This window comes from Pungitius pungitius, chromosome 2 (genome assembly GCF_949316345.1).
Source record: "Pungitius pungitius chromosome 2, fPunPun2.1, whole genome shotgun sequence".
In the NCBI taxonomy this organism is placed as follows: domain Eukaryota; kingdom Metazoa; phylum Chordata; class Actinopteri; order Perciformes; family Gasterosteidae; genus Pungitius; species Pungitius pungitius.
The window spans coordinates 32,237,744-32,364,946 of NC_084901.1; the positions used below are offsets into that span (position 1 = coordinate 32,237,744).

The window sequence follows — 127,203 nt, forward strand, 5'->3', positions numbered from 1 at the left end:
TAACCCAGCTGTTCTGAGGTGCTCATATTTACACTTATATTGCAGATCCAGCAAGTGGTTTTTTTTTCCCTTTTTAATATTGTGGCTGCCGGCGCTCTCTTTTCGACTTCTGCAGCTGCAGGACCACAAAGACTTTGGCCGGGGCAGAACAGCGCTTAGTGACGGGAGGCAGGCCAGTGGATTCATAAACCAATATCATATTTACTCTTTGAATTATTGAGCAGATTTTTATGATGCTTCTTAAACTCCCCTAAGAATCTGATTTTAATTTGATAATAAGCCGGCTGTAGTTCCTGAGGATGCGGGCTTGATGAGGTTTTTCATATGGTTTAAACCGTGGCTCTGTGACTCGCCCACGGGTGTCTGGGGATTAATGAACGGCAGATTTAAGAAGGGCAAAAATCTCAATCTTGTGCACACAACCGCAGCGATCAACAGCCACTACGTGGCCACCAGCTAGCAGCCGAGGGCAGACGAATGACGTATGAAGCCCTGTTGATGAAACATCGGAGAGTAGTTACCAGTACCCAGCCGTCTCATTCGGATTGTGGAGCCGATCTGGTCGTAATGCAAAGCAAGGAGGAAGTATGCAACTGGTCCGGCCACTGCAGGCAGTGTCTCTGTTTCACTAATAATCCCTCACAAGGACAGAGGCAGTTGGCTGGTGTCTCTTGCACAGACCCAGCCGGCCGATCACAGATACGAGGTCCGATACGTTGTCACTAGACGGCTCTGGTAGCTGCTGCTGCAGAGATGTCCCTGGTGGCTAAAAGAAAAATCCATGGCCAACCACTGCACTTTGAGCTGGTTTATCCCCTGCACCGGTCAGCGCGCCAGTGACTTGGATTATACTCCGCAATCCCGCTCAAACCCCCACGGGATTCAAGGTGACAACATGGCCGACACAGAGTGGAGTTACTATATCTTATTTATTTATTGTCCCAGACTGCACAGAAAGTTTGGGCTTAGTTGGATATAGCCATATGTTGCCGTTGTTTTTCGTTGTTTTCCACAAGGGACACGTTCAGCTGACACCATCTGAGGTGCTGTAAACACATTTATACTCCTACACCACATGGATGGAGGCCAGAACATGCATTGCTCCTTCCTACTGTCAGTCTATAGGATTCGTGGGAACGCCATTTGCAGCACAAAGTGAAATTTGATAGATATTTATCAATAAGTAAGCAACTTGCAGGTAGTTCAGTGGAGGTATTTAATGTTAATATACCCTTTAATGTATCTGCCATTCATAACAATTTGACTGGTTAGTTTAATTTCTCTAAAATAAAAATAAAAACCATTTATCTGCATCAAAAGCATCAAAAATCCATTCATCGGCATCATTTACAGGTGCAGACGTGATTATGAGAAACATTTAATTTCTTCACATGTTAACAGTTTTAACTACATGACAAATTAAAGAGTGGCAATCCCACTGTTTTATTAATTTTCTACTGATGTAGTAGTAACATTTTCTTAACCCATAAAACGGAAAAGTTATTTATCATTTTATTAAATATTACATTTGGAGATGCGTAGTTTACATTGTATGACCCCAATTTATAAAAGGGATCACTACAAAGTACAAAAGGATTTTTTTACATTCGCTCAACCGAGGTTGTATTATTAGTGCTTTATGAAGCACTAAAATATACTACTATTTAACAAAGCCATTGGGAAAAAGGAGTCTCATTAAAAAGCGGTACCATAATATAATAGTTGTATGAAAAGAAAACTCAAAAGTAACATTCCCTCATATATTATGTATGTAACAGTCTCTTTACATACCGCAGTGCTAATGGAGGTGGCTATGCGTCGACATGACTCTATACAGGTAAAACCAAGACGCCTTTACATCAGAGATAAGTGGGTCATGGCTGCTCACAGGGGGGAGGGAAAAGCAGACAAAAGATGCGGAGTTGGTGAGGAGGGCGGGGGGCGGGGGGGGCAGGGCGTTGAGACAGGCGCAGTGCATCATCTGCATGCGGCTTAGGCTTTGTTGTTGTAATTGTTGTTTGTCGGTGTTGTTGAGTCACAAGAGAGCGGCAGAGGTGAAGATGTCACGGAGACTGTCTGGCATGTAGGGCAGCAGCTGCCTCATTTCGGGGGGGGGGCGCCGTTCCACATTTATGCGCATCGTGGTGAAGGAGATGTCACCCGAGCAGAAACCTATCTGACAGCTGAGAGTGAAATGAGGTGAGAAATCAAAGTCACATTCTATCTGGCGACGCCTCCGTGGTGCCTATCTGCCCGGCTGAGATAACCAACAGCCCCCCCCCCCCCCCCCCCCCCCCCCCGACCCCATCCTCTGTCCGTCTCCATCCCTGTGGCTCCACGCAGGAAGGGCCCCGGCACTCAGGAATGAAATGTTACGATCGAGTGCAAAGGAGCGCACAAGCATCCACCGTGGGAACATGTTAAAGCGATTACACCTAGATGTGCGTATATATATATATATAAAAATGTCAGATTCCCGCAGAAATTATTTGTTCTTGCAATTTTGCTGTAAATGCAAAAGAGTGCAGGACGCTTGCAGCTTAAGACCGTGTCATTTCCTTCCCCTCAGGCCCGCCGTGCCACAATATGAGAACCAGACAAGCCCCATGACCGTGATCTAGGTCTACATTTTAAGCATCATTAAAAGTTAAAGAAGCCTCATTGTTTACTTTTAACAAGACTTTGCCCAAGAGAAAAACACTTTGGAGCTTTTCCTCACCACCGAGCGGAGAGCAACCACTTACTGGACGAGGAATGCAGCAGGATGGATGGCCGGTTCCACGGCCCGTCTATTAGTTTTCATTAGGCGGTCCGGGGGAAACCCGGAGAGATTGATAGGCCACATTTGCTTTGAATTCGGGCCCCCGCAGCGTTTCACCTGATTGCTGCACGGAACAGACAACATATCGGCTCCCGTCCGTCTCGACGCTCCGCCCCCCCCCCTATTTCCATAAATTCTGTCTGTCGTGCTCGGGCTATGTCGCGGCGAAGGCATCCACCCCCTAGCTGGACCAGTGGCTGCAGCTCACCCTGCCAGGGCTTAGCGTGGATCACTGCTGACAGAGAGGCACCTCGAGTTGTTCGCGTCTGAAGACACGTCAGGACAGTTCAGGGACACTTGCTTATGAAAGAAAAATACATTTTATTTTCTCCTTCCTTTTAGTATAGATCCAGGAGAGTTTTTATTTTTTATACGACCTCCATTGATTTGCTGGCTGACCAACAGGTCAATCAAAGATGTTTGTCAGAGAGAGAGAAAAAAAAAAAAAGAAACGGCAATTTTCTCAGAACGGATATAATTAAGCCACTCAGTGCATTCACTGAAAAGATATTATTGCAGCCACCATTCACACGGCGCAGCCATTATTCACAAAAGAAACAAGATTAAATAGGGCTGAGAAACTTTTTAAATCACTTGATTTAAATCCCTCTTCTCTCCGAGTTGAAGGCCAACACCATTTCATTTCTATTTGTTGCACTTGTTTTCTGACTTTGAGTGATCATTGCTCGATCGTTATTCCAAACTTGTCTCGGAGAGGATGTGATTGCTTCCATTATGCAAAGCAATGTCATACAGCAGGTCCAATGATTAATCTGAACTGGCATGGTGATATAGGATTTCCTCCCCACCGTGGGATCGATAGCCTCTTCCTCAGCTGGCTAAAGTCTGAGATTTCATTAACCCATTTGGAAAGACTTGACCATCTTTTTTGAGTTATTATAAAAAGGGTAAGAAGGCCAAATGCATTCTACGATGTCCTCTAGAGTTAGCATTTGCTCCTCATTGATGATGATTTATACGTATATCAGTCAATGGCAGATGAATCCCTATGTTTAACCAATCAATACCGCTGCATTCCATCAATTGCGTCTCACTATTCCTGTCAGAGCTGCTCGCCTCCTTTTAATATTTTGTATGCGACACGCTGGTCATGAATAAATGTTTTGCTTAGAAAATTCGAAAAGCTCCCGTCCTGTTGGCCAGCCATCTTACTTCAGACCGTCTCCATGTTTTATTCATGTTTCTTCCGTCCAGGCGGCCAAACTTAAAAGCAGCCGACTCCATGTGTTTGATCCCTCTGATGTTTTCATGAGATCGTTCTCAGTTTGAAGAATGTTTCCCACCTTTCTGTCAACTTTTCTTATTTCAACCCCCCCGATGACCGAGCCCCCCCCCGTCCCCCCGCCTCTTGTTTCTCCAGCATTGGACTACAGCGCATTAGCGTCGGAGGATCTGCTCGAGCAGCCCGGCGTGGTCATGGCGACAGCGGCGCGTGTGCGTCTGAGCGGCCCCCCGTGAGTCATCGCAGCACCGTTCTGCTTTGCCTCCCTCCGCCTGAGTGTTACGAACCGCCTTTTTGTCACCGGGCCTGAGGGACGGGCCTGCCTCGCTCCAACAAAAAAAAACAAAAAAAAGGTAAAGAAAACAACGGGGGTGGGGTGAAAATCAATTCCTCATTAAACAAATTTGTAAAGGCTGCATCAAAAGGTGTCCAACATTTGCTTTGGCACAGCTGTCAGCTCGATGCGACCTTGAGGACACGACGCGTCGCCGCCCCCCCCCGGCAAATCGCTCGCACGGATTGAGGAAGAAGGCGTTGCCTTTGTCTTACTCTTGATGGATAGTTGGGTCATCACTCCCTTCGCTTTCCAAAACACGGAGAAACGATGGCTGTGTGTTTGTTTGTGTGTCTGACCGTCTGCGAGTCGAGTCTGGATATTTGCAAATGTAAATTAAGCTCAAAGAGCAAATAAGCAAGCGGGTATATTGACAGAAAGAAATACGACTGAAGGGAACTTTGTCCCGTCAGAGGCCAGAAGAGGGAAAGCCATCTCCTCCATCTCGTCTCCTGGCAGAGGGCTGAAATCTTCCATCCTTATCTGCTCCTACATCTTTTATTTTACAGATGACCAGCTTTCCCCCCTTTTGGAATTGACACTCACGATTTATACTCATTTCACTTCTCTCCGGAGGCCCCACACAAGGGCTCCTTGCTGAGGTGTACCTGCCACAGCTATCGACAGAGCAGGTCGTCATGGCCCGGCCAATGCAGCCCGCTCCCACCGAGGTAATCCTTCAGAGGCTTCCCGCGGACTGAGAGAAATGTCAGGGCGCTGTCGCGGGGATCAGTCCACGCTCGCATAGAGAGATGGAGATATATCTCATTTAAACCCAATCTAATTTAGGCTTCTTGGCACCGGTAGGAGGAAGTGTTTTGTTTGGAACAGAAGGCGGGAGGCTGGAGATGGCGAGGAAAAAGTCGCGTCTTTATTTAGAGGAACTGGCTCAGGTACAACACAGGCAAGATGCACAGCGAGCCGAACTGACAGATGTAGTGGACACGGATATTTCTCTGCTCGGATTGCCACCTGCACACGGCCATGTGAATATTTACCCAACGCCGGAGTGTCTGTTGTAATGCGCCGTCCCGATCGACCGCATTCTGCCGTGTTGTACCGTATATGCGGGGAATGCTGGCAGTGTTTGAAAGCGGAACATTGCTAATTCATTATGCTCAGTAGGGGGGGGGGGGGGGGGGGGGGGGGGGGTGGTCGACTCCAAACTTATGAATAAAACTTTGTGAAACATCCAGTTTCACCAGGTTTTCACCAGCGTTTGTTGGTCCCCTGCCGTGCAGAGAGGCTCCGCTGGGATCTGAAGGTGGTTCACATTAAGAGTCTTGCAGAGCGGTTGCACCGGCTAGCCGACTCCTTGTGCAAACCCCCCCCAAAAAAAGGAGCGGACGAGCATCTCGCCGCCTGTCAGCGGCTGCCCACTGATTCCTAACGCAGCTACGGGCGCACACACACTGGCCGCCGCTCTGCAGCTCGCTTTTGTCGTTTTGTTGACAGTGCGTGGGGCTAACCCCTTCACAGCTAACGGAGATACCAGCACTAACACACACGGCTTCATCTCTCCGGACCTCGGGCTGCTGCTGCTGCTGAGCGGGAAGAAAACGTCACCAAATGAATTCGGTGTTGGTGTATATTACAGGTGGCGCCTTACAAGACAACTTTTCCCCCAATGGCGGCGTACGTTGGAGCTTGTTTTTGCATTTGAAAAAATGTGTATTTTGCCTAACCACATGGATGGAGGTTAGCCAGATATTTGGGTTGTATTTACTCAATTACAATGCGTTGGTTGTTGCAGACACATCCTTTGGAGATCAGCACTGATGATTTTAGTTACTATACTTAAATATATGCCTTACGCCAATTGGGCTTTTGAATTCACATATCAATGCACATAATTGGTGCCACTGTAAGCACAACGATCAGCCTTTCATAAAAAATAACCCACCCCCTGTGAGAAGTGTATTGCAGCATCCACGTTTAAATAGACACTGCTTTTTTTAAACTCTTTTCTTTTATCCAAGTTTTAAATTTAATGACTTAATGATTTGTCTTCCTTCTATGCCCAAAGCAGTCACTCACCGCCTTTTAGGCGGTATTGCTTAATTCAGAAGCTCAGAAAGCTCAACTTAATTCAAACACTGTGCCCATTAGCTGGCAGACTGAAGATGGCTATTATTGCCGGCTACTGTTGTTCAGCTGGGGAGGGCGGGCTAATTTTGAGTGGTTGTGTTCAAAAACCGCAACACACAAATCCTCTTCTTTACACCTTTAAATATTTAACTCAATTTAAAAATAACCCTCTTTTCTTTTGCATGGCTTCGGATACGTCAGGGGTTTCGGAGCGGCGTTGGGAGGAGGTCTCCAGCTTTCTACCCTCTAATCCATACTGACAGAGGACGCTCTACCAAAGGCAGCACAACAGGCTCAGCTTCTAGCAGACTGTACTCTGCAGGGAGAGCAAGGTTATTCTTTTTTCTTTGTAGTGTCTATTAGACCTCAATTAAGAATGTGTTCATGTCATCCTTAATGAGTAAACGAATAGAAGTTGAACTGCTGACAAAGAAAACACTTTTCTCAATAATTTGTCATCATCATCTGTTCCTTCGGTTATTTTTTTTAGGCTGCAAGTGATGTACTGAGGTGATAGCGCTCAATGCAAACAGTGCTCCCAAACAGGCTCTTTAATAGCTTTTCTTCCACCGCCTCAGCCATGGTAACAATGCTCTGAAATATCTACGCATAGAGCAGGGCGGGCAAGAGGAAATGAAGAACATTTCTGCGAAACAAAGAGACCTTCGTCATCTACAGGACTGAGGATGGGTCAATAACAGATGGAAGGAGGAATAGTTGGCCTTGTTAGCCACGAGTGGAGCTGAGCATTGTCAGCAGGGAGGAAAACATATTCTAGTCCATATATAACAAGGAGGAAACATATTCTAGTCCATATATAACAGGGAGGAAAACACTTCTAGTCCATATATAACAAGGAGTAAACAAATTCTAGTCCATATATAACAAGGAGTAAACATATTCTAGTCCATATATAACAAGGAGGAAACAAATTCTAGTCCATATATAACAAGGAGTAAACATATTCTAGTCCATATATAACAGGGAGGAAACATATTCTAGTCCATATATAACAGGGAGGAAAACATATTCTAGTCCATATATAACAAGGAGGAAACATATTCTAGTCCATATATAACAAGGAGGAAACATATTCTAGTCCATATATAACAGGGAGGAAAACACTTCTAGTCCATATATAACAAGGAGGAAACAAATTCTAGTCCATATATAACAGGGAGGAAACAAATTCTAGTCCATATATAACAAGGAGGAAACATATTCTAGTCCATATATAACAGGGAGGAAACATATTCTAGTCCATATATAACAGGGAGGAAAACATATTCTAGTCCATATATAACAAGGAGGAAACATATTCTAGTCCATATATAACAAGGAGGAAACATATTCTAGTCCATATATAACAAGGAGGAAACATATTCTAGTCCATATATAACAGGGAGGAAACATATTCTAGTCCATATATAACAAGGAGGAAACATATTCTAGTCCATATATAACAGGGAGGAAACATATTCTAGTCCATATATAACAGGGAGGAAAACATATTCTAGTCCATATATAACAAGGAGGAAACATATTCTAGTCCATATATAACAAGGAGGAAACATATTCTAGTCCATATATAACAAGGAGGAAACATATTCTAGTCCATATATAACAAACCCGATTTGTTTCACACAGAGAGCTTTGTGTTGGTGATGAAAAGGGACGCATGCTCCGGCCCGCTCCTCTACTTGGAAAGGATAACTTAACAGTTCAGTCTAGGGGCTCGACGAAGGAAATAACCCTATTAATCGATTACATCTCCATGGCTGCAGGGTGCGAGTGTGTTTGAGTGGAATACGTGAGCACTGCGGCGAATGGATCAATCGACATGTAAGAAGGAAGTGTAGCAGAAGGAATATGCCATGCACACAACAATCTCTTCCTCCCTTTCTCTCACCTTCTTTCCTCTCTCTGACACACACAGACACACACTGAGATATTTGCGGTATTTTCAGACCTGTTGTCTGGGAGACCATTCCTTGTTTAGGCATGTTGTCAAGGAAACAAAGATGGAAAAAAAAGCTGTTCGCTGAACATTTTTGAAAATCCATCTGCTCGGTTGGAACAAGGAAAAAGTAACGCTGGTGCCTAGTTTGAGGAGTGCTTCCAATAAAATAAATCTTCCAAAGGGAGAGGGGATTTATTGATTTTGCAACGTATTAATATAAAAATGTGGCCTGGTTGTTATAAATACCGTTAGCCTGGTGACTTCTTTTTATTGCAGTCCAGCTGAACCTTTTCCCTATTGAGCTGAGAATTGTGTGGGACAAAAATCTACTATAAAAAGCCTAAATAATTGCTTCCTACCTGGCCATTCCTCTCTATAATAATTCCAAATAACAATGTGTAAATGCTTATAATCACCTATGATTACTGGTGAAAGGTTAAGCTGATTTAATCCCTCAGTTCAATTTGCTACAACATCCAGGAAAATACTACACAGACTCTGGGATTATTGAGCCGATCATAAGGGACGCTTAATGATCCGATTGTTGCTCTGGGAGGATAAAAGCGTCACGGCATTATTTCCTCGCAGCTACGTTACCCCGGAAATCGTCAGCAGCTGGACACCTCAGGTAGCGTATGTGCTGCATATTGTGCAAGGGATTGAAAAAAACATGTTTTTTAAACAATCTAGTATGGCCAAAATATCTTTTCACACAGTTTGGCTTTCTCCCTTTTTAAAACATCCGCTGATCCTGTCCTATCTCGACTGTTCTACACCACTGATCTCCATGTTTCACGTTGTATGCTCAGAATGTAGTCATTCAAAAATCATTTAACATCAACCTTCCTCGGAAAATCACAAGTTGTGAGGATGAATCATTCATCCAGCACGAGAATTTTTTATAAACCACCCTGGTTAAAAGATTCAGGAGGAGGCATGGTCTGAATCTGGGCTGTGCCAGGTCCACCCCCCACCCCCCCACGGTGTCACCTGGTGCTCATCTGGGACCACAGCAGCAATCACAAGAGGAACTACCTGCACACGGAGGGTCGCATCACAACTCATTAACACTGCGGCAATAATTGTTCACGATTTCTCCGGCTTGCGTTCCCCCCCACCTCACCCCCCCCCCTGCATCAGACACTCCTGTGGATTGTGTTAAGAGCCGAGGCTGAGGCGCCATCACATGCCGTGATGAGTCTGTGCGGCTCGGGACACGTCAGCTCCCCTCTGGTTGCATTCGAGTGAGAAAGCCCTGTCAACACACCCAACACAAGGGGCTGGTCTGAAGGAGTAGAGGGAGGCTGAGGAGAGATGGGGAGGGAAGGAGGCGGGAGAGGGGACCTCGAAGCAGAGGTCATTGAGCGATCTGACAGGGGAGGCCAGTGCCAGGCCTCATTTAGAATTCACTCCCTGAGAAGCAGCTGTTACATCTTTTATTGGAGTGACAAAAGAATGGCGTGCTATTTTCATGTGAGAGCAATTTCCTTAAGAGAGTGGAATCTAAAAGGGACAAGAGGGAAACGGCACGGTTTGTGTGGGGGGGGGAAACCGAAATTCTTCTACCCGGAGTATGGCGACTGCCAACGCGCTGCTCATTACTCGCTGGTTGGTGCTCGTGGTGCAGTGCGGGTTCTCACCCCGTCATTGTTTGGGTCAGAAGCCATCTCGGTTGCATGGCCAAGAGAGCCTCCGACTATTCCAGACAAATCAATACCTGAGGTCTTTTTTTTATTTTTTGTATTTCTGCCACAGCCCTCTTCCCTTGAAAATACACTTTTGGCTCACTTGCTCCATCCGAGTTTCATTTAATTAAAACAAGGAAACCGCTCAAGCTCTAAGTCTAATAACTGTAAGACAATATCCAAGCACACGGGGAAAAGGCACTGCACATTAGCGCGCAGGAGCCATTTCTAGTCTCTGAAAATGAAAATTAGGAGTTGCAGACTCTCACTTTTGGTCAGCGGGTCGTGATTCAAAAAGTAATTATGACTTCCTTGCTTGGCATTTCAATATTCTGTGGGGGCAAATAACTGGAAATTCCACCACTGTTTTCCAAGGCCGGAGAACAAATTCTTGTTGTTAAAAGTTGTCCAGATGCACAGAGAGGAAACAAGTGAGCAGAAGAAAGTCAATGAAGGGCTGCCTGCTTTTATATCCAGCGTCAAGCAGTGATCATTTAGCACGTTGATGGTAGTAATAACACTTCGGTTACCGGTTTTTAGAAGTCACTACAGCCGGATGTAATTTAAAATGAACTAAAACTGGCCAGTCTTGTGACCTACTTCAGACGCTGAAGCACGTTGGTTAGATGTCATATCGTTCCGTGAACGAGCCGTTTAATTGAGGCTTTTTAATGTCGTCGCCGTGTCCTGGCAAGACACTTCTCCTTGGCTCACGTCTCTCGGTTCAAAAGTGACCGTTTTCATCCCCTCACCAAACAGCACTTGTGGGATTGAACACCCCCACGCTTGCCACGTATTTTTCATTATTTAACCCGTTGCCAGACTTAAAATGGACAGTTTGAAATAGAGATCAAAATCCCTGAGGCAGAACCTGAGCTATTGTTGAATTGCTACATTTTGAGACCTGGCGGCTACGTTACCCACAGTGGGAGGGAACGGCCCGACACACGCCTCCGTAGCCTCACAAAGGGAGGAGCATGCGATACGACTAACTGATGCCGACTCCGGTGACATCACTTCAGACACTTAAGAGACTTTGCAACGCTCCCTCTGGGGCAACAACACTCATTTAGGGCTGTCCTTGACCAAAGAGATCTTAATTGAGCAACACCCATAACATTTAATGGACTAATTGACCAGTGTTATTGAAATGGACAGATAACAGGTTCCTACACAAAGAATCACACAAGAGCACCACTTTATTCATCAAAGCAGCCCTAATTTCTCCTGGAAATAAATAATTCAGTATCTTCAATCTCAGTCAATTAAGACCAAATTGATAAATTTTTTTGTCTAGTCTCCTTGGGAGGCGTACTTGTAGTACTATACTCACTTAAATGTACGGAATTAGTGTTAAAATGTACTTGAAAGAGTGATTAAAAGTTTTTAAAAAGTATCTGCTTTACATGTACATAAGTGTTTTCTGTGAGGAAATAACACGTTACATGGTTTTAAATAGCAGACCAAATTTACAGTAGACCGAAGCAGCTTTAAAATACAATGCATTAATATGTCACGGTATTAACTCAATACCACTCGAGACCCTGCGTTCAAACCAACAACAGATTGATTTTCTCTCCCGCCCTCTTTGCAGCTGGCACGCGGCGGATTATCAATTACATGCCAACGTCCTGCGTGAAGCACCGCTAGAAACCACAAAAGAGGACACGCAATCCCACAACAATCGGGGAACAATAAATAACGTCTGTGGACACGGCGGTGGGCATCACACGGAGAGCCCGTCGTTTCTTGCAAAAACAAAAGCCGAATAAAACGTCACCCAGCCAGCGTTGAGCTGTGTGAGCGTCACGAGAGCAAAAACAAAACGTCATTCTCAGGACGCCGCGAAGGCCTCCTCGGCCTCAACTGCGCTTTACAAACATCTTTATTGCCAATTTCGCAAGGGTGGCAGACGAGTGGTTACTGGCCCCGGGGGGGGGGGGGGGGGGGGGGCAATACACCGAATTGACACAGGCAATAAGTGTTTCTATTTTATTGTCATAATAACATGCACCAGCTACATCTGGCAGGTTGTATAGAAAAACACACTTAATTAACAAGTAATGACATGTTTTCCCGTTTGGTCTTTGCTGAATGGCAAAGCCTGTGGATGTCCGCCGGTTCAAAGGCAGAGCTGGTTAGTGCGTCTCGTGCGCTGCGACACAGTGGGGTGGGCAAGATCAATCAGAAGTAATCTTATAAATGTCAAGCTGCCATTTTGTTTTGCCTCAACAACGACCAAGAAGATGAATCATCAGCTTTTGAATATGAGGCCCATTACGTTTTGATCGTGTGAAGGCCGTCAACGGAGAGGTTCAATTATCACCCGCCCATAACCAGTTTTGCTGGAATGAATAGCCTGGTATCTGCTGTCAAATACCCGAATACCACGGAAAAAAAAAAAAAACTACAATTTTCACATTACAGTGCTGCAATGCAAATGGCAGAAACATAAAGAAACCTCAAAAGGACAGTTGTCATCGTTTGTGTGGCTGAGGTAAAAATTGGTAGCAACATTTCCATCGGGCGCATTTCAGTGAATTTGTTTCATTTGAACTGTAAATCATCATTTAGCGGTAAGCAGCATCAATGGCATTACATCGTTTTCATCCTTCAGATGTGCTTAAATCAGAACAGAAAAAGAAATCGTTCATGGGAAATGGAAATCAAGCGTTAATGTGACGATATTTCTCCGCCTCTCACAATTGAAAGACATGGCGATACATCACCCTTCATCCGCACCCCAAGTCCTCTGCTCGGACCGAAGAGACGGATGGGTTTCTCTGTTTGTGAGGCGCGACAGAGGGATTTGCATTTGTCACCTACCCCGGGATAACAAGATTATGCTTTATGATTAGATTTTTCCTCAAGTGGTGTCAAATGCTTCCGTGATCACGATGGAGAAATAAGTGGATTAATAGGCTCGGACTCCGGAGAAGTGGCGAGTTTGCCCCGGGAGGTAAAGAGGTCGCCCAATTACCAGGGTTGTCAGTTTGATCCCTGACACTCGGCGCTGGGCGCGCTTCTGCTGCCAGTCTCTCCCGGAGGTCAGCGGGAGTCACGGTTACCTTTCGACTGGTCGGTGTGCCCCGAAAAAGGTCTCAGCGACACACCAGACTCCTTGGTGCCCGCTAAAGGAGATCCTACACGTTGCTTGGTAACCATAAACGCAATCGGAGAGGTGAACGGGGCTGCAGCTGAAAGTCATTCGGGTGTTTTTTGTGAACATAATTAAAACCCATGCAACCAAACCAAGGCTTGAGTTTCTGCAGTGTTGCAAAGGAGCAGCACCGATTGACACAAAGCCCTGTCACAACTTTGCAGATAATTGCCGCCGCTCGCTTAGAAGCTGTAGACTCACGGGCACGTAGCAGCACATGGCGAAGCCCTACTATTGTGATTCCAGTCGTGTTGTTGAGTCTGTCGCACACCCGACTGCTCAGTCTCATCCCAGATGAGCAAGCGGCAAACATCTGGAGCCTCGCGGAGAGGAAAAGCTCTGGAGGACAGAGAGGAATTGGAGAACAAAACGCTCCTCCGTACACGGGGTAAAAACACGTGTGAGGTGATTAAAAAGGTAAAGCCTCCTCCGTCTGAAAGGGAAAGGGGGGCGCAAATCACAACACGCGTCTCTAGCCGTCTGATGAGATTTATTTCCGCTGCTTTGCTTCCCCCCCGCGCCCTCAAATTGATGATCAGCGCTCGGAAACAAAAATTGAAATCCTTTAAAAAAAAGAATCACTTTCAGACGGACAGAATATTACACCGCATGACTACTCAGACAGTATTATGCAGAGGGTCGGAATGACACTCCATTATTCTTTCAGTCTGCGAGCAAGAGGAACTCCGATCTGGTGTATGGTTCAAAGCACAAACCAATAGAAAGGGGGACAGAGCTCTTTGTCTTTTAAGTGCATTTTAAGTTTGCCTTTGTAAAGCTGTTCAAGTGAAAGGGTCCTGAAAAGGTCATCTGTTCATTGGGATGTATAGGAAGAAAACAGAAAGTGTTTATCTCGTCCTCTATGTCGCTGCCTTTCCTCTGTGAGACATTATTGCAAGAAGTCTTGGTGATATTGTCCGTGTTACATGCATGCCGGTATATTGAACTGAACTGAAATGAGGAGAGAATCAATCGAATGTTAAAGTGATGAGATTGTAAAGTTTTACATGCGGGAGGGAAGAAAAGTTCAAGGAAGAGTTTGGAATTATAATTGAAAAAGCAGGGATATTGGGGATTTCAGACAGATCTTCCATTTGGCGAATAAGTCGGCTTCCTGCAGAACTGCCATTGCAGATGGTTACATTAAAGAGTAAAAATGGCATTTCAGCTGTAAAGGGCTACTGTTTTGTTACCGGGTGACACATACAAAGCCAATTATAACCTGCTCACGCCGTGACTACAAGGCCAGCAGTGTGGTACTATTGGAATAGCAACTGCTTTTGTACACATTTTAAAAATAGCATTCGGTGTTCATTCACATTCGTCTACTTGGTTAATTTAAGTTATCTGCCTCTGTGTGTTTAGCTCCACCTCCGGTAATATCTGCTTTTTACAATAAAAATGGTTCCTATGAATCAAATAAAGGTCAAAGTTATAGTAATGAAAGGCTAAGGAAAAGCAACACACATCTTTAATTTATTCAAACACACCCCCTGCACTCCTTCCAATTTGGGGAAAACCTTGGGCAAAACCCCATAGTAGTACGTAAATGTAGCAACAACTTGGACGCTACGAGAGAGGTAAGGACGTGTATTCCCCGAGATGTTAGGCTACATCCTCACACTTGATAGTTGTGGTGATGGCCGTCCTCATGTTTGATGGGAACGCCAAAGTAAGAGGCCATCATTGAATGCTGCGCAAAAGGGTTTGTGGTTGCCTGTCACTTAAATGCCATCTTGACTCGGTTTATTTATATCTTGATCATTCATGTGTGTGTGTGTGTGCGTGTGTGTGTGTGTGTGTGTGAGTGAGAGCCATCGTGATGACAGCCAATTAATTCAGCTCTTGGGGACTCGTTGAGGAGAAACAGTGACTTGCGGGCCGCATTAGTCATGCAGTACGGCAGCACTGGCATCAGGGAACTCTCGTTTTAAAAGGTGACGGTGTGTGCGTGTAGGTAGGTGTGTGTGTGTGTGTGTGTGTGCCCAAATGTTGTTGTTTGCTTCTTCTGCTATCCTGTCATCCCTCGCTCACCCGTGGGGGCCCAGCATGAAACAGCCTCATGACTTGGGGATACCGTCGGCGGCGTCGAGTGCCGCCCGAGAAGCTGTGTGTCGAACTTCCAACGAAGCATTTAACAAGCGCCACAGTGCAGAGTGCTAACAGCTCCTTCAAAGACTATTGCAGAGTTTACCCCCCCCCCCCCCCCCCCCCCCCGCAAGCACACAAGCACACAACTTTGTTATGGGTTTGTGTAATGCTGACGGAAAAGGGAGGTGGGGGGAGGTTTTCTCTTTAAAAGAGAAGCAGCACTGTAGGGATATAATGACACCTGAAGCGGGTCACGGGTCGGTGTTGAATAAGACAATGCAGACCAGCGAGGATGTGAGCAAATGTGAAGGACGCACACGTACAGATCTCCCTGCTTACCCTCCTTGCTGCATGTTTTTAATCACTTTGAATGGCCTTGCTGTTTAAATGTGTTACACGACTGTAACCCCCCCTTGCCTCCCCCTGCTTGAACAGCCCGAGGAGACATCTAGAAATGTCCTACGACTAGTCACAGGTTGTGGTTTAGCCGCTCACTTGCAAACCTCACTGTGCGACAGTGGTGTGTGGTGTCACAGTGAGGGCATGGTGGCGTGTCTGTATTGCGTTACATCCAAACAGTTCTACGGAGAAACTGTTAACATTTAAAAAAAATAAAGTGAGTCCTGATATATGGCTATTAGGTAACACATTTTGTACGGTTTGTATTGTAAACTAGATTTAAAAGTAAGTGAAGAATGCAGGGTTATATTAATAATAAGCTTTTTTACACAGTTGGGAATTATTGATCAATACTTGTTTATTCATGTTAAAAGTTTAATCAGCGGAAAGAAAATCCTTCCGCTGGCTTTCCCCTTAGTTCAACCATTAAATAGTTTGACCACTTTTGGAAAACCATTCGCACGGCATCTGGACCAGAATGATTAACAACTTTTGCAAAATCCACAACTGAAGACTGCTTATTGGAAAGAAAGAATCCAATAACCCGTCAAATTAATTAACCTTTTAACATAGCAGCAGATGTGATGCCTTATTAGAAAGTGAGTCAATAATAGGGAGTCATGAGTTTTTCATTTTACAATAAGCCACCGGGTCTTATTATATATATAAATGTTCATTAATCATTCATAGAGTTTCTTTACTGTAATAATCCATCAAGTGGAGTTGTTTTGCTAATTTGTTATCAAATGCATTATGATGAAGATGCTTTGCAACCAATTGGAGGGGGTCAACATTCCAGATTAAAGAAAGCTCTCTTTGGCAGGTCATAGAGACCAATGTGGGAACCCGAATCTCCATTATTAAATGACTTATTAGCCATTAATAAAGCCGACGTGGTATAATGTAGACCTCACCAGGACATGGTAAAGAAGAGTGGTGAGCGTAAAGTAAATACGTGAGTTTAAAGAATGATCATTTTGATTGTCTGGAACTGCCGTTTTGATGATTATCCCTTTTTCTGCTGTCGGAGGCGTGATGTCTCCACGAGAGAGGAATGATGAGGAGGGCCAGTAGGTGGCTGGTGTGTTGCCTCAGCCAATACTCGCCTCACAATGGGCCATTAGCCAAGGTCTGTGGCTGACAGATGAAGCCCAGCCCCCCCCCCCCCCCCCCCCCCCTAATGGTGGAGGATCACGCTGGGATTTACAATCTTTATATTTAACCAGAGAGAGATTAATTATCACCGCCAAATTGACAAGTCCAGAGAGGAGAGGGAGGTTTCTGACTGACACTGCTATTCCTCACAGCACTTCCTGCCAGAGGGCATTGCTCCTGACCTTGGGTTGCTAGGCACGATGGGCTGGCACCCCACCCCCTCCCTCCCCCCTCCCTCAGCAACGCCCCCCAGGTCTTTTTCTTTGATAGCCATCCGTTATTCTTAGCAGAGATGCCAGTCAGCCCTGGACGAGCACATGGTCCGACAGTGGCTGTCAAAGTAAAGCCAAAAAATCCACTACGGAGCAGAATGGACTTGTGTTTTTCTATCGTGTGGGATTTATTGTGGACTCGTGTTCAAGCATGTGAATGAGAATCTGAGGGAGAACAAGTCTCGCCCAAAGCAAGATAAAAGCGTCATGATTCCACTCCGATTCCATCCTCCTGGTTTACGGATGCCCTGCAGATGTCTTCGGCCACGTTTTATATCTGAAGGACGCCATCTCGTTTGAGGGCTTTTGTCATGTTCTGCACGGTGTTATCTATTGTGGGATCCTTCATGTGGGTGACAGGTTTCTTCGTGGCGTACATTTACCAACACAATGTAAAATAAATGTTCCCCCTGCAGGGACAGGAAAAGGCCACAATGTGATATGCTTAGTTTGTAAAGTAAACAAGAGCCTTAAAAAGTAGGCATTATGGGATCCCAGTCAAACCTAACCAAGAGTTTAAGGTTTGTGTTGGTATTTGCACTGCTACTTGTCCACATTCTGTGGAAAAAAAATAATTGTTTTGACATAAACACTAATTCGTGACCTTGCGACAAGTGAGAAGGCACAGCTGGTTAGCTTAGCATTAGGACCATTAAACTACTAAAACGGTTATTTGTTTAATCATTATTGTAGTTTTAACCTTCAGACAAAGTCGGGCTTGGCGTTTCCGGTGGTTGTGGTAAGTTTAGCTAAGGAAACCAATGCTGCCTCCAGCACTGGTGCAGCAAATATGCATATTTCTCAAAGTGCTCTGTTTAAAAGCTAATTAAAATGAATTGTACAGTGCCCGTCCATTTTCTTGTCTCTCTGTGGTTACGGCAAAGCGAAGCACAATGCGCGAGCAAACGCGGCGCTTCACAACTGCTATTGCTGCGTGAAGAGTACACAAACCCTCTTCTTATACAGCGTCTTCCACCTTGCCTTATCCTCTCCAGCTCCTAGCAGCCTGCCCCTCACTCTCTTTCTCACCCCTCACCTTTGCCTCGCTGGTCTCATCCATCTCTGTTCGCTGCTTCCCCGCAGCCGAGAAGCTCACCTGTGGTTCTCCCCTGGCACGCTCACTTGCACTCTGCAGACTGAGGATCACAATGAAGGACAAGGTGCTAATGATTTCTATTCACTTTAGCCTCCGGGTTTGGAAAAATACGTCACGGAAGAAAAAAAAAATCCCAGGGTTTATGACATCAACAATTCATCTTCTTCAAAGTGCAGGACGACCTATAAGAGGGCAGCTATGATGGACACGGAGGAAACCACAACTACGTGTCCTAATCCTCCGGCGCCTCTACCGGTCCACATTACAGATGGAAATCACTCAAGGATTATGGGAGCCAATGAGCTACGCTCAGTTTAAGATGCCGTTCACCGCCGGCAGTCTCACCTCCACTCTGCCTCCCTTCATTCCTCCCTCCTTGCCACCTCTGTATCACACCAGCCTCAGTCTGAAGTTAGTGCCTTTAAAAAGGAGAGATCACACCCATTCAGAGTGTCAAGATGAGAAAAATTAGCAGCCAAGGGCAGAAAATTGCTCTTTTCAGAATGAAGGTTATTTATTCGCGTCCCTCGTAGATTTGGACTCAACGCCTCATTGTCACCTTGTAAACACCACAAAGGCTCTTCCAATCTTGCACTTTCCGGCTTTTTCCTCCTTCACACACTCCAAAAATGCTCAAATGCAGTCCGTGATACCAAGCCACAAACATGAGGGCAATGCCTGTTGCTGCAAACTATGACGTCAGCTCAGATGTCAGATCAAACTGAGACATCAGTGATTCTCGATCCAATTACATTAATCGACCATAGAAAATCCATACTGAAGGATGAGGAACAATCCTTACTGCCAAATTACAGGGCCGGTACGATTATAATTGAAGTTGGTTGTGGCTGTCACTATCTGTCTAATGAAATAATCTTGTTGAGCTAACCCTCGCAAACCGTGATCATGACAGACATAATTATAAATCTATTTTATTCACTAAATTTCATCCCACTCTCAATGTGGAAAATGGCAAGCTGGTGAAACTTTTGGTTTAAAAATTGCAGCTTAGCGAGATGACGCCAAAAACAAAGACAAGGGGAGGATGCGAGTCGCCCACCATCGTTTCCTTTCACCGACTTTAAAGGGCATAAAAAAAAACAGACAAAGGTCGTGCACTTTTTAAAGGGTCTCTTAATGAAAACAGCCGCGTCCTGATGCCGTGACGTGCACGCGACGTGGTAGCCGCGCCGGCCCTGTGCAGCGCGTTTGATTCAGTCCGCAAGGTCACAGGGGTCAGCGGACAAAGTGTTGCTCATCTTTACTGAGTGACGGCGTCGGGGTCTGCGGCGGCGTGCAGCTCGCCTCCACACGCACGGACCACTACTGCTCCCTACTGACAGGTGGGTGACACTTTTTGGCCCAAAGAAAACTACTTTTTTTTTTATCCGGGTTTGCTTCATCAATGTTAACGAAAATGACGCGAGGGACCTTCCTGTGTTTCACAAATTGAGGTCGTTTTTTTTTTTTTCTTTCCTCTTTTCCGGGAAAGGAGGGTTAGAGCATGAGATCGCTTCTTGTCACGTCCGATATCGTGTGGGAGGTAATCCCTCGTGAACCGAGTAAGGCCTTATTATGATGAGATACACATCTTAATCCTCACAGTAAATAGCGTTGTGATTGTGGACCATTGCTGGAGCCTCCAGAGATATGCTGCTCTCACACAACTGTACTCCAGTTAGTGAATGAACCCATCAGCTCTTTAGGGATTATTTGGCTGGTTGGAGTGTGTGTCTATATATATATATATATATATATATATATATATATATATATATATATATTGTGTTTTATATGCGAGGTATATTATGTACGTTTTGTGAGCTACGATGGAAATGTGAATAAGCTATCAATGTTTATTTTAACACCATGACCGTGTATGTTGTGTAGTCTCCATCTGGTGGTATCTGGTGGAATTGCATGATGTTGGCTTTTTCGATCTCAAAACAGCAAATACACTCTTCCTATTCTTTTCTAATCCTTAACTGATTACTCAATGTTTCTCTTTGTTAGCTGTCAAAGAATCTTGTGTATGAGAGGTCAGGGAATCCAAATAAGATAGAAAAAAAAAATCCCTTAACTGCTATAGAATAAATTAAATAAAGACATCAGTCCAGAGATTCCCTTTTTAAAGTACACTAATAAAATAAATGTATTTCAAATGTTACAAGAACTAGGAAAAAAGTCAACAGAAAAATGAATATACATTAAAAAGAAAATCTGTAAAATGTATAATAATAGCCCTTCAATAAATCATACCTTAGAAAATATTTTTGCTGAGATTGCTGCTTTAGCTTTTAGGTTGTTGTCGCACTACAGTCTTACACTTTTGTGTTGTTTGTGCTTTGTGAAAATAATACGTTTCAGGAAATGTTCTTTACAGGTCAGGACTTATTTAATAGCAACATAATTTTTATCTTAGTTTTATTTTGAATGTTTCAAGGAAAATGTGCACAAAACACCACGCAAGGACATTATTAAGAGCACAACAGCCGGAGTATCCATTATACATAAGTGTTTATTGCCTGCTGACAGCTCTCAGAGTCCCCAATGCTCAAGTGTCTGAAAGCCTTTCTTCTTCCTTTGATTGACTGGGTCTTTACAGCGTACTTCGTGCTTGCCTATCTCCCATATGGTGTGCTGGTACAAGAAAAGAGCTGGGTTGAATCTGCATTTTTAACCAGCCAAAGCCTTACTGGAGGAAAAGTTCAATACAACCCCCCTTCCCTTTGAAGATTGATTAAATACTCTGAGAGTTCACTACTACGACGACAACAACGCGCACTTCACCCTGACAAGAATAGCTTCATATATATTTGTGTTTATGTTGATACACCATTGTTTACTAGATACACTGACATATCAGCATCATTTTCAACCAAATACAAATTCTAAAATATATTTTATCTTCTGCAAATCAAATCATATATTTGAGGTAAGAAGAAGAAGAAGTGAAAAGAAGAAGTATAGAAAGTAATATAAAGTACATACAATTGTAGTTGTGTAAATAGTACTCTACTACATGTGGACTTATCTATTCGTTAATATTGAAAGTGTTGTGAAGGTGTGTTACAGGTTAATGGCGGAGCGTGGCCTGCACACACACAGACGTACCTCCATGAACAGCCCACCTCACCCACCTCACCTCGGCGAGCCAGATGTTATCGGGGGACACGTGTCGTACAAAAGCTGCCTGTTAACGCCAGTGATCGCTGGTGCAGGTCTGACTTTGAAGCCCCGCTTCGTTTCGTGTTCAGTCATGCCGGCTTGGAAGCCCGCTGGGCCCCCCCCCTCCCCCTCCCCCGCGGGCCCCGTCTATGCCCCGGATCACGTGTACTTACAAACGGCCCTCTGACGGACACACGTCGCGACGTTTCCGCCGTGCAGCTGTTCTCGCGATACGAGGTCCGGCGTGTTTACGGCAAAGGGTTTTCATTCATTCATTAATGTGCCCGAAACCAGAGCAGAGTCAGCTCCATCCCGCTCCTACCACAGATAACATCGATATAATGGGCGGTTACTTTGACACGAATATTACTTCCCTTTTTTTTCTTTTTTTTTTTTAACAAATTAATGAGGCCGCTAATTGTCCTAATTTGCGACGGGAACCCCGGCATTACAGATGTGTCTCTTTGCGCAGGAGGACCACCTCCGTAGCTTCGGGTGTGTGGGCATAATTACAGAGTAGCCTGTTCCCCGCATTAAGAGCTTCACTGTTCCGCGGTGCACGATGGTGTGACTGTTTGGGGTAAGATGGAAACGCTCCATTGTTGCAAAGTGAAGGAGTCTTTAATTAAAAAGACGGCTCACTGTGTAGAGGAGCGGGACGTTTCCTCTGTGTGTTATTGTTGGGTTGAACTCATCAGGAAGTAAAGCATGGAAATATTGGGTTGCAAGAATAATAATTAAAAAAATAGCATCGAAAGAATAACAATCAATGAATTCGAATTAACCAGTAGTAATGGAACAAGGATGACTTTTTTAAACAGGAAAAACAACTTAACATTTAGTTTAGTTACTTGGCTTTGAATGGACCAATTATGTTGAGAAAGCTTCCAATTTCCCCAAGAAGTATTTGTTCCTTGGCACATTTACTAACGGATAAATCTGTCCTCTCTGACGGTAACGATGTAAAGTCGTTCTTATGAGGTGTTGTAACATCATGAACAGGTGCGCTAGGAAACCGAGACAAGACACTTCAAACGAAAGTCTCCACAAATAGATTTGCATTAATTATAGATTGCTCGGGGCCATGTTTGCCCAACTCTGGCTCCCCAGGCATAACTGAGGAGCTTTTAAGACGGCCCGCCTCCCCAGTGAAACGAGGACATGGTTTAATTCCACTATTAGGCCTGCTTCATTTGCTAGAAATTAGAACAATGGGACGATGTTCCACAATTGGAAGTGTCTTCACTATCAGTCCACGAGGAATCCACTGACGTAACGGACCCAGTATTTTACAGCTGCGACCACACTGACAGGTTCGAGCGGCGCCCCGTGGGCTGTAATAACGTCAGATGGTTAATAGGAGTTGAACAGCAGCCGAGGGGGGGGGGGGGGGGGGGGGGGGGGGAGTGTGCGTGTGTGTGAACACAAGAGGGTGCTGCTGTTGGCTGGTTGGGTTGAAGGTTTCAGTAGTTTTTGATGAGGAGGGTGACCCGTTGGGACGGTCGCTGACTGCGCTCCGGTTGCCAAGTGTGAGACACATTGTGAAACCACGAGGCTGTGAATTGAGTTGTAAAGTTGCTGAGGCCTTTTGTGCCAAAGACGGCTTGCTGTTTGGCATTGTGTGACGTTTTGAAACTATACAGTCTGAACTCGAGAGGCTCTTCGGGGACTCCATGGAACACACAGATCCTCAATTGACTCGACTTGATTGCGAGCTATTGGTACTTAGTTAACTTTTGCCCTCTTGCAGGACGAACATTAGAATATTATAAGATACTGTATTTTGCCATTGGTAGTATAATAATGTTTTATGCTGCCTTACTAGTACTGCTAATGTAGCATTTATGCATTGTAATATATAACTTTATAGTATATTCAATGCACAGTCATCAATCACAGTCAACTCTTTTTGATTTGTAAAGGGGACCGACACGGAAAAGTTGCCCATAACTCGCCGGTTACCCCCCCCCCTTCGCCTCTGTCTCTTTCTGGCAGGAGGTCATAGAAGCTGACCTCAGAAATGTTCCTCACACCTCCCTGACTCCCCCCTCGTGCACGCCCCGCACCAGATGGGAAGTGTAGCCGCATTTTTAAATCCTGCACTCAGGGTTGCAGGCTGTTGCGCTGGCAGTGGGGCTGAAGGAATGAAATATTCATGTAGCCTTAAAAAAAAAGGGGGAGAGAAAAAGAAAAAAGAATGGACACCCCAGGACGGAGAGCGTGCCGATTTATTCAACTAAGACCAGGCCTCATTAAACTGCTGGCGGCGAGGGAGGTCACGGTGATTTTCTTTTACCAGTGCTCGACCCCGACTGTCACACCCGCACGCACACACGCACGCACGCACGCACACGCGCAGCCCACACCAACAGAGAAGATGAAGAAGAGAGGGCGACTGAATACTTGGGTTGATCCAACTCTTCGTAATATCTCAGACGGCCCCCGGATGTTCCGCTCGTGTAATTGATGACCTAATGAGTGATTAGCTCTCGTGTCAGACCACTGAGTGTCAGCGTGAAACCCGCAGCGGCATATGGGAGATGTGGGTGACACTGTTGTGACTGGAGGTGTGTGTGTGTGTGTGTGTGTGTGTGTGAGAGGTGCCAGGGGACACCAGCTGATCGACTCAAGGACCACGTGACTGATCGAAACGCATTAATCTCAGTAGATTTGGTCAAACTTTGTGGAATGCGTTGTGATAATAATAACGAGGAGGAACATAAAACGTGTTTTATGGGGACGGATCCGTGTTTGGGCTCTGCACGTTAAATGATTCACAAATCGCTTTCAGACAACTTGTCAGTTATCATATTCTACACGCAGGTGTGTCTCAAGCCTTGCCTTCCACCTGTTCGTTTTATTGTTGTTCAGCAAATAATGTGCGCAAGATTGTCCTGCGTTTACTGCTTGTTTGAGAACAAACCGCAACGCTGCCAGATCCTTCAGAGGCAAAGACATGATGATGTTATAAATGAGTATCTGCGTCGTCAAATCACAAATGTCTGAAAAACAAAGCATTCATGGGGGGGTTTGGGGGGGGGGGGGGGGGGGGTGAAATACTTTAATTACAAAGCCGACATACGCGCAGGCCAAACTTTACTCAACAGACTCATTATAGATCATCATTTCACGTCTGAAACATATAGCCACGCTCTTGAATGATTAATACTCCCCCCCCCCTTTCTTCTGTGTGATCGTGATTGTGTTACAATGCACAATAGGAGGAGAGAGAGAGAGAGAGAGAGAGAGAGAAAAAAAAGTGGAGCTTTGTCTAAATGTCCGTTGACGGGGTCAGGGGGGGGGGATCGTGCGATTGGCTGCTGCCTCCCGAAGGAGGCTGCGGGGCGGCGGTCGTTGGCTTGGGAGTGACACCAAGGTGACTGAAGGGAGGCTCTATATAAATGACTGGCGCAGTGCTAAAACCATCCCAGAAGAAGAAGAAGGACGAAGAGGGCCTCATCCAGAGTCTCTTCGGCTGCCGCGTGACCCGCTTCACTTGCCGGCGCACGACCACGGGGCCTCCGCAGCGAGCGATGACTGCTGCGGCGCAGCTCGCGAGCTGGACGGAGTACCAGGAGGACCTGGCCCTGCTGCAGCAACGCAACCACGTCACCTCCAAGGCGTGGATCTCATCCAATTCCCTCCACGCGTTCCCGAGGAGGGAGGCGCACGGAGCCGCGGACGCGGGCTTCTCTCTGGAGAAACCCGCGCCGACGAGTGGACGTCCCGACTGCGCGCCGGCCGCGTGCGTCACGGACACGGACTCTGACCAGGCGGCAGCGGCGGCGGATGGAGGAGGAGGAGGAGCGGGGGGCAAGGTGAGCCGCTTTGGCCCCCACAAACCAAGGCGCGTGGCGGCCAACGCCAGGGAGAGGAGGAGGATGCACGGCCTGAACAAAGCGTTTGACGAGCTGAGGAGCGTCATCCCGTCGCTGGAGAACGAGAGGAAGTTGTCCAAGTACGACACCTTACAAATGGCGCAGATCTACATCAACGAGCTGTCGGAGCTGCTGACCGGCGTGGCCCACCAAGAGGGCGTCAGTCCACGTCCGGCCTCCGCGGACAAGGCCTCCAGGAGGGACCTGTTGACCGGAGAGCAGAGGGACCCCCCCTCCTCCACCGTCAGCCACCTCATAATATTCGGAGCTCCATCCGACCTGGATTCAAATCATTCAATGAGTTCGTCCAACAACAGCGATGGGGAATCCTCGCACCTCAGTGACATGGAGGAGAGTCTGAGTGGAAGACAGTGACGGAGAACCACTGACCTAAATGGCAGTGAGATGAATGTAATGGGAATCACACAAATCATCATCCAAGATCTTGCATGTTCTGCCAGTGAAAAAACAGACTGGAATCTTGAATTCTTTTTTTTTTTTTTTACTTCCGTGGTGAACTCTAAGAGGACTTTTTATGAATGCACTTTATGGCCTGAATCAAGACATTCCTAGTGTCATTTGTGCCTAAATTAAAATAATTATTTTGGTATTTATGTATAGTTATGGTGTATTTTGAGCAATGTTTTGCTACAATAAAGATATACCCAAAGTGTGTGTGCATTTCAAGATTTCAAGTTGTTTCTTTTTTTGGTTGGCAATCCAGTTGCGTAAACTGAGTCAATATTTATACAATGTGAAGTGAACTCCAGCATCCACGTCCAAAATGTAGTAGTTGGTGCTTAACTTATCACACTTGTCACCCCCCTAATGAGAACACCCCTTGTTCTCTTTAAGGAAAAACATGAACGACAAGAAGCTAATTCCAATATGTTGTCTAACTCACTAAAACATTTTTATTTTATATGGAAACAGTCCACCAGCCAAGTGTTCAATCAGCTTATCAGATAATGTCCCATCAATGCCTGTGCAGCACATGAAGCTCTTTTTAACATTTCAGCAGTGAAGAACCAACATGGCTTCAATTTTCTTTTTTGCAACAAAAAAAAAAAATGTTTTTTCGAGATGCCTTTTCATGCGGCTAACAGATAAACACACAAACATCTGCGAGCCAAAATCCGACGCCAAGTGTTCCCAGAGGAGGTGATTTTAAAGATATAACGAAACTAATACCCTTTCATGGCAGTCTATCATGGACAAAATTGCTCCTCCTAGCCTGTCCCTTAACTAATGGCCTACTAAGAAGGAGCGGGGCTGCCCGCCCCGGAGGGAAGAGGCGGTTGGAACTTTGCCAGGTCCTTAGAAATGATCTCAGCCAGCCTCTGTTTAAAACTGCCAGGGGCCTCTTTGGAGGTGGCCTCCTCCATCTCCCTCATGTCATCCGGCGCCTGGGCCTGGGCATTGGACCCCGGCTGGATGTGGTCATTTGCAGGGGGCTGGCGCTGGTATCGCGGCTTGGCTGGGGAGCCGGGGGCCGACTGGGGAAGGGCGAAGGGAGGGGGCTGGGCAGCGGGCGGAGGCAGCGGTGGCGAGAAGGACCGCGGCCGGGGATTCGTCGCCGGGTAATGGACGGATTTGAGGTGGGAGTAGATGCACCCTGAGTCCGTCTCCTGTCGGAGGTCGTCGTTTCTGATCAGAGGGTGTGAGGTTCTTGTTAGGTTGTAGTAAACGTTGCGCTCCGTCACACTGTCCAGGCTGCCAGCTGGCAGGGATTGACACCGCTCATCCTCGTCTTCACCTTCTTCCCCCACAGAGAGACTATTTCTGGCGAGAGACAGCCGCCTTACATCCCGTACGAGGCGGTCGTTGATGGTAGAGTAGTGGTCGGCGGACTCGCCCTCTGTGTCATCAGAATCATCTGCGGCACTGTAGACGTGGGGGGCGGCGGGCTTGCAGGTTATGGTTGGGAGGATAACAGTTGACAGGTCACATAAGGACCTTCGGTGGACATCACGTGGCTGGATAGAGCACTGCTTGGATATAACCTGGACGACCTCGGGGCCCTTCCTGGACAGGAAGATGAACACTCCTTCTCCCGACTCACAGCGACGGCCGGCTTCTATTCTGAATCCGCCCTGCAATCACATGCACGCATCTTAAAGGAATGGTTCTGGGGAATTGGGTTTGGTTGCTTTCTTGTTGAGAAACATTACACAGGCAAGAAAGAAAATAAGTATGTTCTCCAAAAAATTCAAAAAACTGGTTCAAAGTCATGCATCTGGTCTGAGATGAATGTCAGGTGTATCGTGATGCGGAAGGAATGTGTTTAACCTTTCCTATTTTACTTTAAAATGACATGTCATTTAGCTGACGCTTCCATCCAAAGCGACTTACAATAAGTGCATTTCAACCATAAGGATACAAACCCAGAAGAACCAGAAACAAGAAAGTGCAATTTCATCAAATAAGCTGATTTACAACTTGCTGTAGAGTACAAGTACAATTTAAGTGCTACAATTTGTTAGTGTTTTCCGTCATGGTATAGTCTGAAGAGGTGTGTCCTCAGAGAGCTCGTTCCACCATTAAGATCTAAGAATTTAGGAGTATTCATAAGTACTTTACCTCAACCAGGCCAAATTTGCGTAAGAACTTGTATGGCCAGCGATAGAATATGTGACCGGTACTGATGTCCAGCAGCCTCACAGCCTCGTGTTCTGGAGAGACCAGATACTCGCCGGCCAATTTGCACCTCCTGGATGCCTCTGTGCTCTGGATGGTCACGTGGTACTGATTTGGAAGAAGGGTCGGATCTGAACACGAGGAGACATGAAAGCATTTGCACTCTGAAGGGCTCAATTTGTGGTCTTTGAGCAGCAGAACCCTCACATCTTTCTGCTGATGGCTTGAATGCTACAGATAAACATCACTTCTGGTCTTTCCTGGTCTTTTCATTCACTACAGTTTTACCAATTTGCTTTTAAGACCCTGTTTCCAGGATTATTCCAGTTTCTCACAGCTTGAGTCAAATTCTTAACGGCCCATTCGGGAGTGCTGAAGCGTCAGCATACTGTAGTTTGAGGAGTCGTGTTTCTGTAATTGTATTGTATGATAATAATAAAAATTAGAACCGTAAAAACACGTTCACGCTGCTTTCTCACCAAAAACTCGTCACTAAACCAATTGTTATTTCTTTTAGTGCTTGTTGACTGATCAGCTGTCGTCTGCCATTACCGGGTGTCCAAGATGAGTAAAGGTCATTGTCCTCCATGGTCAAGCCATCTCCTCTCTCGAAAGCCCCTTCGTGTGGATCCCCAGGATCCTTCTGCAAACACAGGGACACGGTAAACACTACCTGCAGCATACACCACCACCCTTTTTATCACCACTTTATGACCTCCGAGAGGTAAGATGTAAGAAAGTACATAGCTTGTGCAAGCACAAGAATTAGAGAAGTAAAGAGACAGAAGTTACAGATACTGCATCCACTTCCTCATTGTGTTATCTATCTCTGGTTGTGGGGAAAGTTCATTTCCACCTTTCCCAAATGACAACCCTGCGCCCCGTCACAAGGAGAAAAGGGGGGAAAAGCTGCACTGATTGAGAGCCGAGACGCACGTTACCTGGAAGGCCAGAGTGCAGAGGGCACTCAGCCACTCCTGGCTCGTGGTGGAGGCCAGGGTGTAGGTGCACTGGATGGTGTGCAGGTAGAAGGCGGCGCACCCGGGAGGGCACGACTCACTCGGAGCGAGCTTGACGCTGAGGCAGTCGCTCAGACGCACCACTTTCCTCTCGGACGACTTCTGCCGACCGACCTTCCTCTGGTCACTGGCGGCGTTGGTGTTGAGGCCCGTGGAGAGCTCCACGCGCCCGACCCCCGTGGGGCTGGGCTTAAAGAGCGCCATCCATATCTTACGCCATGTTCTCTGCAGGAGATTACAAATGGTATTTAGCAATGCTGTATGATTAGGGGTATACATGTACATGGGGTGTATTGTTATACGGCCTTTCACTTTTTTTCCATAAGTGTGTATAAATAATAGGTATGGATTGATTGCTGCATGCCTGTCCTTTCCCTGACCTCAGTGGCGCATTAACGTCATACTGCTGCTTACTAAAGGTGTTCCTATAGAAGATTAGGCCGGTGCCAAGCCGCGGCAGCAGAACAAACCACATTCAAAGTATTTTTTCGATGTGGCCAGTGTTATTTATTATCACCTCATAATATATATATATATATATATATATATATATATATATATTATGAGATAACGAACACCAGAACTTTCCCACTTGAATTTATTTTCCGTCAGATTACACGATCTCACACACCCACGGGCCGAATAAGTCTCCATGCTCCTCCTGAATGTTAGAAGTGGTGATGTGAAGTTCATCTAAGATTCCTGATAAGAAGAGTCATCTTAGCTGAGCTAAAGAATACGGATGTGGAGGGGAGTTACCAACTGCTTTGAATAGCTTGAAGAACATTCAAAAAGATGTTGAAAAAAAAAACAAAAAAAAATGCAGCTTCTTGTTGGACTCACACACCCGGCGGAGTGGGGACATTTCAGACTTTCAGCCAGTTCAAAAACAGACCGACTATAACAAAATGTTATTTTTTTTTACTGATAATGTACTGTTCACTAAAGCTCGATAGCTACCGAAAAAGTAGGTGTCATTGCATGCCTTTCTAAAACAATGACTTTCTATTTCCTATGTAAAACGTTTGTTTTGCCAACCGAGTTTTTGCAGTTCCTGCAAGCAGAAATAGCATCACACACATTTGAACAAGGTGTTCAGTGGTTATATTAACTTCAGAAAAATAAGCTAAGATAAGTTCCAGTTACGCTGAATTTCTACATCACTTACTTTCCCAAACTTGACCCCTTGAAGATAGAGCTTCCCCTCCTTGAAGACGACATCCATACTTGAGCTTTGCATGTAAATCTTTCACTCTAGTTGTCGGTGTGGTCCGTGGTCAACAAGTGAGAAGTTAAAATTAGAATCCTACAGCACTAGAATACTTGTTTCCTTTACGTCACCAGCAGCTTTCATGCCGTTGTCTTGTTTGTGAAAGTCTAACAGGGTAAACGACAAGATATCGCTGGAGCGCTTGCGAAAGAAAGCACCCACAAGAAGTTTGCTTTAGTCAAACTTCCCTTTTAAATGACGCTGCTTCCTTGTCATACAAAACCGGTAGCGCACATTTACCTCATTCTAGATGAAAATATAAATTATCATGAACAGATATGGTTTTATTTACATTTGGAATATCAAAGATCCATCTAAAACAAAAGCTACGCACGAGGAATAAGTACAACAGATTTCCAATCAAAAAAAAAGTTTAAAAAAAAAAAAGAAAATTCATGTGGCAGACCGCATAACTGTCAGGTGAGGATAGAAACGTCATTTCCTCAGTTCAGTGATACAAAACACTGCGGTTTCGATGCGTCTCACTCCCGGGGAATTTTGGAGACTCTTTCTTCTGCTAAAATAACCGTCTCTAGAAGTCCATTGAGCTATGAGCCAGGTAGTCTTTTCGCCCGATGTTCGTGACCTGCTTGGTCTGCATGGCCTCCAGCTTGGGACAGTCGGTAATACGATGACCCAGACCGCCGCAGAATGTGCAGCCCCTCTCTCCTGTGAAAACACCAGAACCGGGAACGTCAGTACGGGTTTGCAAAAGCTCCAAGCTTCTGTGGGTTGGAGAATCGGGCGAGGTTTACAGAACGTTTTAAAAGGAAACGCAGAGTAATTGCAGAGGGGTAGAAGAAGGGATGTGAGCTAGATTCTGAGTGAGTGGGCGACTCACCTCCGATGTCCAGCATGGTCTCGTCTCCTGTCTGCAGCACCTGGAGGACCGGAGGAACCTTCTGCTTGGCCTCAACTAGCAGAGCTTTAAGGTCCATCAGCACGGACTCATCTAGGATGAGAGGCACACACTTACTGTTGACTCCATGCAATGAACACAAAGTAAAACGCACAGTATTTGTACAGAAATGAATTGGATTATTGTCTGCACCAGTGTATTTTCTTACCACAGCCTTTATTGATGAACGTTGTGGCAATACCGGTCTTGCCTGATCTTCCAGTTCTTCCAATTCTATGGACTGGAAAGAACAATTTTGTCAGACCAGTCATATAATGTATCGTTTCTGAGAAGGCCAAGCTGTTTACTGTGCGCGTTTGTATTTATACATACACAAACATACACAATCTTACCATAGTTTTCTATCTCCTCAGGCATGTCATAGTTCACTACATGCTGTATAGCTGGGAAATCCAGACCCTTGGAGGCCACATCTGTGGCAACCAAGACATCTTTCTTTCCTTCTTTGAATGCCTCTATGGCTTTTGTTCTTTCCTCCTGATCTGTAAAAAATAAATAAAAAAGAACAAATATTGCATTACCAGTATTTTGCAAGACAATGACAAATGGAAAATGAGAAAGACGTGTCGGCAATACTTTGTATGCCCAGAAAGAGTTGATGAAACGTCACCAGAGCTGGGCATATTGGTAAGCAGGATGGCATCTGGTGGTAATGATGAGCAACTACAAAAACTGTTTTCACTTTACAAACTCCCTAAAACAGATTGCCTTGTTCCTGCTAATACAGTATTTATCCACAGGCCCAAGTACCACTAATTGCTGTGTGCTTTTGGGCGTACCTTTTCCTCCATGGATGGCCACCGCCTCTACTCCTTTTAGCAGCAGATACTCGTGGATGGCATCTACGTCGGCCTTCTTCTCAGCAAATATCAGCACCTTTTAATGTGAACAGATGGGATTTTATCAAATTTGACATGATTACATGATGGATTTCTGGCGTACATTAATGTCATAACGTGGAAGTACTGACAGGAGGTGGTGTTTTCTGGAGACACTCCAGCAGGTACACCATCTTGGCCTCCTCTTTGACATATTCCACTTCCTGCGCGCGCAAACACACACACACAATTATGTCATACGTTAATTTTATACCAGTGGGCTTTTTAATTGAATGTTATTGATTCCCCGAAGAAAAGAGACATGTGAACATACCTGGATGACATCCAAGCTGGCAGCTCCGGCCCGGCCCACGTTGATAGTGATGGGTTTAACCAGTGCACTCTTGGCAAAGTTCTGGATTTTTTTAGGCATAGTGGCGCTGAAAAGCAGGGTTTGCCTTTGTCCCTAGATAAAGGTAGAATACATTTCAAGAGAAATCAGAAGATTAAAATATGTTTCCATTAGGCAAAAGCACCATGTACTCTGGAATTCACCGCTGCACAGAGGAACCTCACCTTGAAATAGGAGAAGATAGTTCTGATGTCTTCCTCAAAGCCCATGTCAATCATCCTATCGGCCTCATCCAGGGCCAAGTAGCGGCAGATGTCCAGACTCACCATCTTCTTCTGCAGCAAGTCCATCAGTCGGCCAGGGGTAGCAACCATCATGTGGACGCCACTGCAACAAAGAGCACATAGAGCTTTAGATGGAAAATAAAAAAGTATCTAAAAAATGCACCATCATTGTTTTGTGTATTGGAGAGGTTCAATTTGAAATGTTAGAACTATGAATGACATCTGTAATTCATTGTTTGGCACTTTTGACTATTTGATTATTTTCTGAATGATTTAATGTAACTGAATAATGCATTGTTTTGCTTGACATGAGTTCTGACTGATGCTCTGGAAAGAGACGAAAAAACAAAACCAAGTCTTCACTTACTGATTTACTACCTCCATTTGGTCCTTGACAGACATTCCTCCGATGCAGAGGGCAGTGCGTAGCTGAGGAGCTCCTTCTTCCTCCAGCAGCTTGCAGTAGTACTCAATGATGCTGTGAGTCTGCCTCGCCAACTCTCGCTACGGTGATGGGGAAGCGTGTTAAAAATCGGATATGCTTAGTTGCAAGAAAAAGGCAATTTTGCCCACAGCAAATGCCAACTGTGTAAAGTGCAAACGCCTTTATGGCTATTTGTCGTTTTGTGTCTTACTGAGGGACAGATGATGAGTCCATACGGTCCCTCTCTCTTAAAGAAAGGCAGTCGTTTCTCCTGCTCCAGTGAAAACATGATGATTGGATGAGTGAAGACCAAAGTCTTTCCAGAACCAGTGAATGCGATCCCGATCATGTCTCGACCTGACAGACTACAAACAAAACCCGGTTAGTTTATTAAAGAATACTTATTTGTACAGTATATGTAAATCTGCCGTACTTACACTGTAGGAATTCCTTGAATTTGAATTGGTGTAGGATGCACAATTCCCTTCTTTTTCAAACCTTTTAGAATTGCTGAAAAAGAAAAAACAAATCTGTGGATTCATGTGGGGCCACTAAAGGCCTCGCATAGAAGGACAGGGATGTGTTATAACCTGGTGGAAGCTTCATCTCCCTGAAACTTTTGATTGGAGGAGGGATGCCGTCTCCATCGACAAGGATGTGAAACTTCTTCCGGACGCGTTCATGCCGGGTGTTTGGCATGTTCAGGATGTAGCGCGGCGCCTTCCAGCTATTAAAGTACATTGACGTTAAATAACAAGTAAAACATTCAAAAGCAGGGTACTTTATAGAATTCACCGCTAAAGAACAAACCTTGTTTTTATGGGATCATCATATATGATTCCTTTGGCCATTTCCTTTACAGACATCAGAGCTAAAAGAGGAAGATTCAAATTTGAACTTGTTTTCAAATTTGTTAGTTTATAAAAAGTAAAGCTGATTAATAATCAAACATTTGAACTTGACAGAATTATGACTTTACCTCTGCCCTCTGCGACGCTCTCGAGGATCTTCTCTTCCTCTTTCAGCTGCTTCTCCTTGGCTGACTCCTTACGGGCTTTAAACACAAAGACACATACAGCAGGTGAGATATTGCAGATCCAAGGGGGTTAAATTTAATGAGCAGTATGATGATAACAATAAACACATTTCAGCACAGGTTGTATTTGAAGCGGATACCTTCAGCTTTTTCCTTAAGGTGCTGATGCTGGTCAAGAAGACTAACATTGGAGCGTGGGCCGAGACCCTCGTCCTCATCCTTCTGATCCTCCCCACTGTCTTTTTGCTCATCGTCCACCGCCTTTCCTCGCAGACGTAACATCTTGTTTAGCTGTGAGGTACATTCACAGAAATAAATATGATTATGTGTCAACGGGATGAGACGTTGATATACGTCAGTGAAATCTAAAGACAACTGTTTTAGATAACGATTTATGGTAACGGTGACTTACCATTTGTTGTTTCCTTATTTTGACAGGAATATATGGAACATAATCGTCAGCCTCTGATCCTCCTGAGCCAGACCTTTCATCCTCCTCATGGGATCTCTGAACAAATGCATTACCAAGATCATCAGCAGTTTAATTTATTATAACTCTTGGTTAGAGCCCAGCATTCACCCAGCTTAGCCTTGAAAGACATCCAGCGGAAGTCCTTCCCAAACGTGAAGAGTAGATTTGTTTCATAGAACTATATGGTGACCATGTAGCTGCTAACCCTAACCCTGGTACTGGAGATTACCACATGGTAATGTCCTACACTGACATTGTTTGGATGTGAGTGATCAGTATACATCAGTCATACCAGTGGCTTGGGCCACATTTTGCACGGTGTGGCAATTGGACTTGATGACACATGGTGTTGGATGATCAAACACACTTTAAAAAGCTTATACAAACTGTTAAAAATAAAATAATTGTAATCCTGAAAAATTGTAATTGAAAAAAGTTGTAATCACCTGAAGGGATTGGACACATACTTCTGCTTAGCTGTTCATTATTTGTTATCAAAGATTTGGCAATTGATTCAACACATTTTATCAACTAAAATATCGACAAAATGAATCCGCGAGCAAGATGTTTAATTAAGCAAGTTACGGTGTAACAAACCACGTGAAATCCAATTTGAGAACATGGCATTCTCAGATGTTTTGTTTGCATGCTACAGCCTGGTAGTTATATTTAAGGCCAACTTGTAGACTGGACATTGTACGTATACGTAACGTTATCATTGCGTGTTGAACACGAACCTTGTGGCACAGAAAGGTACCGTTAGCTAACGTAAGTTGCTCGTGTAGTTTTAACGTTTCGTCCGTACAAATTCAACATCCATTCACTCTAGAAAAATGTTTTCCAATGGTTTTGAAATAAGCTATTTATCAGATGTTGAGTTATGCATGTAGCTTGGCTAGCTAACGTTAGCTAGGGCTAGCTGACGTTAGCTAGTATAGCAGTATAACGTTAACGATAGTATTCATTAGGCGTTAACTTACCTTTTTGGAGCCATTTTCGTTCTCCATTTTATTTATGAATGCAATAACGTCCGCTATGTACTAAAGCCACAGAGCTCTTGACAAAATCCTCGCTGCAAAATTCAACAACTTTACCCAACACGCATGTTTACACAACACAGAAAGCCTCGACGCTGTACGGAGCGCCGCAAGGGTCAAACCTCCCGGGACGCGGTCTCCAAACATTTCTAACTGCGTCTGCTGCTGCCATTGAAAAGCAAACCAAAAGATATTACCGTAGAAAGCAAACACCACACTTTATTTTTGTTAAAACGGTATTGTTTTTAATCTTTCGGAACGAAAGATTTTTCACAGTATAAAAAGTGAAAAAAGTAACAAGCCAACATACACGTGGCTATAATTGATAAAGTAAAAATCTACATTCGACACATTAATATAATCATCTCTAATTGATTATAACCTGTAAAGCATTAGAGAGGATATATGAAACGGGTTCAGGAAAAAAAAATGATCCATCTCAGTTCAAGTCCCCAGCTAAAACATGGTTACTGGTGTAAATCCCAAGCCTTCAGTGATATTTCTGATAAAAAGACTTGGACTCACAGGTTAGCTGAGGCACAGGGTTCCACCAGGGTCACAGTACAGTAAAACAAAATAAAACAAAAGTAGCATGGTTGGAAGAATACCTCCCACACAACCCAGAGTAACGCATTAAAAAGGCTCAAAAGGGCCCTAAATAATCACTCAATATGTACAAGCATTGAAATTGACTGCGGCAAACAACGTGTGATGGTTCCATCGTTACACTGCACAATGTACCTGCCGCTGCTGGGATACAGAGGTTCATAGGACAGCTAAGAGTGAGAAACAACTTTGTTCTACAGATGGCAAAACATGTATCAGATATCGATGTAAAAACATAAATGTCCATGATTAAAGCCGCAGGAGGATTGACAGCAAATAAATGTACCAACGCGTTTAACTTTGAAAGTATTTAAAAGGTTTCTGTTGTACACATGTGGGGATGTATTTGTTACTTTAATAGATTTATAGTTTAAATTAATCTTGCGAGGCAGCGTCTTCAAATGTTGTATTAGCATTGATGATGTACTGATCCGTCTAACATTGTTGGTTTAAAAAAAAAAATTGTTTCTCATCTCATTTAGCACAACTGATCATAATTGAATATTGAGAGTGCACTGAATGCAGTGCAGTCTACTTTTAAGTCAATGCAATCGTTTCCACCGTTGTCCCGTGTTCATTATACGAGTCAAAATGTTGTCTTGGGCTGCTTTCTGACAGTGGTACAGTAAAAGACAAATGGTCTCTAGTGTCTACTCCAACTGGTGTAGTGAGCTTGAAACTTGCGATGCTGAATGTAATATATGACGAGCACCAAATTGAACTGATTGGAATTCAGACCTTTAACAACCTTAAAATGTCTCAGATTTGTGATAAAAACATTTATTTCATTTAAGGTAATTGTTTACATACTACATACGTAAGCACATGGATGCAGTGGATTCAACAGACTCTTTTTCCATTTTTGCATCTCTCATTTAGTGAACATTGCAGTAATAGCAAACGGTACAGTTGGCCATGAGAATGATCCCTGGCTTGTCGGCCACAAGTTATGTTTCAGTCCTCTGAAATGGAAAATATGATTTGAACCAGGGTCCCTTGGCTTTGTCAGGAAGAGGGGAAAACAGGGAATGAGAGAAGGCTTCAGGGCAAATGAGGCTCTACTGAAAGAGTCTTTAGTTGTGAAGTATTTTTCTGGCACTCATCCAAGTTATTGAGCTCCATTGGAAGGAACCTTTTTGAGGCTGAAGTTGGACCAATTCACTGCTACCTTCTGGCGAGTTTGTTTTGCAGAATCAAGGCAAAACCTAGAAGGAACGGAGACGGACAAAAGAAAAGTGGAGGAGGAATGCACAGTTTTATTGACGCATCTATGGTAATCAATTCAAGTGTTTCCCTCAAAGGGTTTAAAAAAAAAAAAAGTACCGTAATGCACTGCAACCATTGACCTACCTTTTGAAGTATTCCACTTCCCGATCAATCTCATCCATTTCTGTTGGATCGACATCTTTAGGGAGAAAAACATCATCTAGGAATAACAAAGATCGAACATTAGTTACACATTCCAAGTTTACGGCCAGTTGAAATTTTGCACATGGTGTTAAAGCTAGTGTATTGTACCGATAGCACTGCCGGATTTTTCACCCTTGTTCTTGTTCTTCTTATTCTTCCCCTTGGCCTGCTGCTGCTGCTGCTGCCCATTCGCTGGAGTGGTGGAGTGAGCTTTGCCTTCCAAATCCTGCTCGGACCGACCTCCTCGCGTTTCTGTGTCACCTTTCCCCCTTTGTGCATTTGAGAGACCACCATTTGCTGCATGTTTAGACAACCGGCTGTCCTCGGCTTTCTTGGGCCCGTTCCTCTGGTTGTCTGCAGATTGCTGGGGCTGTTTGTTCCCAGCTTTTGAGCCGCTAGAAGACGTTTCTTTACCCTCATTGCTTTTCTGCGAGTCAGTCGCAGAGGCAGCTTTGGTTGGTTTGTTGGAATTTTGCTCTGACGCAGTTTGCTCCTGTCTTTGCTGCTGCTGCTTTTTATTCTTCTTTGACTTTGTACCACTGTTTCCAACCGGTGTGTTTTTGGGATCTGGGGAATCCTCATTTGATTTAGCTGTTGCTTGAGCTGGCACCTGTGGCAAACTGTCAGATCCAGATGAAGTGCATCTCTCTGGGGACCGAACCCGTATGAGCTTTGAGAGACTTGGGGTAGTGTGCAACCGCTGGATGTCCTTGGGTCCGGCACTTACCCCTGACGCCGTTGAAGTGGTGGTGGGGTTAGGGGAGGGCACTGCGGTAGTGTCCTCCCAGCCATTAACCAGGTCCAGGTGGCTCTTAAAGGTTCCCAGCGAAAGAGGGGCCAAGTCAAGGTCTATCTGCTGCAGGTCAGAGGAACCATTGAGATGCGACAGTAAATGGTTGCCCTCCAACGTGGCTGCCTTCTTTGGGAAGTCATTAACATCCAGATTGAGGTCGTACATGCTAAATGAGGCCCGGATTGAGTCTTTTATGGTGTTCTTAATCTCTTCGAGCCGACTGGTGAGGAAACTGTTGACGCGCTCGAGCTCCAGCTGGGGCCAGTCGAGCAACCGACTGGCTTCTGAACCGTCGGTGATGGGCTCGTCGTCGTCGGCAGGCTCGCATGAATCGGAGTGGGGGTCACTGCCTGCAGCACCTACGTCCTGCTGAGCTTTTTCCTGAAACAGAAAGGGTACAGGCTTGAGACACACACTCTCCCTCCAAATCGAAACTTTAATTAGTTCCTAACATCACATTATAAATCTATAAGGGCAAAGGACTTGAATAAAATATAAATGGCTCATTCTAAGGTAACAAAACAAGATGATTATACACAAATAAACACATTGTAATAATGAATATTAGATTTCTTCCCATAAATCCCTCAAAATGCACCAGACATTTCAAGTAATGCTGATGTAAATTAAATCTGTCCTACAGCTGGATCAATAAAAATCAAGCATCTCAAACGAGTTTCTTACAAGAAACGTGTGGCGCTGCTTGACTTCTGACAACAGAAGCCACTACTGTGGCTGGAAAGAGTTCCTAACCTTCTTTTTTTGTTTGTGCCGAGCTCGTTTGGCAGCCTTGGCACTGTTGACAGGTTTGGGTTCAGAACTATTAATAAAGTCCAGCAGCTCATTTACGTCCCGGTTGTCGATGGCACCGGACGGCGTCAGCTCGGAGTCTTGACGCGGAGGGAGCTCGTCTTTGCGGCGGGTCAGACGCGAGCGGAGCTTCTCTCGGATCTCTGCGTAGTTACGGCTGGTTGGTGCAGCTGGAGGCTGTGGCCAAAGCCAAATAGGCGACAGAATATTCTCCCGTTAGCTTTTCCTCAAAGTTGAACAAGTATCTAAAAGCAGAGGGAACTGTTGACTTAAAAAAGAGCAAACAAAGAGTACCGCGTTATGTCCGAAGAACTCGCAGTAGCAGCAGTCACAGTACTTCCCGTCCTTCTGGTTGGTGGAAGAGGACGCACAGGAGCTCCTCTCAGAGCTGCTGTCTTCATCCTCCCCCTCCTCCAGCTCAGGCGAGGGGTGGCACAGCGTCCCATTCGTCATTTTGTGGCCCTTACATGCTTGGTCCCTATGGAAACAAAACAAAAAAGGGCCAATGAACGTCAGAAGGAAGTAGCTTCAAATGAATACAGATGCAACTCCATTCTACAGCAAAGCAACTTCGACATTGTGACACTAACCTGCAGGCCCCAGCGGTCAGGTGGCCCACATTTGAAGTGGCCACTGTCCCCACACTGTGTCCATTGCATGGGTGGTTACAGCCCATGATGGACGTGCCCAGTTTGCTGTGTTGTGTGTTCACGGCGGGAATGTGGGAGTTTTTGCACGGGCTGGGCTTATGGACAGACGATGGGCTGTCTGGACTGGAAGAGCTGAGCTTGGCTGTGGGGCTGTGGAGGTTCGGCACCAGCGGGGAGAAGGGAGATTGGGCCGGCGCCGCGGTGCCGGACGAGGACGTTACGTGGCTGTGCTGACCAGAGTTCAGCTTTGGGGGCAGGAGAGAGGAATGCTGAGAAGACAGGCCAGTGGGACTGTTTGGGGGTACCGACAAGTCTGTGTGTTGATGGTGGTCACTGGGGTGAAAGGCTTCACCTGGGTAATGCAAGACATGAAAGTAGGGATTTAAAAATCACATAGTACTTGTGTAAGTTCAGGGGATATCTGAACTTTGCCAGGTAGCAGTTTACTTTAATATATTGCAAAGTACCCCCTAAAATCTGCACAGTTTGTTCAGCCCCAATTACGCAGTCCTCACAGTGCGTATACAGAGTATACATCACGCAACACAACGCGATTGTTTCCACCTCCCCGACACGCCAATTCGAATATGGTTTCAATGACGGTTCATAAAATTAAATAAAAGTGAAAAAGTACATAATTATGTACGCGAGTAGGTAAAACTTGTTAATACGCCCGTCAGATATATTATTAAATTATAATTTAAAAGTTTCACCGGTGGATTCTGATATCATGAACCCTAATGAATCCCACGAGTGACAGGAAAGGTTACCTGGCGGCGTTGGTCGGCGGCACATGGTCTTGAAGTGCTTGGGAGTGCTCTTACAAAGGTCTGCTGAGGTAGACATGGGGCTCCCAGATGAAGATCCACTGGAACTTTGGGATGACGGGTGACTGTAGGGACAGACTTTCGTCCCCGACGTTTTTGCCGATTTCCCAGGCGCTTCATGAAGTCCTCTCTTCTCATGACAGGCTGATCCTGCCGTTATACCTGAAGATTTAAGTGGTCGTGGTGAGGATCTCAGACAATGATTCAAACAAAGCCATTTACCCCCCACAAACTTTATGGACATTTAACGACGCGGCTGAAGATTGTTCAATGGTCATCATTTGTCACCGTTTAGAGAAAAGACCAGCAACGAATGACATTTTAAACACAAACGCTTAATACCCCTTAATGCTAACCAAAATAAATAGCAGAAGGAAATTATTTGAAATATTACAATACTATAAATACTCAGGTAAAATTGCCAACATGTAAGCCTGCTTTCACTCACTGGGGCAACATGATCAATTAGACTATTTGGTAAACTAGGAATAAAGCCTCTCGAAAGGGATTTGACAAGAGTCAAGAAACAGGCAGAAAGCAGATAACAGCAAAGATCGCAGCTGTTTGTCGTGCCCTGCTTAACCATTACATGAACACATGATTTTCCCCAGGCCATGTTCATTTCTCCCGTTAAGGCACCTCTCTCAGGTGTCTCCGTTATGGCGAGAAAATGTTACAGGTCGGTAGTGCACCTGAGCTTCCTAGTCCCATTACACCACTGAAGTATCAAATGAGAAATTGATAAATGTGATAACTGCATGGTCTCACTATTGGTTGATACACTTGCCGAGCCCTGATTTGAACCAAACTTGCATCCATGTCACGTAATCAAAACCTGTGCCGTTTAGAGCAATTCATGTCGTTGTCATTAAATGCTTTCTGGAGCTGTGAGGACACACCTTGTTGCGAGTGTGAAGAAGTGTTGTGGCTGCAGTGTTCCCCTCCGTTGGTGTGGGCAGAGTTCCAGAGACCTGACAGCTTGTGGGCTGACAGGAAGGAACTCGGGTCCCAATCCACAGTACTTTGCTCCGGGTAACCGTTCCCACAGCTCTGAGACTTACAGGAGGAAGAGTGTGACAATGGTACCTGAATTGAACATGAAACAATAAATGGTTAATCACAGAGCGGTCTTCATAAGCTTACATTTGGAAGAAGTGATAACAAGTACCTATCAGTATCAGCTGGTAATAACATTGATGTGAGGGACAAGTACTAAAAATTCATATCCCGGTATTTTTTTTCAGAGTAAACACATTGAGTCATTCACTCCGTAAAGGCCACCTGAACACCAGCGACTCAATAAACTCGCAATACATTGTTTTCTGATCTACTTTACGCCGGATTTTTAAAAACCTTTAAAAAAAAAAAAGCTCCAAACAGCACACTGCTCCTCTCTTGGGCACAAGTTATGCCTCCGGCATCGCTCTGTTATGGTTTTTTAATGTAGTTTCTTCTTATTGTGAGAGCGGGCAAGCCGTACACAACATGCAGTTCGGCGGTGTCATTTTGTAAAGGTCAATCAATTATTTGTGTCACAAACTCTTCTGACGTGGTATTTCAACCTGATACAGAGCGTTTGTTGTGGAATATTAATTGTTGTTAGAAAGTTAAAATCATGACGCCATCTCAGTACACTCAAGAGAAGTAACTCCCACCGGTGCGCCCTCGGCTGTGAGTGGTTAACAATATATTTTGCAATATATAAAATCTATTTGAAACCGTTATACCACCCCACTAAATATGAAGCAACACCCGAGACGGCAAATACCAAATATATTTCTTCTGAAAAGCGAAAAATTAGACTACATGTTTGAACTCATTGAATCCCACAAAACATCTGACAGATTCATTCAGTGAGTTCAATGCAATGCCTTGTATGAATGAAGATGAGATTAGCGCAGTTGGCAGAGACCAACACAGTTTAACGAAAAAAGTAGTTAAAAGAAAACGTATGACCCAAATCACTCCCCCTTTATTTACCGGCGTGGGTTGCTCCTGGGTGCTCCGCCTCTCCTCCTCCTCCACACTCTTGCAGCAGCTCTGACAAATCCACAGAGGCACCTCACCCAGCAGAGACTGAGACAGCGAGGGCACTGCATCAGCGAGCTTACGCCCCGGCGCCTCCCGCAATAAGGCCTGGGAGAGCGCGGGCACGGCATCGGCCAGCTTGGTCCCATTCCCACCAGGGAGTCCGTTGGCCGAGCCTGCTCCCCAGTCCTTAAACTCTCGGTGGCACAGGAGGCAGCAGGTGTGCATGGGCTATGTGGACAAAGAGATGAACCAAGCAATAGGCTGTGATTACCAGCTAAACGCTAGTGAAAAATAAAGGCTCTAAAAAGGTCAGAATATATTCTACCACATTTGACGACGAACCATAGCGAGCAATCACACAACCAACCCATCCTACAACACCTTTCTAAAAGAGTGGTGGGTCATAGATGGATAGACATTTCCTTTTTTAAATGCATAATTAAATGGTAAAGGGAAACTTTGCAGTACCCTTTTGAGATAATAATGTTATTTAAAAAAAAAAATCTGCCTTAACATGTGGTATACAATGCATTTACTCATTTAGTCATCAGGTTAGTTGGCTGAGGATGATGTGACATTGGTCCAGCCTGCAGCACCATCTTCTCTTTCAAAGGTTGCCTTTAAGTAGTTTAACGTCACTGACTTATCTAACGTTAGCTAGGCATCACTGGCTGAGAACTGCACGCTTTACAACTTGTGGCTGCTGTCAAACTCCGGCGAAATAGTGCATTACGGCAACGAATAGGAAGATGAACGATGTAAAAGAGTCGAATAAAGAACTCCAGCCATGTCTTCAAGTGAGCTAGCCTTTTTATTTACCCGTCAGCTAACTAACGTTAGCTTATTAGCTAGCTAGCAGCTGTTTAGCCCCTGTGGGCTTAGTGGTTCCTGTGGATGGGTTCAAGTGTGGGCAGTAATAAGCACGCTTGGTAGCCCGGCTAGCCCCCTGGTTTAGGCTAGCTGGGTCGATAGGGGAGTGTTAACGTTTAAAAAAAATGGGACGACCCGTCCGAGGCACAATGTCACCTGCCTGGCAGCAGAGATGGGCTGCAATGCTAGCCACACCGCCTCAACGCTGCCTGACGGGGGGACCAGTCTGCTCGCTAAGTTCTAGGTGTTATTTATACAATTACACATAAACTCAATATCCGGGACTGCTACGTGGAGATTAAAATAGCTTTTCCGAGCAGCAAGCGGGTGCATAAAACTTCACCTCTGCAGGATCTGACGACATGCAATAAAAGCACAATGGAGGATGCTTGGATTAGCAGAGGGCTGCTAGCTCAGGGGCTAGCTCGGTTCGGTTTTTTTTTTTTTACGCAAAGCGATTGGCTCGCCGCTAGCTAACATACCTGGTTCGCCCTGGTTGTAGCCAACCTATCCAGCCCAGCATCTCCGCCGCCGCCGTCAGCTGCATCGCCGGGAGAGCCTGGGCTCTTCGGTACGGTCTGCTGTCCGGGCGCAAGCTCCTTCTGAGCGACTCCTTGCTGCTTGCTTTTCTTCCTCGCCATTACTGCGGTGGTTAAAACACGCTTTGGCCAAGTTTGCACCAGTTTCGATGATTTGTAGAGCACACTTTCGTTTCTTTCTCGGTCCTCAAAATGTTCTCTCTACCTCCTCCAGTCAAGACAACAGTCAATATGGCGGAGGACTGGCACACTCGGGAGTTCATAGGTTAAAGATACTGCTGGCAGAGCGGCTTCAGTCCCACTCGTGGAATACAACTGGAACCTGAATTAGACGGTGAAGCCAGACGCCGCCATGTTGAGTAAGGGCAACCCTCCGCTCCTACTTTCTTCACCGTGTGGAAAGACAATTAAACACATACTTCCGTCTGGACTGACTCACCAAACGGACTGCTTGACAGGGCAATGTTGGTTGGTAGATGATAGCGAATAGCAAGTGCTACTTAAATATGCATATATCTGTAGTAGAATTCCATCCTGATTTATGTGCACGTCTATATTTGAAAAAGTAAATATTATCAAAAGAAAATACCGCTGTCATTAAAGTAACTTCCATAAATGTTTCATATATATGTTCGGCCATTTTAAGAGGTGGAGAGTTTGATCAAACATAAATTTAACAATACAATGGAACTTCATGCAACTAGCTGAGAGCACGTGCATATACGAGTAGCTAGTATACTTTTGGATTTGCATATTATAGGGAAATTATGTGTCTTAGAGAATGTCAATGCCTAGTTTAGCATAAATGTTTGAAACATTATGGTGCGTTGAAAGGAAATGGGATGAGGGCTTGATAATGACGTCTTACATTATCTGTGATGCCTTCAGATACTTGCAAGAATATACTACAATCGTAGCCCAAATTTACCACAAGGACCAACCCATGGCCACATTATGATAGCAGATTAAATGGATACATCTTTTAATGTGTAAGGTTTCCATTGTGAGTGCTTTTATCATTATGTTAAACACAATTTGCAATTTCTTAAATCTCTTACGTGCAACATTCATTGTCAAGCCAAATAAGCTCTCTTGTTACGTTTGTCAATACAAAGCCAACATAGTTCAATACTTTAGAGTGGCCCTTTTAGTATTCAAATAGGAAAAAAAATAGCTCCTGCTCCTACATGATTGTAAAAGTAGCTGAAATTTCCGATTCTGCGCAGAATACGCGAACGCAGCGCGGGTTCAGGAGGCAGCACAGTCTCAGCTTCATCCACTCCAGGCTGCTGCCGCTCAAACCACAATAGGTCGTTAACCCGCGGTTGTTTTTATTTCAACAAACAGAACAATAATGGACGGGAATATTTGCAACATCCAGGTGCTTCTACGGGCTGCTGAGTTTCTGGAGAGAAGAGAGCGAGGTAAGCGTTTTGTGATAAACTGTCAGTGTCAATGGGAGAGAGAGGAAGTTGGTTATTATTGAAACAAAACATTACATAATGAAGCTACCGTTTGCACAAAAGCAACATTATGCACAATGCTATGCAAATGGTAGATCAATCGCCCAATATTCTCGCTGGGATTTCATTTTAGCCGATCCTTCCCATCTGACTCAGTGACCTACATTATCGGTCCCATCTTTGTACTCAAAGGCGCCAATCTCGTGACATTTGAATACTGAGTCGGAGCGGCAGTAAAGGCTCATCGCGGCGAGTCAAAGTGAGACGGGCCAAGCCTTCAGCCCGAACCCCCCCCCCCCTTTCATTCATCGTTAACAAACTGCAGACATTTCATTGTGTATTTGCGATCGCGAAGCTGCAGATCACTTTTATACCAGTGAATAGGTGGCGAGATGGCGCCAAAAACCAAACGCCCAGCTGATGATGTTGATGACAGCCCTCCGTCGCTTTTGTTCTCGTTTCAATTCAGCAACACATAATAGATCGGGCCATGAAAATAATTTCCTTGCATAAGGGTTCACTAAGGATAATAAATGCGGGCACCTTTTCTATTTAACGTTAGATTTCACACACTTTTTTTGTCTTACACTGCTGCGATGCATTTTTTTTTCAACAGAGGCGGAACATGGATACGCTTCAGTGCAGCCTCTCAGTCCAGATCACTCCGACAAGAGGAGCAAACAGAAGAGCAAAAAGACTTCTTCTGGGGGCAATAGGTGAATACACTGCAACCGTACACCGTGGGGTGTGTTTTTTTTCACATGAATACTTCCACTCTGTCATTGCTGCGAGTTATTGCTATATGCATGTTTACATCTTTACAGCTAAAACATGTCGTTTCTTTTTATGAATGCAGGTCGGTTCACAACGAGCTGGAAAAAAACAGGTAATTCATGCTTTTGAGCACTCGTCACAAACACAGCGGTTGTCACTTGGGTTTGGGTTAACATGGACTGCTGTGGCTTGTTGTTCTCTGCAGACGCGCACAGCTGAGGGAGTGCCTGGAGCAGCTCAAGAAGCAAGTCCCTCTGACATCTGACTCGATGAGGAACACCACGCTCAACCTGCTGAGACGAGCCCAGCTCCACATCAAGGTAGGCCAAAAGGCCGAGTCCAGAGCGCTGCGCTGGACAGTTATTGTCCAGTTATTGTTCCCCCCCCCCCATCGCCTCGTCTCATTTGGTCCGCCGCTCACTCGCCGCGTCTCTGTGCTTCCTCGCCTCAGAAGCTGAAGGAGCAGGACCAGCGCGCCGAGCAGCTGAAGAGCCGCCTGCGCTGGGAGCAGAGAGAGCTGCGGGTTCGTCTGGAGCAGCTGCAGAGGGGCACGGAAAGGATGAGGAACGACAGCCACGGGTCCACCATGTCGTCCGAGAGGTCGGACTCCGACAGAGGTACGTCCTCAAGGAGGCCACGGGGGGGGGGGGTTTGCGCGATGATTCCTAGTTGCGCTTTATATCTTAGAGGATGATAATAGGTCATGTTTTAGTAGGATTTGTTTGGATTGTCTCACATTCTAAACTGGCTGTACACAAAATGAGAGATGACACACATTTTGGTAACTAAAGCATTAATGTAGACCTCTCATTGATAGGAGTTTAGGATCTCAAAAGTACACCTCTGGTTGTTATTTTCTGAGATGAACTACAGATTGGCAACAATTAAGTACCTTTTATCAACATTCAGGGGCGTTTACGTTGAGGCAATAAGATTTCCCAAACTGTAGTCTAGATAAAGGATTTAACAGTGAGATAACATCAATGATATTCCAAAGATCATTGTATGATTTCACATCCCATGTCAGAAACATCAATATGAGAAAAAAAATATCCTGCAATCACACCATCGTATGACCCAGCGTTAGTATGTTCAATGAGCCGAGTGACGTTTCCACCCACTAACGGATTTGATCTCTGGTCGGTCCCCTCACAGAGGATGTGGAGGTCGACGTGGAAAGCGTCGTGTTCGACTGCCTGGACTCGGACGGACTGAGCATCACGCACACCGGTGCAGACCACTGTTACTCCAGCGCGGACAAAGCCTGGCTATGACAGCGGAAAGCATACGGTAACTCGTGTCATGTGACCGGGTGGACGTGAAGAGGAGCAAAACATTCCAAAACACCAGACGCCGCAGGGGGAGTAGACTAAAACGCCAATCTCACTGTACAACTGAACAGTGTTTTGTTTTTTTACAGCAGTAACTTAATATTATCTTTTAAAAAATGAACAATGACGTTATAAATGAGCTGTTTTCATTTGCACTGAATAGCAGTTAATGGGCTGGGATGGATGTACCATGTTGTACACGTATGTATTTCCAGCCATTAACGTCAGTTTACTTCCCACGAACGACTCTTTTTGCTTCAACTGCTTTCTTGAAATCCAAATAAGGGCCTTCTGATACAAACCTCTTAACTTATTCTTTACTACAGTATGTATGTCTATACTGAATTCTGCCTTAAATAAGATTTTATTTGGTATCCCATACTACTTTTCTTTTTAGCACTACGTTCATATTTTAGCAATGTCATGTGTAGCATGCACTTAAACATTCACCTGTGCTATTATTGTCTTATTATTATTATCATGTAAGTTAGACCGTCATGTCTTGTTCTTCTGTAGCACAAAGCCACCATACATTACACTTGTTTGGTCTCAAAACAATTGCAAATGTATCTAAATGAAAACCGAACACAAAAGAACGGGTCATGTTTGCACATTTGTATCCGGCAATTAAGTAAAATTTGGCAAATACTAATCTAGTGTATTTGTACAGAATTCAGTCTGATCAAGTGGAAGAATTTTAATGCCTGTATTTAAAGATGATTTGTGAGCGCGTGTGGGGAGAGTACAATGACAGTTTTATTCACTGCTTAAATGAACTGATCTGCTTCTTAGAGGTGTGCACTATTACAACTACACGTCATCGCTTGTGCATTTTTCACATCAATTATGCACCACAGTCTGACAGTGTATGTCAACTTGTTATTATGCAACTTACGCTGTATCACAAGTTTGTTTCATATCTATTGCTAAATATTTAACAACAGAAGGTGCTTTTCCCCTTCACTCCTGTATGCAATATGCCTTATTACCTTTTAATACTATGTATGCATTCATCTGTCCTCCGCCCAGTAAAATAATGTAGCATTTTTGTACTGTGTGAATGTTTTTCTATTAAATAAATATTTTGTATATTTATGTGCCATTCCCAAATCATTTTACCAGGCCTATTGATTCACACGTATACACCTGCTTTGCCTGAGCCAATAAGACAGTAATGGCCGTCTTTGACCCATCTTCACTGGTGTCCTTTTCCTGTTGGATTTCAGCAGGAAGTGTTAAAAGGTGAATGTGGTTGGGTATTTAGGAACCGCGCCCTTTTGATAGTCATCTAGCTACCCCAGGTCAGGTGACTTTACAGAGACACCACTACACAATTATTACAGGAAATGCTCATTTATTAACAAGATATTAAATCACTTAATTAAGAGCACATTGTTGCATGTGTTGTGTAATCACATCTACGCTGAATGTAAAATACAAAGAATTATTTTGGCCTTTGTATACATATTTTCAATTCAGGTAATGACCATTGCAAGCAGCTATTATTATCAATAGTGCACAGTGTGTACCAATCTTCAGTCAATGCACTTCAACTTGAAGCAATCAGTCTTGGTAGGAGGCTTAAGGTGTGGTTGAACTGAACTAAAAGACAAAATGTTTGTGGTTAAACAGTCAACTTCAGTAAATCAACCATGAATCTGCATGAATCAGATATTACGTAAAAAGCTAATCTGAGCATCTAAATTAGAAGCTTTTGGTAATTTAAAAAAATAAGATGGCATACGGGAGAGAACAGAGAAAAAGTAAACGTTGATGGGCACAGATGTTGAGCAAAGGTCTGAGAGGTGGTATCATTCTTGTTTTTGTCAATACTTTATGGCACCTCGAGCCATGTTCTACCATTCTTTTAAGATCACCATCGATGGGTACTACGGAGATGATCTGGGATCAAATGTAGGGTTGTAACGGTATTAGATTTTCCCGGTGCAGTAACCTTCTTAGAAAATATCACGGAATTATAACTATTATTGTTAATATCAGCTACAATGACCCTTAAAGGAAGAAAATAACAGAATTGTAATTAATGAACATAACTAGAAACCTGATCACTCATAGCATGTTAGTTTACAAATTATTCATTAAAAAAACAAATGCTGTAAGCCTGTAAAATAACATCCTATGATTATTCACAATAAACGTCCTTTACAGGTGCACTGCGGTCTGTCCCTTTAAAACTCACAAACTCTGCCTTATGTCCGTTTTTTTCAATACCGTAGAAAAGCAAATGTACATGGTACTTCGATCCTTGTACCGCACTTCACCGTTACAACCCGAGTGAAAGGTAGAACATATTCGAGGAGGCTGGAAACAGCCGCTTGAGCCCAGCTCAGGCCTCCTTTAGTCCAGCCAACCACTTCAGTACGCTGCTTCCTCGCTACGGGATCCGTTCATCCAAATCACGAGGTTAAGAGGGTAAAGACAAATCGGCGCCATAGTCGAGGATCTGTACAGCTGATCACACAAATTGTTTCTTCTGGGCCTGTGAGGCGAGGTCTTTGGCTTTCTCCTTAGCTGCCAGCGCTGTCTCTCTAGCTCGCTCCGTAGCGGTTTCTGCTAAGGTTCTTGATGGAGTTTCACCTGGAAAGGATGTAGCACTTTAATTACATTATTGGTCTGTGCAGTGTTTCCCCTAACAAATAATCTTTGTTGTAAACCTCAATACATAGAAGCTAAATATGTGGACCATTTGTCCACTGTGTACTTCATGAACATAAGAGCCTAGCTAGCATCACAGCGGATACAGGCGTTTCCAATAAAAGAAACAATGTCCTCTTTATTGATGTAAGGCACAAATGACTGATATTAATATTGACAGTTTACCTTGCATTTTGGAAAGGACGTATTCAAAGCCTTTCATGGTCTTTGTAACACTGGTCTTGAATCTTGCAAGACCAAATTCCTGGAGATGGAGAAGTCACAAAGTCAGCTAAAATAAAAGACCACTCGGATTCTGTCAAGACATTATTCAGCATCGTCATAGGTCATTGCAGACAACTGCTCTACAGCTGCATCTTAACACTGTGTATTATGTTACCAATTACCGAACGATAAATAGGTGTGAGGCCCCCTGAGCGGATACGTAGCGCACCACTTCCCCCTGCTGACCTGAATGGCTCTGGAGAGCCCATAGATGTTGGAAGAGATCCAAGCTTCTCTTCTTATCTCGGTCCAGCCGCCGTTGTCGGGGTTGATCTGGTACTCACACCGCTCTTCCACGGACTGTGACACAGGGGGCAAAAAACAAACAGAAGCACCATGAGGCTGTGTCGTTTCTTTGTGCGATGGCGAGTCCCCGTGGAAGCCAACGTTTTGGTACCATGAGGCGAACGTGGCTGATGTTCCACGTGAGCGTGGTCATGGTCTTTTTCAGAGGGTCCACAATAGAGTCCTCAATGATGTATGCCGAGCTGGCCATGTGCTTTGGAAGGTACCGCTCCATCCAGCGAGGCGCTCGGCTCGTTTTGGTCAACAGTCGTCTGGATTTGAGGCAGTTGGTTGGAGTAACCTCCCGGAAAATGATGTCCTCAGTTAAAACATGGTTGCTGTGGGAGCAATGCAAGCGATGGATTAGGATGTGTATAATTAAGAAAATCACATTGCACTTTCATGACGCTCCATGGTACATCTTCACTTACATTGTTATGTCCAGACAACCTTCAAAAACGGCATTAAAAATACTCAAGAAACCTATTCATTAGATCTTATTTATAAAAGGAATCAATAATCAAACATTTGATATTTATTTTCTGTTACTGATTTTTTTCTCAGCTACAACTAATAATTATTTTCAGTCAATCAGGTGATTATTTCCTTAATTCACTATTAACCATTTGTTAAAAATTGTCATTAGTGGTAAGAAATGCAGTAATCCCAATGAAGTATTTTTTGTTTGATCTGACCAACAGTCGAAAGGTTATGCAATTTATAATTTTCCATCCATCTAACGATCATATCACAAACAAATAAGTAGTTTCACTACCGAAGTATAAGCAGCAGTGAGTGTTAAACAGAACAATGACTCATCAAGTGAGAGAGTGATGTTGTTGGGGTTATTTTAACCACACGGAGCATCGTACTTGATCAGCTAACCATATCTTTTATATGCAAAATTGCATACAACAAACAGCTGGGCTGAGTAAAAAACAATTATAGAAGTAAAATACTTCAAGACTAAACCAACTGCTGCAACTTTTCCACCACTGTTTACCTTCATCAGGAAGTAACTACTGAGAAATCTTGCCAACTAAAACTGGAATGCGGACCATGACGACATCCGGAGGCCTACCTGTGTTGATATGAGGTTAGCACTCGACTCACCTGTAAGGGTTGGGGTAGCGTTGCCAGAAAGCGATGCACACTTGGTCCCAGCTGCTTCGGAGCAAACCGGCGCAGCAGAAATACTTCACCATTGTTCCCCTGCGTGTCCTCCGGCAGCGACCTGATAAGACACAGGACGAAACGCGGACCGGGGGCTTTGTTACTCAAAACGGTCCACGCTGGACGAATTACATTCTGATGCATTTACCCAACAAAGACTGTTACTCGGTAAAAACACGCGAGCCGTCAAAAGACACAGCGCCTTGACCGAGCTCCTCAGCAAAAAGCCAGCTAGCTAGCTAGCGTTTAGCAGTTAACGTTATGACAGCTGTCATGTAGCGTTAGCTAACGCTCATTCTTCTGGAAGAACAGATAACGTAACTTACAGAGTGAATGATTAACGTTACATGTTTAACGTCTAACGACATATAAAAACGCCCCTTTCACGTTTGTCACGTCCGCACTCCCGTGCTACCTGCACCGTTAGCATCGTGAGCTAGCCTAGCATGGAGCGAGACCCGTGTTTTTAAATGAATGGCACCGTTTGCCCCGGTCACCCGTCGGACCGACTTTCAATAACCGTATTGCGGCGCTCATTTCAAGGGGCGAAGGTGGGTGGCTACCTGTGTGGCGACAGCAGTCAAAAGATTAGTATTTTCATATTCTATCCCGGTGAGGATGAACGTCCGCCGTTCAGCCACCCGTCGGATCGTGTCCAACGTGACTTAAAAGGGAAGGTCAAAAACATCGACACTTCCGGTACCAGGTGCGAATGTGATGCATGTTGAACACTAGAGGGCAGCAGGTGACGGTGCAACGTGCAATTCTGCATGCGGCCGTATGCTTCTTTACGCAGGAATAATTTAGATTTAAGATGCGGGGGGCTCATGTTATGTAGTGTTGTCAAAACACCGGAAAAGGGCATCTGTAAAGCTCCTCCAATCTACGTTCAAATTAAATATAAAAAAAAAAAAAAAAAAAGAAAAAAGATATATATATATATATATATTATTGTTATGCTGACTGTCCCCTTTAGCAGGTCATACTTCAAGAGTCTCTTATGCATAATGTCATCCCTAAAAAAGTCCGCAGCAAAAATCCTCAAACATTAACTCTAACGCCAAGAGGGTTTAATGTCAACGGCCTGGGCTCGGTATATGTCTACTGGTAGCCCCGAAAGAGGCTTAGAGTTTCTGTAATAATCTGCACTGCAGAAAGGAATATAGTCTAAACCAGGAGATTAGTCATATTGGTGTCAGGTTCCTGTCGTGCTAAACCGAAGTGTATTATCTCGGGTGTAAAATGAATCACACTGCATGGGCAACATTTGTCTCGTTGTTGATGAAATGCTTTACTGGTTGTTATTTTGACCCAGTGGTTATTTTTTTATTCCTCGATATGAAGTCTGAATGTTTATGTGGGGATGATTTTCCTCAATTTTGTGAGAAATTATTATGTTCCCAATGTCCAGACTTTTTTTTATAATCTATGAATGGATTTCCAGCCTTCGGATTCAGTCTGTTTAAATTGCCCGTCCTGTATTACAGTATGAAGGTTACATGCACCCCGACTACTACCCCAAACTGTTTTGCCAGTGTTTTTATGGTTTCAGTGTGGAGCAACAATGTACCGCAAATTTTAGATTAACACAGCCGGACCAGTTCCGAATTTCATCCAAGCCACAGTCCTGTTTATATGACAGACAAAACATATTTCCTTCTAATGGTCAACTCAAGTCAACTGCAGTGGCGGCTCAGGATAAGCTCCCAGAGGCTGTGTAGTTGATGCATTTTCCTGTACTTATTACTCAAAGACCACACACAAAGGACACCTTCGACGGCTGAGTACACAGTTGCATGTTTTGCATTCTTCCAAATTCCTTTCTCAAACACATCCACAAAGCAGCTCTCCGTCATATAATAACAATTTCTCTCACTTTCTCAATTCCATTCTTTTGGACAAGGAGTCTTGCTGGCCCATTTAATCAGGATCAGCTAGTTGCCAGGTGAACACAATTAACCTCCTGGTTTGACAGATAACAGCTTGCCCTGGATTCCTTGGATTACCATTGAATGTTACTCTGTGAGAACATTGGAGTGAATTCTAATTGAATGAATTAAGTGAAAATCATCTAGAAACGTTGATGATCTGGCAATGAGTGGAAAATGAAACACAGTAACAATACACCCATAGTAACAACAATCACTTCACCAGCTTCAGGTAATTTATGCAAAGGAGAGCATACATATTTATACATTTTATACATATCATTTTCCAACAAGTAGACACATTATACTTTGTGCTAAGTTATCTAACAGCCGAGTAAAGACTATGAACATACAGATTGAAGAGCTTTCGACAAGTACCATTGACAAGGAGAAGAGAAGCCTTACATAAAGCGGTTGGCATGCAAAGCTTTGAGCCCTCTCCAGTCCCGTAAATACTCCAGGCATTAAAAGCCAAACGGCCACTTTTGAACCACAAGCACCACAGACCAGTACATTCAGTGTGTCCAGTCACATCCGACTGGCTTTTAGAATCGTGTTACTCTCACACAGCAGTCGGATGCTGTCCGCCATTGCGACCATTCAGAGTCAGCCTCCTTGAGGAGCGTGTCCTGAACGAGCCCTCGGGTTGGAAGGACTCGGGCTTGTCCTCACAACGGAAGACCATGAGGAAGCCGTTCCTGTAGTTCTTATTCATCCACCCGTAGAGGAGAGGGTTGGTAAAAGTTGAACCCATGGCTATGATGTGGAACACAGTGTAAATCAGCTTGTACTCCTTAAACATGAGCAGCAGATCCAGATCAGTTGCCAGCTGGAACACATGGAACGGCAGCCAGCAGATGGCAAACACCACCACCACCAGGGCCAGCATCTTGGTGGTCTTTTTGCGGCGGTTGATGCTGTCGCTGCGGCTGGACGGGCTGATGTGATTCTTCAATTTGACCCATATGCAAATATAAGCGTAACTGATGATGGCCAGAGGGAGGACGAACTGTAAGAGCAGCATCGAGACGCTGTAGATGACTGCGCCCCTGCTGGTCCCGTCGGGCCACATCTCAGAGCAGACGGCGACGCGCAGGTTGATGGAAGGGATCTCTTCGTGGCGGTACTCTCTGAAGATGGCCAGGGGGGCTGCCAGGGCGGCAGACATCGTCCAGGTGAGGGCCATGATGAGGAAGCTGGAGTGCCAAGTGAGGCGCCGGCCGAGGTGGAAAACGATGCAGCGGTAGCGCTCCAGGGCGATGACGGTCATGGTCGTGATGGACACGTGCACACTGAGGGCCTGGGCAAAGGGCACCATGTGGCACAACGCGGCTCCGAACTTCCAGTCGTCTAGCAGAGTGTAAACCAGAGTGAAGGGCAGGCAGAGGGTGTCTACCAGGAGGTCGGCCAGGGCCAGGTTCGCTATGAAGAAGTTGGTCACCGTTCGCATTTTTCTGTAGCGAATAATCATGTAGACCACAAGGGTGTTGCCCAGCAGACCCAGCAGGATGATCAAGGAATACGCCGTGATCAGGATGATCTGGACTCCGAAGTGCTTGGTGATGTCCGTGTGGAAACCAGGCTGGTGCGAGCCCGTGCTGTCGTTGAGTTGAAACCAGGCCGCCCCTTCGCTCGAGGTGTTGTATGTGTCTGGTGGGCTCATTTTATCGGTAGATGACGTATTGCAGATCTGTTACGCCTGAGGAAAGAAAACGAGAATTGTTTCTGACACACAGCCCGGCAGAATAATATTCCCAACCAGATATAAAAATAAAGCAATAAAGATAGTCCTTGTGCAAAGGCTTTAAGTGTTCGTTTATCTATTTCAACTCTCTCCGATTTCTGCACTCTTCGTCAGTGCCAACACAGTATGCCAGTCACATGTCCTCACCAGGAGGGTGTGCCATGTGCCCACTTGCTTCCCACTGCTTTAACTTGAAAGCCAGAGAGCTGCCACCTTAGGCTCGATGGTGGCGGAACGCTATTTAATAGCTCCGAACACCTCCTGGCCCACTATCTCGCTCCCATTATGCCATAATGCAATAATAAGTCTCTTATTTATCCCCAGGGTATCCAACCTCAGCCGAGAGAGAACGGGGCAACGGCGTTGACAAAATCCAACCTCCAATGAAAATCTGACTAAACAGATGAGATACAGACGCGCTTCATTATTCTGTCCACGCCTGAAAAGGGCAGGTACCATTGTAAATATCACACTCTTGTTGAATCTATTTTAAATGGAAAGGTTATTGTTATTCTCTGAAACCATGCAACCAAATTATTAGAACACCTGCCCGACAGAGTTTTGAGGAGATCGGTGATCTGAAAAGCAAAGAAAAAGGAAACACGCGCCCCAGTAACGGTCGGTGAGCAACAGAAATCAGACATCCTCAAACACGCTCATTGCAAACACTCACAAAAAATAGACAATGTTTTACCCAGTGCAAACCCACGTTTCCCGGCTGGCCCGGTATTAAGAATTTGTTTGGTTACAAGATGCTGTTTTATCCAACACCTGTGTCATTATAAAGACTAAAGGAACATGATGAGGGAAGCAATGCAATCAGCAGGAGTCAGGCAGTACAAAGCCACATCATTAGGCCCGCCGACTGCTCGCATACCGAGTCGGCATCGCATGAAAGGCTTATTTAATATGCCTAATTTGTAAAAAAAATATAGAGAGTCTGTGCTCTTTCACATAGAGGCACATGATGTTCTGGGTCATCCCATAATCAAGATGTTTGTGCGTCGATTTTTATAATGGTAACAAAAGGGGAGACTTTGGTAGCTGTTGAGCGGTGGTCAAAATCAGCTTTTCACATCAACATCCAATTTGGAAAGTTCTCTTCATAAATGACTAAAACAAACTGGAAACCATTTAGTGCGAGGTTTTCTCTTTGGTGACAAGGCACTCTTTGTTTCCTCTGCTGATGCTGTAGCCTCTATCGGATACTAAAGTTGTCTTTCTTCATTTCTCAATTGAATATTTTATTGTGGAAAATATGTATATACAGTATATATCGTTGGTTAACTTTATCGTCAAATCTATCTAAATCCTGCATAGATCACATTGTCTTCACTGTAATTAACTTTAAGCAGCAAGTAAGCAAACGTGTGTGTGTGTGTGTGTGTGTGTGTGTGTGTGTGTGTGTGTGTGTGTGTGTGTGTGTGTGTGTGTGTGTGTGTGTGTGTGTGTGTGTGCGTGTGCGTGTGCTTGTTGGTGATCTCTAAAACGGGTGTACATTCAAATCATCCATCACGTCTCTGGCTTCCTTAAGATTTAATAGACACCATAACATATAGAGGTGCTTAATGAATATATACATTGTGAGCCATGCAATGATTTGCAGAATAACTCAAATGGTTGGTATGACATGTGTTTCAGTGCCAATTAACTAAAAAGGCATCAACTTGTATCCTTTGTCAAAGCACACGGGCGCACTCCAGGGGCGACACATCATTTGTCACAGCACCCTTTCTGATCCGACAATGGTAATCCAGGATGATTCATTCTGTATTACCTGCTTGAGCAAAAAAAAAAACCTCAAAACTAAACAATTGTATCTACTAGTATGACCTCTACGCACTGACATTATATTCTAATGAGGATTACAATTCCGCATCACACACGCATTAATACTTCAGTCGTGCGTAATTTATTGCCACTTGGTTTTACTGAATAGCACGCATTGAAACATCCCCAAGTGAGCTCTCAAGGCTTATTCAACCTTCTGGACAGGTGCACATCGTTTGCCTGCCACGCGACTCGTAAGTACGTAATTGGGACACTTTTCAGATGCAACTCTCGAATCCAAATTACGCACATACAGACCAACAATTTCAGCAACTAGAGGTTACGCTGCACAGAATAACGGATCATTTATTATCTTTCTCCTCCGGGAGATACAAGGTTGTCAGTAAATTACCCTTGCGATGTTCAATTCAATTCCAAAATAAACGGCACCCACACATGAACGGACTCACCTTTTCCCCACTACATCTCCTTTTCCAAATGGGTCTTCACTGGAAAGCGGCGTGCAACAAAGCTGTGAAATATCGAGGCTCCTCCCAAACCGAAGCGCCTCGTGCGCATCGTGTGTGTTGCGCTCCTGATGCAGCTCTACAGGATCTACATCTGTGCCAGGGACCGTCAGCGGAGATCTGTGGCTTGTGGATCACTTTTTTTTATTTGTAATGGGCCATCTTTGGTATGTTCTGTGCAGTAAACATGGATGACGTTTGATTAACTGTAAGAGAATGTCATTAAAAGTGCAAAACCCACGTTTTAATTTAGCCCTTCACTTTATTGTGTATAAGCAGACATTCCATTCTACAGCCTCCTATTTCTTCATTTCATCCGCGTTAATAGAACTTTGAATGAACTTTGGAACAATTTAGGATTGTAAAGCAAATCTTTATATATTGCTTGCAATTATCATATGAGCATGCAATAAAACTAAACTCTTGTGTTGTTGTGCAACAAACCATTCCTAATTACACAATACAAACACAGTTAGACATAGTTAAATCCCAGACGTAGATCTCACAAGATGATATATGAGTGCTTAGTTTATTGAAGTGTACTTTGGTGGGGAATTTCACTCATTTTGTGTTCATCTCCTGGGGTTCAAATGAATGCCTGAAGTTATTCTTTCTCATATAAAATAGCCTGAGGTTTGTGAAAATATAGTGGCCATTACATTTGTCCAGGCTGACTTTGATATTTTGAACAGACATTTCCAAGGAAAAGTTGAAACCTAAAGCAATACGCTTTTACAGTAAAATATATTTGATTTGTAGACTTGAAAAATCATCCAGCAGTAAGGCATTTATCATTTTATATGAATCATTTGCAGCCATCATGACTCTGTTTGTCAGACCTAATGCTTGATTTTAAAATGAGATTTAGTGCGTATTTCAGTGTCAACAGATCATTAGGGAGCTGAAACCTGGCGTCAACTGAAATTACAAAGGAGCTCTTTGGATACACACACTTTCTTTCTTCAATTTTGGTAAGAGAACGGGATGTCTCCCTTTAATTATCTCTCAACGAGTTGAGAGTTACCTTTCACCATCCACTAAAATTTATATTTTACTAGATTACATAATAATTATTGAAACGATTGGCTCAGCAAGAACAAAAAATGGTCTTATTGATTGGGGCAGGCTGCCTTCCCCGTCTAAAAGTATTCCTTCAATTATGGAAGCAGACCTCCATTTTCAACAGGTCAGTCGGTTCTTTGTTCAGCCTGACTTTGAATGCCCTACAGGTAATGGATTTATGTCTTTGCCACAAACTTTCCGAAACCTCCAACTGGTACTCAAAATAGCGAGGCGGTTTTACCATGTAGAACATTATTGTGAAGGTCAAAGCAGTAGTACTGGTCTTTGTATCTGCATTACCTGTCCTCGTATTAATCACGTATACTTGATTAAACTGTAGAGCTCCCTTGATTCCCATGATCCACTGGACCACTGTTCCCCTTCAGGCCCTCTAAGGACACTGTTGCCACCGAGCTGATGACGTTGGAATGGGCGTCGCTGTACCGACGTTTCTCTCCATGTGCCTTTTCATTTTCTTTATTCCTCGTGCTTGCACTTCTTCATTGTTCTTGTTTGCATAAGTGAATGCGGCTTTTTAGCGTCGCACAGCCACATGTTGATGTTCTTTCTGTTTCTCTCTCTCTCTCTCTCTCCGTGTTCGGTTGTCTGACATCATGTGCAGGTTGGGCAGACCAAGCAACGACAGAGAAATTGACAAATCCCATTCAAACCATCTCCTCCTTTCCTTTGCTCTTAGTGTTCTTACGCAGGTGGAGACTGTAGACCTAATGCAGATAACAGTGTTTCCTTCTTCAGTGATGCAGACAATTGATTTACAAGGATGGACTGTGGAGTCCGCAAACATGGGGTCACAATTTGTGACCGCAGTTATACCTCCCGGTGGACTTTTGCTCCATAAGACGACGCCAATGTGTCAAAGAAGGCAAACCTGATCCTGCATGATCTATATATCTACAAACATGATCTATATATAAGGCACTATGGACCGCAGGTGTCCATTAAACCTACCATGAGGCTATGTCCCCTATGATGTTTCTGGAATATGTATATAGGTTTTAAAAATTGAACTGAAAGTCACGGTTCCTTAGTCTGTGCCGCTATGATTTTGGACACTGTTTTAGTGTATATAAAATATGTCTCTTGTGATTCCGACAACTTTATGAGATGGCAAACTCCTTACAAGTGTCCCTCAAATCACTGAATAAAAGGATTTAGTATTTAGTATTTCTCCAACAAAAATTCTGATAATGGAGGATGTAACTGCTTTCGGCAAAGCAGGCCAGCAAGACATTGTAGCTTTTGTTTAATCTCAAATATACTATATAACTCTCTCTGGTAGTTAAGTGGAGAAGACAAAAGTGTAACTGCATTTGTTCCATAGACCATTATAAGAAAAATCTGTTTATACCCTGCTATCTGATGATAAACGAATGGACCAATCGCAGGTGAGTTTGCGGGTGGCGCATGCGCAGGACGCGTGTACTTTTTGTCCCAGCTGGTTCGAGAAAAACAGAGAGCAAATGGAGGAACTTTGAAGTATCCGTGCACTCATTTCTCCGAGCTACAGACGACGTAAGTTCACGAAAGTGTCACCTAAAGCTCTTTCGACAGTCGCCGTGTGAAACTCTTTTCCCCCGTTTGTTTGGTTTAGCGTCGTTCGAGAGGCGGTTTACTGGCTGCTACACGTAGCTAAACATTAGCAAGTTCCACAGGCAGCTTGTTCTTCCAATGCATGACGTCATCACAAGAGGCTTCACACAGTCTCCTGGCGCACCGCGCCGTTCTTCTCCCGGGAGCCCTGATTAAAACATGCACTTGGAAGTGCCTGTGGTTTCATCGTGAAGTTAAAGCATGGTTCTTAACATCAAGAGAAGAGTCATTTAGAGAGGGGCACAGCTCTCTCTCTCGTGGATCCAGAATCAAACGATCCTGATCAACACAAAACTGTTGTTTGTAGTGTCTTTGATCATTGTTGTTGGTTTCATTTTCTTTTCAGCTGATTTTTACAAAAGAACGTTCTTTCTCTGCCAGGCTTTTGCTTTCACTTCATCGTGGGCAGGCTTTCTGGAGAGGAAGGCATCCTCGCCATGGCTTCTGCTGCTGCTCCACCCGCCAAAGGCACGCTGAGAGAGGACCTGACATGTGCCATCTGCTGCGACCTGTTCAGGGAGCCGGTCATGTTGGCCTGTATGCACCACTTCTGCAGATCCTGCATCTCCAGGTACTGGAGAGGAACTCAGGGCCCTGTGACCTGCCCGCAGTGCCGCAAGGAGTTCAGCTCAAAGCACTTTCAGACCAACTACCTGGTGACCGCCATGGTGGAGAAGGTCCGGGCCACCACCTCGGACACTTACATCAAGAACCTAGAGGTGAGTTCAGACCTCTGCTGTCTGTGGGTTAATCAGTGTTTGGTAACCATACAGTCATAAGCCTGTACCAACCTATTGATCGAAAAGGAGCATTCTGTTATGTAAGCTGAAAACATTTGTTGTGTATCTTTCAGCCCACATTCGTGTTCATTTGACCATAGTTCCGCCTTCAGCTTCAATTGCTTGGGCAAAGGTCACTCCCTACTCCCTTTTTATATAACTTTGTGTGTGACATGTTATGTGGCTGAATTAGAGCAGAGCAAATGGTGTACGAGCCAAGAAGGATCAACTCAACCAAACCAAATTCCCCTAAAATGTTTTATTCATGATCCTTGTCATTGTTTTTAATGCTGTGCCAAAAATGTGGTTATTCAACTTTATCGTTGTTTCTTATGAGCAATATTAATATTTCGTAATATTTGCTATCTTGCCTAGAGAATTGAATTTAAAACAGGTGAAAAGTAACTACGTTGTCTTAAAGTCTGTACTTAAAATACACATTGCTGTACAGAAACAACTGAGAGAAACTATGGAGAGTCATCGGCTGAAGAAGGAGGACTTCATCAACGGTATTCGCAGAGACAAAGACCAGATGGATACCATAAAGGTACAGTCGTCTTGGGAACTCCACGAGCTGCAGCACTTAACTGATAAGAATGCACGCGAAGCTACCTAATGGCTGTTTTCAGTGTGTCATAGGGTATAGGGTAGGGTATTAGTGGTGTGGTGCAGATGGTGGTACGGGACAGTTTGTGCTTTGATATGTAAAGCCAGGCAATGGCCACTGGCTTCATTGCGTCTCAACTATGCATAATCGATCCTTTAATGACACATTACAGCTTTTTTTTTTTTCTCCAGCAGAAAGGCAGTGTGCATCAAAACCCCTTTTCAATGAAGCGTTGAATAGCTGAAGCCACGGGACACCCGCGAAACAAACACGCACAGAGGCGACAGGGAGAACACATCTTATTTGTATAAGACTGATGGAAGATATGAGCTTGAGGGTCGTTTTGCATGCTGTGCCGTGATGACGAACAGCCAATCCCTCCTGGCTTTCACAATCTGTACTTAGTTTTGACGTACATTTTTTGCGGAAGCTTCTTTAGAGATTTATTGGCTACAAGCGTCTTCGCGACAAATGTACGAGGCTGAATTAGATCCTCCACCTGTGACAGGGTTTTTTTTTTTTTTCTCGTCTCAGAGAGTCGGAGCAGATCTGGAGGCTCACGTCAAAGGGGAGTTCAGAGCTCTCCACCAGATCCTGCTTGATGAGGAGACCTGCTCGCTGGAGCAGCTAAGGAGAGCGCAGGAGGAGGAGCTGGAGAAGGTCCAGCGCCACCTGGAGGCCACGGAGCTGGCGGTGAGGGAGCTGGAGGACGGTATAAAAGCGCTAGAGGAGGCTAGCGCTGCCACTAACAACATCGTACTAGCTGAGGTGAGTGTGTGTGTGTGTGTGTGTGTGTGTGTGTGTGTGTAAAATGTGTCGATGCCTCAAATTAGTGTGACAAGTGTCATGCATTTTAACTTTTTTGAATTTTGCTTCCATTTGAGTTTTCCATCCCGTTTTTTAATGTTTTTTTTCTTCTTCTGCTTCCTTCCCTCCAGCTCCCACAACTGCGGTAAGTGTTGTGGCTGACTGCTTGCTCGTGGCATTTTTCTGTACCCATCATGATTTCCACCTCAATTTAGTGTCACCTGTGCTCAGGATGAAAGATCCTCGGTTTTCTTCCCCCAACAGGCCGTGTGTGCGGGAAAATGTCGCCCCAGCGTTTGACGCAAACGCTCTCAGGAACAAATACATGGCTCCGTTACAGTACATCACGTGGAGAAAGATGTTCAAGTCGTTGAATCCAGGTAATTTCCCTCATGATTTTTCTTTTTTATTAGGAATACAAAATAATCTGCCTCCAGCGATGCAAGTAAATAAAGGCAAGGCATTTCGAGGCAATTCAAAGGGCTTCACTTAAAACCATCAAAAACATCCCATTACAACTGGTAAGGAGAGACTGCTATTATTTAAAGTGTTACCCCCCTCGCCCTCATGCGTGAGCTGAATAGTTTGCCCGACGACTACACCCCCCCCCCCCCCCCCAACCATTGTTCCCCCGGGATATATTTTAATTTGACACGCTGTTGAGTTTTATTACAATTGAATGAATTGTTCTGCCCCAAAGGTCCTTCCCCGCTAACGTTCGACGTGGACACCGCACACCCGAACATTCACGTCTCCAGGGACAAAACGGCGGCCGTCGAATGTGACGTCAAGGCGCCGCACGCGGACAGCAACAAGCGCTTCCTGCAGTGCGTCAACATCCTGGCCGCCCAGGGCTTCCAGTCAGGCCGACACTACTGGGAGGTGGAGGTGGGGTCCAAACCCAAGTGGGACCTGGGCGTGGCGTCCGAGGCCGTGGACAGGCGGACGCGGGTCAAGCTGAGCCCCGAAAGCGGCTACTGGACGCTGCGGCTGCGTGGCGGCGGCGAGTACTCGGCCGGCACGCAGCCCTGGACGCGGCTGCGCCTGGGCTCCTGCCCCCACAGGATCGGCGTGTTCTTGGACTGCGAGGAGAGGAGGGTGTCCTTCTACAACGCCGATGACATGAGCCTGCTCTACTCATTCGCCAGCGGGCCGCGGGGCAAGGCGTTCCCCTTCTTCAGCCCGTGCATCAGTGACGGCAGTCAGAGAGCTCCGCCCATCAAACTGCTCCACCACCCGCCTGTCGCGCTGTGTGGCTGACGGAGCGGCGGAGTGCGCCTTCAGAAGGGCTTTTGCAAGAGCTGCTGTCATCACTCAGCGGTTAATTTGGGAGGGTTGTGGTTCTGTAAAACAAGTTTAAAATTTCATTCAGATAGTTATCTTGCGTTGACGATCGAATGTGGCCAGATGCATCTATTTTCTATCCGAAATTAACCCTAAAAGACAAACTGGATTATTGCAACAACAAAAAAAGCATTTCCACCGTCTAATCTGAGGGGGCTTGTTTGATTTAGAGCAGCAGAAACATGAAAATAACAAAATGCTATAATGAACCATTTGAAACTGAATTAAGATGCATCATTTGATTTCTTCCCTTAAGCTTGCTCGTAAACAGGTCTAATGATCACCATCGATTTGCATCAGTAAGAAGCATTTGTTCACACTCCGTTGTGAGATTTAACATTTTATCAAATGGTTAAATGTTTTATGTATGAAAGTAAGGCGTTTATCTTTTTTATGATTTAAGTTTTAACACTTTAATGTAACTTTCCAACAACTTGTTAGCTGCTCGGATTACTTTTTGCAGTTCCTGTTGAAATATCTTTATTTGTACATTATATAATGCATGTGCCTGAATTTGAACATTGGATACAATGTACTTTGCTTTGTATTGCTCAATGACATAGCATAAATATATTTCCGTGCAGTGTCCTGTCATTGCTGTCTATTTACGTTTTTGCGATTGCATGTTTGATCATTTCCTGATAAAAGACCCAAACAATATCTGCAAAAGCTGCTGATGCATAAAATAAATCAATCCCTTTGTCTTCCTTAAATAAACATTGTCCCTGCAGCTGCGACACTGCATTCTTCCACGACCTCACTTGAAATAATCAAGGATGCTATTAAGCATCATCAAAGCCGAACGCACAACTCTGAATGCGTGAGCCGCCACTCGCGCTCAAACCGCAGCAGCAGCACCAAGGGGGGGGGAGGGGCCCGGGGGGCGCTCGGTTATCTTCACAAACACACAAGAGCACCGACGTCCTGTTTCCTCCAGCCAGGTGAAAGGTCGTATAAACAGGGTGACAGTGGGGATGCCTCTGGGCTGCACGACGGGCCTCTGGGGGGTTGGTGGTGGGGGGGGGGGGGGGTGTTGTGGGTTAGTCGGAAAGCAGGATGCTGCTGCCTCCTCCGCAGGTTGGAAAAGTGGGACAATGAGCTGGTATCCAGGGTGTGGGGGGGGGGGGGGGGGGCCCATGCTCTTCCTGCTCAGCGGATACACGCAGAGGGTGCGGTTGTGATTCACTTACAGCCCTGCACACTCACTTTAACCCATAGATGCAGCCTAAAGTCGACTCAATCTCAAGTGACGAGAGCTGCTGCTTTATGTCAAATGTGAGTAGATTATGAGAAGGGCGTTTATGTTCATGGCTGTTATTGGACCCCCATGAACTCTCTGGAGAGCGTTGGTTTCACTTGGTTGAAAGGTGCACTAAACGTTTCAATGTTTTACAGTGACGGTAGGCATACCTCATTTTTGTTTGGGTTAGAAGCTATTTATCATCGATATTTTTACGATAACAAATGGGAAGATGATAATGTGTTGTATCCCACAGCTGTACAGTTCCCCTCAGCTCTAAAGAGGAGATTAGTGCTTTTTAGGGCTCCGGTTCACCACTCTCCATCCATTTTATTTCCAACAGCGGGGAGTTCTATTCAACGAAAAACCTCTGAAAGAAATGCGTCACCCACTAAACCGTTTGAAAATCAATCACTAACAAAGAGTATATCGGGGGGGGGCGTTTAGCAGCTAAACCATATCAAAATGTCATTTCACAAACCCTCACACGGCTTGTAGTTTTATCCAGTGCTTATTTGGAGGGATTTAAATGAAGTTGTTGCAGACATTAAACAATGCCTCGAAATTCTGCATTTGCAACAGAAAAATGATGTGTTATCTTGAAAATTCAAGATAACACAGGATCATTTCATTGATATTCAAAGAGGTGATTTTGCGGGTAAAGCATCCCTCTACTACAGCGACTGCACTTTACCTGGCCAGCCCCAAAAAGCAGACAAGGCAACTGGCACGTTGACCCTTTTACCTGCGGAAGAGCCAGATGTTTTCATCAGGATTTGGTTGAAAGCAAAGGAGAACCAACAGGAAACGTAATGGACTTACACCACTCCTCATGAATGCTAATGTCTCTTTGTATCTGCCAGCTGTTTGCAAACACATTTGCTGAATCGGCTTCACAGGGCGGTGATGTATTAGCGTCGTCTTGTTCTGCTGCCCTCAAGTGGCCAACACACATTCACCGAGCAGCTTCAAAATAGATTTGTAAATGGAATTTTAATTCAACTTATATACCATTGGTTCAAAACTGACCCAATGAACTCAGATTCATTTGTAAATAATGTCCATGCCAACATTGCCCCTCCTCCCGGTGATCATGACTTACACTGGATGTCAAATGTTGGCTTCCTCGATCAAAACAAAGCCGAACAGTACCGCGGCAGCTACTTCACAGTGGCTTGGCAGAGGACGGCTCCGTGCACGGGGGCCCCCCGGGCCCCCCCCCCCCCCCCCCGAGACAGACAGACAGACAGAGAGAGAGCGCGTCCACATCCTTCCTAGGATAGTAGCCGTGGGCCCGTAATGTGTTTCCTGACCTGAGGACGGGCCCGGATGGAGTGCTTGGCATTTCAAGGACGGGTCCTTGAGTTGTCTCTCGCAGGAGCCGGCAGGAATCGGGGGGGAACTGAGAGCCTCTCGTTTGACACAGCAGGAGCTGACTGCGCTGTCCTGCGCGAGGGGCTATTGTTTGTTATCACTGTTGACTGAATGACTCGCCTGGATGCCTATGTGGGCAGTTTATTGTTGCGTCGCCCCCCCCCCCCCCTCAGGCCTTTCCACGTGTCTCTCACATGATCTGTTTTACATTCATAATGACATTTGGTGACTCCCTGGGACGTGGTTTGTGTTGGGCTACCAGCACAATTTAGGGTGTTTACGTTCCCCTGAAGCCGACGGCGCTGCGAGGCTGAAACCAGGAGAACATTTTAATTACAACCATTCCATCACAACATTGGGTTCTAGGGGGTCAGAGAGGTGGATTTCCGCGAGGGATCGTGAAGGGGGGGGGGGGGGGGGGGTGGAGACGCATGCCCTCACAATAAAACGCAGTGATCTTTTGACTCGCTGTTATTCAACGCACTGCTGACATTTTATTCCTCCGTGGCTATGAAATCATCTGGAACAACAGCACAATCATATCAGGCATGTGATTGACAGCTGCTGTTTGCTGTGCAACAGCTCTGAAAGGACAGGTAGGAAGCCATCAGACTCCAACAGGAGATTGAAAAAAAAAACCCACTAGATTTTACAGCAGGGCCGATGGATTATTCTGGCTCGCTTGCACACGCTTCTGTAGGCACATGCCAGCTTGGACTGGACCTGAAAGCTTTGGTCATATCACATGGTTGATAAAGGAAATGCACAGCTGCATCCACAACTCTTATCTCGGTGTGTTCTCAACCCTAACCCTCTCGCACCACGTTTGACTTCATCTCAGGGTGTGCAGGATACACGGGTTTTCAATTTCTCAAATCTCTCTCGTAACATAAAACAGGGCTGATGGAAGCTCACTTTGGGCACGTTTGTGCTCTTAGTCGGTGCTTTTCATTCACACTCGCTGAGGAGGAGTGATGTGTTGGGGTGTTGGGGGGGTTAACGCGCTCTGGACAAGGCTGGAAGGACTCTACTCTGTTTAGTTTCATTGGAAGCATCTTTGGATGTGACCCTTTGGAAGAATCATTACAGACTCCTGATAGTGAGCTTCTCCCTCGGCTCAGCAGGCCATTTGCAAGATCACTTTTCTACCTAAGATTAATGGCTGACCTTTGCCTCATCAGATAGAATTGCCTTGAGGTTATGGTGTCAGAAGAGTTGGATGCTAAAATGATTATTTTGTGGATTAAAGACAGTTGACCAGAGGAAAACGTGTCATGGAAAACCCTTAATATTCCTCCCACTGTGGTATTTTGTGTACTCCCTCGATGAGCCGGCTGTGCTGCGTTGGAGGCTTTATGAGAACATCTGATGGTATTAGGATAAACCGCTGAGCTTTTGATTGAATGTCTGGGGGTGTTTAAATGGCTTGAAAAATCCAGAGAGGGAAAATCAGTTCTTCACTTAAAAATGTATTGAAACGAACCAGCTCCTTGGCAGTTTTTTGTGGTGTTCTGATAGAACTGTTTTACTTTTGTAAAACAGCAAATCACTTTGCAGGTACAAGTCTGCAGTACAATCAGCTTTAATTCAATCTGAATCCAAACATCCATAGTATTCATTGTGCGGTGAAACGATCGTTTGTTCACGTTTTACTGTTTGATATGTTTATAAGTTTGATATCCTCTTACAACCACTTTCAACTTTTAATGAGCTCTGAAAACAGATCTTTGCGGTGATGGCTCTTGCATCTATTTCACGGGGGATTGAAAAGTAACAACAGCTCGCAGACAAACGCAACAGAGCAGAAAGAACAATACTTGCGGCTTGGACGCAACAGAAAGGCGCAGAACAATGGAAATACCAACTTCACGTTCGACTCGTGCGCCGATTGACATTAATGAATGGTGTGCTGCAGGAAGGGGGAGCTTGTCATGGATGTTAGAGACGCCCGTAAACACGCACACGCACACACATGCACACGCACGCACGCACACCCCCCCCCCCCCCCCCCACCCCCTCAATGTCAGCGTGTTTCACGAACCGGTTGGTCGGCTGTGCGTGCGCTCCGGTCACGAGCAAAGGAAGGGGAAATGGTTGTAAACAGCACGCAGTGCGCTGTCCATCCTTTTGACCAAACGGGAAAGAAAACAGGTTTTCTCCTTTTTGACCCTCATCCCTCAGCATTTCGGCTCCGTCCTCCCTCGGCGGCAGAGTGTTGGCTGCAGTCAAGGCATTGATTAGCCGAAGTTCACCTGAGTTCCCCCCCCCCCCCACCAACCCACCAACCCACCAACCCACGGACATTCATTCAAACCGCATCTCCACCGCCTCCAGCTGCAGTCAATTGAATCACTTGTATTCATTTGTCTTTTATTATAAGAAAGCAGCGCTCAAGCTTCTGCGCTCCTGGACCGGAGATCTGGAGATGAAGACAGACTTTACGCTTTTCTGTCGGACTTTGACTGGAATAGCATATGCCGCAGGTGAGAAGACCTCTACAGTGAGTCTCAAAGTTTCCAAGCGCAGAAGTTTTATTTTTCGTTTTTCATTATTGGCGATTTTAAAGTCGAACTCGCTGTCGACACCGACTTTCGGTACAGACATTGATTTGGTTCTTCTAGCGTCGCAAAAAGTTGTATCTGCCGTTTAACTGAAGCTTTTCACTATAGGTGCTATTGTTGCTTTCTGTTTCATTCATTATAAATGGACTGGCTATTCCCATTTTTTTTTTTTTTTTTTTTTGCAACAAATCGCGCCACATTGAATGAAGTACATTTAAAGGCCAGTGTCCCGTTTGCAGTCAGTGGATTTTCTTCATGCTCCTGAGATCCCTCATGCACGATGGAAGGTTGCCTCATGGGACTGAATAAATATGGCACACTCCCGAGTCTACAGGCAGATAGGCACTAGAGGGAGGCATGCTGTTGTTGTGTTTGATGAAGAAGCCGCTGTTAATTGTCAATGCTAAACATTCAGGACTCTGTCTGTTATGTTACATCTGACTGCTAAGGAAAAGGAGAGGGGGGGGGGGGGGGGGGGTCGGATCCCTTTAAATCGTTCAAGTGTGGTGTTTCTCTATGTAAATCGGATTTGTGCAAAGCAGGAGAAAGGTGAGAGAATGTCACTCGCTTCCAGAACAAACCAAGTTTGTTTGAAGAAATCTGGGGTCACTTCTCAGCGTGATCGGCCTCCGCGTGAGAAGCGTTTAGGGCCGTCGCTCGTCTCCAAAAACAGAGACTGAATCATCTGAAGCACATTGTCATCCTACTTGAAACAGGCCCATCGGAACGACTTGGTTATCTGTCTGGCAGATTTGCCCAACAACTGAATGTGTGTGTTTGAGTTGTTCATCACAGATTGCTGTTGAACAGCTGTTCGTGGCTCTAGCTGCTTTTACAGATATTGCTGAGCTCATGTACATTTGTCGGGAACAGATCAACAGTCGTTAGTTTTCTTGGAAAGGAATGGGAAATAATTGCAGTATAGCTGCAAAATCAATTTCAGGGAGAACCCTTACTCTCAGTAATGGTAATTTAAGAATGTGTATCTATAGGGCTTCAAGCCATTTTCTACCATCTTCCTGTCACGACATGTACCTCTTCTGTATTACGTTAGTTCCTAAACATTTATTACCCGGTTACAAAAATTCGGTTCTTTCAATTAAAAAAAACCCCATCTTGATGCAAGTACAGATTGTATTGAAACTATTGAACGGAACTGTGAATCACAAACAAAAAGAAGGAAATTAATTGGAGATGAATCCATCATCTCCTCTTAATTTCCTTCTTTTTGTTGTAGCAAAATTGGCTATTGAAAACCTTTCCAGTTACATGAAAAGATTGATTTTTTTTTTCTTTCTCTTTTTTTCTAAAGCCGAGGTTTTGAGCGGAACGTTTTTTTGGCTTAGTCCGGGTCCTGGGTGCATAGTGTTGACGTTGCTTTTAGCTGAGTGTTTTCTGTACGCATACCTCTGCTTGATCAGATCATCCCAGAAATCCGACTCTCAATTCTGGGTATTATTACAGTCGTCCGCTCATGGAGGTTGAGTTGTTTCAGCCAACAATAGTCCCCTATCCTCCAGAACCGATCTCGAGAATCCGAGCCCTGGATTCTGAGGAGCGGACCCTCGGGTGTCCGTCCTCGCATATCTGGTTCTATCGGCCGGAGGGCAGCTCGATGAGAGTGGGGGGAGCCCTGTGCCGTAAAGTCCAAATAAATAGGCAGCGCCTCACTCGTCACTGGCATGGAGCAGCGGGGCCCCATTGGCATTTGGATGTCAGGTAACTCACTTTCTCATCATGTCAAAGCACCAACACCCCAAACAGGACTAAAGCTGAGAGATAAGCTCTTTCCACACCAGGAATCTGCAGCAAAAGCCAAAAATGTGTCAGAGTCGGTGTTAGATAGTTGATGAAAACCATCTGTTGTTTATATATTTCGGAGCCCTCCATGATTTCTGTGCCCTGTTTTAGCAATGCTAGTTACAAGCTACCTCCATGGCTCTAGGTGTGGCTTTGTGTCTCCGTGGGCCGCTGCACGACATTTTTCTTCAATCCAACTTTTTCTGTAGCATCACCATAAGGTTTACATGGTTTTCTCTTTTAGATTTGTACCTTTATTTGGTACAGCTAGTCATGAGAGAATAAATCCCCATAAATGATCCACTGACTTTTCATCCCGAGCCACCACGTGTGTGTGGTCTTACCGACTGTCAAATAGGACACAAACGCGTATGTGCCTCTCAGGACGGGTTGTTGAAGCGGTGATGTCCATAACTTTTGATGTAGCCCAATAACCAGGTTGAAACGTGTTCAGTGTTTGTGTTTGTGTTGTGTTAATAAAACCTTCTGGACATTGTCGTCAGCCACAGCTCTGAAACCAGCGGCCTGGAAACGCTCTCCTGGAACGATTAACATGCAGAAGAGGTTTAACCTATTGAATGTTTTTCTCTCTCCTTCTCTCTGCTCTCTTTATCATGTTCACGTACGCTTCAGTTTAATACCGCAGTCAGTTGGAGAAAATTGATTTTGTGAGCAATTGAGGTACGGCATAACGAGTTCATTTACATACGCATAAAGTGGTGGCAGTGTGCACATTTGAATGTATAAGTGCTTTTAATTCAAAGAAGCGGACAGGATTTATGCCCCTGCTGCTGTCTTTTCTCGTTCTTCTGCTCAGCTTAAATCTCGGTAAATCAGATTGCACTTTTACTCACCCAGGTACTGAACCATTTTCCCGATGGGCCGATTGCATGAGATTACATACATTTGTCAAAGCTGGTTTAAAGATATTTATTCAGTAGTATCGACAGTCACTGGAAGGGTAATTGCTTGGTGCCTTTTTAATGTAACACTGCACACTATGGGACTCAGTAGCTGTTGCATAGATACAGTCAAGAGGGCACGTGTTGCCAAGAAACGAGCATCATTTAGAGCACTTATCAATAGCCTCCATCGTTATAACGCTCAAATTGCTACTTTGTCTCAGGCAGATGTGTGTGTGTGTGTGTGTGTGTGTGTAGGTGTATAGTATTTCATTGGTTGCTTTGGACCTCTTGCACCGTGGTTGAAGGTCTCTTTGGGTTCATGGGAAAGAGGACATTGGCAGAGTCTGAGGAAATTGCTATCTTCGCTTCCCTTAGGCAATCAGCATCGTAATTGTTGACCCAACACTCACTCCCTGCTCTGCTCTTGTTTTCTACAGCAACTTAAGTGATTTCATTCTCTGGGACATCTGACACAGCAGCAAAGACGGGTTTTATGACTTGAAGTTTTAGGAGGTTGCAAGGCCGTCACAGCAGGCGTGGACTCTTTGGCATTTGCTTGTATAAAGTGAGATGTTTTTGATGTTTCTCCGCAGAGATTTCATTGCCAAGAGCCAGAATAAAGCGTTTAACAAAATGTGCCCGACATCCCTCTCGCCATGGGAAACCATTTCTCAAAAATAAAAATGACATGGAAAAATAAAATGGAGGAAGAGGTCGGAGTTGTCCGGTGTGCCTGCGAGGCGTACAGGAAGATTTAGTCAGGGACAGAGGTTTTGAACATAGGAAGCTGGACCAGATGGCTTGTCGCCGCATCCTCAGTTTTTCGAGGACCTCCTCTTCGGGGCAGGATGTTGGAAAGACCTAACTCCCCTAACAGTGGAGGGGACGGGGGACACGGTGGATGTCATCCTCCTCTGTGGTAACAATGAAATCAAAGTCGGGCCGCCAGTCAGTCCGTCGCCTGGCTTCGGCTCGGCCTTGAGTCCACATGACAGAGGAAGTGGACTTTATGCCTTTCAGAGAGAGAGAGAGAGAGAGAGAGAGGGAGGGAGTGTGTGTCGCCCCCGAGGCTGGCTGACTCCACATCCAGAGTGCAGGTCTGCTCCATGGCCTGCGTGGCCTCTCGTCCGTCGCCGGACACGCGGGGCTATTTCAGAGTTCCCCAGCCTTGGTCCTTTGCCAGATCCCGGGTCACTTCAACACCCCCTGGCTGCGCTGTCCCCTCCACGTTTGTCTGTTTTAAAAAAAAAAAAGTGTCCATTGAAGGAAGTTCGCAGTTGGCATTTCCCAGGGATTTCACCCAATTACACACCTTGCCTCCAGGAAGCAACAGCACGAGTTCCTCTTTCCACTTCATATATCTGTGAAAACTCTTCTGTGCTTTTGAAGGACTCGCTCGTCGTATCCTGAAAGTGACAAAACGTTTTATTTGTTTACACAAGGTTCCTCTCTTCCTGTTCCTGTCATGTGACGGATCAGAGAAAAGTCTACAGAGAAAGCGAAAGAAAAGGCCGATAACGATAACATCTCTTTCCCCGTCGATGAAAAAAAGGGGAGAAACGTGCACGCGCTAAAGAAAACAGGAGAATTTGCTCCCGATGGAGAAACGCCAGCGAGGCGGTTTAACGGACCCGCTGCGAGAGGAGCACCGGCGCTCGTGGGTGCGTCTGACGCTCTCGAACTGCCGCCCGCTTTGTGTCCGTCAGTCTGTCAGACGAGCTTTGCATGTTTAACCGGCTTAGAGGGCCTCGTGAACACTCGGCGTCCTCCTCCTTTGGGTGTGTGATTTATCTCCAGTAGCAGCAGGTGGCCTCCATAGGCCGGGAAGTCCTGTGTCAGTGCTCGCCGGCGATGACAAAATGAGCCGTGAACAGAGCTCAGCAAAGGACGATACGAACGTGTGCGCAGAGGCCTTTAAATGGGTGAGGAGCTGGTGCACTGTACATGTGTCGCTGCGCTAACCCTACAAGCATTGAACGAGCACATAACACATCCCAATAGAAAATGGAAATTGCTTAAAAAAATCCTATACATGTGTTTTTTTTAAAATCCATGATAAAAATCCATGTATATTGTACCGAACTAAGAGAAAAAAAGAGCAATCAATAACCACGTACAACTCCATTAGCTTCTTCTTGCATTTGCGCATAATTTCAGAAGGAAATCCAAAATAAATTGGGTTTACATTTTTTATTTTGCTTTTCTCTTTTGTCTTATTTCACAACAGTGAATTTTAGAGAATGCGACAGACCTCTGCTCCTCTTTGTAATTTGGCCCCGTTAATAAATAAAGCGCTTTACTGCTCGTGTTCCTCTGGCATGCCGTTTGAACACTTCAGCTGACAAGCAACCAGCCGCACATCTTTCCTCCCTGTCGCCCTGATAAGTGAAACTGACACATCAAAGTGTGGCCCGACCCGCACGCTGAGGGAACAGACTCAATTGTCCTTGAAAAATGTGGACTTCTGGCACTTCTCTCACATCTGGCCCTTCCATCATGACAGAGGCATGCAGCAGAGAAAAGGCCGAAAAAACAGCTGTGTGTGTGTGTGTGGGTCCAATGTAGCCGTTGACATGGTGGGCATGTTTCAACTCTTTTCAGTGCCTCATCCTTATCTGAACTACCACTAACCAACCAAAAGCTCATTCCCTCTCTTTTATTGCTATTATTTTTGGCAAGAGCAATGTTGAGTTTTTTTACAAGGACATGTTCTGTGAGCTGTTTCTTCGAGACCATGTCCAATTCAACCCAACGGAGAGTTATGTTATTTTAATCTACAATCACCAGGGTTTCCATCGTCAGACGTTGCGAGCGCAATGTGTTGAATCGCAGGATTTAGGAAGTAATTACAGTAATTGCCATTTCATGTGCTGGCAATTGACAATAAGAAAGACACTTGTTTTTTTTCTCTGAAGGATTTTATATATCTAAACATCTGTTCATGACGCGTGTAATCCTAAGACAACAGAGCGAGTGAGTCCGCTTCGGGAAATAGTGTCTTTTTAATCTTTGTGGGTTATAATGTGATGTTTTACATTTTGTTGGTGGAGGCTAATCATCCAAAGCTGCTGCTTATCTCTGCACCACCAGCTAGAATGCATGGGAAAGGAGAGGAACCAAGCTCAAATAGTTTTTTGGCTCCCTGCCTCCTGTTACATTAGTAAAAAAAAAAAAAAAGTGTTGCCAACAAGCCAATCACCATCCATCTGAGGTAAAAGGCCCAGAAAGGATTCTGAATTCACGCTGATACCCGTTGATCCGTCGGGACGCTGCTCGCTGAAGGATTTGAATAGTGGGCCGTAAATGTCATTTTGATTCACGCTGTCGTTGGTTCTCTTCTTGCTTGCGCGGGGCGGGGTGCAGGGACAGCATTCCAAGCAGCACCCCCCACTGGATGAGCCGTGCGCTCGTCACCCAGCCTCGGCTCATTTCACGCACTCGGATCCTTGTCTTTTGGTCCCTGGACCCATCGCTCACTTCCCCAAGGACACGGATGGAGACTTGTTGAATTCAGACGGTTACCTCATGCCCGGCATGTCCATCGCTCGCTCAATTTCGTCCTTGACCGCGAACGACGCGACGAGATGCTTGAGCCCTTTGCTTGGGTCAGCGACTCGCTACCAACCCCGCGGAGCGCCAGCAACAGCTTTCCGGGCAGGGAGCCACGGGGACCGACCGACGGATCAAACTGCCGGGTTTTCAGTTTTTAAGTGTGTTTTTAGGATCATCCAGGCAGCCCTTGGCTTCAATTAATGTATTTTCTTTTAAAACAAATTGATGATCATGTTTGTTTTTTTTTTAAGCCAGCAGTGATATGTGATCTCTAACAATAAACACCAACTCTGCATTTATTTTTGTCAAAGCTGTCATGACTGTCATCATGAGTTAGCGCAGTTCAAATTCGAATCCCCTCTTCACTTAGCAATGATAACAAAACATGTGGGCAAGATGTCGGCAGTGATGGATTGCACAACTTTAGCGGGATTCAACGGTTCCTTGATTGATTTTCATTGGCTCACGTGTGGCTTGAATGCGTATAATCCCGAGCTGAGGAGCACGTGACAATGACACAAAGGTCGAGTTTAAACTCCACCGGAGACGGAGACACGATGTCTCATTCCACGCCGCTGAGGCCTTTTTAGTTTTGAAGCTGAAGCCTTGAGAGCAGAAGGGCAACGGCGCCGTCGCCCTTCCCCAGAGTTCACGGCTTTCTCACGCGTCCACCTACGCGTCACTTTGTGCTCACTCTCCTGCTGCTGCTGCTGACACTACAGTCGGGGGAACCAAGCCCGTACCAAATACATTGCCTTCACCCCACTGTTTGAAGCACGATAAGATAAATGAGAGTGCCAAAAGCAATAACAATCCAAGAAACTCGGCATTAAAGGTCACAGTCGGAACATGTGTTTGTTGTTTTGACGAGGTGTGCTGTCAGCCGCAGACTCGTATGAATGAGTGTGTTTGCTTTTCTTTGGCGTCCGCTTCCTGTAGCTGTGCGACATGCTTTATATTTGAAAGAGCTCAAATAATGAATGCGGCTAATGCTGTGTGTTGTTTTTGTTTTTTTTCTCTCCTCGCCACGTTAACGCAGCGCACGGGAAGGACAGGGCCTCCGCGTCTGACGTCTCAGTCAGTTTCGGAAACAATGTTGTATGCATTTTAGCGCACATCCACATCTGGCCGTCGAAAGCTCTTCGTCATTGCGAAACAGCGTGCGGCTCCTGGAGTACCCGCGGCCCGAGAGTCGCCTGCAGTGAGCGCGTGGCTTTCCCGGCCCTTCACTCCTTCACCACCTTCTACCCGAGGGGTCCAAAGAGCGGCGTTGTCCGCGGCTGGATTGGCCGGCAGCCTCGCGGTGACCCAGCGCACATCAAGCAAGGACTTGACGGCGTCTCTCTTTCTCGACAGTCACGAGAGAAACAACGAGGGCGACGTGCGATATTGGTTGGGAGATCCAAAGTCTCGACAAGTACCGTTGCATCTCATCAGCCTCTCACTCGCTCTCTGGGTAGCGGCCACGCTAAGGGCTGCTAAGCTCAGAGAACAGCAGCCCATTTGTCTTTAATGAATTAAATCAGCTTGAACAAGCTGTGATGGGCCTTTTCCCGACTTTGAAGAGCTTTTAGCTCGACTGCGTGTGGGCGTGATGTCCTCTGCCCTCGTGTGTGAGACCCTCTTGCAGCGCTGTGATGGACATAACAGTCCATTGTAAATTGAGCACCGTCTGAAATTGTCCTTTTTACAGTGAATACATATTTTTTTAGATTTTCTTCCCAAAATGCACCTCCAACATCTTGATGTTTTGTCTCTCCGGGCGCGCAAATTAGTCCTGACATTTAAAAGGATTTACAATCAGCGTCCTGTTTGTCAGAATGCGATCGCTCACCTGATTGCGAGGGAAGGATCCATCACTGAGACTCCGCTACGCCAACGATTTATCTCAGAGATCATTTCTCCGCACATCTACCAGGGAACAAATGTCATGTCACGAACCATCCGCCTCTACACTGGATTACACCTGTAAACGTCGCCGTGTTGTGTTTATGGGGGAATATGTACGGTATTGGATCGTACAGTGCTTGTTCCGTCCTGTTGTGACTTTGGGAAATGGGTATCTTTTCTTATCTTTTAAACTATTACACATGCGTCTTTTCTTTGTAGAATAACATAGAAAGTAGTGTGCGTGGGAAGGAATGCCTGCCATTGTGTCTACACTTTATCTAAATTGATAAAATGCACAAACCAACTGAACTTTCTAAGAAAATCGGATTCATTTTGTAAATAAATGAGAAAATGTACTTTGCACAAAAGCAAGAAACCATGTTGCTATTTTATGTTGTTCTCCGGTTACTTTTAATTAAATAATCTGAAAATATGCTATTTTGTGGTATAGCATGAACTATTCGACATAACAAAAGTTACAAAATAGAATCCCATAAAGTGCTCTGATAGAGTCAAGTGAAACCACGTAGAAAGTAGAAATCAAAGTTGTACCACAATGATCGCTGGAAGCAAACAATGGAAAAGTGTATTTTCTAATTTGTGCCATTTGATTGTCCTTCGGTGAAATATCCAAGCCCCCCCGGCGTTGACATGCAGTATGTGTGGTCTCCATCTACAGCTGCATTCCCCCCCCCCCTGCTATGCCCCACGATTGAACCCAAGCAGGTGATCTCTCTTGTTCTCATCTCCAAGTGAGTGTGCAAGACATTTGCTTTTTTTTTAAAACCTTGAGCAGGAATTTCCTTGGCTCCTTTGTACGTTCAACTGACCCGGCCCCCAGCATTTCAGGTGTGAGGGAGGGGTGGGCAGACGGCCGTGGTTGGTAGCGGGTTCACATCTGAGCTCAGACCATGTGTTGGGAAAACGTTGCCTCTCTTCTGGGGATAAGATAAAGATCTCTGAAGAAACACCCCGCTGGGGACAAACCTGCAATGAAGATGGACTGCCTTCGCTTCCCACTGCTTCGGCGTAACATCTCTTTTTTTCTGTCAGCACGGCAATATTAGCTGTCCTCCTTTTTTTTTTGTGAGTTGAAATTAACATGTCACTTTCAATATTCAGGACCGAAACAGATGTTGTTCGGTTATTTTGTTAACTTAACTGTCATCCCCATGACAGATTTATTTGAAATGTAAATGAAAATATTATTAGCATGAAAGAAAGTGAGGTCAACAGCAGCCGCAGTGGAGAACACAGGAGAAGATGCTGAGAAACTGATGTCATGTCTGTGTAGTCGATAACCTCACGGCTAAATGAATGCAGCTGAGCCATTTTAATCTGCAAGCATTCTTCTTCTTCTTCTTCTTCCTTGGAATTGCTGCCCGGGAGAGTTTAGGTTGGAGGTCTGGGTCTGCTGGACTTATAGCAGCTAATAAAGCCTCGAAGCGCCAACCGTGAGCTGAGTCTAAGGAGCTGATTTTATCAGACTTTTCACATCTCCGTGCGGAGACAACAGGATTTATACAACTTTTTCCTTCATATGCACAGTAGCTGCCCCTGAACCTGTAAACACACTGAAACACTTAAATCAATGGAATTGGCCTGACAGCACCAAACTAAACTCCACCAATTAGCATTTCATTTATTTTGTTGATTTAATCCTTACAAGAAAAAGGGAATGCTGAGTTTTGAGGTTGCCAAGCAACCAGGAAATAGTTCAGCACGCAGCCTCCTACGTGACGCACATTGGTCTTGCTTAAGCCATGTGATTAATATATATAAAACTATTTTGAATTTGTATAGGAATTAGAGCACAGATTGATATGAAAGTGGTTTAGTTCTGCTGATCCCCCTCCTGAGCAAGAGAGGAAATAAATGATGCAGTTTTCTGACCGGTGGTGTTGATGTCCATTGGACCCGTGCATGTGGTCTCTGTGCACATTTCAGGACTAACTGCTCAAAGTTAAGGACGACTTTGAGTTCCCGTCTGTTAGCGGGTCTGGAAGGAATCCAGGCTTATCAGTATCTTTCCATCGGGAGCAGCCTTTACTGTAAACACAATTAACAAAATATTTGCATGAGAATAACCTTGCTCTATTGTGCTCCCTGGGTAAGCAGGATGTTTTGGAGGAATGACGCGTGTCTACAAGAATCACAGCTGTCCACAGCTCTCCAGGATCCACTCCCTCGCTGTGAAATCATTCTCACAGAATTTTGCGCGGCCGGTTCAGACGTCTGTGGGTCCGGCCCGGAAAAGGGAGTCATGATTAAAATGAAAATATGTTGGGTTTCAGGTGTTTTTTTCTTGCTGCTTTGTTTGCCTTTGAGCAGTCCTCCAATACATCGAGTCCTGCTCACGTACTGCAAGGATTAAAAAACACAACAACACTGACTGTGAGTTGAAGAATAGTCATCATTGGCTTCCGTAAACGCTAAGCCCCTCTCTCTCCACCCCGTCAGTGTGTTTTTAATATGCAACGATGTGCAGGCGGTGCATAAGTCACGGTGGCATTTTCGTTGATGATCGACTGTCGGTGTGAAGTCTGACGAAGTGCTAATTGCACTCCGAGGTGACTCCGGTTCAGTAATGACGCTCTAGGCCCGGAGCATACTAACCACCGGCGAACCGATGGCGTCTTGGTGATGGAGCAGGCGCAGGCGTTTGGGGGCTTTGTGGCTGTTTCTGGGGTGGAAGCGAGGGAATCGGCCCGCCTCCCCAGTGGGCCGCGATTTGTCCGTTTTGGGGTATTTTTATCAGCGTGCGGGACAGATTGCCACAGTGTTGATAATGCAATTGAACAACGTGCTGCCTGAGCTGCCGTCGTGTCGGATTTCAGATTCCCGAGGTGTTCGGGGGATTTGACAGCCTGCCGGCTTGCTCTGTCAAAACCACTAGGCCCTGACTGACCTGCGTCGTGTGAATCTAACGCGGCCGCTGTGTTTGCATGCCGCAGGTCTGGTGATTGGCTTTTCTATGACTCCGCCCACCCTCGACGGCTCCGAAGAAGACCTGGTGATTCCAGTCAGAGAGACGCTCAGCATTACATGCAGGTATGTGGCCGTGGGTGCTCCCCCCCCCCCCCCCCCCCCGGGGTTTGGGAGACGCGTACACGTGCTCTTTTGCACGACTTTCTGTTTTGTGAATTTGATTTTTCTTATTTTTTTTCATCCAATCGACCCAAAGATGCCAGGAGAGGTTCACGGTTTTTGATGAATTGTTGTGGTAGAGTGTAATTACATTTGCCCACGTTCAAATTCTGAACACTTTAAGTCATATGGTTTGTCATTCTTTATAATATAACTTTCTCCTTTCTTTCAATAATGGTTATTGAAGCAGATTTTAGATTTTCAGATTAAGATTTAGATTTATAATTGAAATAGTTTTGACCCCAAAAGAAGAAGAATTATGATAAAAACTTTGCTTTAGTCCCCACAGTGTTGAGAATACTGCTGGTACCATTTTCCCTCCAAAATACTACAATACATTATTGTAAGTGTTTTCCAGGCCATCAAAGGCATAAGTGGTCATCAATCACTGATGATTTACAACGCCATCACTTTATTTTGAGACCAACTTCTGAAGTCCACCCAGATCTTGTATTAAATAGTTTTTATCTGACTAACTTTGGAGAACAGCTTTCCTAAAGCAAAACGCCTGCTGATTCCATGTTGGAGATGCTTGTTCAACTGAAAAAGAGGCCAATTTATAATAAAATAAGCTCAAATTTTGATGCTGACGTAAACTATTGATTTCTTCAATTCTAACGTCTGTTTTTATTCAACTGTTGCTCAGAGGTATTTTTCCTCTTCCAAGTTGTTAGTCTGCCTGAACCATTTTTTTTTTGCCAACACCCTCAAACAAGATAACATATTCTTGTAAAGTGGGCCATTCAAACCATAGAGTGGAGCTCTCTGACTGCAACCAGCTTCTCAAATGTGAGTTTCTGCTTCTTTTTGTCCGAAATGAAAGTGTAAAACAAACATCAATTAATCAAGAGTATAACCGGGAGATAAATCCTTAGTTGCAGCCTCAAAATAATTATTTAGAATTAGGCCCAAATCAATCAGCTTCAACACTATTATTCTGCTTTATTCTTTATATCAAACTTAAAATAGTGCTGTTCATAGAATGAAAGCTTTTAATACCTAACTTTACAACTTTTACCCACCCACTATCCATAGCCCCTTATTGCACATAAGGAAAAAATCTGTAAAGGATTTAGCCAATTCCGTATGAAAATAAGACCCTATCTTACGAGACACACAGAGACGTTTGTGTTTTGAATCAAAGCCAACACTGATTTAAACCAAGTGGGATATGAATTCACCCATAATGACCATCTTTTATCCGTATGACATCACTGCTGCTCTGCCTGCTGCCAAGCTGTCAATCCACTGAGCGTTTTTGTGTTTGCCGTAGAAAAAATTAAATATAAAACTGTCTTTGGACCTTTGGGCATTTTCCAATACACGTCTTAAACAGTTGTTTGCATGTAAACCTCATGTTTCCAGCACCACTGAGAATCTCCCCGGAGTGGAAGTTTCATTTCAGACAATTTCATCTCAACAACGTACAATTTTCTGCGAATGATTGCTATGGAAAAATGTTAAATAATGACCCTCTGAATACTTTCATTACCCTCTGAGATTTTCTGCATTCATTTCAAGTCGTCACATTTTGGCACTCTCTGCAGATGTGGGCATTTACGGCTGTTGGAGGCAGGTGGTGAAAAGCGTGCGTCGCTGATATCAGTTTTCAGGCTTCCATTATAATTCCACTCAATCTGGCTCATAAAGCCCGCGGCTAACATAAACCAGCCGTAACTGAATTTATGTGACAAAGCACAAAGCAAACACGGATGTGTGGAAGCACCGAGAATTTTACGCATTGCACACACACACACACACACACACACACAGAGCTAACCTGCTCTCACATACTCATTATTTTAAAATTAGTGTGTGGCTGGAAGCATGTGAATGATACAGATACCAAAATATTGTTCATTTTAGCATTAAAATCCACATTCAAAATCTGGTGCATATCCATATTTGCATTGAAAACCTATTGTTGGGATTGATATGATGCTTGTGGGGGATGATTTATCCGTTCCATTAACGCCTAACGCTTCCTCAGGGGACAGCACACCCTGGCCTGGGCCTGGCCCAATCCAGCCCTGGCGGGACAGGAGCTGAGCGGGCGTCAGGCCCAGCTGGCGACCACCAGGGCCCCCGGTCAGAGGGTCGCCTCGGTCAGCGAGTGTCCGGGGCAGCGGGGGAGGCCGTACTGCAAGAGGCTGGTCCTGAGCGGCGCCAGGGCCGATGACACGGGCTCCTTTCGCTGCTACTACAAAGATGTCAAGGACATCATTGTCGGCACCACTGCCGTCAGCGTCTATGTGTTCGTCAGGGGTGAGTCACGATGCCCCAAACCCACACATACACTACGCTGATGAAGTTTAAATAAAACGTCCTCATCCGGGGTTTTTTTCGTTTTTTTTTTTCTAGCAAACTCTTCATTTCCAACCGGGACTTTCTATTAAGAAATCCATTTCACATGCAGTGAGTCTGCAGTTTGAATGTCATTTTGCTGGCTGAACTTGTTCAGTGTTTGAATAGAACATTATTCATCTCTGCCTGACCTGGTCTGCAGCTCTTTGGCTTGGCTGGGTGGACCCTTTTGTCTTCAGTTTCTCTTTTCCTTGGGAGGTTCACAAGAAAAACAAAACTGCAGAGACTGAAACGGATCTGCTTTTTTACTGTGACTTCATTATCACAGCGGGCCCTGCATTAGAAGCCGGGTGATGCCAAGTGTTTGGATTACCAACTTGACGCCTTTTTTTATAAATATGAATATAAAAGATTTTTTTTTTATTAATTTAATTTTGTTGAAATATAAAGGCAGCTCACCTTAACCTTAATTCATTTTTTTATCCTTTCTAACCGTGTCAAATCTGAAAATAAAATTGGTTTCGCCTCCAATATTTTTCTCTACTGGTCTCACATTGTCTCACATGACATTATCATTCAGACCCATCACTCCTTCTTTATTTTGGGACCAACTTCAGGACAAGTTGTTCAATTCAATTCATTCCAATTAGTTTTAAATTACAGATTGTCCTCAGGGGGCTTTTCAATCTGTACACATGCACAGAGAGGCTTCTTATTTCTTTCTCTCACGTAGCTTAAGAAAGACAAGTAGACGAAGGAGTGGATGGGGAGAGACTCATGATTGTCGTGTAAGGGAATCCTATGGACCAGGCCGCCCAACTGAAACGCCTTTTTATCCCCTCTGACAAGGTGCCAAAACAGTTTCCCCAGATCTAACCGCGGGGGGTTGATAAGGAACAGACGAGACTGCGGCCATAAATTAGCACCAGCATGTGGCGGGATGGGAAGCAATGCATGTGGATCCAGTTAGAGAGGCAGACGTCGTCCCTGTACTCCGTCCCCGCTGCACACTGTTCATCTGAACACCGGGGCACACTAAGAACAGTGAGGCAATCATTTATTGTGAAGAACTTGAGCTGTGAGGAGTTGTGTTGTATTTCTGTTACCTGTGTGTATTCGGACCACCGCCGGGCAGGAACGTAAACCTCAGGATGGGAACTAGTGTTTGGCTTTGCCGCGGATAAAGACAAAGAAGACGAAGCCCTGAGTGCTTCAGTAAAAAAACGAAGGAAGAAAATAAAAATAAAGGCTTGTCGTGAGAAAACGAGTAACCACACAACGCATTGTCTGAGGGATTTCTATACTGGAGAACAAGGATTTGCAGTGTTATTGAGAAACAATCGCTTGACGTCTTCCAAAGTCCTATGCATCCCCTATCTATCTTTTTTTGGGGAGGAGAGGGGGGTGTTGGACCACTGTTTACAGCAGGAATAAACAACTGGCCTCGACATAATAGCAGTTCTAAATGTTATTTACTTTGCTACGACGGACTGCGAGGTCCCTTTACGCTCTAATCCCAAGACAATCCACACATGGGGCTGCAGGGCCCCGATGTGTGACGTCGGTAATAGGCGAGACGCCGCTGTGAACTGAAATCAGGTTTTTAACCCCTTTCCCCCGCTCCCTGTTTTCCATCTGCACACACACACAGACCCCGAGCAGCCCTTCCTCAAGCCACCCAGCCACAACCCCGCCGCCAAACTGATGGCCGAGACCATTCTAATCACCCGCTTCTCCACCCACGTGGTGGTGCCGTGCCTGGTCACCGTGCCGGATCTGAACGTTACCCTCCACGCGGTTTGTACTCACTCGCTCGCGCTCCATCCCTGCGACAAAAGCCGTCGATGCTCTCATTCCTCCGTTTGACGTGGAGCGACGAATGTGTTTTCATCTCAGTACCCCATGCCTTTGGAGAAGGGAGCGGCAACATGGGACAACAAGAGAGGCTGGTCCATTCCCAGACACATCGTGGACAACGCGCCGATGATCATTGGCTTTTTGTGTGGCGCCACACTGGAAGGCAAAGAGTATCAATCTACCACCTACGTGATCCACATGACGGGTAAAAACCCCCTCGTCTCATTCTCCTCACATTGACGGTCCAAACAAGCCTCAACTACAGCAGCTACAAATACTCTACTGACACTGTACAAATATTCAAACTCGATTTGAAGCTCCAGTCTTGTTGAAAGGGAAATTAATAAGGACATTTCTTTAATAGCAGCAAGTGGGACAATTACGCCTAATGCTGACAAGAGATTGATTTTCATTGTGTCTGTTCCCCAAAAGAGTAAAAAAACCTTTATATATGGGGACGTGCGCCATTATGCCAGCAGAAATTTAAAAAAGAAAAAAAAGAGAGGGATGGTATATTCAAATTGTACAAAACTGATGCAGAGTGGAGGTTCCCACTCGTTGCAACTGAACTGAGAGGCACCCACAGTCTCTTTGCTGTCGTGAGATCAGCCACCTCTCGCCTCAGAGGGCGGGAAGGGAAACGTATACCCACTGCTGCCGAGCCAAAGGTAACAACAGCAGCATCAGTCAGAGGAGGCACCCACAGCGAGTCTTCACTCCGAGCACTAATGGAGCATTTAAAAAAAAAAAAAAAAATCAGGCAATCACAGCCTGCTGCACAGACATCAACACGGTGTGTTTTCCTGTTCACCCCACATTGTTTCCAAGGCATGTAGAGAGAGGTGACTTGATATATCAGAGACACTGGCCAGTGTCCAAACCTCTTTCTGTCTTATCTCGGATTGAGGCGTCTCCGTCTTGCACTTTGATTTCCTCCACTGATCTATGGCTTCACACGTGCATGGAAAAAGGCGCAGGCTTTGGGACGACCCGCTATGGGCTTTTCCCAATGGTCCCGTGAGGAAGGAAAAAAAAAAAAAAAGAGTCCGACGATGTCACCGTGACCAGTCTCACTGTCTCCACTCCCCGTGTCCCCTCCTTTTTCCTCCTTTTCCCCGTACAGGAAGCCTGATTTACAATGTCACGCTGTTTCCGGAGAACACAGTCGAGCTGATAGTGGGGGAGGCCCTCGCCCTGAACTGCACAGCGATGGTGGAGTTCAACGCCGGAGTGGACATGCAGTGGTCTTACCCTCGCAAACAGGTACATGACAGCATCCTGTCTCGTGTCAAATAGCACGAATACGTAAAAGCCCGAACTCCATTTCTCCCGCATCCAGACAAACGGCTTGGAGGACACTAAGCCCTACCGCGAAGCTCTGTCTCACGCCACGCAAGCTGTCAGCATCCTGACCATCCACAGCGTCGACGTCACCGACACCGGCCTGTACAGCTGCCGTGTCACCACCACGGACAAGACAAGAAGCCAACAGACCCAGGTCAAAGTTTATGGTAAGCAGAGCACTGACCCCAGAACAGTGCAGTTTGCTACGGTGCCCTTCCTATTGGTCAATACATTACTCTAAATGTCACATTAAATCCGACAGTCCGCACAAAATAACAGGAATTAATCTATGTTAGCAGCTGTGAGGCGTTAATTTAGCGACAACTTTTTAAAAGTAAAGGTAAGGTGTCACCAAAATGTATCATGAGGGCCACATGAATGTCTGAACCCAATAGTTCGTATTGTGTCCAATAGGTAACAATTGTAAAAAGAATTAAAAACAGCAAGAACATTTGTTAAATTTAAATACAAAATATAAACAGCAAAGCAAACAAGTGAAAACGCTGATGGATAAACAGCAGATAAGTGATTTGAGAAGTTTCTTTGGACAATCAAGTAATGGCTACAAGGGAGTCTTTGATGTTCAAAATGACTTTTGGTGGATTTCGTTCAGCTTTGACACTGTAATAAGGTAATAAGTCAATTTCTCTACTTTCCAGAAAAGCCGTTCATCAACCTCAACTACAGAAATGGACCAGTGGTGGAGTCCACCGCCGGCCAGAAGTTGTTCAAATTACAAGTTAATGTGTCTGCCTTCCCCACACCTAAAACACAATGGTGAGATGAGACTCTGGCGTCCATTACATTTATTGGGTGATTCCCAGAACTTCCCATAACTATAGCCTCAGGTTTATAGCTCAATTTAAGAGGCCAATCAACTCAAGCCGCAGGGTGTCCTGTAATGTGGAAAAACTGTGTGCCTTGTGTTCAGGTATAAAGATGGAAAGCCGATAAACCATCTCAAAGATTTCAGGATGAAAAAGGTGATGCACCCCGATCATGCTTTGGAGATTAAGGACGTCTGCCAGAAGGATTCTGGTCTGTACACGGTGGTGGCGAGGAACAATGCTGCTGGACTGGAGAGGAGACTCAACGTCACGCTTGTTGTCAACGGTAAGCTGACAGTCTGCGGATTGCATCCGATGGTATGTAAAAAAAAAAAAAAAAGCCAGGGAAAACAATGCTGAAAATGACTGAAATCCTGTTGATGTTCCGTTGACCTCTAGTCAATACAGACTGAGAAGGGATTCATTTCCACCTGTACTCGGGTTACTCTTTGTATGTCCCCTGGTCAGGCCCCCCCCCCCCCCCCCCCTTAGATATTGTCTCCTGCTGGGGGTGATTGATTGGCTCTCCTCTGACCCAGTCCCCCCACAGATCCACGAGAAAGAAGTGGCGGATCCGTCCAGTCCTTACCCCAGTGACAGCAGCCAGACGCTGACCTGCACCGCCTACGGCTTCCCGGCTCCCAGCGTCAGCTGGCAGTGGAGGGCCTGGGGCCCGTGTGCCCTCAACAGCACTCGGAGCAGAGCGTAAGAAAACACACACACACACACACGACTGACTCGAACCAGTGTGGGAGCACTCACTCGAACGCGATATGAAAGGAGGAGAGCAGAGGGGTGCAGCGAACGAGAGGAAGGGGGGTCAGCATGAAATCGTCCGCTGGCCCTCGGGTGAAGAGGAGAGGAGTCAAAGAGCTGGCGAGGAAAGAAATGTGGTGGATATGAAGAGGGAGGTGGAGTAGGAGTAGACAGAGGGGAGAGTAAAGGACGATAGGAAAGGATCCGCCATTGTTCAGCTCTGACGTCACAGTCTTCCTCTCTGACGTACACACCCGGTGCCCGCTCTCCCCTTCGTTGTCTCCATTAAATCCCGCGCGCTGTCGCCTTTAATGCCCGATGTCCCTCCGATACTGACTTGCCTACCACCTTCGTCCAAGGGCTTCATTTTTGACGTGGTTGTTCTTTCTTGACCTTTCCATCTGAGCATTCAATCACAAATCTACAATCACAATGACACAAAAGTGACAGGTGGATCTGAACCAATGATGTGCGATACATGTTCTGCTGAGGCTGTGTTGACCTTTTCCGCTGAATACAGTAATAAAAAAAATGTCCATTTCTTCAGGTGGTATTACATTTAAAAGTCGTATTTGAGACACATCTAGTGAACTCCACCTGTCTGCTAAATTCCGCTTAGTTGTTTCGAGTGACATATCCTTTAAAAGTGGACGGGGGCAGCACGGTGGCATTCAAGTCCTTTCTAAACTGCAGTAAATAGTCTGGAGACCTTTGCAGGGTGAACCGTGTCGGCTGTGATGGGCTGCTTAGCTTATAATTGCCACTTAATTTATCCGTAAAAGATCAGTCTCCTGCAAACAGGATTTGTAATATGTGTACATTTGACACCTCTCTATGTCCCCAAGCCCTAAAATGTTACCAACCAGAGGAAATCGTAGTGTTATTATTACGGTTTGATATGTCTGTAGTGACAAAAACAGGCATGTGAGTTTACGTATTGTGTGAAATATTCTGAGGGAATCAAAACAGGTTGAATCATCCACAAATTGCACAAATAAATGATTTGTGCGTATGTATAATACAATATTTTATGAATTCATTCATTTATCTTTCTTGTTTTTACATTATGTAGATTCTAAAATGGAATTGAACCTGATTACCTTCTGCTAAGATTTGAGTGTTGCCTTTGGGAGGAAACACAAAAAATTTAATTTCGCGTTTCATTAGTTCTTTTACGATGTTATGTCCACACTATGGATCCTCATAACATAAATGGATTCCGTATTTTTTTCCATTAGTTGCCAGAACTTACCCTAATTACCTCGTCTTTGGGATGCAACGTTCAGGTCTGAAATCCAACCCAGTGTTTGACGAAAAAACAAACATCTGATGAAACCTCAGGTTGCCCACTCTGTGCTTCGCATGTCAATGAGGGGAGATGTCATGAATGTGCCCGTGTGTTTTTTTTTTTTCCAGGATCGGACGAGACAGGAGGGGCCGCAGCGGCAGCATCGCAGACTGCCAGAACTGGCAGGAAATTCAGTTGGAAAACGCCACAAATGAAATCGAGTCCATTGACACTTCGGTCGAAGTGGTGGATGGCCAACAAAAGGTTCCTCACGACGTTTTCATTATGACTGCAAAAAGCCCCGCAATTCATGAATACAAATCATAAAAATATACATATAAATATATATGGATTCTAATTATAGTATTTTTGAAGTATTTTCATGAAAGAATGACCAGGATTATAAATAGGACACATCACTGAAAGGAAGACAGTTATATAAGTGGCTTGTGATGTTTTTATCTCGCGTCCCGCTTTCTGAGCTCCATAAAAAATATTTATCAATCACAAACCATTTCCACAGTAGAAATATTTGGAATCGCCTTCCTCTGCAGACTTCCCGAAAGGACTGTCCGGAAGCACAGCCAGACGCACGCACGCACGAGGCGCTTGTGCACGTGCACATTTGTAAACCGCACCCATCAGGGGAACTTTACACACCAACTGAAAAACACACACGTGCAAAGTCGTGCAATTCATCGGTCCCTCCTTGTTGACCCACCAGCACTAGTTCTAGTTACGTGACAGCAGATTTTAGACCACGCGTGTCTCCTCCCGATGAGTTAAAGTCTTCCTCCCTCGCCTCACAGATAGTGAGCAGGCTTCAGATCGCCAACGCCAGTGTCTCCGTCATGTACAAGTGTTCTGCTGAAAACAAAGTCGGCAAAGATGAGCGGCTCATCTACTTCTATGTCACTAGTGAGTATGTTGGTATGTGTTATGGATTTGACACCAAAGAATGAACGAATGCATGTGATTGTGGGTCGAGGTGTTGAGATATCTGAGATCCCCCCCCCGTTAGAATATTGGGGAAAGCAATTTGCGATCCGCACAACACTGGAAACTTGTGTCGGTCGATATTGTCGTTTCGACAAAACTCCGTCACCTGACCATTGGACGTTCCCTTCCCTTTACCTTCAAAGCCATCCCCGAGGGGTTCAGTGTGGACGTGCAGCCCTCGGATAATCCCCTGGAGGAGGAGAAAGTGTCCCTGTGCTGCAGCGCCGACAACTACACCTACGAGCGGCTGCAGTGGTACCGCCTGGACCCCCAGGCCTTGCAGGACGAGCAGGGCAAGCACCAGGAGCTGGACTGCAGGAGCGTGCACCTCTACGCGTACGCCCTCACCGGCCGGCTCTCCTTCCAGGACTTGTCCAACAGCTGGGTGCTGGACTTCACCGTCCCCTCCGTGCAGCTGCAGGATGAAGGTCACTATGTGTGCGCGGCTCAGAGCAGGCGCAGCGGGGAGAAACAGTGCCTGTTCAGGTACATCTCTGTGAAAGGTGAGGGATAAAAGACACCGGCGTGCACACACACACACACGCAAACAGGCAAATGTCCTCACGCCATTCATGTCGTGTGCTGTAAAGCTCCCATCGGCGCCCAAATCACAAAGGCACATTCGAACGGGATTTTTTCGACCTGAACCTTCAAGCAAATCCTTTCTAAACCCGTTGGCACCGTTCACGCGGCAGCGCAGTAGATTAAAAGTTCTCCTCTCTCCCCACAGCCCCGGAGGCGCCGCGGTACAAGCTCAGCCTCACCAACCAGACGGTGAATGTTACCGAGTCTCTGCGGATGGAGTGCGACGCGGAGGGCAGACCCTTACCCCGCCTCTCCTGGTTCAAAGACCACCAGCCTCTCCACCAAATGTCAGGTGCCTGAACACGCCTACGCGGCCCGGCGTTTCACGCAACCCTGCGACCGCTGTGACTCATAAAGTCTGCCGCGCCAGGTCTAGCCGTGGGCCATGAGGAGCACACATGGTCGCACACACACACACACACACACACACACAGCCAGCCACCCACTGGTAATATTGAACAGATTTGTCAAACAGAGCCAGCGACAAGAACACTGGCGGCTACAGATGTGTTTCTCTGCACGTACACACACACGCGCACACACACACACACACACACACACACATAAAACCCTGCAGGACGATAGACACGGCTCATTAGCTTTCTTAGCGCACATCTCTTCTTCTCAACATCTGATGGAGATTAGGAAGGGGGGGTAGGGGGGGGGTTCAGTGTGGAATATGAGTCTGAGTGACAGCTGATGCTCCGGGATCACTCAGAGGGGCTGCTGGGACATGCGGCTCCACCGGGGGGGGGGGCTGTAAATGAAAACCGTGGATTGAAGTCCAGAGGTGTGACAGGAATTCTAGTTGTTGAAAAAGTTGTTGCTGGGTTTATGATGTGAGAGGTGAAGGGGAGCAATGAAGTGAGCCCGTGTGTGTGTGTGTGTGTGTGTGTAGGCATCCAGCTGCAAGACTCCAACCGCACGCTAAGTATCCAGCGGGTTACAGAGGAGGATGCCGGTCTTTACACCTGCACCGCCTGCAACCAGCGCGGCTGTGTCCACTCCTCAGCGGCCGTCCAGGTCATCGGTGAGTCAGCCACACACACACACACACACACACACACACCTTCATGGCATCCCTAAAACACCCGAATCCACTCAGACAAGCTCACCGCTGACGTTTAGTTTTCTCGAGGGCACTCGGGCCCGACATCCCGGTTCCCTCTTGGCTCCCTCCTTGTGTAAACGTCATTCACAGCACACTGTTCACTGCAGCTGTAGTTTGGATGCTTTTGTGCTGTTGTGCAAAGCTCTCCAAATCAACACCATTGACTCATGCATACTCCAAGTGAATAATTGAATGTGTCTGGAGATGAATGGATCCACTAAAAGACTGTTTAACACGTCGTTGCGGCGTTAAAGAGCTCAAAGTAGGAAGGATCCGAAGTGCTAGAGCACTCCCTGCAGCTGGTGAAGTGGGATGTACTCAAGGGGGGATTAAATGACGACCTGCACGTTGATAAGGCGGGTTTATAGATCAAACATTTGGCATCTCGGCGTGACTTTCCTTCCTTCTTTCTGTCTTTCTACCAAGGTTCCAGCGACAAGGCCAGTGTGGAGATTGTAATCCTCATCGGGACGGGAGTCATCGCGGTTTTCTTCTGGGGATTGCTCATCCTAATCTTCTGCAACGCAAAGCGGGTCAGACCCCGTGTGTCTGTGTTCGTATCCGTGTGTCTGGGTCCGTGAGAGATACTGACCATCTGCACAGCAGTACTTTGACCTCCGACCCACAACGCTGTCTGTCGGGCGTTTGAGCGCAACTTGTTTCATCTTCCGCAGAGTCTGCAGTTCAGCAGCGATGTTATGCATATCTGCTGGGAGCGAGTCCAATTAGTCAATGCACATCTATAATGAGGCGCACGTTTGCTTTTTATTTTTCCTCACTCGGTCACTTGTTAGATCACCCCCACGGCTGAAATTCACAGTGCGGTGCGGTCATTAACAAATAATGAAGAGCCGGCTGGTTATCCAGAGACGGCTCATTTCTTCCCCCTCTCTCCGATAGCAACTCTTATCTTTTTCTTCTCCTTCCTCCGTCTCTTCTCCTTAGTTTACTTAATAATTTACTCCGGTAATAATGATCGTTTTGCTTCATTCGGTGAACATCTGTGATCAGATTGTATGCTGCACAGGCATCATTAGTGTGCATTTCCTGTGATTGTTTCACTTTAGTCTGCCAGCTATCCTTAGAAGGTCTGGACTTTATGTCACAGTAAAGGACAACCCGTGTTTTGCGGGTGAAATACTTTTAATGTCAAATTGAAGCAGTGGGAAATGTGTGTTTGCCATTAACTGTCATTTGAAGTGGAATTATCTAAAGATAACCGACTACGTTAGTGCTTGACACCCATTTGGGTGTGTGCAGTACGCCTACCACCCAAACAAACTGTGCGGTCAGGCCAACGAGGTTTTTATGGGCGGCTCGGATCACAAAACATTCATCAAGCTCCTCAGGTTTGGCTCCGATGTCGCATTCAGGCTCACTGAAGAACATGGCGTAATAGGCATTATGTTGCAGACAATAACCTGAATTTGTATCCATGAGGAATAAGACTTTTATTTCAAATGTAGCTAAATCCGTTTTGCTGCTTGCTGGTTCATAATGTTCACTTTCAGCTAACGCCATGTGACAAAAGAATGGTTGCGTTATCCCGATATATGAAATAAATGCTTCCATGTTTTAGAAGACTGTGGAGAAAACATCACAGCTGTCAGACTTACTTAAATCCACCACACACTACGGTCGTTGTTGTTGACACGGGCACTATGTCACTCCAGGTTAACCCGGCTGACATAAAGACGGGCTACCTGTCAATCATTATGGACCCGGGGGAGGTGCCTCTGGATGAGCAGTGTGAATACCTGCCCTACGACTCCTCACAGTGGGAGATCTCCAGAGACAAACTCCGACTAGGTGAGCAGCCGGGGACGGGCGGGGGGGAAAGGACCAAGGGATGTTTGGGTAAGCGACTGAATGGGACGGGGGGTGGGGGGGGGGGGCGGCGGGAAGAATGCAGGCGGGGATCAGAGCAAATAGATGGATGAAACTGAATTACATTTCCATTTCCAGAATCTTTAATGGCATGAGATTGGATCACAGCCAGACGGGCAAAGTGCTGCCAAGTAAAGTGCGAATGTTACATTTTCACTCATCCCCAGCGCGGCTTTTTTTTTTTAAATGCCCCCCGGAAAAGCATCTGTTCCACGACAGTTTCCAACTCATGGGAACATGTTTCCAAATGCTGTAATTGAGATATTCAATTTTCCCTACACACACACACACACACCCTGTGTGTATGGACGCCAGATGCATTTACATTTGGTAACTGCTCCTGACCGCAACTCTATTCGTATTCCAATGAGACCCAAAACTAGCCTCCATAGATCAATAAGCATGAATAATGTGTGTTTCTTTGTGGTTTCTCCCCATATAGGAAAGGTTTTAGGCCACGGTGCCTTTGGAAAAGTCATCGAAGCATCAATCTACAGCATCAGCAAGAACAACAGTCTGGACACAGTGGCTGTTAAGATGCTAAAGGGTGAGATTTGGATGAGTAAGAAGCCACTGATGCAGAAAGTTACCTGATAAAATAAAAAAATGTATTTCATGCATAATGTGTGTGTGTGTGTGTGTGTGTGTGTGTGTGTGTGTGTGTGTGTGTGTGTGTGTGTGTGTGTGTGTGTGTGTGTGTGTGTGTGTGTGTGTGTGTGTGTGTGTGTGTGTCGGTTTCAGATGGAGCCACAGCCAGTGAGCACAAGGCCTTGATGTCAGAGTTAAAGATACTGATTCACATTGGAAACCATCTGAATGTAGTGAACCTGTTGGGAGCCTGCACCAAACCAAATGGTAACATGTCAACAACTTTGTTACAGTGACATCTCATTAAAAATAACACCGTCTTGATGTTGGAGTCGGTTAAATTCAGGTAGAATTTCAGTGTTTTTTATTTTTTAATTTTTTAGACACCACATTTTGGCTACCAATTTTCAACAGTTGTTTTTCCATCATTTTGACCTACACGGCACATTTTTGTTCTGGGCACATCTGGAATTGTTGAACCCTGTTTACCATAAACAAGAGCAATAATTGACCCATTTAGCAAACTCGGAGATGGGTTTGAAACAGCGAATGTCTGTGTCAACAGGTCCACTGATGGTGATAGTGGAATACTGCAAGTATGGGAACCTATCCAACTTCCTACGAGCAAAGAGAGAGTTCTTCCTCCCATACCGGGTATCAAAACACACACAAGCCCTGCCTACTCTGCTCTGCTGTGGCACAGAGAGAACGTTTAATGTGCTTTCATTGGCTTTCTATATTTCCTTTTATATGTCTTTTATTTATCGAGCAGAATTTTCTTCTCACACACACATTCCTTTGATTCTCGTTTCGATGGACGTCAGAAGTGACGCACTGAATTGTTTCGATCCTCCGCTCAGGATCGTTCCCCTAAAACCCAGAGCCAGGTGAGACGGATGATCGAGGCGGGTAGAATAGACCAGAAAGCCTCCCACCCGCCCCCCCCGCGCTCCTCGCCACTCATCACTCCCCAGACTCAGTCGTCCACCTCCACCAATGAGAATCCTGCAGGGGAGAAAAGTGAGTTGGCTTTAACTCCCCAAAAGCACATTCATTAACATCTCTTCCTGTGACCTGTGGTCTTTCTCTCGTCTCGTCTCTCCAGCGGAGGACCTGTGGAAAACTCCCCTGACGATAGAAGATCTGATCTGCTACAGTTTCCAGGTGGCCCGTGGGATGGAGTTCCTGGCCTCCAGAAAGGTTGTCAGCATTGCAAAGCATTCAATGCGGTGAATTGAGGCCGGACTCGGGAATCGGGTTGTTGCCGACGTCATTCAGCTTCACAGGGCTCCGTTGTCGTCAATGGACCGTGGACCATGAACTGGAGCAACGTCCCACTGACGTTAAGCGGGGTTTGACGCTGTGTTTTCAACAAAAGTCATTTGGATTCCCTTTTCCAAATTATTATAATGAATTCATTTCTGTTGGTATACAACAAATATGAACAGTGCATGCTGTGTTAAACACAAACATTCAAAGACAATATACCATGAGACCATGTGGGAATAATGTAATTCAAATGGTGTCAGCGAAAGCGACTATTTTTCTTGAATATGAACAATCTGCCCAAACTGTGAACGTAATGTCTTTAAATGACTCACCGATGTGACCCCGCAAGCACATTTACTTTGACAGCTTTGTGAACGATTGCACGGACCTCCGCCGAGACGTAGTCCAGTCCCAGTTATAAACACAAACAGGTTTTAAGGTAACAGATTATTCGGAAAAAGCTATTTACTAAATCCAAATCCCGCCTAGAATTCCCTCATCAAAGGAAACAAGGTGGATATTCAGCCGCGCGCACACACACACACACACACACATGCAACACCGCGGGGGTTGTGACGTGTGTGTGTGTGTGTGTGTGTGTGTATCCGCAGTGTATCCATAGAGACCTGGCAGCCCGCAACATTCTCCTGTCGGAGAGCAACATCGTGAAGATCTGTGACTTCGGCCTGGCCAGAGACATATACAAAGACCCCGACTACGTCAGGAAAGGCAACGTACGCCATCCGCTCCCTTTTCTTTTTTTTTCGAGCTGCAGGCATACTGTCCACCTGTAGAGAAACATTTTAACTCCACATGTTTCTATCTTCTTTAGGCTCGCCTCCCTTTAAAGTGGATGGCTCCGGAGAGCATCTTTGACAAAGTGTACACCAGCCAGAGTGACGTGTGGTCTTTCGGGGTCCTCCTCTGGGAAATCTTCTCACTGGGTAAAGACACTCAATTTCATATTTGTATAAAAATGAAAAGGCTTCATCCAAATCTCGTACTTTAATCTCTGTCCTTGCCAAAACTATCGGGCAATCATTTAAAAAATTGATTTTTTTCAACCACACAATCAGTTATTTTTCTTATCTCAGATATGTTAATTGACGTTTGGCCTTTGTCTGATCCTCCCTCAGGTGCCTCTCCGTACCCGGGAGTGCAAATCGACGAAGACTTTTGCAAGCGATTGAAAGATGGCGTGCGCATGAGGTCACCGGAGACCGCCTCCCCCGAAATGCAAGCAGCCTTTGATTTATTTCTTCTCTCATCTCGTGCTGTCAAATAAGATGGATAGTCCTTTTGATTGCTGCACCCAATCCCGAAAGGCAAATGAGTGAAAGTCATGAATTCGACTAACTCGTACGCGTGGGAGAGGACACGGGGTCCGGTTTGCAGCTTCTGTGCATTAGCGAGTGGGAGGAGGACCCCGGCGTTGTTCTGGTTGTGACGGTGCTGCCTCCCTCTGGTAGATACGGCATCATGCTGGCCTGCTGGCACGGTGAACCCAAACAAAGGCCGCCCTTCCCGGCCCTGGTGCAGATCCTGGGAGACCTGCTGCAGGACAACAGCCTACCCGTGAGCTCCGTTTGCCGGAGGGACGTTAATTCTGGCGTGCGTCGGCGGGGGTTTTTGATATCTCAATCTTGTGCGTTTGGCCCCTTTCAGGATGGGAAGGACTACGGAGCTTTGGACCGCTCACAGAGCTCGGAGGACGACGGCTTCTCGCAGGCGTCATCGCGCCCTCCGTCGGAGGAGGAGCTGAGGCCGGCCTGCAGCGCCCTACCCGCCAGGTGCCCACACACGTTTCCTCCCGTAGGCCGCTTCGACTTGAACACTTAAAAGTCCTCTCACATTGAGATGTGTGTGTGTCTGAGCACTTTGAACTTCTCGGAAGAGAGACGGCTTTTAAATCAAATGACTCTTATTCAATTTGCGAACAAGATCTTTTTTTTTTTTGGTCGAGTCACAAAGTCTGAACAAAAACATCAAACATAATCTCTTTCACTCAATACAACGTGCTCGGAATGATTTTTCTTATCTGAGCCGTGGCATTTTGAGGCTTACTAATCCTCTAATCATTTCTTCCTCTCAGGTATTATAACTGCGTGCCCTTTGCCGGCTGTGTGTTCGTGGGACCCTCTAAAACGTGCCATCCCACAGTCAAGACGTTTGACGAGTTTCCACTCGCGATGCAGCCGCAGAAAGCTCCTCAAGTAAGCTCTTTATCTTCTCATCAAATACTGAAATTGCCACTGGTGACATTTTGCTCCTCCGGTAATGACCAATAAAAGTTGCAGGCGTTAGCAGCGGGTTTCAGCGAAAATTCAATTCAATTCAATTCAATTCAATTCATTTTATTTTGTATAGCCCAAAATCGCAAATTACAAATTTGCCTCATAGGGCTTTACAGTCTGTACACATGCAACATCCTCTGTCCCGAAACCCTCACATCGGCACAGGAAAAACTCCCCAAAATATGAAAAAAAAACTCAATGGGGGAAAAAAGGGAAGAAACCTTAGGGAGAAGGTCAGAGGAGGGATCCCTCTCCCGGGATGGACAGACTGCAATGGATGTCATGTGTACAGAATCAACAATGTAAAAGATGTATAATACATTCAATTTCTCTAACAGAGAGGATACAAGTAATTACAAGTAGCAGAACAGGTGTACGACAGGACCACTGCAGGGACAACCTCCATCAGATAGAACCTCCATCCGCAGAGGCTTCTGTGGGGGAGGGGGAGCAGAAAGATGTTTGGTTCATGATGACATTCAAGCATTTTCCTTCACACGATGTCTCACTGTGCCTCTTTCCAGGATAACCAGACGGACAGCGGGATGGTTCTGTCTTCTGAAGAATTTGAAAGAATCGAACACAAGCACAGAGGCGCCAACTCCAAAAGGTTAATCACGTAAAAGCTTTGATCGAGGGTCAGTGTGAGAAAGCAGACAAATTCTCCTGCGGTGCGGCACTTCGAATCATAGCTTAATGTGTATTGGATGTAGCGAAGCTGCATCTGATTTGAGGCTAATAGGAGCACCCAGCATCTCGAGCCATTAGACCGTTTTTTTTTACAATTAGGCTAAATGTCGATCTCAAGAGCAGTAAAAGGTTATTAGCGGCATAGTAGAAAAAGACCCATTTATCCAGCAACTCACTCCTACTTACAGCAAAGATGCAGAAGGAGAATTTAGGAGCAGATCTAAGGCGACTAATGATTTAGAACCACATTGACAAGTGGTGCAACAGTGATTGTCTGGATAAAACGGCCTACAAGAAAGCAGAAATATGTAAACTCTTCTCTCCTGAATTCTACAACAAATTAGATAAATACGTAAAGTCTTTTCCATTGAAAGTCAAATCATGAACAGAATTAGGCTAGAAACACCCCATCTAACAATGTGTTGTCCTTCGTTATTCACTTTCCCATCTGTCTGTGGCACTGAGCCCAACGAAATCCCACTCAACGGATTAGATCAGTCAAAAACAAATGGCTTCATTTAGTTTTTATTAACTTAACAATGTGCGCTAGCCACTGTAAGGGTCAAGGGTCAACTAACATTGGAGTACATCTGGTATTTGTCAGGGAATGCCAGCCATAAATCCAAGATAGGCACAGTCCAGGTGACCGTTGTTTTCCTCTTCCCAGTCGCATGGGCAGCAGCAGCAGCAGCACAGAGCCGCTGACCCCCTCCCACGGGTCCCTGGGTCGAAGCAGCTGCAGGCACCACCCGCACTTCTTCAGCCAGCTCTCGGGACAGACCTTCTACAACAACGAGTACGGACACCTGTCCGAGGAGGGCTTCTGCGACTTCTTCTCCTCGCCTGAAGCTCCCTGCCTGGCCTCCTCCAACGTGTGATCCAACCCACAGATGCAGCTTTTGGGGGGTTAAAAGGGTGGGACTCCTGAGGTCAAGGGACGCGTGTGGGTTTTAATAACATCTCAGTGACATGTAACTCGTCATTTATAAATGAAAATCAGGTTATGGAGCCTCGTGATCATCTCTTCCCTCTGGAGGCTGCCTGTATAAACAGACTTGAGCTATGAGCCTGAAGGTCTTCTAACCAGCCACTGGGTGGCAGCATTACGACAAAAACAAAACCCAAAAGTATTTTGTATTCACGCATTTATAAATTGTACTTTTTATATACAGAGTAGTCTTTCATTCATTTGTACAAATCATGGCTAAGAAGGGAAGAAATAAAAGGAGTGTACCTTGTCATTTGAAGCTTGATTGGGACCACGAACACTAAGTGACGGAGTCAAAGGTTCGGACACACATTCTCATTCCATTGAATGCGAATAAAAAGTAGCGAGTCACTCTAAGCGCCTCATATCAGAGGTGGAGGTAAGCGTGATGACGGTGTTGACGGTTTAACGCGCTTACATGTTTACATCACAGACGACATCCTGCAGTGTGTTGATTTTGGCCGCAAGCTGCGGAAAATGAGCAGCTTCTGGGTGCAAAGTCCTACGTGCGCACGCACGCACACACACTTAAAAACTGATAGAACTCATTTTTGAATCACAGGTCCAAAATGTATCTTCCTATGAATAATTTTTGATACAGATAACTTCAACTAAACTGTCTCCAGGTCAGTTTCAAATGAAAAAGGGTTCTTTGGTGTGAAATAACTTCTAAAGCAGCAATCCCTGACTGAAGTGGCTTCATTATGTAACTATACAAAAGGGATAGGACTCCGTTTGAGATTAATAACCAAAATCCTTAGACCAATGTCTTATATGTCTGTCAGCTAGTTAAGGAACACATGTCGTGTTGGTGTAACTTGAGACGGAACAGAAAGTAGATGACCGCAGTAGAAAAAGACCAGTTTATGAGGGCTTGTATTTATCTCTGTTCCATCAGGGTTATCAAACAACAGTATAAAAGGAAAGAAAAATTAGGTAAAAAGCCTTGGCCTACAAGTTCCGTCTTCACTAAACCAAAACTTCTTAATAATTTACAGCTTCATAGAAACTCAGTTCATGTACTGTGTAAAAGAAAAACCAGAAAAGCTTGCAAAAAAATAAAATAAAAAGACACGTTTGCAAGTATTCAAATGGATTGGAAAAAATTGGAAATCAAACATTAATGAAATGTTGGTATACATTGAAAGATAAACAATGAACACTTTATTTTAAAAGAAATCTCTTAAAAAGTAAATCTACCAAGTATGTAACAAAAGCCATTGAAACAGACAAATGAGATGTGATGGTAATCCGAAGTGAAACCAAAAGGAAAATGAGAAAACAGGAGAGACGACAAGATTGGCTGGAAATATGTCAAAATGCCGTCTTATGGACAACGTAACCTACGGCAACACAATAAAGTTCAGTCTGGTCTTACTAAGCAGAACCTCTCTTTCAAATGAGAATCGCCTTTTGCAGCAGAGGAATCAGAGTAGTTAGACTGGCATCATTCAGCTAGAGCTTGAAAATTCCCCCTTTGAGTGGGGAATTTGGCCACAGGGTCATAACAAAAATAAAAAAGATTGAATCAGTTTTTTTCTTCTTTTTTTTTAGTCCAGAGTTCAAATACTGGTTGGACCCTGACACACAATACTTCATCTCCACAGTAACAAAATAGCCCCCCCCCCCCCCCCTCTCCTCTCCTGACACGAAGACGGAGGAAGCATGCAAGTGACGGACTGCGTGGACACAGCAGACGGCGCCTAAGAGGAGTTTAAAGAGCAGACGCCGCCGTGTAGCCTGGTAGTTAAATCGAGGTCGCAAATCACCTCCAAAAAGGAGGTGGGTAGGATTTAGCTAACAGGCTAGCAACCTTGCACTTATAAATAAAGGTGCAGGGAAGGAGTGGAGAGCCGTCCTCAAGACATTTTCCCGATCTGGATCTTCTTCCAGGCCTCCGAAGCGGTGAATATACAGGAGTCGATGATTCCCGCGACTGTGAAGGTTCCGCCGACGATGGCACAGATCTGCAGGAAACAAGCCCCTCAGTTAGGTTCACCTTTAGGTTCTCCTTTGACCAGAAAGGTCCCAATATCAGCTGCTTGAATTCACGTTGCATCACAACATTACATTGCATGGACACCTCGGAATGTGCTAAAATCCAGCAAGAAGAAGAAGAAGAAGTAGAAGTCCTGCTCTGGCTTGATTCACAATCTTGAACCATGACTCAGTATTGCACTATGCTCACAGTCATTTCCTAACCCACGCCAGGTCATCAGAGCTCTGAACATCACAAAAGACAAAAGGATGATGGTGATCATCCGCCATGGCGCCAATTTAATCCTGACAGCATCATCCGTCAGCAGGAAACCTTGCTGACGAGTTGGCACAGGCAGAAACAGTCAAGGAGGGCGAGGAAGCGCAGGCACAGCAAAAAAAACTAATTCAGCACGTAAAATTGCATTTCCTTTTAGAGGATAATGGATAATTGTTGGAAAAAAAGACTATGTTGTTCTAGCCAACTAGAAATGACTTTAATTTCTAGGCTTTTCTTTTTTTTTTTTAAATGGAAAAAAAAGCATTCCTGAGTGCAGCTTTACGATGGCTATGAATTCCCATTGGAGACCAAACCAGCTACTGTCAAACCAGTAAATAAGTTCACCACACCAACTACGGTGGTGATAGTTATGTCAATGCGGTGTTCAGCTTGTCTTTAATGCAGCTTTCAGATTAAGTGTACTATCAGTTTTCACTGTATCTATAACATTTGTTTAGGGGGCGTTCTTTTCTTAAAGAAGAATCAACTCACTGTTGTTATGAAGCGATAGAAGGGCTGTCTCCTCTCCGTGTACTTGACTGTGATGGGACTGAGGTCGTATCTGAACCAGATGGCCGGGATGATTCTGCCCGTGTGGCTGTAAGCGACGTACTCCTGGAGGGTGGGGGGGGGGGGGGAATAAAAGCATGTTACCAATTTTAAATGTTTTGGGGCTTGCGCGTTTGGAGCAATCTGTTACTTCATTCTTATCTCTGGTGGTGGCGGCCGCTGGGCTTTTATGAGTGATGAAGATGAAGTCACTGAAATGTCATGAATGATTCATTGAAAACATATTTTAGCTCCATAAATCTGATGAAGTCAGAGGGGGCTAAAATGTGATTCTTATGTGATGACATTGATGTGAGTGAATTCATTTATTTTTTTATTTTTTATGTTTATGTATTCACCCAAAAAGGCCCTCATACTTCAAAGTTCACAGCAGACCTGCACTGTTATTACTCCAAATTCCAAACCAGCTGTCTGTGAACACAGTTCTAGGAAGTGTGTTTATGGCTTGTTGACATCTGGGGAGCCTTTCCAGTCACTACGGGTGAGCTTTCACTTCCGGCCGAGTGCACAAGTTTAAAAAGGCAAAACACGCGTCGGCCATATGTTGCTGCTACCTTGAAATGTGCAAAAAAAACACACAGAGGGGGGGGGGGGGGGGCAGCACCTTGTTGGCTACCGTGTACTGGTAGGAGAACCTCTGTCTGCCCGATAGGTCTTCATACACCGTCGGTACAATCTTCAGGATGTAGTCATGTGACGCCAGAGCTGCAACAGAAGCAAAGTGTCTTCATTAGGACAAAAAAAAAAAAAAAAGACAACCACTTGGTGTCTCGTGTTGTTGCATCATACCAATGCATAAAAGTCACATGTGTGGCGTGCATACGTACGATTGGATGAAAGCTTGTCAGCTCCTCCCAACGCGTTGAAGGCCCCTTGTACTTTTCGTACCTGCGTGACAAAGGAGGGGAAGATGATCTGAGCTGAACATTGCTACTGTGGATTTGAGCCGTGTCCATCCCCCCCCCCCCCTCGTCCATCCCCCCCCAGCAGTGGGTTCTAGTGAGAGTCCCGACCTGGAGCTTTTCTCCAAATGCCAGCTTGTGGATGTTGTGGGTCATGTCCGGGCTTTGGGGCTGCGCTGTGGCGCTGTGCGTTGACACATGGAAGTTTCCAGGTACCTGAGGACACACACACACACACACACACAACTATGTAAGTTAATGTGAGCACCAGCAACACTTAATTCTGAACACGCACAAACCCACGCAACTGGTTGGAAGAAAAATCCGCTTGAACACGTTTCAAATCTTCCACTTGGCGTTGTGTTAAATGGTCAACTGCTGGGTTAGTCATTTTAAAAATGGACTGGAAAGACTGACGCAAACATGCGGGAGGTAGGAGAAGCGCGGCATCCGGGGCCCAGACTGCAAATGTAACTCAAGCCCATCCTGCGGCTCTTAAATTTAAAATAACTCGAAGGCTCGGGGAGGAAGCAAGTCGGCCGCATCCGTCTCAGATGTTAGTCTCAAGATATTTAAACAACATGGAGACCAACGGTTTCTCTCCATATCCAATCCATCGGTATCGAATTACTGGGCCCCGGGGGGGGGGGGGGGGGGGAAAGCTAATTAGGGCTTTTCTGTGAGGCTGCTCGGGGCACTTATGAATCCACACAGTGAGTTTCCCCTCCTTTCTATGTGGTGACGAGGCCTCACTTTGTTGATGCTGAACTCTCCCTCGAAGCGACAACCGTCGCCCTGGTTGAGAGGAATCTTCATGGAGTTGTCGATGTGACCGACCTCGTGGCGGCCCATCTCGTCCTGGATGTCCAAACCCACCACTGAAGAAGGGGACATGAGACATCAGAGATTATTAAACATGAGAGAATGCGACCGGAAACCATATGCAGGTCCGTATGCTGAGACAGTTGGTAAAACAATAGAAATTAATCAATATATTAAATAATTTGCTGCAAATAACATTCCATTATCAATTACTTTTTATTTGCCAATTTTCTTACATTTTCTACAATTATCTTGAGCTTTATTCTAGTCTTTAAGTTTGATGAAAAAAATATGAACAATTAAATTATTATTTTTCTTATTGCTCCCACAGACAGATAAGAATATAAAATACATCATAGAATCATAGAAGTCACCGGGTATTTTGTCCCTTTTCTGGAACACGTTATGGACTAAACAATCAATTGGTGACCCAAAGAAATAATCAATGAGAATAATATTCAGCTGCAGCTCCATTTCCTTTTCAAATCACACGAGAAGAACAATCACTTTTGTTATTGACAGGGGAAGAGAAGAGTAAAGAGAGAAATGGACCCTCAGAGTAAACACAGAGTCCAAACAGACCCCCTATCCTGCCGCTCTGGGTTTTTTCCATCCAGACACCCCCCCCCCAACCCCCCGCCCCCCCCCCCCCCCCCCCCCCCTCCACCTGCTGCTCCGGCAGGCCGCCGTGCGCTGGCACACTGGCAGTGGCCTATTTTCGGAGATGTGTGTTGGCTAGAAGTGCGGAGAGGGACGTGTGGCGGACCTGTGCTAAAAACCTCCACATGCCGTCTGTCTGACCTTTGACATTCAAGACAAGTTCGCCCCCCCCCCGCCCCCCCCGCCATCTATCCAGATCTCAAAATACATTGAACGAAAACAAGCGAAGTTGGCTTCTGTGATTGCTTCGGAGCTGGTTTGCTTCCGCTTTTTAAAGACAGAACGGGAAGTGTCTTCATCCAGTGGGTCGGGGGAGGGTTGAGAATTATTATTATAAGGCTATTACACGCACTTCTGCTTTTCCATGAAGTCACAAATCAAGACCTGGCAAGCCCCAAAGGTCAGCGGCAGGGAGACGGTGTTTAGATTAATAGTAGAAAAGGGGTAGAAATACAGACTTTTCTATGATGAATTTATTGCTTCCACCAAGCAAATTTGTAATGAATGACAACCTGTTTGGAGGCCCGGAAAAGATAAACCGATGTTCAATATTAACTCACAGGGAGAACATTTCTACTCATTACATGCAGCTGTCGCGAGGTTAGACCAGCATGTGTTTAACAGAAAAAAAGAAGAAAAAAAAAGGTTTAAAATACTCCAATTAAACAGAAACAACCATCCAATCACTGAGAGCTTTAATTGGAAACGGCCTTGGTTGAGGCATTCCATGACTGAGGTCGTCTAAACACATGGCCAACAGCTGTGTGTCTGCGAACTGAAGCCTCGCGCGCACAAATCTGGACTTCATTTTTCAGGGAAGCACTTTGCATGCTTTGCTTTTGCCATTTTTGGATATCGCCGAGATCGAACGAGCATGTGTAATCTGCTGTGGGTGTGTGTGTGTGTGTGTGTGTGTGTGTCATTGGGCATAGTTTCTGACGGGAGTCATGAGGAACAAATAACTAATGACTGTTATCCTTACACTGCTGTGCAGCCGAGAGATAGAGAGGAAAACCCAAACTTAGAAGAAGGCCCCGTGGCCTGAGAAGCTACTGTCAACAAACGAAACCGTTAAGGAGCTTTACTGCTTCTTTGGCTCAGGCATTGCTGATCTTTGTTAACAGCAGGGTAGGTATGATACTGTCTGATAATGCCAGAAGACCAAACCACAAAAAAAGAAGAGAAAAACACAGGTGTAATGCAAAGAAATGGTGTAAGGTTTATATATTGTAATATACTCACAATCACAGTGTAAGTGTGGCAAACTGATGTTTAAACTCACTTCTATCTTCCCACCACTGTCCTTATCTGGATCATCTACATACAGTTCATTTACTCTGTAATGGAGAGAGAAGAGAAATATAGTTAGAGAAGCTTGGAACAAACATTAAATGAAAAATGTCTGACTACAACACGCACTACTTTAAAAAGGATTCACCCTCTACAGAATTGTATGAGGAGAGCCTTTGTGTATCTCTGTGAGAGTAATTTCCTTCCTGCTACCCCTCCCATATTACACTTGACCATGAGACTGATGCAAGCACAAAAGCAATTTCCTGTGAGAAAACTGCCCCCCATTCATTGGTTACAACACGGGCCGAGCAGAACATCTCATAATGAGCTCATTTGCATTCATCATCAACACGCCGTCCTTTTCAGGATATTACAGGAAGACACCCTCTTATGAGGTCTGATGCAGCGGTACCTACAATTCTGTGGCTATGAAGCCCGTCAGCTCAGACAGGAACAGGAAGACGATGAAGAAGCAGCAGAGGATGGAAACTGTGGGGCAGAGATGAAAAGTTAGACCTGGTTTAGACACGGAACCTCAAATTCACAGATGGCTTTCATTTCACATAAATCTCAAGTTACACTGGCCTTTAGGGGGGGGGGGTGTGAGCCGGGTTGTTCCAGCCTTCAGGAATGGCTGACCGAAGATACTCATTAATGAAATCACAGAGAGCATACCAAAAAAGTTCTCCTAAACAGAAGTTTTACGGGCCATCGTGCAGGTTTTTAAAGACCCCTTCTTCGTTAATTCTATATTAAATAAAGCAGCAACAGGCAGCCTTTACAGCACATCTGCTCCAAGAGAGGTGAGCTCATTCCACACAAACCTGACCAACGGCTCTTTTTGGGTTTCCTTAGACAAACTCACACGCTGACAACCCCCCCCCCCCCCAGACCAAAAAAAGGCTTTACGGATTCTACCAAGAAGCCAGACAGAAACCAAATATGGAATATTAACCTCAAATAATCTAAGTATTTTCGTCTGAGCCTAAATAAATCCTGCCTGGCCTGTTTCACTTGATGTGTCAAACTATTGAGGTCGCGTACGATGTGGTCACGCGTTTGCCGAGACAAATATGGAAGGAACTGATCTGTGTCCGCGCAACTGTGGTCTATCCGGTGTGACGAGAGCCTCAAGAGCTCAGAAGGCTCCCGCTCAGCAGGTGAGGCGTGTTTACGTGGCAACCGTCGCCTAGGATCGCAGTCACGTGACCTTTGCGGTTGGCAGGGCCGAACCTGCGGTAACGCCGAAGGCTGTACATAAAGTAATGTTTAACCGACAAACAATGGGGAGTGTCGCTATGACACACACGGCTCACCGTTTTGGGTTAATAAGAAGACTCATTCTTCAAAAAGGGGCGCAATACTGGCCCCGGATTACTCAAGATCCACTTCATTTTTCGCACAGCCCGTTTCAACTGATGAATACATTATGTCCTAAAACCTTTGCTATTGTTCAAAGTAAATTACGTAAAAGTCTGACTCTAAAAAAGGAATGCGGCCCTAAAACAGAATACCAAAAGCAGATATTTGGCCTCTTGTGAAGAGGGGAGTCGTTTCTGGCTCCCTCAGATCCACAAAGGCCATAGTGTGAGCTTGGCCTGCTGAGGGTGAAGCAGCAGTCTAATAATCCTCATCCACCCGGGGCCTTGCCCCCCCCCCCCAGACGGTGGCTGGAGACAGGAAGGGTGTTGATTGGAAACAGGAAGCACTTCCATCCATTTCCTCGTGGCCGAAAAAGCAAACCCATTCTCTTCCCTGTCATCCAGGAAGGTGTTTATAGTGCGTTTTGAAACGTCACTATCGAGTGACAACACCACTTATCTTTGCTGTCATCAGCTTGTTTTTGGGAGGGTTTGTCATTAAGTGCATCACCTGACCGCTGAATAACCAATACTACTAGTAAATGACACAGTGGGGCCAAAAGGTGCGTCATCAGGTCTCTTTTTTTTTTTTTTTTTTTTTGGGAACGATCAATATGATTTCATGGTTACGCAATGACATATCGATGACACAGTAAACACATGACCTGTTGAGCAAAAGCATTTACATCGTGACTACGAATTCCTCATCTCTCAGGTGCCTGGGGAAATGGCAGGGAGCACGATGAGGACGATTAACATTCTTACCACATTATTAGTTTGAGTGCATCGAGTCCTTTTCCCGCTCCACTACGCTGAAGAGCGGTTGCAAAAATTGGAAAACAAATGTCTTTGTGCACCGACGCTTCTAATGCTCACTAATTATCACATGACATCTCACAAAAAGCATGCATGAAAAGAGCGTAAAAGACTAAATGAGCCTCATTTGGTTTTGTGTAGATTAGTAGATATTTACCTTCAGAACGAGGTGATTCATTTTATATTGTGTGTAAAGACATGAGTGGAATCAACGTTAAAGAAACCAGGGAAGGGATTCTAAGTGTGACACTGAAAGAGGAATAGAACTGCATTGCTTCAAACCAGTTTACTATTACTAATCCAATAAACATTATGTGGACAGATGGGGAACTAAACAAAAATCAAAATAGAAGGTAATATGGGCCTGTTGTGGTTGAGGGACTACTCACTGAAAGCTCCCGTGTATGTGGGCTGGGTCAGATCCTTTGGCACTTTCCTGTAGATGTCGAATCTGGAGAAAAAAGGGAAGGGAGAAAAGAAAATGTAAACACTACGTGCTGAGAAAAGAGGAACGCGCTGTACCCAGAAGGCTGTGGGGTGTTACGAAAGAGCGGTGGAATGTTAACTCTGGACCACCGCCATCATACACAACAGGTCCAGACAGCAGGCCGGAACACAAAGACACACTTTACAGGGTAACACCTCATCATGTGTGCTCTGTAATTCAGAGCTGACCCCAACAAAGGTCTGTGACCCTCAGCCAACATGTACACAGGAAAATACAGGGCCGCCGACAACACACACACAGAAAAATACACACACACACACACACACACACTTTTACTCTCAGTTGAATCTTCAGCTTGCTTTTTTCGCATTAACCTTTCCGACCAGTGTGTGTGTGTGTGTGTGTGTGTGTGTGTGTGTGTGTGTGTGTGTGTGTGTGTGTGTGTGTGTGTGTGTGTGTGTGTGTGTGTGTGTGTGTGTGTGTGTGTGTGTGTGTGTGTGTGTGTGTGTGTGTGTGTGTGTGTGTGTGTGTGTGTGTGTGTGTGTGTGTGTGTGTGTGTGTGTGTGGTGGAGAATACCTGCTACTCAACACCAAAACTATTTAGGTTCACGCGTTCTCGCGCATGTCCTTTTTGGGCAGTGAAACGTTTTCGACCCCAAAGTTCATTGCTGAGCAAAACTTGGCCACTCCCTCTTCTCCAGGCCCATAACACCCCCCCCCCCATCATCTGTTTGCGTTTCATCGCAGAGAGCGGTCGGTGAAATAATCACAGCTGATGCAGGAAAGGGGGGGGGGGGGAGGGGGAGGGCTTCCTGTCCGGACCTTGCTGCTTCGGCCCCAGTCAGCATCCCCCCCCCCCCCCCGTCTCGTGGCCCCTCTCCGATCCGCACCCATCTACGTGGTGCTGCGCCCGTTGTCCCATAGGAGTCAGATCAGTCAGTGGGGTTATCTGAAAGGATATATGGGCCATAAAGAGGATGGGGACCCCTCCCGACCCCCCCCCAGCCTCCCTCCCGGGCCACAGTGCTGACCTCCCGAGCGCCCATCCCCGCTTCTTGCCGTAGGATCACACTCATTCTCAGTTTCAAACTGCTAAATGCGAATATGGGCGAGGAGAATTAATTCCACTTGTCTGGTCACTCGCGACGCGAGACAGAAACCGATACCACGCATGTGAACTTTAAAAATAGTCTCGGGATGGATGTCTCTGTGAATCCGTCCGCCGGCAGTCTTGTAATAGCTGGACACACAGTTTCAATTACAGAATTACAAGTCGAGGGTCAGATGAGGGCAAAAAGAACGTTGAGAAGACGTGAGATCTCAGCACCATCACCCAAACCGGTCCCCAGGTGGTACGGTCAGCGCTCTGCCCATTTTGGTAAATATTACTTTCGAGCCTGTGCAGCTGGAAACTCCTGCACGCGAGTATCTATAGCTCACTGGTCCTCTGGATGATGGAGAGAAGTCAAGTTGTCACTTCCCCCCCCCCCGACGGCCACCAACGCGTTCTGTCTTTACCAGTAAACAGATATTTTAGGTTAAAGCGAAACCATCGGGACTGTAATACCCGCCCCAACTCTCGAGGGACAATGAAACCATCTACGGACTTCAGGTCGAGAGGTCAACGGCCAGAGACAATGACCAGAATCCCCCCCCCCCCAAAAAAAACGACTACTTTTTTTTACTGATATATATTCTTTTTTATAATGATTGTTTTGTCTTCTGTATAAAATAAGCAATAAAAGGCACGATTTTTATACACACACACAACCAATTGTATATAAAAAAAACTTCATTTGAATAAAATAAAAGGCTGGAAGATATTTGCATGAGTCATTTTGAATATATGACAGCAAGAAAGCTTTGTTCGTAATACAGAACTTCAAATGTATCATAAGACATGATTAGAAATGCATGATCTGAAATAGGCATTTTTAAAATATAACACGGTGGAGAGGAAAAATAACAGGTAGTTTTTATGAATAAATATATTCAGTATTAAATGAAAGCATTATAATAAACCGGAAGGGCCTGATTGAAATACATCATGCTTAAATAATATAATTAAATAGTTCAAACAACACCTCCGTTACACTCTGGCTTACATTATTTTCCAGGTTGGATGAGCACTGTTTCACTTAATTTGCTTTTTCTACTCACACATCGTATTCACGAATACTAACGCTCACTCTTGGGGGAGGGGGGGGTTCACCTCTCGGCTCCGTCGCGAGAGATTTATCATTTCCTGAACTGCAGTCGCCACACCTCCCTTTGCCATTTCCCACTACTTGGTCTTCTGTAAGCAGGGCTCACGTGTTATTAGTGGGGACATCGCGTACCAGCATCTCTCTGTTGACACCACAGGGCCGCTTCTCAAACAAGGGGCCATCGCTAAATAGGCCGTATCTCGCAAGTGAGTCATACCGAGTCAGAGGTCCTTCCCCTCTTGTGCATTGCGGAGCAAAGCCACAAAACGGATGTTCACGATGAATGTTCGGCTTACTTTGATCATCTCGCATCGCGAGATGCGAGCAGCGCGCGTGTGCCTCCGTCTTTATGTTTTGCATATCGGTTTCGATTCCATCACCTGCCCAAAGGGTACGTCGAGTATCAAAACAGCAACAACAATCCCCCGTCACTGCAAAGATCAAAATGACGTGACATCTGTTGACACGGAGCATCCTTGCTGTAGTCACCGTGAAAACCGTTACTGGAGGAGCAAACACATTAGATCATCAGATCAGCACAAACCAGACCTACGTGTGTCAATAAGTGACATAATCTGAGGGTCAATTAAAGCTGGGGATAATGGCCTTTCAGTGACTCATCATTCCGATGAGCGGCCGTCCACCCGTTCTCAATGAGGCGGCCCTTTTTATTCGAATCGCAGTTGTTTTTGTTGCATATTATTGTTGAAAAAAAAAAAAAAAACGCACAGGAAGGCATTACACTGAGCAGTTATTCCAGCGTTACTGCCATTTTAGGCAACCTATCGTGGAAAAGCAGAACTCTCTCATTACCAACACCTGTTTAAGTCATGTTTTATTAAAAACACTACGATACCCAGCTGTTTTAGGAAATGACTTAAGCCTTCTTTAACAACTAGATGAAATATTTGTGAGAGCCACAGAGAGCAATTATAAAGTAACAACAGATGTATTAACGCTGGTTTGTTGTCAGTCCAAAAAGGATTAAACAGATTAAAATGAGCTGCAAAACTTTTATAGTCGATACACTTACAGGTATAGTGTGGTTTATATATTTAGCAGTCAAATACAACAAAGCATTCTGGGAATATCAGATGGTGGCGTCATTCACTGTAATCTATGTTGCCACACAGTCTCCCCACTGGTGACTAACGTGTGTGTGTTTCTGAGTGGACGAAACCCATCAACTCTGTAGTTGTCCAACTTTTTCCTCCTGTTGCAATGCAGGTTATGGGAAGCCTCTGAACTTATGGTGACCACCTGATGACCCCCGTGACACGCCCGCTCTCTCACACATCCCTCATACGCAAATACTACTGTAGTGCAAACCTCCGTTACGCCAGATCCTGTGTGTTGGTAAATTCAACAAGGCCTTGACCTGAAGAAACCAGAGCACCTCTGATGACTTTGACTGACGTCTCTAGTGTGCGAGCCAGCTGTAACTTTGTTGCCTTTTCTCGCTTCGAAGTTGACATTTACAAATAGTTTATGTCCGACCAACAGTCAAAACCCTCCAAAATGTTAGATTCAAGGGCGCAACCATGCATTCTTTTTTTGGGGCGGGGGAGGGGGGGGGGGGGGGGGGTGTTCGAGCTCAAAACTATATTCTAAATGTGCAAATTGTCATATATATATAGATATAGAACTGTACCCAATGCACTTAACAAAAAAAATGATGGGGAAGGGTATTCATTTGAAACTAAACCATGGCTACGCCCTTAGTTAGATTTACAGTTAATTTAAACTCTGGAAACCAGCAAAGCATCACATTGGAAAACATGTTTGTTGTTGTTGTGATTTGCTTTGATGCAAAAGGAAACTCAACCTTTTCTGGCTTCAGGCCAATCATTTTTACTTCAAATCAGATGAAAGGATATGTAGCTGTGTCAGTGCAATATCTACCTCTGCCCGGAGGATGACGTCCCATATTTTGATGGGTGGGGTGGGCGCTGTGGTCAGTTCCAATACCACAGGAGGCGGGACAGTATCGATGGGCTTGGCCAGGTGTTCAGGATGTTTATTACGTGCTTTTGGCCATTTGTTGGGAGCTTATGAATCTGAATGCTTTTACCATTTTTGTGTGTATTGGGGGTGACGGTTGAGTTTGATTTTGCAAAGGCTAACTTAGATAAGACGTCATGCATGAGGACGCGTCACGGATGAACGAGAAAGTCTGCACATGCGCAAGCAGGACCCCCTCACAAAAAAAAACTATTGTGAGCGCGTACCTGAACGTCACTCCACAACTCTTTAACACCCCCCTCGCCCCCATTGCAACAATGTAGCCCATTCATGACCAACTTTAAACCCCCACTGTTACAACTCATTGACCCGTACATTCGTGTGCGATGCTTTGCTAACCGTTATGTTTAAATTCCTCCGCAGCTTCGCCGACTGTAAAAAAAAAAAAAAAGAAGAAGAAGAAGAAAGCTCGCGACGGTCCCTCCAGACCTCACGCAAAATGAAGGGAAGCTGCGTACTCACCTCCTGACATCGAAAGGCATGATGTTAGCACGTTCGTCAGGGGATTAGCGGACAAAAGAGACACACAACGGGCCAACGCACAGCTCTCGTCAGCGCTGCCGGTTATTCATCGGTACCGGGCTGACGTCAGCTTAGTACGCTTTGCAGAAGCCGATTGGCCGAAAAGTACTTCCGGTTGACTCTGGTTGTACTTCCAGTTGTAAAGTTATTGTCGAGTTTTCATGGTTTGCGTTAATAAACCATCGTTGAGAACGGGCGAATTTAAACAAAACATAATATAAGTGAAGATTTTTTAGATGATGTATTGTTTTAATTTTAGGACAACCTATATATATATATATATATATATTTTTTTTTTTTATAAGAGTTGGCCATGTATAGCTCGTGACATTTCCTGGCTTTTTAATCAGTTATAAAGAGGAGAACAGATATTTTGCACCAATAATTTGATTGGCAGTAGAAACAGAAATACGCTATACAAGTATACAATGATCTGAAGCCCACAAAAATATTTTTTATTAAATTATGTGAATTATACTCTTTTATAACGCATTGGCCAGATGTTCAAAATGCATCTTAAATAGTATAAAGACAGGCTTAACTAATATAACAAATGGGCGCCTGATAGCAGCTTACAGTAGTGTAATGTTTAATGTAGGGTGAAGAAAAAGTGGTTTAAGAATGTATTTGCTAATGTGTTCCCTCCTGCGAAATCTCTAGCTGATGCAACTGGGCGGGTTGATAAATAGTAATGTTTTGAGGGATTCAAATGCATATTCATTAATGTACCTTATTTTGCTTACATCCACACTTAGCGTTAGTAGCGTTATCAACCTGTAGTTTGAGTGACTGTAGAGCATTCTGGACCACTTTTGAGTTAGCAGACAAACAGCGGGCTATGAAATATTGTCAGAAAATTGCCTTAAAGACGTTTTTTTAATGAAATTCTGGTGGTGAGTGCCAATGCCTCAACTGGCCCCAATCATGCTGGGATTACACACAAAACGTCTTGGAACATTGTCGGAACAGTTATTACAAAGCAAATTACGAATCAATTAATATTACTTGGCAGCGCAAAAATGTTATAAGGACATAATCTGCAGCTGTTTCTAAATTGTATACAAGACTGGAAAGTCCATTTAAGTTTGGTATTACCTTTTGAATACTAAATGTTCCCATTGCATCGTCATCATTTTTTTAATACCTTGACCTAAGTTCCTATTATGGATCAGAAACAAAGCTATGTGACATGTTTTAATGATTGAAAATATAAATATTGGCTACATCAGTTCATGTTTTTTTTTTTGTTCGCCCCACACTCACAGACTGTATGTAAAACGAAACATTTTTGATTCAAATAACGCGTCTGTTGTCGAGACACTAGAAGACCGGATAGGCCCTGTATTTTCCCACTGATGTCTCATCTGTTGCCCGTAGCGACACTGACAGTAAACAGGCAGGGATGACAGTGAGTGACAGCGAGGTCTGATCACAGGAAATGCCACTGTGTCGTCTTCGTTTTCACTTCCCTTTCTAGGCCAAGGAACTATGGTTGGTTACGGACCATATTTATGGTAACCCAACACAGAGCAGTAACTCACGCTCTATTTCAATACCCCGCCTGACACCCAGACACACCCATACAGGTTTGTTTTTTAGGGAGGACATTTGTGTTGATTAGAGAACAGGGCTTTTGGAGTTAATGAAATGAATGATTTGGTCTCAATCACACATGGACCTTTACTTGGGCAAACAGAGAATGTATCATCCATCGATTTACAGTTAAACCTTTTTTAATACTGTAAAAAAAAAACATGTAAGATAACGCCGATATCCAAGATAACAGTGGCAGTTGTTTGAGTAGATACATATACTACTTCATGGAAATACACAATAGTTTCGCCAAAATTCCACCAGGGGTTTGATTTCTTATAACTTTCAGTACTTTGACTCTTTGACTGGAGAGGAAACGCATTTGAGGACAAAATGTTTGGTACAGGGTGTTTTCAGATCCCTGTTCAACACGCATGCCCTGTATAGTCTGTGTAGTCTGTAACATTCCAGCGTGTTCCCCAGTTGACTCATCTCAAAGGAGTGTGAGGTTAAACCGGCTGCCAAGCTTTTGCACTTTGTTGTGATTGGTTAAGATTCTGTCTTAAAAGTCTTACCCCCCCCTCCCTCTCTTCTTTTCTATCATCCTCTCTATTTATCTATCTATCGACAGTGTTGATCCATTCATCTATCGGTTAATCCATCTATACTTAATTATATCTATACATCACACAAACACATTGGGTATTTTGAACAGTGGGAAAACAAGATTTGAGGCACTGCTTAGTTGAACCATGGAAGGGTGTTGAATGGAATATCTTTCATCACTACTCGTCTTCTTAGTCTGCTTAGTAAACATTTATTTCACAACAAAACAGTCCAGGCGTGACTCTTCCCTGCAGTTTCAAAACACCCTCTTGTCACTAGACGCGTGTTGACTCTCAACAATGATCACCCTGCTTCCATTTCATGAGACAGCAGCATTGCCAAGGAGTTTGTAAACTACACCAAACAAAAGATGTAGTTTTCGTGGGCTAATCATACTTGATTTTTTAAAATATACCTTTTTGGCAAAAACTCTCCTCTCTCCATCTCAGTCACAGGTGGAACAGAAGGGACGGGACAAGAGGTCTCCACCTGCTGTTTTGTTTCTCAGCATGTGGAAATTTACTGGACTTCAGATTTCTATACAGTGATTAACTTTTATGGTTAGCCTTTGCTCTCGGGGCATTGAACACTATGTACCTCTGACTAATAAAAACAAAGAATAAACTTTTATGGCCTCCATGGCATATATTTACTTATTATCCTGTTATTTGTCAACGCTCAGCTGAAGAGGCAAAATAGAAATCTAATCAAACACTAAACATCATGGAAAATTTGTCAAATTCCTTATTTGCCTACAATTATATTATGCAAACTGTTGTAAGTTAAAGTTAAAAATGTGAGAACCGTGATTTTTTACAAGCGCTGGGGAAGACGGAAGCGTAAACAAGAAGAGAACAAACGTTCCCAGTGAAAACTATCTCTACAGAACGTTCCCTATCGACACGTACGCAACATTTAGCATATAAGTGAGCCCAGTCCGGTTCCAATTCGTTCAGGGGGGGAGGTGTGCAAGAGCGGAGGGCGAGGAAAGGGAGGGGGGGGGGGGGCAATGACGTCTGCAGTGCTGGCAGGACGCCAAGAAGGGGGCGGTCCTGCTGACGTCACTGCCTCCTCATTCACAAGCGAGAGCAGTATTTAAACGCGTTTCAAAGCGCACAGAGACAGAAGCAACTCACTCTTAAAGTGGTGCGCGATAATCGCATAAAGAAGAACCAAAGCTACCGGATTCAATCAAAAGGAAACGACTAACTTCAAAAGTTTTAAAACTTTTTTTTAATTTTCTGAACAAACGAACCGGAACAACGCTCTCGCCGCTTTTTTTGAGGAAAAGCTTATTTTTGTTTGTTTCCTTCTTCCTCACAACAAACGCAAAACTTCCTCCCGTACGCGCTTTATGTATTTGGATTTACTGTTTAAATCCCGCCGCCCTACTATGGTCGTAATGGAGGTGCCCACTATCGACTGTGAGTCCCTCCGCTGCCTGCTGGAGGACGACGTCCCCGGCAGCCTGGTGCTGGACTGCCGCTCCTTCCTGTCCTTCAACTCGTCCCACATATCGGGCTCCACCAACGTGCGCTTCAGCACCATCGTGCGCCGGAGAGCCAGGGGAGGACTCGGGCTCGAGCACATCGTCCCCAACGAGGACACCCGCAGCCGGCTCCTGTCCGGGGAGTACCAGTCGGTGGTGCTGCTCGACGACCGCAGTTCGGACCTGAGTCAGGCGAAGAAGGACGGCACGCTGATGCTCGCCGTCGCGGCCCTGTGTCGCGACCGCTGCGGCGCCAGGGTTTTTATTCTGAAAGGTAAGGACAACAGAGAAGAGAAGAGCTCCGCCAAGACTGCCTCTTGCACTGATTGTTTGGCCGTATCCTAACGACGGGGCTTCCAGCTGTCTCTATGCCAGCTGGCGGCGGGGTAAACAACGTTCCGAAATAGACCCCCAGGAGCAGTTGGAACCCGAGCTTTAAACGTGATCTTGGCCCTTGAGCTGTGATCTCATGTACGTGTGTTTTCTCTCTCTTCCCCCCCCCCTTCCCAGGTGGTTTTGAGACGTTTTCCGCAGAGTACCCAGAGGCCTGCACCAAGCCCTCCCCTCCACAGGGGCTCAGTTTGCCCCTGAGCTCCAGCCGTCCCGAGAGTGCAGACCCAAACTGCAGCCCGTGCAACACGCCTCTCTATGACCAGGTCAGTGTCTTTTCTTTGTGTGTGTATATATTACAACCATATAATATGATCGAGTACATACTCTTGTATCATCTTACTTCCTGTTGTAGTGTTTTTTTGTTTGTTTTGCTTTTGTTTATAACAAGTGTTTTGTTTTTTTCTTTCTCTTCTCTGTAGGGGGGTCCTGTGGAGATCTTGCCTTTCCTCTACCTTGGCAGTGCTTACCACGCTTCAAGAAAAGACATGCTGGACATGCTGGGGATCACTGCTCTGATCAACGTCTCCGCCAACTGTCCCAACCACTTTGTGGACTCCTTCCTCTACAAGAGCATCCCCGTCGAGGACAACCACAAAGCCGACATCAGCTCGTGGTTCAGCGAGGCGATCGAGTTTATCGGTGAGCACGTCCGTCATCTTGTAACCCCCCCCCCCCCACCCTTATTTACGCTCCCTCAACTGCCAAATACGAGCGCCTATCACAGCGGTCGCCACCGGAGCCTGTTGACAAAACTCCTAACCCCCCCCCCCCCCCCCCCTCCTCCCAAGCTCCCTTTACAACCCTCTCTGACTGCTAGATTTAAAAAAAAAAAAAAAGTTTCCCTCCAAAACCGACCAGCTGGCTCGGCACTGGCTTCCCCGCTCCGGCATGATGGTGGTTACATCATCGGCTCCTCTCGGGATGCCCCCCCCCCCCCCCCCTTTAATGAATTGCGAGGCCGCGGCCCCGGGGCTAGTTTTGTAGAGGGGAAGGCTTGAATGGCTCCCTCCACGCTGCTCTTTGTTCTAGCTGAACAAAAGGCAATTTCTCCCCTCTCACTGTCGGGCCTTCCTCCCTGATCAATACCCCCCAGCAGGGGTCTGTTCCCCTCTTTTGTCCATTCAGACGGCCTCCTTAGGGAATAACCCCCCCCCCCCCCGCAAGCTCACACCCTGCCCCCCCCCCCCCCCCCCCCACGTTGACTGCGTTCCTGTGTCTTAATGAGGGCAGTTGAATTCAAATGGCCTCTGAAAGTGTTGCAAGGGCTTTTGTGTTTATGCCTTCCTGTGACGGGCCGACTTTGGACCTCCACCAACGTTGCCTTTCTCTTGTCTCCCCCCCCCCGAACAGACTCGGTGAGAAATAAAGGAGGCCGCGTGTTCGTGCACTGTCAGGCTGGCATCTCCCGCTCTGCCACCATATGCCTGGCCTACCTGATGCGCACCAACCGCGTGAAGCTGGACGAGGCCTTCGAGTTTGTCAAGCAGCGGCGCAGCATCATCTCGCCCAACTTCAGCTTCATGGGCCAGCTCCTCCAGTTTGAGTCCCAGGTGCTGGCTTCGTCCACGTGCTCCTCGGAGGCGGGCAGTCCGGCCATCGGCAACAGCGGCACGGTCTTCAATTTCCCAGTCTCGATCCCCGTTCACGCCTCAGCTGGTCAGCTCTCGTTCCTCCACAGTCCCATCACCACCTCGCCCAGCTGCTGAGGACCCCGTTCGGACTCGAACTGCTCCGAATCCCGGTGCCCTCTGCCAAGAGCACTGCCCAACAAACACAAGGCTCGAGTTCAACCGTTTCCTTGTGACGCTAGTATCACTGGACAGAATGGGAACTGGTTTCTGGGGTCCGTTGGTTTGACTCTGATCTGCTGGCCAAATCTGTGTAAAATGGCCTCATCATTTCAAAAGGGAGTGCCTCCTGAATGTGAATGTTCGATTTAATCTGAAATGACTGCGGGGGGGGGGGGGGGTGAATCGGCTGAAAGGGTAGTTTAAATTCTTCCTGTAGAGGAAGTCGGAAGTATCTGAATATTCTTTATTCAAGTGATCTATTTTTATTTTTTTATTTTTATCCTTTCATGAAGGCGAGTGCTTCTGATAATCATGATCCTTTTTAACAAAATGGAGAGGACGAACCGTTGTCTCAGGAACGTTGCCTTATCCTCTCAAATGGCTACTTGGTTTTCTGTGCTGGTTAAAGAAAGCCAAGTCAACCGAAGGCACGGAAGATGCTCCTTCATTTGACAAACTCTGAATACACCCCCCCCCCCACCCCCCAACAGTCTTTTCAGTGTAACTGTGGCAGGAATCTCCATGTTGAATTGGTTGCCATTTCAAATGCAAATACTTACCTTTTCAAGACCTCGTGGAACCTTGACGATCCTGACACATTGGGAGATGGACCATTTTATACCTCATGTATCTACTGTGTACTGCAGCAACTACACAAATGGGGACATATACTCCTCAGTGCCTGCATTCTGACATATTTATTGAACTAAAGTAATATATTTCTCTATCATATCTATTTTTGCATATGTTTGTTTTTGTTTTTTTTCAAACTTTTTTTTTTTATACGTTTTAATAAATCTCCTGACTTTTGTATTCAGTTGAAGAAGTTCACATATGTCTGACTGAAGATTTCTTCATGAGCGGCCAATGATGCACCATGGCTTAAAAAAAAGAGTCACAACTGGTTATGCACCTGTGTATCAAGTACCTTGAGGGAAAAAAACAAATACTTTAAACCGAAACAATATGGCATCTTCATAATATAAATTCCAAAATAATAAGCACATTCATATACTTGTCTCCTACAAGTTGACATATGTGGCCAATAGAGCAAATATTTAGGGCTGCAACTGCCATCCCAAGTTGCTTAAAGACTAATTGATAGTCAGTCCAAAAACCGGACAATTGATTAAATAGACTGAAAAAAACCAGCAAATATTCACATTTTAATTGATGGGTGTTTATTTTTAATACTGTCATGCATATATTATCCAAACAGTTTAATTTGCTGTTTGTGTATGTATTCAATTAAGTTTCTTAATTTGCATTCCTATGAACCAAAACTACTTCAGTGTGGCCAAAGTCAAATTGACCTCCCGGCCCGCCGGGCGCATCTTTCTGTGTTTTGTTCCATGTGGTGGAATCCTAACCTCGATCTGCATAAGGATCTTTTTTCCCACATTGGAAACACGATGTCATGGTGTCGGCCATTGTTTGGGCCACACTCCCCCCCCCCCCCCCCCCTCTGAACCCATCTGAGACCAGGGCAGCAGCAGGAGGCTTAAAGAATCAGCCCGAGGAGCCCTCCCTCCGCGGCCCACAATGGGAGCAGCTGCAAGGCGTTTGGGAAAAGTGTGACAACTAAAGAGCATTCAGGACTCATTCAACCACCGGCCTTGTGTCCCCTGCCCCCCCCCGCACCAACGGGGGGTTGGTGGAGACCGAGACATCCCCCCCCCCCCCAAAGGGAAAGGAATATGTTTAGGTTGCAAATTAGCCAAAACATTGGCTTTGACCTTTGGTGGGATGTAAGGAAAGAGGAGAAAAAACACTTTCTCAAGGCCCGGTGACGATGATATCCTCAGGCCTTTACGTAACCGCACTGAATCGACTTATCCTTTTTAGTAACACTTTAACTCTGAAAACAGGGATTCTGGCGGATGACAAACTGACACCCACTTCTTATCCTGAAAGTAATGAAGAGGACGGTCTGTGAAATAAAACATTAGAAGTGACGAAGGCTCTTTGATGAAAGGCTTATTCATCGCCACACCAGCTCCCTCGAACAAGCTGTGGTTTGGGTGACATATGTGCGACCCTCCCCCTTTCCGACCCCCCATCTTTGTGTCTTTAGACTTCCTGTTGTACCGTTGGCAGGAGTGTGTGTGGGTGTGTGTGTGTGTGAAAGCTGTTAGGCATCCTTTAAGATCTGATGAGTGGACTTAAAAAAAAAAAAAAAAGCCCTCAACCAGGTCAGGGACATAAAGTGTTGTGATTTCAAGTGTGTGTGTGAGAGACAATGTCCAGCTGCTACCTTTAAAAAAAAAGAAGCTTTGTAATAAGCAAGATTTTGGTGGGAGACAGGAAGCTTTATTTCAGTCAGACACCAAGCGAGCAAAGTTGTTTCACTTTAAGACCGGATCATTAAACGAATCAAAGTCCGATCCGGGCTACATTTATTGCTGCTTTACTGTCGTTCACTCGTTTCTTATCATTTCTTCAAGTTGTTCAGTTGATATTCGCGGGAATAACAACATTTGCTAGTGTCACCAAGTTGTCAATCGCCTCTACCGTCTAGCGACTGAGCTCTGACTCAGCTTCAAAGTCATTTCACACAATCCACAGCAAACAATTGATTTATAAACGCTGCTGTCATGACAGGAAGTAACACAACCCCCCCCCCCCGCCCCGCCCCGCCCCGCCCCTAGTTGTATGACTTATCCCACATGAGATACGTCACACAGTCGACTTTTAATTGAATCCTCTCACGTGTGCCTACAGTTTAAATGACTTCAATGTGTAACTAAATGACTCGATTGAAAGACTTGCTTGAAGCCGGCTGTCCGTGCTGCACTAAAAGAACATGAGATTACCATCATTGTAAAACAATATGACGTCTTAGTGTCCAGTTCCATGAATCTTTAAAGCTTTTCAGTTATACTTCTTAGAAACATCTTTACACACTGGAGGCCAATGGCAAAAAACAATGATTTATATCAGAATATAACACTGTCATTGCATCGTCAAAATACCATATGAATGAGCTTATATAAATGTGTGTGCAATGTTTTCCGAAGAAAATAGTTTCTCATTGTGTCTCATTGGCTTTTTATACATCATATGTATGATGTACATCCGGCACATAGCGAGAAGGGTAACAGAAGCCCCTTTTCCCACCACGCTCAAAGGTAAAAAACACATTAACAAAAAGCTGATCCCACCAATATTTTGGTGGATTTTGGTTTAACACACATGTCACATTAGCTTTTTTTAAAAAAAAATTGTGGACCTGACATGTGTTTGTAGTTTTTGAGAAGTTGATGTAAAGGCGGGACAGGTAAACCTAGTAAACAATCCCCCCGCTCACAGCAGCACCTCGATGAAGAGCTCGGTGATGATGAAGAGCATTCCTCCATGTGGGTTTGTCAGTGTTGATTGACGGGTCTCCTTAAGAGAGAGTTTTCTGAACCGACAAGCCCATACAGTATATCCGGACTCGTTGCGGGGAGTTGTTGTGGAGAGACTGCTTTCTGGCCTGTACAGAGCTTCTGCATCCAATCTCCAATGGAAATGTGTCTGAGAGAAAAAAATATATATATTTGCGCGATTAAAGAGAGCAACAGAAACACGACAACAAAAGAGATTTAAAACAGAGACAAAGGCTCAAAGAAAAAATCCCAACTGAATAAGCATTTTAAGGGGGTAGTATGACAGTTGTGTACTCGATAACCTGGGAAACTCCAACAAAGCTTCATCAATGAAGCGAGCCACAACATAAAAAAATGAAATAGTTTAGTGAGAGTCGGCTGCAGAGTTGAGGAATCCATCACACCTTTTCAAGCCATTTTCAGCTGCATTACCAAACAATGATAATTGACTTAATAATTGTATTTGTCACACAATACAATACACACAACAAAGACCACAACCGTAATCACTAAATCAACAGGACGTCCTGCGTGAGAAGGGCGTTAGGTGTAAACTGGATTTGCCAGTTTGGTCGCTAGAGGATGCTGGGTAATTAAAACCCCAACACATCCGCATACCTTCCAACCGGGTTAAGTCTCTCGCACTCACACATTCATTCTCACAAACACACCCAATATCCGGAGTGAGAAAATTTTGTCCCCACATTGATGTCATGTTAGAATCCTCACCTGTAGTAATTCTGTAAAAGGGTTAGAACTGGGACAGGAAGTCCTCTGGAACATTTCAACTGGCTCGTTAATTACATTACATGTCATTTAGCTGACGCTTTTATCCAAAGCGACGTACAATAAGTGCATTTCCACATAGATACAAACTCAGAAGAACAAGTAACAAGAAAGTACATTTTTCATCAAATAAGCAGTTTCAAAACATGTTATAGAAAAGTGCTACCATTTGTTAGTGCTACGGTTACTGACCTTTACATCGAGCCAGACAAGCCAGACGCCATTCCCGTTTGGGTTTTGATGTAAACAGTCAGAGTGGATGTCGCCTGTAAGAGAAATCAGCGCGTCATCTGCTTCAAAAACGTTTGATGGATTCAATCAACCAAGCAAATGTTCCAGGTGCCACATTTAAAATGTGAAATGAAGAAAGCAGCAGCGTATTTTCAAATTATTTCCACAACTGGTGATATATCCCCCCCCCACCGCCCCCCCAACTCACCGCCCCCCCAACTCCTCCCAAACCCTCTGCACTCAGTCCTGCAATTGAAGCCAGACCTGCGGTGTTTTTTTGCGTGACAGGAGCCCAGATCCAGATCCAGATCTCCGAGATGATAAGCAAAGTCTTGAATAGCTCGAGGAATGTCGGGGACATTATGCGGGGCCGCAGTGAAGTGGCTTTTCCTTCCACTTCCTTTTAACGACCCCATCTGGAATGTGTGACGACGGTGGGAGGGCAGAGCTTTGTCGGCTGTAACGGTGCGTTGTGGTTTATCCGCCAGGCATCTTGAATCACATTAAGCCCCCCCCCCCCCCCATTGTGTTTGGGGTTGTTTCACATGCCCAGATGACAGAGCTCTGCGTGCCTTGGTCCAAAATGAGCTCATTAATTCTCTAACATTATGCTGTTGAACAAATGTAAAAATAAAATTAAAAAAAACTGTCTAAAGATAACAACTTTGAATGACTTGTAATTGTTAAAGGCCAGCAGTTAGAAGCCACCAGTCCCCCCAGAGCTTCATCCTCCAGCCTGAGCTTGTATTTTTCCACTCACTCGGAGGCACCGGGGTTGTGTTCACAAGCAGCGGCGAGATCCCGTGTGGAGTATTCGAGGAATGTCTGGCATCCTGTCTTCTCCAGTGACTGCACTCGGGGTGCATGATGTCAGAAACGAAGATCACACACACGAGCCGACGTAAATCACACTACACCCGCTCAGGTGTGCTCGGTGGTTCAAACAAATCACTTTTTTTTGTATTAGTTTGGCTGATAAAAGAAGAAAAATGATTGAAATGGTGCAATGACGATATGACTCTGGTTCTATGACATCTTTGCAGATCCATGTCATGCGGCCCAGCCGCCACTCGACAAAGTGAGATTATTTTGTCTGGCTCTTATCAGAGACCTGCGACACGAGAGCGTCACCGACTACTATCACAAAACCAAAATGTCACGTGCCAGTGACACGTTTCTGGTCAAATCCAAGGTTGAAGCCATCCAAGGACGGGGATCAGCTCTCTTGTCCCATTCAGCGCTAAAGCCATTCAGTGATAGTAAAGCGCAAATCTTGCTTCCATAGATTTGAGGGCCTGGCATAAGCGAGCATGGGATGTCCCATATGACTGAGAAATACAGTCAGAAAAACAACAGCAAAAAACACAGATTTGCATATTTACTTTTTTTCAATTGCTAATTTTTTTAATTTTCAAAACTGTTCACACATTCAGTGACACTCAGGTGTATACGGGCGTAACTGTGAATAATATTTCATTGCTCTCAGACAAAATGCACTCAATCCACAAACACTTCGTTCACACTCCACAAACTGCAAAACACTGTGTATTTTGCAGGATGTTTTTCATATTCTAACATACTGCTTTCAAAACGGATAAAAACACGTTCAAATCAGAATGATGACAAATTTCAAACATTTCTGCAGTAATTATTATGAAATATAGAAAATAGGAAAAAAATCAAAGAATTATCAGTCCAAGCTAATTGCGATATCAGCTCAAAGCCGACCCAGGTGCCCTGATTTAGTCTCATCACCACGTTTCAGCAAAAGGTGACGGCTTGGAACTGATTTTGTTTGGAAATATGGATCACAGAAGAGGAGTGATGTGAGGTGAGAGTGTGCGGAGAACAAAGGTGAGGAAGACCAAGAGCGGGGAAATCTGATGAAATACAGTAAAAGTATTTCTGGTCTCACTGTGAGAGGCCGGTCTGAGACAGTTGTGCCAATTGTACAAATTTTATTCTGCAGAACAACAGGTGAGATGATACATGTTACAGTACAATACATAGTCTACACTCTGAAAGCTATTACAATGCAGTAACTGTCTTTTACTTTAGGTTCCAACGGTTGCCTCAGAGAGGAAGGAGAGGCTGAAACTTTTCAAATGTGCAGGAAAACATTTTTTTTTCTTCAGATTTATTCTTATTAGATGAGTTTGCTTTTGTACATTCAAAAGATACAAAATTGGTTAGTCTGTAATGAAATAATGTTCATGTGAAAATTCATTCAAACTTTCAATTAAAGTTCCTAATTGAGTTATTTTGCATGACATGCATGTTTACTGAATGAGAATGTGCTTCCAGTGATCGGTGGAACAAGCTCATTTTGTGTTTCGTTGGTCTGAGTGAGTTTTGTAGGTTGTTGGCTGTTTGGCCAAAACTAATCCAGGAAATGCAGACTGTGTGAAGAGGATTGAAAGTGTGGTTTAAGTACTGAACAATGCTTCTTGGCAATTAAAAAAGAAACTGTATTATAACAATACGCATGGTTTGATCATGTTACTTTAAATTTATATTTTAAGGTTTAAATAACTTTCATGTTTTGTAACCACACATTATGCTTCACTTTCACTGTGTAAAAATATAGGACGTTTTTGGCCGAATCATTCATTGACAAATTACTTCTTTTTTTTGGGGGGGGGGTTTAGTCAAGTGCTAAGGCGTGCTAATGAATGATTTATGAAAGGTAATTCTGAGTGACTCTACGTGATGTGACTCTGTGAATGTAGAGCAGCAGATGGATCAAAAGGGCGTTGGACATATAATGTGAGCGTCACATGACTGTCTCACGGATCCCAACAGAGGATCTCCTTCCAACTTCATTGGGTGTTCGGCGCCATCTTATGGAGAATATTTTTTGTTACCATTATGAATATTACCATCTGCAAAGGGAGGAAATCAAGTGGACAGTCTACAGACAAAACTGTTCCCTTCAGCTCATTGTGGCTGATTCACTCAGGAAGCAAAACGTCAGGATGGAGGCACAATAAGTTTATCATGTTGACTTTACGTGTTCAGATAGTTGAGGTACAGTCCAAATTACCAAAGTCTCTATTGACAGTGAAGAGCTTGTGAAATGATCAGTGTGGTCTTTAGAAAGATCATCCGGCCGCAGACAAGCACACACACACACACACACACGCGCACACACACGTGAGTTTTCATGAGTGGTGCGTGAGGATTTGGAATTAACCTGACCTTTTACTCCCTCCGCCAATAGATTGCATCGATATCAGCTTTCGAATTTATAAGGCCAACAAATACACAAAGTCCAATAGACGACGTTTTCCTGGTATTACAGCTTAAAACGATTGAAAACACTTCAACAATAGACAAAAAAACCTTCTTCAGCAGTTGACAGTTTCCTTTATAAAAAGCTAGAGAATCAGTTAAAATAGTTGGGTTTCTCTCCTGAAACATGCTCTGCAAAAAGGTCGGTTCATTACAACATCATGCAGTGTACAAAAGCACCAACGTTGCTCCGTGACACGACTACATAAATGCAAACTGCTTTAACAAAACCTTTTCATCTGGCCGATTTGAATGTAGGAAAAATAAACCCTAGGATTGCA

At 45.1% G+C, this 127,203-nt stretch overlaps 11 protein-coding genes across 12 annotated transcripts; 5 read left to right on the top strand and 6 right to left on the bottom strand.

The window, feature by feature from the left end:
* The first annotated feature begins 24,785 nt into the window (after positions 1-24,785).
* Positions 24,786-25,854, top strand: atoh1b (atonal bHLH transcription factor 1b). Its single transcript, XM_037462299.2, has one exon. The coding sequence runs from the start codon at positions 24,874-24,876 to the stop codon at positions 25,723-25,725; it is 852 nt and encodes a 283-aa protein (XP_037318196.2). The 5' UTR covers positions 24,786-24,873; the 3' UTR covers positions 25,726-25,854.
* A 10-nt stretch (positions 25,855-25,864) lies between these two features.
* dok3 (docking protein 3) lies at positions 25,865-30,433 on the bottom strand. Its single transcript, XM_037462287.2, has 5 exons — positions 30,175-30,433; positions 28,929-29,231; positions 28,540-28,630; positions 27,931-28,118; positions 25,865-27,443 (listed from the first exon to the last, which is right to left on the bottom strand). The coding sequence occupies exons 1-5, from the start codon at positions 30,244-30,246 to the stop codon at positions 26,607-26,609; spliced, it is 1,491 nt and encodes a 496-aa protein (XP_037318184.2). The 5' UTR covers positions 30,247-30,433; the 3' UTR covers positions 25,865-26,606.
* Positions 30,434-30,615: 182 nt separating this feature from the next.
* LOC119211407 (probable ATP-dependent RNA helicase DDX41) lies at positions 30,616-35,740 on the bottom strand. The gene is made up of 17 exons (XM_037462286.2): positions 35,562-35,740; positions 34,522-34,617; positions 34,250-34,400; positions 34,053-34,127; positions 33,884-33,944; positions 33,664-33,800; positions 33,511-33,583; positions 33,285-33,438; positions 33,017-33,153; positions 32,590-32,752; positions 32,348-32,479; positions 32,166-32,237; positions 31,975-32,071; positions 31,528-31,677; positions 31,344-31,415; positions 31,118-31,228; positions 30,616-30,945 (listed from the first exon to the last, which is right to left on the bottom strand). The coding sequence occupies exons 1-17, from the start codon at positions 35,586-35,588 to the stop codon at positions 30,809-30,811; spliced, it is 1,845 nt and encodes a 614-aa protein (XP_037318183.1). The 5' UTR covers positions 35,589-35,740; the 3' UTR covers positions 30,616-30,808.
* A 1,248-nt stretch (positions 35,741-36,988) lies between these two features.
* On the bottom strand, positions 36,989-44,256 carry fam193b (family with sequence similarity 193 member B). The gene is made up of 10 exons (XM_037462279.2): positions 44,098-44,256; positions 42,695-42,973; positions 41,614-41,800; positions 40,658-40,876; positions 39,828-40,239; positions 39,532-39,715; positions 39,181-39,414; positions 37,743-38,808; positions 37,575-37,650; positions 36,989-37,429 (listed from the first exon to the last, which is right to left on the bottom strand). The coding sequence occupies exons 1-10, from the start codon at positions 44,254-44,256 to the stop codon at positions 37,333-37,335; spliced, it is 2,913 nt and encodes a 970-aa protein (XP_037318176.1). The 3' UTR covers positions 36,989-37,332.
* Positions 44,257-44,416: 160 nt separating this feature from the next.
* mxd3 (MAX dimerization protein 3) lies at positions 44,417-48,771 on the top strand. 2 transcript variants are annotated; one of them, XM_037462301.2, is made up of 7 exons: positions 44,417-44,513; positions 45,381-45,578; positions 46,234-46,333; positions 46,474-46,503; positions 46,597-46,711; positions 46,843-47,008; positions 47,547-48,771. In XM_037462301.2, exons 2-7 carry the CDS (start codon positions 45,509-45,511, stop codon positions 47,663-47,665), a joined length of 600 nt encoding a protein of 199 aa, XP_037318198.2. In that variant the 5' UTR covers positions 44,417-44,513; positions 45,381-45,508; the 3' UTR covers positions 47,666-48,771. The 2 variants fall into 2 exon arrangements, with proteins under 2 accessions (XP_037318198.2, XP_037318199.2); XM_037462302.2 differs by having other exon boundaries at positions 44,507-44,618.
* A 280-nt stretch (positions 48,772-49,051) lies between these two features.
* Positions 49,052-52,833, bottom strand: prelid1a (PRELI domain containing 1a). The gene is made up of 6 exons (XM_037462306.2): positions 52,684-52,833; positions 52,061-52,181; positions 51,060-51,285; positions 50,849-50,962; positions 50,564-50,642; positions 49,052-50,320 (listed from the first exon to the last, which is right to left on the bottom strand). The coding sequence occupies exons 2-6, from the start codon at positions 52,150-52,152 to the stop codon at positions 50,199-50,201; spliced, it is 633 nt and encodes a 210-aa protein (XP_037318203.2). The 5' UTR covers positions 52,153-52,181; positions 52,684-52,833; the 3' UTR covers positions 49,052-50,198.
* Positions 52,834-53,682: 849 nt separating this feature from the next.
* On the bottom strand, positions 53,683-58,182 carry npy7r (neuropeptide Y receptor Y7). Its single transcript, XM_037462297.2, has 2 exons — positions 58,033-58,182; positions 53,683-55,747 (listed from the first exon to the last, which is right to left on the bottom strand). The coding sequence occupies exon 2, from the start codon at positions 55,709-55,711 to the stop codon at positions 54,611-54,613; it is 1,101 nt and encodes a 366-aa protein (XP_037318194.1). The 5' UTR covers positions 55,712-55,747; positions 58,033-58,182; the 3' UTR covers positions 53,683-54,610.
* A 2,373-nt stretch (positions 58,183-60,555) lies between these two features.
* trim105 (tripartite motif containing 105) lies at positions 60,556-65,029 on the top strand. Its single transcript, XM_037462288.2, has 7 exons — positions 60,556-60,684; positions 61,144-61,481; positions 61,993-62,088; positions 62,683-62,916; positions 63,087-63,100; positions 63,220-63,335; positions 63,656-65,029. Exons 2-7 carry the CDS (start codon positions 61,200-61,202, stop codon positions 64,213-64,215), a joined length of 1,302 nt encoding a protein of 433 aa, XP_037318185.2. The 5' UTR covers positions 60,556-60,684; positions 61,144-61,199; the 3' UTR covers positions 64,216-65,029.
* A 4,177-nt stretch (positions 65,030-69,206) lies between these two features.
* flt4 (fms related receptor tyrosine kinase 4) lies at positions 69,207-99,808 on the top strand. The gene is made up of 30 exons (XM_037462278.2): positions 69,207-69,396; positions 80,576-80,672; positions 82,759-83,033; positions 84,724-84,869; positions 84,969-85,134; positions 86,053-86,192; positions 86,269-86,440; positions 86,933-87,050; positions 87,205-87,386; positions 87,640-87,805; positions 89,273-89,408; positions 89,954-90,062; positions 90,287-90,646; positions 90,874-91,020; positions 91,627-91,758; positions 92,266-92,372; positions 93,513-93,648; positions 94,169-94,273; positions 94,468-94,581; positions 94,880-94,968; positions 95,175-95,334; positions 95,420-95,514; positions 96,195-96,317; positions 96,416-96,527; positions 96,720-96,819; positions 97,053-97,158; positions 97,249-97,373; positions 97,676-97,796; positions 98,402-98,487; positions 99,235-99,808. Exons 1-30 carry the CDS (start codon positions 69,339-69,341, stop codon positions 99,443-99,445), a joined length of 4,194 nt encoding a protein of 1,397 aa, XP_037318175.2. The 5' UTR covers positions 69,207-69,338; the 3' UTR covers positions 99,446-99,808.
* A 596-nt stretch (positions 99,809-100,404) lies between these two features.
* ergic1 (endoplasmic reticulum-golgi intermediate compartment 1) lies at positions 100,405-113,528 on the bottom strand. The gene is made up of 10 exons (XM_037462298.2): positions 113,376-113,528; positions 108,626-108,687; positions 106,476-106,548; positions 106,009-106,103; positions 104,038-104,162; positions 103,396-103,500; positions 103,210-103,270; positions 102,987-103,087; positions 102,305-102,427; positions 100,405-101,522 (listed from the first exon to the last, which is right to left on the bottom strand). Exons 1-10 carry the CDS (start codon positions 113,393-113,395, stop codon positions 101,415-101,417), a joined length of 873 nt encoding a protein of 290 aa, XP_037318195.1. The 5' UTR covers positions 113,396-113,528; the 3' UTR covers positions 100,405-101,414.
* Positions 113,529-116,705: 3,177 nt separating this feature from the next.
* On the top strand, positions 116,706-120,077 carry dusp1 (dual specificity phosphatase 1). Its single transcript, XM_037462169.2, has 4 exons — positions 116,706-117,337; positions 117,574-117,719; positions 117,876-118,095; positions 118,807-120,077. Exons 1-4 carry the CDS (start codon positions 116,929-116,931, stop codon positions 119,160-119,162), a joined length of 1,131 nt encoding a protein of 376 aa, XP_037318066.1. The 5' UTR covers positions 116,706-116,928; the 3' UTR covers positions 119,163-120,077.
* Positions 120,078-127,203: the final 7,126 nt, after the last annotated feature.

Bases quoted from the DNA above. Each gene is read 5' to 3' on its own strand.
- mxd3 (XM_037462301.2), top strand. From the start codon at position 45,509: ATGGACGGGAATATTTGCAACATCCAGGTGCTTCTACGGGCTGCTGAG. The intron at 46,334-46,473 runs GTGAATACACTG...TTATGAATGCAG, and splicing joins ACTTCTTCTGGGGGCAATAG to GTCGGTTCACAACGAGCTGG. The intron at 46,712-46,842 runs GTAGGCCAAAAG...TCCTCGCCTCAG, and splicing joins GAGCCCAGCTCCACATCAAG to AAGCTGAAGGAGCAGGACCA.
- ergic1 (XM_037462298.2), bottom strand. From the start codon at position 113,395: ATGCCTTTCGATGTCAGGAG. The intron at 104,163-106,008 runs GTGAGTATATTA...CCCCTTCTTCAG, and splicing joins GCCACACTTACACTGTGATT to TGGTGGGTTTGGACATCCAG. The intron at 101,523-102,304 runs GTGAGTTGATTC...TGTTTCCTGCAG, and splicing joins TCTATCGCTTCATAACAACA to ATCTGTGCCATCGTCGGCGG.
- npy7r (XM_037462297.2), bottom strand. From the start codon at position 55,711: ATGAGCCCACCAGACACATACAACACCTCGAGCGAAGGGGCGGCCTGG.
- atoh1b (XM_037462299.2), top strand. From the start codon at position 24,874: ATGACTGGCGCAGTGCTAAAACCATCCCAGAAGAAGAAGAAGGACGAA.
- dok3 (XM_037462287.2), bottom strand. From the start codon at position 30,246: ATGCAAAGCTCAAGTATGGATGTCGTCTTCAAGGAGGGGAAGCTCTAT. The intron at 29,232-30,174 runs GTAAGTGATGTA...AATCTCCTGCAG, and splicing joins AAGGGGTCAAGTTTGGGAAA to AGAACATGGCGTAAGATATG. The intron at 28,631-28,928 runs GTAACGTGCGTC...CTGTGTTTGCAG, and splicing joins TCTGCACTCTGGCCTTCCAG to AAGGATCCTGGGGATCCACA.
- trim105 (XM_037462288.2), top strand. From the start codon at position 61,200: ATGGCTTCTGCTGCTGCTCCACCCGCCAAAGGCACGCTGAGAGAGGAC. The intron at 62,089-62,682 runs GTACAGTCGTCT...TTCTCGTCTCAG, and splicing joins ACCAGATGGATACCATAAAG to AGAGTCGGAGCAGATCTGGA. The intron at 63,336-63,655 runs GTAATTTCCCTC...TCTGCCCCAAAG, and splicing joins GTTCAAGTCGTTGAATCCAG to GTCCTTCCCCGCTAACGTTC.
- LOC119211407 (XM_037462286.2), bottom strand. From the start codon at position 35,588: ATGGAGAACGAAAATGGCTCCAAAAAG. The intron at 32,072-32,165 runs GTCAGTACTTCC...TCACATTAAAAG, and splicing joins TCCAGAAAACACCACCTCCT to GTGCTGATATTTGCTGAGAA. The intron at 31,229-31,343 runs GTAAGAAAATAC...CTCTCATCCTAG, and splicing joins GTTCATCAATAAAGGCTGTG to ATGAGTCCGTGCTGATGGAC.
- flt4 (XM_037462278.2), top strand. From the start codon at position 69,339: ATGAAGACAGACTTTACGCTTTTCTGTCGGACTTTGACTGGAATAGCA. The intron at 91,021-91,626 runs GTGCCTGAACAC...GTGTGTGTGTAG, and splicing joins GCCTCTCCACCAAATGTCAG to GCATCCAGCTGCAAGACTCC. The intron at 94,274-94,467 runs GTGAGATTTGGA...TGTCGGTTTCAG, and splicing joins GGCTGTTAAGATGCTAAAGG to ATGGAGCCACAGCCAGTGAG.
- dusp1 (XM_037462169.2), top strand. From the start codon at position 116,929: ATGTATTTGGATTTACTGTTTAAATCCCGCCGCCCTACTATGGTCGTA. The intron at 117,338-117,573 runs GTAAGGACAACA...CCCCCTTCCCAG, and splicing joins CAGGGTTTTTATTCTGAAAG to GTGGTTTTGAGACGTTTTCC. The intron at 118,096-118,806 runs GTGAGCACGTCC...CCCCCCGAACAG, and splicing joins CGAGGCGATCGAGTTTATCG to ACTCGGTGAGAAATAAAGGA.
- fam193b (XM_037462279.2), bottom strand. From the start codon at position 44,256: ATGGCGAGGAAGAAAAGCAAGCAGCAAGGAGTCGCTCAGAAGGAGCTT. The intron at 38,809-39,180 runs GTTAGGAACTCT...TTTCTGTTTCAG, and splicing joins GGCACAAACAAAAAAAGAAG to GAAAAAGCTCAGCAGGACGT. The intron at 37,651-37,742 runs GTACAATACACT...TGTTATTCCTAG, and splicing joins AAAATCCGGCAGTGCTATCG to ATGATGTTTTTCTCCCTAAA.
- prelid1a (XM_037462306.2), bottom strand. From the start codon at position 52,152: ATGGTGAAGTATTTCTGCTGCGCCGGTTTGCTCCGAAGCAGCTGGGAC. The intron at 51,286-52,060 runs GTGAGTCGAGTG...TTGCTCCCACAG, and splicing joins CGCTACCCCAACCCTTACAG to CAACCATGTTTTAACTGAGG. The intron at 50,643-50,848 runs GTCAGCAGGGGG...CTCCATCTCCAG, and splicing joins GGCTCTCCAGAGCCATTCAG to GAATTTGGTCTTGCAAGATT.